We start from the raw sequence: 144,179 nt of genomic DNA, 5'->3' as shown, positions 1-144,179 counted from the left end.
CGGATAAACTCCCTGAGTTTTTTGCGACCAATTAACCAGTATCAGACTTTAACTGTTTCTGGCCTCATCTCTAAAATCCCTAACTCAATTTAAAAGCGTCAACCAACCCAAACTTTGCCTGAAGCTCTATTTTTGGCGTTTCATAGCCAAGGCTTACCCCGAAGTTTTAAGTTAAAGTTACACGCCCGAAGTCCAACTTCTTCTGACCAAAAAAGCGCAGGTACCGTTCCAAACGGTAAGGAGTCTCTAACTCCTAGCTATTTTGGAGGTTCCCAAGTTCTCCCCGGTTGCCGACCGTACTAACCCTATTCGCCGATAGGTCAGGGCCAAGCGTCCTTGGCCGGGAGGGAGCGTTACCTCCGAGAACTGCACTTCCTAGCAGACTCTAACTGCCGTCCTAGAATAATTTATAATACTTTGAAACAACAATCAACACCCAACACAAGTGTATGACTGAGGCAGATCTACCCTGATGGACAATGGGGACTCTAACCCACAAAATGACCAACCAAGGTCTGACCTAATGACCAACCGGGACTTTAACCCACAAAATGACCAAATTCCCTACCAAACTACTTGAGACTCTAACTCAATTTCTTTGGGACTTCAACCCAGTATTTAAACTTTTCCTAGCAGACTCTAACTGCTTTAGCAGACTTTAACTGCTTCAACTTTTTCTTGGCAGACTCTAACTGCTTTAGCAGACTTTAACTGCTTCAACTCATGAGATTTTCCATCAAAATCAAAACAGACATCAACCAGTAATTTCAGTGAGTAGACTTAAATTTTATCATATCCAATTTGGCACACTTTGGAAATAATTCAACAGGTAGTGCCTTACCTTTGGATAAGCCGGCTTATGCCCACTCACTTTGACCACTGGAATTCATGTCTGCCCGTCAGACCACCTCAGACCAAATTTCTCCATCTACACCTTCAATTCTCTCCCTCCTCAACCACCGGACGAAGCCCCCAAATGTTAAGGTTCAAAATTGAGGAAGGAGAGTACAAACCACCCATGGTCCAGAAGCTCTTGGTCAAACAATGATTTTAATGACTACACACGTGTGGGAAGACACTCTGTACGCAGACAGCAAGTAGTCTTCGACTTCCTCAAAGCATACACAGATTTTATACCGTCAGGGCTTAAATTTAATGACGCCCCTTTAACGTCACAGATACATTTTATACATAGATCAGATGAACACCACAATGACTTTTAACACAGTTTAAAAAGAACATCGTCTTCTATCTTCATGGCTGGCACTTCCTGTCTACCTTTCAGTTCTTGTCTTGTTCCTCTTTCTTGCCGACCTCACTCAGCCTCTATGTCACCTCTCGCACTTCTGACCTTTTACCAGACCAGAGGCTCACTGAGACTATGTGTATGTCATCTGCTAAATAAATGTTTTAACCAAGAACCTCTACTAAAACCTTAATATAAAATGACCTGATATAAGTGTTTTGTAAGCATGTATTGCAATTCCTTCTATGTTCTAGTTTTCCCTCAGCATGTATCACCTGAACAGTCACGTCAGTGAAGCTTAAGACCTTTAAAGAACCTGAACATCAACTCAAATAAGCACAGATATGCATTGTGTACACAATAGTTATAACTGCATCTGAAATACAAAATTAACATCATCATAAACATCTTAAGGCCATCTTAAAGCTATCTGTTACATTGTTAAAGCAATGATCATACTGCAGATTATATTATTAATGCAATGGTACTGATGATAATTATTTAACAATAGCAGTAAAATAATTTCCCTGCTCCACAGCATCCACTCTTTGGAGCAAACTCCCTGAGGGGAAGAGGACTTGCAAGCTCCTTTTCATCTTTTAAAACCCTCTTAAGACATGGTTTTGTAAGCAGACCTTTTCTGTGCCTCCATTTTGGGTTATTTCAATGTTGTCCTTTATAATTGTTTTATCGTCTCTTCCTAGCCTTATTTTTTTATTTTATCTTTGCTTTTAATTCACCTGTTTTAAATTTCATTTTCTTTATTCCCTGCTTTTAATCACCCTGTGCTGGCAGTGTACGCCTACCTGATATTATTTCACATTTATCGTTTAAAAAATTTCATCGCTGCTTGTTTCCTGGCTTGTCTTTGAAACACCTTATATCTTTGTCTTGAAAGGTGCTACAGTATATAAATAACGTTTAATATCTATAGCATAGGACAGTTTTCCTCAGCCCTACAGCAGGTACTCACTCAATATGTATATGATGACATAGACATGTACTGTATGCTAGTTTACTTTGTTATTCTTTGGATTTTCATTATATCACTGCATATACCCATATGGAAAAGAAATAGAAAAAACTTATAAAAAACTTGCATAAGATGTAGCCTACTTCATATAGTGAATCATTAAAAGGCTTATATGATTTACTCATGAAAGTGGCCACTTTCTCATTACTTTCATTTTTTTTTTTAGTAAGTATCCAAAACATACAAGTTTCATTTATATAATTTTTCAAGGGATCTTATATCGGTTTTCACTCTTATATGCTTTTCATACAAGTTTCACACAAGACAGATACAAACTTTATAAGATTTATATATATATATCTTTTCCATATGGGTAGTAAGATGGGAAAAACAGCTTTTAATAACTGCCAGACAGATGAATAATAAAAAAAAACATATTCTTCTGCTTGGTGTACTACATATATGTTGTATAAGACAAAGTAATCAGTTACAAGCACTATTAGTGTTACTTTTCTGTAACACTAAAAATTGTTGATCAAAATTGATTTACAATGTACACATAACATAAACGTAACATCGCTGTTCACTTTGGGTCACATGCTCTTTATATATAATTTGTGAGAGAAAACAAATTCACAGATGCATGGGAATGTGCACATAGTAGCACAGTTCACTTTGACATCAAAAACGAAACATAATATATATAATTTGTAAGGAAGAAGCGCTATAAAAATAACTCCCAACAGCTCCAAAGATGATGATAGTGATAGTTTCTTCCAGATTGATTAGCATGCCTAGGAGGAGTTGGGGAACAGACCCATATACATATCATTATAGTAAAAATACATCTGACAGTTTATGCATTGCTTTAAAATATTTTCACGTCTTATTCTAGCTACATAATGCTTAGTTGTAGGATAGCAATTTATAGAGGAATGTTCAATATGCATCTACTCCCATTGCACAGACCAGTGAAATATAGTTATTTTACATGCTGACAAAGTCCAAGAACTGAACTTTGTTCAATTTAATCCTACCCTCCCACTAACACAACCACCGTCCTCCTGCCGGTCCACTTCTGGACACATGCCGTGATTCTGATTGACTTTTGATGGACATTGTTCTTTTTATGATGGTAACAATAACTTCAATGCTATCCTAATGATAGTGATCATAATGCTGGGAACTCAATCTCCCAATAGTGTGTTGATAGCCGTGCAACAACCTCAGCAGGGAGTGAGTGAGCAGACTTCAAAGGTGCGATTTGCCTCACAGTGGAGTCTAGGGCACTGCGGCCCACGTGGGCGGCTGTCATTTTCTTGGTGAACTTCTCTGTTTTGATCCTGCAGTTCAATTGCTGTTCTCTGGCCAGGTGCTTGAGGAGAAAAATTGTGTAAAGGTCTTATGTGATTTCTTAAAAGTTGATTTATATATATTTTTTTTTTTTCCCTATATAACAACACCATAGTCTTTTCAGCACCACCATTAGGGTTCTCGTAGCCATGTGCTTAACTGCCACTTTGGATTGGAAAAAGAAGAAAAATGAAACACAACTCATCTTGACATTGATATTGATCAATTTGCCAGTAGACGCTGCTACTGTGCTCAGCTGTAAATTGAACCCTGACACTCATCCACTCACCCCTCTCTCCTTGGAATGCTTCCTGCAATGCCCCAATAATTTTTATGCAAAAGATGGCCTTTTCTGCCACGAGAAGAATACAATGAATAGATTGATTAGTCAATACCATAATGGGGATAGGGTAATGAGCCTGTCAGTCATAGAGTCAGAGCAAGAGAATATGCCTAGACAGCAGAATTACTTTGTTAGTAGTGTAGACATGGGCAGGGTGGTAAAAATTGGATTTTAGGCTGATTTACAGACCACTGAAACAAAGTGTTCTGGGACAAAAAACTTCTAAGGAATAGAGCAGAGTCACATGTTGTGCTTGAGAGTGTATAAATGTCTAGTTGAGTATTTATTCCTGATATCCATCCAAAAATAATACTCTGCACATCAAAGCCTGACGCTTTTGTATTTGTTTCTAGTGAAATTAAGACATTGTTAATCCTCTCATGAAAACAAAGGCTTCCCACTGACAGGATTGAGCAGTTGCATCATTATTTAATGGCAATAAACTGACAAGTAAAAGACATAATCACTTAATTTGAATGCTACTTAGATTTTCTGTTCTATTATTTCTGGGGTGTGAACTAAACCAGTGGGCTGTGATATTAAATTTGTGGTGAAGAAATCGAATAAACTATACATTTAAAGTGAATGAAATATTTTGAAAATAAACAAGGAAAAAAAAGCAGGACTTCAGTCGATTTATACATGAATGCTCCATTTGTTTACAATATTCAAGCCTTTCTTTCTCTTTTCTGCCTCCACTTTTTCCAGTCGTTCTGCTTAATTCTTCGCTTCATTTCAGCTTTTAGTTTCAATTCTGACACAACGCTCTTTTGTAGGCGGGTATGACGATTTTTAAGCCCACCAACTTCTTTGCCATTAAATTCATAATCATAATACATTCTTTTATTAATTGTTTTTAAACATGTGTATGACTGATATAAATGCTGTCTGCAGTGCACAGTCATTTACAGTGAGAAGATGTGCACTATAAACCTAAAAGAAGAGGAACCATCTTCCCACTATCCCATTTGTTTTGCTTTTGGGCACGGAGAGCAAATTCTCTTGTATCTGAAGCTGAGGCAATTTGTTTTATTTGACTTCTTGCCCCATAAAGTGTCAACGTTGGTTCCCTTAACCCAGGGGGGGTTTGCTGCAGAAAACAAATGGGTGTTGTAACAGCCCTTACCAGCAGAGTTCAGTTTTGGGGTGTGATCTATGTATTTATCTAGGAACATTTGCTCTGTTTATCTATAACTGGGAGGATAACAAGCAGGTTTCTTCCTGTGTGCCTCCGTGCTTGATCTTACACACTTTGATTGATCTCATGTCCCTAGAGGACTATGGGGAATTGGTAGCCACTTGAAATATTCATCAGGCTGCAAAAAAAGTTAAAAAATTCAGAACAGATAAAGATGGTGGTGTTAGTATGTTCTAGTACTGGTGTGTATGTTTGTACACCGCTGAGAGGAGTGTGTGTGTGTGTGTGTGTGTGTGTGTGTGTGTGTGTGTGTGTGTGTGTGTGTGTGTGTGTGTGTGTGTGTGTGTGTGTGTAACTATGAAGAAGTGAATGTTCAGCCAACTATTGATTTTGGAAAAGGCTCTCACTGAGATGATGAGGAGGTGTGTCTTGTGAAGTGGCTATTATGTGAAATCAGTTGCTGTTGGCTGATTTTTGCATGCTCTATATTCATTGCTTCCAGCTCTCCAAAACAGCTTAGGCTGCATCTCCTTAGGATGCAAACAATTGCATCCAGATTCACTGGTTTAACGAACACTCAGCTGCTTCAACATGCTTGAAAGTGCCGTAATCGCTCCATTTCTGGAAAGACTTGAGTTGTCTTGTTTTGCTCTTAACACCCTGAGATTGAAGCTGAAAGCCAAAATCCAGTAAACAGTGTCAAAAAAATAAATAAAAAGCATCATTGTGAAACAGATACTTCACCATGGGAGGGATATTGATACGTGTGACTTAAACCCTGCTAAGCATTATAAAATGTATATCATTTTCCCATCTACAATATTTCAGACAAATTTTGAATATGACATGAATGACAAGTGCAGAATGGTATGACTTTTAGGAATTGAATAATAATGTGAGAAACTCAATTAAGTAATCATATTGTCACGGCTGCCGAGGCGAGCCGTGTGGATTTAGAAGGAGGACCCAAGATGCAGGCAGTGGATGAGATACCGGTGGTTTTATTTACAGAGGTGTAGTGGCAAACAAACAGTGGGGCATAACAAACAACTAAAGACACCTAAACTGGGAGAACTAAAAATAACAGACCTGGGAGCATATGACAACGGATGATGAATAGCAGAGAGACGCAGACGAGGAACAGGACACCGTGGAACACAGGGTAACAGACTGACACGGAGGAACACAGACGAACCGGCAACAGGCAGGAGAACACACAGGGCTTAAATACACACACCAGTAATCAGGGGATGAGAGACAGGAGGGCAACACAGCTGGGAGGAATCTGGGCTGACGGGACAGGGGAAACGTAAACTGATCACACTCGCATACGACACGGACCTTCACAATAAAACAGGAAACTCAGATACATGGAACCAGACAAGACATTGAACTAAACAGACAGATTCACAAACAGATGGGGAGACACCATAGACAGACAGATACAGACGCAGACTCAGAGGCAGATCGAAAATAACACAGAACTTAAACAATCATCATCTAGAAAATGATAACAAACTAAAAGCGCTGGGTCACCGACCCAGGACCATGACAGTACCCCCCCTCAAGGGCTGGCACCAGACAGTCCAGCAGAAACGAAAAAACGGACCAAAACAAAACAGAAAACAACCCGACCAGGGCGGGCGGAGGGGGCCCAGGACGGAGGGACAGAGTCCAAAAAGGCCCAGATGGTCAAGTTCAGGAGGCCGACCATGCGAATGGCAACGGGGCAGGTCCGGATGCCGGCCACGCAGTAGGCAGTGGCGTGGTTCAGGAGGGCGTTCAGGAGGGCGTCCACGGTGGCGGAGATGCCCAACAAGCGGCCTGGCAGATGACCGAAGATGTGGAGGTGGTAGTAGGGGACCTGAAGGCTGCGTGGCCCCTGCAGCCCCAGGCGAGGCGGAAGCTGAGGCTGGACCAGGCGAGGATGAAGGCACGGAGGCTGGACCAGGCGAGGATGAAGGCACGGAGGCTGGACCAGGCGAGGATGAAGACACGGAGGCTGGACCAGGCGAGGATGAAGCAGTGGCTGGACCAGGTGAAGCGGATGAAGCCGAAGCATGCGCTGGACCAGGCGACGCTGAGGATGCTGAATCCGGACCAGGCGACGGCGTGGAGGATGCAGCAGAGGCCGGGCCAGGCAACGGCGTGGAGGATGCAGACGGAGGCGCTGCAGCAGGTGGCGGCATGGATGAAACTGCTGCTGCAAGCGTGGATGAGGCTGCTGGTGGAGCAGCTGGTGGCTGGACGGGCTCCTCGGGCCCCCCAGCTGACGAGGCAGAAGGCTGGACGGGCTCCTCGGGCCCCCCAGCAAAAACAGTCTCAGAACCAGTGGGCACTGGAGCCCCTGGCACACACAGAACAGAACCAGCAGGTGCGGAGACCTCTGGCAGGAACACAACAGAACCAGCAGGCACACGGGCCTCTGGCAGGAAGGCAACAGGACCAGCAGGCACACGGGCCTCTGGCAGGAAGGCAACAGGACCAGCAGGCACACGGGCCTCTGGCAGGAACGCAACAGGACCAGCAGGCACACGGGCCTCTGGCAGGGACAGAACAGGGCCAGCAGGCACACGGGCCTCTGGCAGGGACAGAACAGGACCAGCAGGCACACGGGCCTCTGGCAAACACATAGCGGCCTGCAGCTGCGCAGAGCATTGACCCTGCTCAGGCAGCGACAGCTCTGTGCAGTCCTCAGCTGGCTTCTTAAACTCCAGGGGTCCAGAGTCTAATGGGGGCTGAAACCCAGCCTCTGGGGAGGCCCTGGAGTGCATCTCAGTCTCAGAACTGGCCAGCCTTTGAGGAATGTTGACATTGTTCTTGGGTTTGTCTCTCTGCTTAGAGTACGGAGTTGTTGAACTGTCCGTTATGGGTTGGACTGACATGGCTTGCTGTACAGGAGGAGTAGGTGAAGGTGATGGCTGAACAGGTAGTGGAGCAACTGACACAGAATGCAGGGCTGGTGACTGCTGAACTGAGGATAAAGCTAATGATTCTTCTGCTAACCGGGCTACTGACTGGGCCATGGATTGTAACAGGGTTTGTAATAAGTCTGGCTGTGACTGTAATTGAGCTATGGATTGTGAGGCTGAATGTGGCGGAGGTGGCGACTGGGCTTCTGGCCGGGCGGCTAACTGGGCTTCTGGCCGGGCGGCTAACTGGGCTTCTGGCCGGGCGGCTAACTGAGCTTCTGGCGATAAACAGTTTTTGTCCAGTGCCGTACAGAACATCACCCCTGAGTAAACGGTCCCACAGTTCAGACCAACAATACTGTCCTGTCCACTCACCACAGCTGGCTGCTCGGAAATCCCCAGGTCCGACTGTGGCGAGGAGCGTCGGCAGCGTGAGCGCCGTTTCCCCCTCGAAGGCTGGGTTGACGGGCCGGGCAGAACATCCTCTGTCGGACTGGGCAGTGAAGCATGAGCTGCAGGGTGGGTGGTAGCAGCCGGGGGGTGAAGACGGAGTCCATTCAGAATGAAATTCTGTGCGAGCGGGTGAAGTGAGCTGAGCAGCCAGGGGAGACCAGAAACCAAGCGCTGTAGCCGATTAGCCACGGCTTGGCGAAATTCTCTCCCCTCGTGCTCCAGCCACGCGTTGATTAATTTGTCCACGGAGTAAACAATGTCCTCCCGGAGCTCCTTGGGCGGGTTGAATGCTGCTGGGTCCATAGTGGCCGGTTCGTACTGTCACGGCTGCCGAGGCGAGCCGTGTGGATTTAGAAGGAGGACCCAAGATGCAGGCAGTGGATGAGATACCGGTGGTTTTATTTACAGAGGTGTAGTGGCAAACAAACAGTGGGGCATAACAAACAACTAAAGACACCTAAACTGGGAGAACTAAAAATAACAGACCTGGGAGCATATGACAACGGATGATGAATAGCAGAGAGACGCAGACGAGGAACAGGACACCGTGGAACACAGGGTCACAGACTGACACGGAGGAACACAGACGAACCGGCAACAGGTAGGAGAACACACAGGGCTTAAATACACACACCAGTAATCAGGGGATGAGAGACAGGAGGGCAACACAGCTGGGAGGAATCTGGGCTGACGGGACAGGGGAAACGTAAACTGATCACACTCGCATACGACACGGACCTTCACAATAAAACAGGAAACTCAGATACATGGAACCAGACAAGACATTGAACTAAACAGACAGATTCACAAACAGATGGGGAGACACCATAGACAGACAGATACAGACGCAGACTCAGAGGCAGATCGAAAATAACACAGAACTTAAACAATCATCATCTAGAAAATGATAACAAACTAAAAGCGCTGGGTCACCGACCCAGGACCATGACACATATTTAATGAATTACTTTCCCCCCCCAGCTGACTTCCTCAACACTGACATTTGAACACCCACAGATAAGGATTCAAACAGCCTGTGTCCTGGATGTTGACATTTGACATGACGTTTCCTCTAATTCCTGAGCAGCTACATAATAATTACTGCAGTTATACAACCTGTCCTCGGGCTTGGAGGCTTGACCTTTCTGCAAATAACATGTTCATTTCCCTTAATGTGAAAACAGGGAATGTCATTTCCTATTGTGCGCTCCAAACGCAACAACTAAGATGTCATCTCGCATCAGCTGCAGTCAGCTGTGAACTTATGATATTGTGGGGGCATATATGTACTGGGAGTTTTTATATGTGCATAACAAACAAACACATGGGGTCCATAACAACTTATTTTTTAAATTCAGTTTTTTTTTTTTTTTATGTACTTTCTTGTAACTTTTTCACCAGGAACCACAAGGGAGATAAACAGAAATCCCTTTGAGGAAGTCTTCACACACACTTTCAAAACCGCAGCCACATATAAACACTGGAAGGAAACATGCATATTTAGTTGTTTATAGCTGAGTAACCACACAGCAGGCATGTGGTTAAGATGTATGACAACCTAGTTAAAGCATTCAAGCTGAAAAATGAGCTACACTGAGAAGAAAAATAAGTGTATGTTATGGCCCAGTATTAGGTTGTTAAGAAAACATTTTTCTTTTATCTTTATTAGACAAGATATTTTTGTTTGTTTCTTTGTTTCTTTTTGTTTTGGGGAATATTTTGATCAGTTCAATTAACTATGATCAATAATCGATTGCAACTTGCTGACTTTTGCAAATTTATGTTTGGCACTGTTGACTATGTTTTTATATTTTTCCTGGCTGAAGGAGCCACAGAGGAGAGGAAGCTGTGTACACTACAGTGCGTGCCTTGTTTTTACTTTGTACATATTTACTTCTCGATTCGAGGTTTAAAATTGGCTGTTGTCACAACATATTGCTTCGATTTACCAAGTGATAAAGAAGAAAGTAAAATAAACATGTTATTGCCTCTGAAGTCCTTGCGAAATGTGTACTCCTCTGAATATATTAAAGGATTAGAGATTGTATGTAACATGATTATAAACAAAGCAGCTGAAGTGTGATCAAAGTGAGGGAGAGTAAACACACACACGCAAAGCAAACACACTCATACTTACAGATACATACACAGGAGACGAAAAAGTGAGGGATAAACAGAAATTATGAGACGGATTAAGAGATTACTCCAAAGAAAGGTTTTTTTTTTCTTCCATAAACGAAAACAGAACATTAGCAACAGACTTTGCAAATGAAGAAATATTAAATATGGAAAAACATGTTTGCACGTTTGAGGTTTTGCCCGTGATTTCACGCTATGAGACCTCTTCTTAATAAATATCCATGGGATAGTTATGGATTTGTTTTCCCTTTTTTTTTAATGTTTAGAAAATATATTTGGGGCGCTGTCTAAAACATGAATAAAAACAAAATGTAACACGAGGATTTACAGTTTTTATCAGGTAATTTAACTGAAATGCTGAATAGAAAATTCAATATTACTGTGACAGCATGCATAAACACAGTCACGCACATGGCCACTTTGTTAGGTACACGTTGGTTAAACCCCTTTTTGCCTTCGGAAATGCTCTAATCGGTGGTGGCATACCTTCAGCTATGAGTTTCTGTTCAAGAAACCATTTTGAAATGATCTGGGCTTTTGAGCATGGCACATTATGTAACGTGATCATAAAGGGATGGACCTAGTCAGCCACAATTCTCAGGTAGGCTGTAGCGTGCCAAGAAAATACACCCCACACTGTTACACTACTAGTAGCAGCCTGAGCATTTGCTAAAATGTAGAATGGATCCATGCTTTCATTGTAGATTGATGTCAAGTTTGATCAACTGTGTCTGCAAAAAGAAAACATGACACTGAGAAGATTTTGACATTCTGCTCCTTTGCTGCAAATGCTGATGGAATATATATAAAAGGCAGTCTTACATTGTTTTACTGAAGTGAGCAAGGCATTTTCTCAAAAATGCATCATCTGGATGGCAGCAATTATATTTCATATGCTGAACACAAACTTGAATATGTCATTTAGCTCAAATGCTGAATGTATGCTGATAAAAACCTGGCAGTTAATTTCCTCTTAATCACAAAGAATGTATTCTTTCTTTTCTTTGCAAACTCAAGTTTTAACAACATCAGTGTTTAATGACAGGGTTTTTCAGTAGTGTTACTTAGCTCATGAAGTGATATAGTAATTATTTGTATTAGTTATATGGGCCTTTTTTTGACAAAGGTTTCATTTATTCTGTGATGTACTACATACATACAAAGGTAAGCTCTAAAACATTGTGTTGCAATAAAAGCCCGAAGTATATATGAAGCTAATGGAGAAGCTTCATGTGTGTCTTTTTTTCGCCTGAATTCTGAGCTGCTGATGATGGATGAGATCATTTTTATCCACTAGTTCATGACTGTGTACTGGTCAGTGGTATCTCAGCAGGATCTTTAGGATACTTATTTCTGTGAGACATTGAGCAGTGACACTTAACATCCTCTCTTCCTCACTTCAGTTTTATGTTTTTCTTGTTTTGTTAGTTTTCAGGTGGCTCAGATAGACTCTGGACAGGCCTCATTAGTACTGGAAGTTATATAGAGGTTTTAGAGCAACCTATGCTCCCATTCAGATTTGTCTTTTTCAGGGAAGACCTTGCATATTTCTGCAAGATAACAGTAAACTGCATACTGTATCTGTTACAACACCATGGCTTTGTAGTGGAAGAGTCTTAATATTTAATTGACCTACCTGCAGTCTAGATCTTTCAATAACTGAAAACATTTGGAGAACCATGAAATAAAAATGATAAAAAATGACAAAGAAGACCCAGGACTATAGAGCAGCTAGAATTCTATATCAGACAAGAAAGGAGAAACATTCCTCTTCCTAAAGTCCACCAGCTGGTCTCCCAAGTTCCGAAATAACTCACTCGCAAATGGAGAAAAATGTAAGGAAGACAGGAAAGCAGAGAAAGAAAAGAGTTTATGAGCATGAACAGCCTGTTTAATGTCACAGCAAAGCATCTCAATCGGATTTCATGGTAAACAGACTGGTTCTTTTCTTCTCTACCTGTGCACTCAAACCAGTATATATACAGCATGCTTCATTCACACCCATTCATACACAAACTTTTTCTATGCTTGCTGTAAGTGCTTTCGATCTACAGCTACACACATTCACACCTTTACTCCAGTTATCTTGGTTTGATATAAAAATTTGTGTGATGATCTGAAACATTTAATCTGAAATTAGACATGATAGTGCATGTAAGATTTTCTTGTATCGTGTTGAATTATTTGGCAAAATCCACTGAAAGCAATGAAATTTAGAGCACAAGCAACAAAAGACAGCTGATCACAGCCTGTAACCAAAATCTACTTGTACTCACAACAGAAATGAATGAAACTTATTTCTGAGCGATTCTTTTCCCCACACTTCACTATTACAGATCATCCTGGGTTTCGTAAACATGCCAAATCCAACTTTAACCCCTGATTTTATTCATTTTCCTGTTTAGGTGTGGAGACAAAACAGGGAGACACATAGATCAGTGCAGTGCCTGTCATTATTACTGTGGTGAGGAAAGAACTGTGGATGTCAGTCTACAATACTATAATCACCCATTTCCACAAACTGTGATAGTGACTGAAAGATACAATACAATAGAAATGGGCTCTCTCTAAAGGGTGTCTGTGGTCACTCATAGATACACGGTCTGGAGTTTATTCAATTGAGATAGCCTTATTGTGAAGCCACTGCCTCATCTTCATTGAAAACAAACTATTATGGTGGTTTGGGAAACTTAGGTGTTGTCGTTGCCTCCTAGATGAGTTTTTTTTATTTTTTATTTCCAACATCAGAATATCCATTATAAAGACCACGACATGCTGAAAAGATTTTGTCTCCTGGTTAGCTTAAAAAAAACCTCCATAATATCTCCAAAATAAGATGAATATTGAACTTTTACCCTGATATCCCAGACGGATAAGAGCTAAATATAGATGGATTGTAACGTACTAATACTTACATTACAGTACATTTAACCTGAACTTGAAGTTTCCACACTGGCTTGTTAGACATAATTTTTTTACATATCCACTTTGTTCTGTTAAATTTTGTGTTTGAGTTGCAGTCAACCCCAATAGGCAAACCTAAGTGAAATCTTTCTTTTTAATTTTATTTTATTCATCCATTTTACTCCCCCCCCCCTTGCAGTCTATTGGATGTTAATCCCAACAGTTTATTCTACAATCTCAACATGCTGGTTCTACATCAGGGAGAAAATGTAAGATGATAATCCCATATAATTCTGGAGTCCCAGAAACTATTTGAAACCATATTCCATGAACATGAATAACAGGATGTGAAAACATGGACTCGTTATATTTCACACTGTTTCTAACTATTGTTAAACTGCATAAATTTATTCATACACATTTTTTTATTTATATAAAGTGTCCAATAAGATAATGCCCTGACTGTTTGACAGCAGGTTGCGATCATCTTTTGGGGATTTACATCCGAAGGCAATACAGTAGTGTAGTGCTTAACACTGTTGGCTCACGTCGAAGGTTCTGCATTTGAACCTGCAGTTTAGCTGGGGCCTTATTGTTAGTAGTTTGCATGTTCTCCTTGTGCCTTACTTTATAGATCCCTTCACTACCAAAGTCTCTAGTTAAAGAGTTTTTGCTAGCTAGAGAGTTTTTGAATCTAGTGTTTTTCATGCTAGCTCTTCAAAAAACATACAGACCACTGTATATTCATAACGTTCATAGCAAAAGTTATTTCCTGTTACTTTAATGTTTATTTATCTCTGTGGGAATCACTTTAAAGTTTTTGGAACAGAATTATTTATAGTTTGATTACTTTTAGAACATATCGCTGCTGATCATTAAATTACACCCCAGTTTCATCATAAACTTAAACCACAGAAAGAAAAATGTACAGCATTGTGTTAGTTTGACCACTTAAAACAACTTCTTATTCCAGTATTTGCTGGGTTATCCACACTGGGATCATCAGAGTTAAAGGACAATCAGCCAAACTCACCAAACTATTAAATTTCTCTTGAGTTTTGCTAAAAGTTTGAGCACTTTAATGTATCCATATACATCCCATATGGGTGTTTAAGGAAGGTACAGTATCTCTTACAGTTTCATTATTTTCCGAATCTGTTTTGCTGTATTTTCTTTAATGAATTAGACCTTACTAACAACTCTCACCTCTTGATACTCTCAGCTGCTTTGATATTGCATTTCCTGTTAGACCACATTCTACACATTCACTGACATTTTATCCCAGGAGATGAGTTTCATTTAAAGAAACAAACTCACGCATGCTGTTTTGAGTATGGAAAGCTTCATTTGTGGTGCTCTCTCAAAGCTCTCTCATCCAGTTCTCTCTTTTCTCTTGTTGTGTTTTGCTTTCTCGAGTAAGTCATTTTGTATCTCAGGTACCTGAGCCTCATTCCCAAGGTGTATATTTCAGTTCTTACATACTTACAGTATTTGATCTGCTCTCTCAGGTTGTTCTTTTCATATATCCTTTCTACTTTCTCTCCTCCATTCCAGACGGAAGCTATCTTAGTATTGTTTGAAAGTTTAGCTTAAGCAGCCAGTCTTTAGCTTCAGCCAATTTAAAATTGTCAACATCTTTTAATCTTGCTATTCATCTCTTTGTGTTCAAACTCTCTGTGCAAGGCACCTTTGATATTAGTTGGTTGTTTTGTAAAGACTTCTTCCATATTCCTCAGATATCTGTGCATCTGAGCTATGAGTTAGTCTTCTATCTTCTCCTCTCTTTTTATAGTATAGAGCACAGTAACAATGCAGTAATCTGTACTCTACTAGATGCTCCTGTTAAGGGAGATGCATTTCTATTAATATATTTAAATGTTCAGTATCTTGTGCAGGTCAAAAATGCAATGAATTCTGTTAGACAGGAAGGTAGGAATGCCATAAAAATAACCAAACACATAAGTGTGTATTCCTGAAATGCATGGTTTGAAATGGTTGGAGTCTTTTCTGTGAAACTGTATTTTAAACACTGTAACGGATTCCACAGGATAGCGCTTTTCATGGAGTAGTGTAACAATTTGTAAGGACTCAGTGCCAAGTGAACCTAAGGTCACAAGGCATTAATTAAATTGCTTTGAACTCTAAACACTCCTGAGCCATGAAACATCTTTTCATAAAAAGAGCAAAGAAACTTGTCATACTAGTTCTCTAAGATAGTCAACCACTTGGTGTTATGGCAGCTTACTTTTGTGTCTGCATTGGCTAGAAGCAGCTCTCAAAGGCAGCACTGGTCTGTTGCTGCATGTAGAGGGTCCTAGTATAGCCTGCTTGGTGCTAAGGACAGAGTCAGAGCAGCGTGTTGACAGACACCAGTGCTCTTCTACCATGCAAGGCCCATGTGCACTGACAGCTGTCAGCTACCTTGGCCATCATCTGTCTTTCACTGAGATGCACACATGCACCTCTGTATATGCATGAACACACACACTAACATAATATTTCCTTTGCACACATGCGTGCACACATGTGTAAGTAGAAACACACACAGAGCCTGAGAGGAGAAAGCTGGCCCAGAGTCTTAGTCCAGTCTACCTCTCTCTCAGTTTCTCTTTATCCCTCCCTCTCTCTTTCTACCAGCCAAAGCTAAGGATACTGAGCGCCAGCCACCCGTGAGATGAACGATTTAGTAATTGTGCAGCTGGCAGCCCAGGCACGGGGGCTTTTGCAGTAGTAGTGGACACTGTGGCATGTATGGACAAAAAGACTACTCCTGTGGGGAGAAAAGAGAGAAAGAGAGGCAGAAAGGCAAAGACAGATAGAAGCAGAAAGATGGAAATTTTAATGGAACACAGTTAGTTCTTGAAAAAGAAATTTAGGGAAAACTAATGGCTGTGAGGACAGTGAGAAAGACAAGAGAGTGGGTGCAGGCTCATCTTGGTATGTGGGTGGAAGCTTTTTAGTTTTGAAGAGTAGCAACAGTATTGGCATGGGAGAAAGGGAGCAAGGGAGGAGGGGCAGTGATTTGAATAGGAAAGGGAGGGAGCGAGGGATGGGGGTGGAAAAGCAGCAATTAGTGTAATTAGAAGACCAGCTTTAGCAAGGCACTGCCAATATGTCACCTCTCATTATAAGCCATAAGCAAACACAGCAGCCTAATTCAAAGCAGCACCCATTCTCTAGACAGTTCCCTGTGTCAATGCAGATTTTGTTCTCCCCAGTCACGCTCGACTGCATATCATTGACTTGCCAATACAACATGGGGTTTTGGATCCAGAATATAGAGTCCAGTCCGGGAGAGAGAGACCCAAACAATAGCAAGGTCCAACTAGCATGCTGCTGGAGTATGGGATGTTTGGCAGCCAAACAGACAGGACTCGAATCCTTGTTAGGCTACAGTGAGATTGATTAATTCAGATGGATGAAATGTGTTAGATGTTTGTGCAGAGGTGGTTTGAATAGCGGATTATGTGTTGATTTGGATTTAATGTTTGGGCAATTATGACATGAGAGCCATTGTGCTTTAAAGCTGTGGACACATTTCACTGAACAATTTTATCGACTTGTGTAAAAACAGTGTAGGATTGATTGGACAGGATGTTATTTCATGTTAGAACAAGTACACATATGGCTACATGATAAGTTTGTATTTGGACTTAATAAAAAAATCAATATGCCAGCTAAGCTAAGCTAAGCAAAAAATGGACAGTGCAATGCATTTTATTATATCATACATGCTCATCATTTCTTCCAGTGCCCGTGTTTCTGTCGTCCGAAGGCAACTGCTATTTGTTCTAGTTTGTCTCATAGCAAACAGCCCATTAAAACTTTACCATTGTAACATAAACAATTTACAGAAACATGTTTTCTGTTGTGCCTCTGCTTCTTTCTTTCACCCCTCTGTGACATGACACAGGACTGCTGAGCCAAGTGACTGTGACAAATTGGGATTGGAAATGACAAAATAGGCTATTTAATAAGCATGGCAGAGGGGATTGGACTCTGGTGTTGGGTTCACTCGAATAAGCAGACTGTCTGAACTCCTCCTGGGCCCGGCTTTGATGGCAGCTTTCATCCATCTGATGGGGAGATTCTGGCAATGGAAGTTGGAGCCCTCTATGCCTGCTATCTACAGAGTCTGTGTGTATTAAACTGTGCATGCTTGTGTGTGTGCATGTATGTGTGTGCATAGGAATGGTTTTGTGTAAATGCAAAACCAGCGCACACATCAATCTGATGCACAGATATACTGCGGCGAGTGAGGGGGCCCAAAGGGAATAAATGTGGCCATGTGTTAACCTCAGGCTATTAACTTCCAAATATAAACTCCTTCCGTCAGATTGTAATCACTTGTGCTGTTTTTGTCACCATGGCCCCTGAAATGAGAAGCTGTTATTAGAGAGAGATGCAGCGATATTCTCTAATGATACTAGGTTCAACTGACTTGTCAGATTTTGTTAGTGTGTGGGTGAAGACAGAAATATTTGCCTGCATATATGTTTCAAAAATAACTGAGGGGGGCCAGCGGGGCAGGGGAACACTGCATTTTTGACCAGTTACATCACACACCAATGCCTGTAAAAACATGAATCATAAATTAATGCATGACATTTTTCACTTATGTGCAAGTTCAGTTGTAGGGAGAACTTTATTTCACTTCTTCAGATTTCTGCATTCTTCAAAATGTAGTTCAAGGCTATCATTATAGACTTGACTTGACTCAATTCTTGGACAATTCCTGGTCTGCTGTTAGTGACTGTTTTGTTTGCATAAGGTGCAGCTGTAATGTTTACCACCACCACCACTTCAAGGTTTATCACAATCTTAAACTTAATTAGCCCAAAAATCCCCACAAAAAACTGAGGCAAGACTCACAATAGTGTTAAACTATTATAACAGAAATCTGGTCAATGGGTACAGTGCAAAAACCTTGAACCACCCTTCATTTCTTTATGTCTTGCTTGCAAGGAGCCAGGCTGCCTTGTAAATGTTTAAGGGCTTTCACATTTTCTCTTTCATCATTGAGTATTTTGTCACTCATTTTCAGTCCAGGAATGATTCATTATTATTATTACTTTTTATTTCTATTTCTATTATTCAATAGTCAATAGTTTTTGACTAGCAACGTCTGAATGAGTTCAGGTTGTGTCGTACAATAAAGTCAATAAAAATATTGGATTTCAAACCCTGTAGAATTATACAAACTCTACTTTTGCCTTAGTATTTTTATGTATGTTTCAATACATCTCTAAACCTACCTAACCCATTCCTACAAATAAGGGATGGCTCAAGATTTTTGCACTGTACAGCAGATGATAAGGGATAGGGTGAGAAAAGAAATATTAACGGGGGAACATGTAGAGAAATATAATTGAACCCGATGCAAAGCTGACAATTTTGGAATTACAGAGACTTTTAAATCAGGTGTTACAATAAATAAAAAAAATGAGATAATCACCAACATTTGTGCGATATAGCTTTTTTTGAGATATTTGTTTAAAGGTATGGTCATTTAAAGAGAAAATGTGGTTCTCTGGGATCCTAAACATGAAAAACCTGCACAATATCAGGGACAGCGCTCTGATAAGATACAGTATAATATACTTTAGTCTATTTTCCTGCTGTATTTTAACAGATATGGAGGGCAACAACATGTATTTGTATAACACTTTTTTTTTTTTTTTAAGCAAAAGCAGTTCAGAGTACTTTAAATATACAAAGAAAGACATTAAGGCCTCCAAACACTGACTGTTTCTTTGTAAATCTGTGTCAGTAACACGGGAGATCTTAATGATGTTGGTAGGGCTTCTACTCATCTATCCTGTCAGTACATTAGGGTGTCTGATGAGAGGTTGTCAGCTACCTGCTTTGCTAGCTTTTGTTGTAGCTATGGAGTCTGTGTTTGCAGTAATTGTCACTGCCTTAAAATGATCAAGCTCGATCTGCTTCATACTGAAGGCACTGACAAATGGTACAAATCTCTGCAGTGAATGATTCATCTTTTCCAACCCAAGTTAAAAGGAAAAAAGAAGCTGCCAGTATTTTTCGTTCAGTGGTTCACAGCACTCACATATGCACTCCACACAACTCTCTGAAGTGGCGTCTAATCTGATTGGTCAGGGGAGGCATGATAGAGAGAAGAGAGGGCTAATGGCAGAATAGAGAGGCAAAGATAACAAGCTTATCACAGTGTGAAAAAAAACAAAACTGGGCAAAACTTGTTTTGAAGACAATGTCAAACAAAACACTGACCAGTTTGCTGGCTTGTCAGTGTCATTTTCTCACACACATTTCAACAGGTGAGCTTTATCAGTCGTCATTAATTAATTAATACATGGGTAATTTAGATCTCTTTGACTTTAGGGTTTTTGGCTTTCTTAAATGTTTCGTTCCATTCAGATTTTATTAAGGACACCAGTCACTGGCAGAACAACAACACATGTAATACAAAATAAAAAAATAAAAATTAAGGAGAAGTGTAACTGTTTCCATAACACTATGTGGTTTCTTGGAAATGCTGTGTTTAACCTTACCCAGTCATGGTCACCATATAACCTATTACACCTAAATACAATAAACAGCCGATTAGATGTGTTAAGCAGCTGTGACCTTCAAGATATCCAGTGTAATGTGATAAAATGAGTAATAAACCCGTATATAAACAAAGAAAATGTCCATACATCTATAAAAGATGACAATAAACAAGAATAGGATAGCAATTAAAACACAATGACCATAGAAACATGGGCACTGTCAGATGGAATCTACTCTGATTAAGTATATATTGTGAGCCAATTACGTCCTTAGTAGTCATTTAATATATATTAGTTTCTGGCAAACTACTAAGTGGCGGTTTACGCCACAACATAATTGCCGGGTAAATCTCCTACATAATTATAAAGAACAAAATACATTACGTTATGTAACACTATGACAGTGACATCATTGCTCACAACAAGAAGGCTTGATAAGCACTCTAATAATAGTAACAACAGCCTAAGTAAAATTAATGTTTATTTTTCTTTGAAAAGGGCAATAGGCCACTGATTTAAGACGACATGGCCATGCTGTGTCCCAGAACAAATGCATATCAACACACACGCAGATATAGATGTATTGTGCCCTTTCATGTCTGTGAATGGCCACATCTGTGTGTGAGAGAGTGTCAGAGACAGAGAGGCCTGTCTGCTGGTCATTGGCCCCATGCCTATCAATTTGCAGTGATCAGTCTTGCCTGGCTGTCGTCTGCTCGCTGCCAGCTGTCAAAGGGCTTGCTCTGGGCATGCCCACTGATGAGAGGCTGCAGCCATGCTCTAGAATCAATCCAGCACTCTAATAGGTCACGAATGGCTGCACAGTGCTTGCCAATAGCTTTGGACTAGAGAATGAGTAGAGGAGGGAGCGGAAAGAGATAGGGCAAAGAGAAATGAACAGGGAAGGATAGGTACTTCAAACATATATATTTTTTTAATGATTAATCATTATTTATTTTTTTTTTTTCAACAAGGTTTACTGCCCACTGTTACAAAACAAAGGGGTGGTAATTGACATGCCGCTAATTTGCCTCTGCCAGCTAAGGCTTGTGACTCCTTTGTAGTGATGGCCAAGTTTTAGTAAAATCAGAACACACTAACATAAATCTCTCTCTCTCTGTTTTTCTCCACAGCTCATTACAGTTACCCACTTTTAGACCCAAGTATAAGTAAATGTGTACACACTTAATGGAATGGAATGGACAGGCAGAACAGAAGGAGACGGATTTTCATGGAGGAGTGTACATTTTATTCTTTGGATGCCAAGCAGTTGGTGCTCAGCAAATGTTTCAGTTTGCAAAGCGACTTCTGGGCCATTGGTGCACACAGAAAATATTTGATACAAATGCTCTCTAATTAATCAAATTCAAACCGCCTGTCCTACTGTTAAATCATCTACTGTAAGGGAACAGGGAAAGCAGATAGGCAGAAAGAAATTAATTCTATCTTCCCAATGTTGTTTGCCTTTGAGGCAAAGAGGAATAAACAGTGTGATTTTATTACTTTGAAGTTATCACTCCACAGCTGTAAAATATCTAATTGGAAACTTGAAAAGAAATATATTTGATAAATTTAAGTCAAGTGAAAGACTTAAGAAGAGTTCTGCCTCCCTTTCACTCTCTCTCTCGCTCTAAATACACACACACACGCACACACACACACACACACACACACACACACACACACACACACACACACACACAAAGTAATAAAAGATACATTTCCTTTCGTCACAAAATATATTTATTATAAACATTTTAAACGATGCTCTGAATCCTACAGCAGTAATGGCAAAGACATAATTTCTTGCAGAAGTTGTTAATTTAATAATGTAATGTTTCTCCTTTTTAAGTACCTTTTGACAAAAGCCATATTTAGGTTTAATTCTTAGCAGTTTTATTATTTTATCAGTGATACAGATCACTTCATTACAGATGGTAATTTTAAAATACTCATTAAAATAGATTAATAAACAAAGGTAAGTATAACAGCTAACACCCAAAAATGTAATTCTTACAGAAGAACAGCATTAGTTGTGCTTAAATAAAGAATATAAAGTATTTATAGTTTTCATGTGACACCCACCTGCGGTCCAATGCTCTTCAGCCATCCTTTGCTGTACTATCGGATGTAGTAACCAGCATTTATTGACAGCTGCCAGAAAGGTAGAGAATATGGCACCAACATGTGAACACCTGTCCTAACCCTGACTTACAGGCCAAATATCACCAATCCCTGTGTGGTGGGGCGTGGTCGGTGGCACAGCTGCAGCGAGGCGGACACACCTGAGCGGCATCAGCATTCACGCCGCACCTGCATTAAATAGTCCGTACTGGGTCCTGTCAGTGTTATTGTTGTCAGCGTGTGTGGCTGCGGGGTGCAAACCTGCAGCTGTTTGTGTGTAGCAGCAACCGTGATAATAAAAGTATGCTGGAAAGCATGAGTACATGGTCGGTTTGCCTGCCAGGTTAGTGACTGAAGACTATGGTTAGAGTGCTCACTGTGAAACCGACTGAACAGCTGATTTTACCATTGACATCACAGGTGGTGACAAAAATGTAATAAACACATTTGAATAATTTTTATAACAGAATAACAGAATTTGCTCCATGTCAGTTTGCAGCTCTTCACAATTTCACCTCTCCTGCTCAGGCCTGAAAATGATGAGGCTGTTCTGCTCTTTATTCTGCTCGCTCTTTATTTGCTCAGATTAGTTCTCCACACTCTGGATACTTCATTCAGCTACAGCTCGCCCACTGCTTTGCACAGCCAGCAACCCGTCTGGTTTTCCGGACACACTACCCACTCTGACCTGCTCTGCTCAGGCTCAAAATCCCATCCTGAGCCTGGCAGTAATTATTCATCTTTTATCTGGTTACACTTCCTTATATATTTATTCATGTATTATTTTGTTACCTGTTGAAGATCAGGCTCTGGCTGCTGGGTTGGGGTCAGCAAACTCTCAGCTTTCTTTCTTGGCTAGCTGTGCATTAACATGTTGTCTGTGCGGATGAATGCAGAGAACCCAAGTTCTGTTAGCAGCATAATGCAGTTGTTTCTGTCTTGGACACAGCTTCACTTTATGTACTCATGTCCTTTTGTGCAATAAAAATAAAAGTAATTTCCATATCGCCAATTCTGAACAGCTGTGCTTCACTCCACCCTTTTCCTCCTCCCACACAGGAAATGAAATCGATACTGATATTTTTTGCTTTCTATCTGGAATGCAGACAAATGAAAAATGAAGAATCATTGTAACACAAGAAACAACTGTAATGTAATGTTACATTACTGAAAAATATACTTATTGTAGTAATCCATTACATTGTAAAACAACAAAAAACTGTCTTTAGGCTGTCTTTTCAGGGTCTTAGTTTTAAGTCTGTCTCTTAAAACTGTCTCCTCTGAGACGTGAATTGAACAAATTAATGAATAAAAGTAATTATTTAGACTAGAGATGGCACGATACCACTTTATGTCCGATACCGATATCATAAATTTGGATATCTGCCGATACGATATGAATCCGATATAGTGTTTTTTAAATCAACAAAACTGTTTTTTTAAATATCTTGCTGCATTTTGTATAAGTTCATACTCAAGTTTAAAACAAGAACTACACTAAAGCTATTCTGTTATACCTGTATGCAAAAAAAAATATTTCATAGTTCAGTAATACTGATCAATCTAATAAACTTAAACCTACACCATCCTCCCTATTCTGGTATTTTAAAGAGTACTTAGCATAAATATTAAGCAACCTAACTAATAGGGTTCCAACTCCCAGCAACAACAAAAATAAATAAATAAAAAATAGGGAACCACCCCTCACGCGCCACCTCATGATGCTTAATCGACGTAATCAACCTTAATTTGATGCAGTGTGAAAAAAAATGCACAGAAATCAATTATTTTTCAAGAAATATTAAATAGATTCAACATCTTTCTTCAACAAAATTGCAGACTGCACAGATGGTACCTTCCCAAAGGAAAAAGTACTATAGCTTACTAGGGTATATATATTAGACTTAATAGTCACTATATACAGTAATGGACTTCTATTCATTTTGCATCAAATTAAAACTTTGGGTGTCAGATAATTATTTATTAAAAGCTAGACATTTTAAATGAGAATAAGAAACAAAAGTATGTCTTTGTGCCCCCTTTTCCCTGTTAATGCCCTATCGGCCCCCCTGGCTAAACTTTGCTAGATCCGCCCCTGCACAGTTACCAGCGTCAGCTACGTAGAAAAAGATCCTCGAGTAGAAAGTAATATTAAATACATTCTAACAACAGCTGATCAAGCTTAAACGTGCTGCTGTTGTTCAGCCGCTGGTTTCCTCTTTCTGGTGCAAAGTGGGCCAAAAGCAAACTAGAGACATGGACTTGCGACAGAAAAGCCGATCAGCTGATCATTAAGCAGTTTCATGATTGAAGTAGCAGCCGGAGAGGCAGTCGCTTGTTAAGCTTAACGCAGGAATGCTTTACAAACATTCAGAGATGGACTTACACACTTGCTTTACTTCTCTCGGGATAACTTTGTCGGAGATGAAATGCCGGGTTGCTAGCGAAGCTCCAAATGCTATCCAGACCACCACAGGTCCCGCATGCCACAGCCGCTCTATCACGTGATGCATACTGCTCCGACGTGCTAACGTTCTGAGGTGAGTTACGGCGTGTTGCAAGTTTTGTGAGGTGCTTTCGTGATATTTAATGGATCGGATTACATTTTTTATTTTTCTCCGATATCCGATCCAGTAATTTAGGTCAGTATCGGACCGATACCGATACGTAATATCGGATCGGTCCATCTCTAATTTAGACATAATTTGCAAAAATAATGAACACTAGTCAGTGTCAAGTATGTGCTTCTTGAGTAACACATATCTTCTTGGATTTGGCATTTGGTTACTTTTAGTGTTCAGATAGAAAATAGGACTGCGTTAAAAGCCCTAGAGACACTACATTTGCTGCTGGTGTGTTGCTACAGGTGCCACTGTGAAAATTAAATAAGAGCCCAGCTAGTGTACAACAATTTATACTTCTTGCCAGAAGTTCAATCCTCGGGTAAGATAAACAGCGAGGTAAACTGCAAAATAAACAGTACACTTAACTTAGGGCTATACTCATCATAGTGCCTTTTTCTTCATCAGTACAGTGTGTTTTTAGATGACGCTAAACTGCATTTAGCAGCAAGTTTATTGGTTGAGTAAACTTTTGCCTCGCCAGACCTTGGACCTGAGATCATGGTGGATAAGCAGGACATTTTTTTTATACATGAATTTGCTAACCTCAGGGTTTTTGCATATCTTGCGGAAAAAAAACAAAAAACAAAACACCAGACAGATAGGTAATATGGTCCAGTAGTATGAAGACATGAAGTTGGAACTTGTTCTTTATCAGAACTGTGGGTGTGGCCTGGTCACAGTGGGGGAAAAAACGCTCTGTCATCCCCCATGCCAGGCAGCAGGGAATGGTCATTATCTTCAGTTACAAGTGGTGGATTTTAGAGAGGGATACATGGCAGACCCAGAAAAGCTTGATCACATTCTGTATCACTGCTGTCTGAGCAAAGCTCCATCTGAAAAGAATGCTGGAAAATAGGCCTATCGCTGCCAACAACCACACTCCCACTGTTAGTGGACACAGGCAGCCGTGTGTGTAGTGCCAAGGCACACTGTGCACCGTTGGTGTTGTTCTAACATACTAAAAGGTCTAGGGTTGTGTATTTGTGATGAGAAACAAAGTTGTCCCTGACTGCTAAATTATCTCACCGCAGTTCAGTGTTATGCATAGTGCTGAAAGACTACTGGGGTCAGAGAAGGCCTTGTATTCTGCGCATATTTAATACAATTTATTTTCAGCTGTCATTTTGACGTCTAGCAGTTCTGAAAACCAGACAAAATTATTGTGCTGAATTCTACTTCATAACGATTTATGCACTTGATCTGAAATTGTAATTCCAGTACACCCCCTTTCCTTTACAGCAGTGTATCGCCACTTCTGCCTAACAGTTCTAACCAAAGTCACCACTTGACAGAGACTGGTGGGTTTTGTATAGATTGATGTACTGAAAACACTTGATGAGCAAAAAAAAAAACCAAACTTAAATGAGTTCAGTTGCTTAGAAATGCTTTGGTGGTAAGATACCAGACTAGTTATAACAATTGCAATACATGATGTTTTCAGTCGGTGTGTATTTGTGTTGAATAATTCTAATCTCAATGTTGACAGTAATAACCCTGTTTATGATTTTTGCCATTCAAATGGCCCTAGCATTCATCTCCTTCCTCTGTAAGCTCTTGGTAAGCTTATCATTGACAAGCCAATTTATAAATAAGATGGTAATAGGATCCATTGCTGGATAAACAACAGCACAAAATGTAGTATCCCCCCCAAAAAAACAGTCAGAGTAACAAACATGAACATGTTTTTAAAAGACATGGGTGGTCTGCTAAATCATGTGGGATTATAAGATGGAACAGAAGGGTCCTTTAATTTTTCAGATTCAATACACCCAGCTACCCTAGGCTAGTACGTAGCCCTGTTCTGGTTCTTAATAAAGTTGAGGAAAAATTTCTAGCTGGATTTGCTCCACTTTGAGTGAATGCATGTAGAGCATCTTCTGGGCAGCAATTGATATGTGGTTTGTTCACTGATGAACAGGGTTTCTCATTCCTTCCAAACATAGAAAGAATCACTGGCTGGCTGATGGCTTCCAAACGTGCCTGCCCTTTCCTAAAAAAGTTTCCAAGGACGTCTCCCAGATGGATCTCTTTAACAAACCATCTGGCACAGAGTTGTTAAACTCTGCTGTTTCAGCTACCTGGGGAAGGTTACCAGTAGCTACTGAGGAAAATGAATGTGCTATCATCATTCAGTTTTGGTTGAGCAATCAAGCCTTAATCTTTCAGAATGTTACAACCAAAAGTTAAATAAGAAAAATACTTGCCTGTTGCCAGTTTAGCCTCTCCATAGACTGCCATAGAATTTATAGATATAGATAAACATGCGACCTGATCATCAGTTTTGCATGCCAAAAGACAAAATCATTTAGTTTCTCATTTCATTGTAAACCTGTGGAAATTTGCTGCTTTCAAAATCCTTAATGTTAATATGCAATACTTGAACATTTAGTCATAAAATAAAATTTGCTATATGATTACTTACCTTAGAGTAGCACACCAATCCCTGCATCACACAACTGTAATAGTGATAATGTTTGTACATTTTCAAAACTGTATATTTTGAAATCAATGTGCAGTTTTTCTATTAACACTCACTGTGCTGAAGTTAATAAAGAGATCTGAGCTGTTTAAGTTACTCCTGAGCTGTTTCCCCCGGAGATTGGACACCCCCGGAGCAGTTGGTTTCCAATACCACGGACATTTCCTTGACCAACAGTCTGAGAAGGAATTATTTCCGGATGCTCCAAGCTTGCTACCGGGCAGCAGGAGAGCACGATTAGAAATTCCTTCTAAGCCAGCAGAAATAGGTTAAACCACCTGCTGGCCTTAGGAGCTTTTCTTCGGCTGGTGTTGCAATCTTCTTTCTTAAAGTTGTAAGGCCAGAGACATAGTAAATGTTATTGTTTCTTTTCCTTTTGGTCCTTTTGTTCTGAATGTTTCAAAGAGGCCATAAATCACACCCACAGCCACACAACACACTCTCTTTCATTTCCTCTTATATTCTCGGCCCTTTAATTTCTTCATGTCTTCCTTTCTGTCTCCTTTAGAACCCTGCTTTTACCCTCTCTGTCTCTGCTCTGTCAACTCTGCCTTTCTGTCAGCCTCTGTGCATGTTTCACAGCAGCCAAGGACCATGTCTGTTACCCCCTCCTACTCACCAATGTTTGTCTGAAGTATTAGGGGGTGTTGCCTCATTGGATAGAATTAATTGATTAATACTTTTATCCAATTAGTGTTCCCTCATGCAATTAATCAGCTGGCTGCGGTTAGGTCCGCTCCATCAGTTGGATGAAAGGCAGACAGATGCTTTGGGTTTGCTGTGTGATGAACAGTGACCTTTCTTGCTTGCGTTCCCTTTCTCTCACTCCCCCTCTCTCTTTTTCTTACTCTCTCTCTCTTTCCTTCCTATTTTCCTTCCTATTTTTCACTTGTCTAGTTTCCTGTCTTTCTATCCCGTTTTCACCATTCTCCAGCAAATTGTTGGAATTCTTGCTGAACACAAGAATTACTAATAGAAAAATGTTCGTTGCAGATAATCCTAACAAAACCAAAACACTTATGGGTTTTGTAGTTCAAAAACACAGAGTTAAACAAAGATAAATTAAACAAAAAAGCGGTGCTATAGGATTTGTTCTTTATTTATTATTTGTACATTGATTTAATATTGATTGTAAAGAGCTATGAAAAATTGACACCAATAATCCACAACAGGTCAAGTAAGGGAAAAAAATCCAACTAAAATAATAATAATATTAATAATGATAATCATCATCATCATTTTGCTGGTTAGTCAATCCTTAAATCTATCAAATAGAAACTATTTCTATACTGAGGCCATGACAACAGTGTCTTTTCTGTTTTACAGGTTCCCTCTTTTCCTGCCTTCAATCCATGATGGAGCTGTCATAATGGCTGAAAAAACACTGTAGGACCTTTTGAAGAATGAACTTTCCAAACCAATGGATTGTTTTGAAGGGCAAAGCTGTCAGAGACCAAACATTATCACCAACAGTAAAATCCTTTGGCCTTTCGTCAGTTCAAGGTTTCTGCTTCAGAAGGTAAAGCCAGCTGTGACTTTTCTAGGAGCTGAACTACTGAAGAGTTTTCTCTTCAGCAAAGTTTAATCAAGTCATTTTTTGGCAGCTTAGTATCAAACCACCTGAAACACACACCAGCTACTGGAGGTGACATGGCTAGAAGTGGAAATGGAAGCACTGCGAGCAGTAATCGATACGAAGTCAAAAATGGATGGAAGCTATCACTCTCAGTCTTCATAGGCATGCTTTTCAATGTCATTCTATGCTTGGCCCCCCTAATTCCTTCAATGATCAGTGAGCCTGTCTAGCAAAGCCTGTTTTTCTTGCTTTCAAAAACCTTGAATAACATTTTCCAAAGTCAATTTGTCCAGCTACTTTCGGTCACATAAACAACATATTAAGAAAAACAAACAATAAAAAAGACCCTATAAGTTGGAGTAAACACTACGAAGAATCAGAATTACTGACAATGTCACAGTGCAAACAGTTACTCTGCAGGTGGTACAACTCCTATATGCTCTCTGACCTGCCCTGTGTTTGGCAGATAACTTCAGATTGATTTCTGATCCCATGGATTAACTTTCAAGCTCTTTCACAAAGACCTTTAAGCGTGTCCTTTTGGAGTTTTATTTCAGATAAAACTACAACAGAAAACCTTCTCTTGTTTGCATGAATCTTTTAAATTACATGTAGACACAGGAAGGATTGTTTTTCTTTTTTTTTTTAAATCAAAATGGCTCCTTCATGGACATCAGGAGTTTGGACACTACTGGCAGCACTAACTCTACTTAGCTGCAATATTTTTACCTGGTGTGAAGCCTCAAGGACTAGTGGCACAACAACTTCAGGAGAAAGAGACCAAGAGCAAGGACCCTCATCACTTGAACGTGTAAAGAGAGGATGGGTGTGGAACCAGTTCTTTGTCGTGGAGGAGTATACAGGAACAGAGCCTCTATATGTAGGAAAGGTAAGACATTATGACTCATTACATAAATATATGAAAAACCTTGTGAACAGGTGTCAATTCCTTGAACTGTTGGTAGTGAAAAGAAAAAGAAAAGAATGTCTCAGCATGCAGTTAAGATATGGGTAAAACATTTCAGGTAAAATAAAGTATAATACTCTGGATAATGTTCAGGAAAGCTTTAGTGATGTACTGTGGAGGGAGATTAATATGTTGGCAAGCTATGTTGAGGTTAAAGTAAGAGTTTCATAAAGGTAGCTCTCATTTTACCTAGCTAAATCACCATGGTAACATATGCTATATGCAACCTATTCAAGCGAGCACAAAATTGTCATGGTTTCTTTTTAATTTAAAATAAGCTGTAATTCTAATATAGATTATCTGCTTAAGGAAGATGCATTACATATGCAACCATACCTAACTGAATGAAAGTTACAGCTGTAAAGTTACAGCAGTAAGAAACATTGTAAAGGGCCTAAACTACTGTCTCGCTGGAATTGCAGCTAATAGAACTCAGAAACATAAAAAAACAGATAAGTTCTATTTCTAAGAACAAATAAAATGTATTATGTATTGAACTTTTCCCAAACTAAACTGATCTTCTTATCTCCTTTATTAGGCTGTGAGAGAATGTCAGACCTGAACACACTGATTAACATTTAAATAATTTAAATATTTAAACTATAGAGATGAACATGCAGCAGCTGATATGTTAGGAAAAAATTAAAGATCTTCTGCAAGAATATTCATAAGAGAATATTCTTGCAGAAGATCTTTAATTTTGGATCACCAGTGCTGCATTTTACTGTTATCCTTTTTATACTCTTTAGTGAACTTTATCACCAATTCTTATGATAATGTTACGAGTGTCTGGAGTTGGTGACAAACTTTTAGTGCTGAAGAAGAGTCAAATGAGGCATCAAATCCCCCCTTTTGTGAGTGTGCATAGAAAGTGATGCCGAAAGTCTGACTTAACAAAGAAAGTCGATAACCTCTGACACCTGTTTCTCTAAGTAAGGTTTCAAGATTTTATCAAGACAAAAAAAAAAAATACTTGCCAACTTCCTTTGCAGTATACACTTTTTGAGGGACAAATTCCCAATTTGTTGTTAAAATACTCCAGATGCCTTATGTTATCAGGATGAAAGCATTATTTCTAAGAACCTCTCTCAATCACATAAGACTTTTTAATGAGCAATTCAGATCAGTTCCTTTAACCAAATGCTTTTGTTGTCCTTGTGAAACAGGGTAAATAAAGTGGCCAAACATAGATATACAGCAAAACAAACAGGCTTTCAAGGGCAGACATGCACTTATATATGAATTTGCTGTTTGAGGAGCTTAACACATAGTTACTCACCTACGTTATTTTACATGATAATTTATGTGACACCAGCATATCTCCTTTAAAATACTATACTCTACTAAAGCCGTTAAAAGGTATACATATTTTATAGAATAATACATGTTCAATCTAGAGTATACTGTAGACTATTTTGCTGTAATATTTGTGAAAACAAAATAATCAAATGTAACCCCTTCAGCTCACACAGCCATCAGAAAGGCAGTAGCTGGAATCACTGTCAGATCCTTACTCAGTTACTTTAAGTAGACCATGATCGTTGAGTGTTACCATAAGAATTCAAGAGAAGCATTCTCATTGGGCTCGGAAATCAGCTGACAGTTCCTGCAAGCATCCCTATCCTGCCCGAACCTTTACACACAATTGTACATACAGAAAAAAGTACACACAAATGACATTTGTAGATTTAAACTAAATATACTGTTTAGGCATCTATGTGTTTGCATTAACTGTCAACTCCTGATAAAAATCTGCATATTTATTCAATTTACATAAAAGAGAAAATGATTTTAGTTCAGGATAAAAGTGTGATTTGGTCAAAGTCAAAGCTCAACTACATTAAAAGTATTTTTGAACGGTCTAATTATGCACCTCTTCTAATCAGTAACCACAAATGCTTCCCTCTGCTCTTTGGCATTTGCTTTGTAAGACAAAGATGCAAAGTGGCCAGAATTGTTGCCAAAATGCATCACTTGAAGCCACTGAATTACTAAACCGACACTAGCACTAAAACCTTGCTTCCAATCAACAGCCATTTCATTGTAGTTGCATTTACTTGTCTTCTTTTTAACCTGCATAAAATTACCGAGTTCTTGAGATCAAGACCCTGACATTTTGAATGAGGAGCAAGAAATTAAATCCAAGTGGTTTGCTGCTAAGAACTACCTCTGAACAAACTCTAAACAATAATTTCAGCTTTTCTGTAATGCAAACACTGTGGCTATTCAAAACAAAAGTGCTGGACAGACGCGTATGGATTTTCCAATATAATGTAGGAAATATTTTCTTTAATGTTGACTTAAGGTAGGCATATACCTCCCACATGACTCATGCTACTGAAAGGAAGGCACCATTTTTAAAGAACATGAATACTTTGAGCTGTCAGGAGCTTTTTGGCTCCTGTGCAATGTAAGAGTCACTGTGGCTTCCAGACTTCTTTCAGTTCTTGAGCCAGTCTCTCTGAAAACCGTAGCCCACTGGCTTAAAATTGAGTACTTCGATCTCATGCTCCACATAAAAAGCTTTCAGAGATTAGTCTTCAAAGCCAATTTTGCTCAGAAGGTCTCGAACTACAATATTTTTCTTTTCCTCACAGTGTACCAAGTGAATGGAAAAAAAGTCATAGATTACTCAATTACACTTACTTAGTTATAAGTCAAAACAATTACAAATGATTTAGTTGATACTGAATTACTAATTTGTATCACTTTTTTAAAGCTGACTAAAGTCCTTATTAAACTAAAAAAAAAAAAAAAAAAAAGCAAAAAAAAGCAAGGAACTATCTTACCCACCTGTCTTCAAGACATCTAAATCTGATGTTTTTGTCTTATTTTCTGTTCACTAAAAAGTTCCTGCTCTGGGGCTAGTACTGTCTGATCACCTTGGGAAAATGCACAAAGACACTCACTTGTCAAACACTAGCCTGTCTGCTACAGTTTGCCTACAACATGTACAAATTCTCACGTTATGCAAAAAAGTATATTAAAAAGTCTTTTTATATTTAATTGTAATGAGCAACTATACCAAAAATAACTAACAATAAATGCTTTGCAAGTACAGTGTAGTTAAAGACAACTTTAAAGACAGTTTAATATTGTTCTTTAATACTCCTTAATACATTGTTAGCCAATTTGTTAAATCATAAATGAAGCCATAAAAATTCTGTGTTTTTTTCTGTCTTTGGTGTTTGTTAACAAAGCCTCTGTACTTAGTGATGACAGCCTCAGCAATGCCCTTCCTTTTGATGTTGAGGACAATGTCTTCACACCAGAAATGTGATCAGTGAATGTCATTTTGTAATGTAATCATAGTTAATGGGTATATGTCAAATGAAATCAGTTTATTATCATGTCAGTAGCAAGTGTGCATTTATTAATATTTTCACTTTTTTTTTTCCATTTCGTCTCATTCACATCCCATTCATCAGCTGTTGCTCATATGATCCTCAGTGACTTGATGAGAGTGGACACCGCGTATGATTCGATTGCTTTACGTAGGACGTGATATGAAAAGACAGAACATTAAAGCAGACAGAATGAGACACGGTGATGAGTCACATGCATCAATCATGAAATCCCCTTGTTTCTAATCAGTTAGACATGGCAATTGACCAGCTAATATTGCATCTGCATATATTGATCTCTCTTTTCTTACAAATGAATGGAGATGTTCTTTGTACCAGAGCCTGGTCTTACAGAATAATTATCCTTTGATCAGTATTTTTCTGCAATTGTGAATGTGATGAATTCCTGCTGGCAAAACCAATGCAATCCAAACAGTGCAACAGGCAGCACTGTCTGTCTGCTGGTAGAGCAAGAGACAGAATAAAGCTGAGTGACATATGAGAAAAGGAAGGAAGCGAGAGGAAGGCTTCAAAGGGAGACTGGAAAACAAGAGCCTTCATACACTGACTGGTGATTCATTAAAAGGACAGGGTGCCAGGGAAGACAGTGAGCTGATATAAAGGAGCTTAAGGGAAGAGCTTGAGGGAATGATGCAGCAGGAGGGAGAAAAGAGATGATTTTATTAATAAAATTATCAAGTTATTGCATTTCATGTCACAAGGGCAGCGGCCAGTGCTATTTATGGCGTGCGTAAGTGTGGATGTGATTGTCTGGGTGTTAATACATGCTCAAACACAAAGTACCCTGGCTGGATTTTTGGTATCGAAACTATAATTTAAGCTATGAAGGATTAGAGCCGAGCATTGGCCCTCTGCATTGTATAATTGTGCATCTTGCTTTGCCCCGACACAGCAAAGTTGACAAATTTGCTTTTTTTTCCACACTGTGGTTACTGCCAGTGAAGTCACTTTTCTAGTAAGATGGTCACTTACATGCAGTTGATCTGGAAGATTTTATCTGTGTATTTAGATAAATACCAGTTGTGTACTTTAATGATCTAAAACGCATGCATTTTCCTAGCTCTTTTTCAAAGCTCTGTGCGGTGATAAAAGGAAGGGAACTTGGGGAAAGAGAATTGCTGTAGAGCACAGGTAATCCTAAATGGCTGTTGTTAAAGGAAGTTGACAGGGGAAATGATACATTCTTCATCTACTCTGGGTTTTTCTTGGTAGTTTTTTTCTCTTCTATATTGACAAATGCTGTCAGAAGTAAATCCATTGTGAGGGTGAATGTGTACGAGGTGGACAATTTCTGCAGCGTGTGCACACATTCTATGCTCACTATAGTAACGTGTACAGTTTCAGTGTTGTCTTTATGTCTTTTCAATTTTCTCTGAACTTTGGGTCTATATCTGAGATGAGTTTTTACATACTGTCTCAGCAAAAGTGATAAAGTGGTTGTTACAGTCCATGTCACACTTCAAGGTGCTTCTTATCCCGTTTTAATTCTTAACCCCAATTAAACAAATTGGCTTTTTTAAAATAAATATTTTTCTCATACATCATTTGTCTTTCTGAAAATTATTAATTTGATTTATGGTGTATCAAATTCTGTGTCTGATTTTGGTTGCAGCAGGTTTGTTGGACATAAAGTAAAATCCATTTAAATGGTAAAAATCAAAAGAGGCTTTTGCTTTTTTTTGATTTATCTGTTTTCTGATATTTTGTAATAATCAGAAATGTGTTTGAATAAAACACTGAGTTTTTTAAGTGAGTTTGTTTAAGCTTTAAGTGTTATCAAAACATTCTTGAACGATAACAAAAAATCATTTTAATTCATTTATTTGTTTATTTTATTTAATTAGATGATTTTCTTTTACTACTGAACAATCCCCTCACTAGTGTCTGCTTTACCACTGCCTTAGCTTGCATTTAGAGAGATTACAACTCAATGGTCTTTGAAATCCATCTATAAGATAAGAAAGTCATTGGAGAGACAGCTGATTATATTTCTTCTCTTTTGCTGTAACCTTTCTCTTGGACACATGCATATATACATACCAGGTTTATGTCACTTATCTGGTTTATTTATTTATTTTTAAATAAGGTCCTAAATTGTCTGTGTAGGTTCTCAGTCATCCAGGTCACGGTAATCTAAGGCACTTGAAAAGAAAAATGTCTGGACTTCCTTAAGTTTCTAGAAGATGTTTCACCTCTCATCCAAGAAGCTTCTTCACTTCTAAGAGCAATTGGTGGAGAGTCCCAGGTATTTAAGCCCTATGGGAGTTGCCCCTTAAAAGGACCGTTGACGCACTATTGACCATGTGCCACATCACATGAGCTAAGGTGTGAAAAAGGGTGTGGGTCATTATCAGGAGAGGTTTCGGGTAAAACCTTGCCACACTCTAGCATGTGACTATTGAGATCAAATCATGCAAGATGTAAGTTGGCGTTAAGGCGCCTGGGAAGGGATCTCAAAACTAGATTATAGGTGGTAGACAGTTGGTGTTGTTAGCCACCCCTTCTGTTCATAGATGGTCATTCACAATGGACAAAGATGGCTTCTTTCACATCTCTTTCAAACCATCTGTCTTCTCCATCCAAAACGTGAACATTGATCGAAAGGTCCTAAATTATATTAACACATTATGACAATGTTTTCTCTTTGATGTCTAGATATTCATTCTCTGTTTCTGTCTAAGCTTCTGCAGGTTTGCCTCCGTAACTGTAATTCAGAACATCACTTTTACATTTTAACTTCTTTCTGCGACTTTTTTCTTCCTTTTTCCTAGTCCACTGTGCTACTATTTTCTATCCATTCTCATCGCAGGTTCTGTCCTTGGTATGTATCCTTCCTTCCCCATAGCTATCCCCACCTAGACTGTCTCTGATACCTTGTCACCTTCTTAACACTTTGAAGCTTTTAAGATCAGAAGCTTTACAAGCTGTAGTGAAATGTGGCATGCCTAGTCCAGATTACACAGACTTAAATATAAGACAATTTGCTTCGTCTTTGAAATCTTCAATAAACTAAAGCTTCAGTGCAGCTCACATTTTTCTATCTTCACTGTAATGAAAATGCTACTCCATGTCTATTCTATTCTATTCTATTCTATTTTGCTACTGAACACATTCGTTTAGTGTTAGCTTGTGCTTAAAATATGGTTTGGAGACAGTGACACTGACAAAAAGACAGAAGACCAAGTTGTAGTTGGAAGAGCTGACGATTTTCATTGGGAGTGACCAGGAGAGACAAGATTAGGAACGTATATATCAGAGGAAATGGTAAATTGACTGATTCTTATATAGCGCTTTTCTACTCTCCTCGAGCACTCAAGGCACATTTTAATATGCCACATTCACCCACTCATACAAACACTTTTTTCTATGCTGAAGTGCTTTCTATCGAACATTCACATACATTTATACTTCGATGGATGCATCAGAGAGATTAGGGTTAGTATCTTCCCCAAGGATATTTGGCATGCAGACTGGTACAGCCAGACCTTTAACCTTCCTATTCTTAGATGATGTGCTCTACCTCCTGAGCTACAGCCAGGAACAGCTATAGGTTGACCATTTTGGAGATGAAATTAGAGAAACAAGGCTGAGATGGTTTGGAGGTACGGGGGAGGGATAGTAGACAAAGGATCTTGAGTACACAGCTGTCACTCAGAAAGAAAAGAAGAAGACCACACAGAAGATTTATGGATGTAGTGAAGGAGGACATGCAAAAGGTTGGCTTGACAAATGAAGATGTTAGGGATAGGAGATTGAAGCAGATGATCTGCTGTGACTCTTAAAGGGGCCGACCAAAAGAAGAAGAAATAAAAGGGGTCGCCACAGCGTGTAGTTTTTTTTTTTTACACATTATTTTTATTGACAGTCCTGTATATTTTTTACAAAACATTCAGACCCCCAACAAGCACAGAGCAGGCTAGCACAGGCTAGCAAACAAAAAAAAGACATATCCCTTTGTGGTACAATCAGATTAAATAGGTGAATTACAGCAATGAAACATGGTACCAGAAATTATAATATTTTTCCATTTAAGTAAAGGTCCCATTTTTTCCAGTATTTCTCAAATTTATCGGCAGCCAGTCTTAGTGAAAAAGTCAGTCTCTCCATTGTGTAAATTTCCTTGATAATGCCTATCCAGTCCAAGAATGACGGTGGATCAGCGTTTAGCCATTTGCAAGTTATGGCTTTCTTTGCACCAGCCAATAATATCAATAAAAGATATTTGTCTGAATTCCTCAGTCCTTGTGGCAAATCACATAGATAAAACACAGTGAAATCAGGGGCCAAGTTCAAGCCCATCATGGTATTGACTTCTTTGATCACTACTAGCCAATAGGGGACAATCTTAGCACATTCCCAAAAAATATGAAAATGTCCTGCAGATACACCTCCACAGTTCCTCCAACACTGAGTCTTGTCGGGGTATTTACTTTGTTTACTCTTAGCATTAGGCGTGACAAAAAAACGCACAGCCTTACATATATTGAACCAGTTGTCGTCATGTATTATTATTTCAGCCTCTTTTTCCCATCTAGCTTTGATATACGTTGTGTCATTATTCCTACATGTGTGTAAACATTTGTATAATCTGGATATCTGTTTCTTTGGTGCATTCCCCTTACAAGAGTCAAGGAAGATTTTAACCAAGCCCGTGTCCTCCTCTTCTAGGAATTTTATGTTTCAAGGTTCAAGGTTCTTTATTTGTCACATGCATAGTTATACAAGTATAAGACACAGTGAAATGTAGCCTGACACGCTCCTTGACATGTGCAAAAATGGGGGGGCACTGTCGAGCCTAGGCGGAGTAGTCGAACGCAGATTCACTGAGCGCTCAACACAGACAGCATCGTCAGAAGGAAAGTTGATAAAATAAATAAAAAATTTTGTATTGTTCGATACATATGCGTACCGAACCGAAAGCACTGTATCGAACGGTTCAATATCGATACGAATATCGTTGCACCCCTAATATATATATATATATATATATATCTCCTTGGTAGATCCCGCACTTGATGGTGACTTGTGCTATGGGCTTGGAGTTGGCCTCTAGTGTTGTACGCCACATCCCCATTGAGTTCCTGATGAAGGCTCTTAGGGTCCCATTGATCAATTCTAGGCATTCCAGTATCCAGCTGTGGGGCATTGAGTCATAGGCCTTCTTGTAATCAATCCAGGCAGTGCACAGGTTGGTCAGTCTGGTCTTGCAGTCTCGGCTGACTGTTCTGTCTACCAGTAGCTGGTGTTTTGCGCCTCTGGTATTCTTGCCAATTCCTTTCTGTGTCCCACTCATGTATTGACCCATGTGCCTGTTCATCTTAGCCGATATGATGCCTGACAGGAGCTTCCATGTAGTACTGAGGCAGGTTATTGGTCGGTAGTTGGAGGGGACCGGTCCCTTCTTGGGGTCCTTGGGGATCAGGACCGTCCGACCTTCGGTTAGCCATTCCGGGTGTCTCTCGTTAACTAGCAGCTGGTTCATTTGTGCTGCCAGACGCTCGTGGAGTGCAGTCAGCTTCTTTAGCCAGTAGGCGTGAACCATGTCGGGCCCTGGTGCTGTCCAACTCTTCATACTGGAGACCCTTTCTTGGATATCTGCCACTGTGATGGTTACTGGACCCTGTTCAGGGAGGTCGCTGTGGTCTGCCCTCAGATCCACTAGCCACTGAGCATTGCCGTTATGGGTTGCGTCCTTCTCCCATATGCTCTTCCAGTATTGCTCCGTCTCCAGCCTTGGTGGTGCTGTTCTCTTATTATTGTTCCCTTGCCACTGAGAGTACACCTTTGCTGGTTCTGTGGAGAACAGCTGGTTTATTCTCCTGCCTTCTATCTCTCTGGTGTACCTCCTCAAGCGGCTGGCCACGGCTGTGAGTCTTTGCTTGGCAGTTTCCAAGGCCTCAGGTATGGACAGCTTGCTGTATTTCTTATGCACCTTCTTTGTCGCACCTTTCTGCAACTCCGTTAGTTGGCTAACCTCCCTCCGTGCTACTTTGATCTTGGCCTCTAGCCTCCTTCTCCATGGAGGGTACTGCCCCTTGTGGCTGTTCAACTTGTAGCCAAGCATCTCACTGATCACTGCTGCCGTATTGTAGATCAGCTTGTTAGTGTCGGTAATCGTGGTTGTAGGTATTGCCCGTAGTGCTGCATTAACATCATCTAGCAGACCTTCTGAGGGTACTTCACGTAATCTTGGTAACCGGCTACGGGGTATCCAGGTTTCAAGCTTGGCCATTATCCTATTTTTCAGGTCAGTTCCTCTCGCACTCAACGATCCTTCTCCTATCGCACTTGGGGCTATGTACCCAATCTCGGGTGGGGGTGATGATATCTCCCCCCTGACCTGGCGTCCTGACTCCTCCTTGCCGTAGCATTTGTGTTGTACCTCGTCAATCTCTAGCTGTGAGAGCAGTCCCTTCTTTCGAATGTTGGAACACTGAGCTACTAGTTGTTTCGCCGTCATTGTGGATGTTGGGTATCGAAGAATCCATAGGTCCCTCATCCTATTCATGTAGCCCCTTCCGCCGGGGTTACTTGCGTAGTAGCATTCCAACAACGCCCTGTTTTCGTCTCTTGCCCACCGATGCCTTCTTGTTCCAGTAGCCCACTTTTCGCCAGGGTGCCCTGGTTCCTCAACACCTGACGCGGACCTTGTTGATCCGGGCGACGTCCGAGCCGGCATGCCTTCATATTTATCTGTCTCGCTCATGTCTGCGGTAGGCTTGCTTAGCATAGGGGGTCTAGCCTTAGGACCCTTACTGGATACAGACGCCCCAGGCAGGAATCGAACTTGCGATCCTCTGTTCCAAAGGCGTGTAGTCTAACCACTACGCTATCCAGCTGCTATATATATATATATATATATATATATATATATATATATATATATATATATATATATATATATATATATATATATATATATATATATATATATATATATATATATATATATATATATATATATATATAATCGTAATGGTGCCTCAGCTGGAGGTATCTAAAGAAATCCTGTCTTTCCAAGTAAGAACTTCTCTGGAGTTGCTGGTAGTCTTTTAGTACATTTTTATCTGTAATCTTCCAGTAGCCTGTTATACCCTTATGTGACCACTGTATAAATCTCTTATCCATGTTTGCAGGTGCAAAATCCGAATCATAAGCAGGCCATCGTAACGTCCGGGCACTTTTTTTAGTTTTCTCATATTTGAGTATCCTATGCCATATTTCTATGGGCACTTTCTTTAGTGCCGGGAGCAGGTCTGCATCTATATGTCTTTTAATGAGTGGTTGATCTCCAAGCAGTGATTGAAGTGGGGTCTCACAGTAGGATTGATATATCTCCTTCCATTTAGCCTTACACATTAGATCACACCACCCAATCATCACTTGTAACTGTGCAGCCCTATAATAGTCCTCAAGACACGGCAGAGCGAGTCCACCTTTGTCCATTTGCAGTTGTAACGTCTGAAATTTTATTCTTGGTTTTTGTTTGGCCCAAATAAAATTAGAGATCATCCTATTCCAATCGTTAAATTGCTTGGAGGGTAGGTGTATAGGCAGCGCCTTGAACAAATAGAGAAGCTTTGGCAAAAGATTCATTTTTATTATATCTATCCGATTATGCATATTCATTGGCAATAAATACCAGCGCTGTAGGTCTGCCTTAATTTCTGATGTCAGTGGGACATAATTGCATTCGTAGAGGTCGGATAGATCCGTGGGTATATGGATTCCTAGATATTTTATAGAGGTGTTACTCCAGTTAAACTTGGCTATCTTTTGAATGTCTTGTGATGGGCGGTAATTATATAAGAGAATCTGAGTTTTCTGTAAATTTAATTTATATCCGGAATATATGCCAAATTTTTTCAATAATGAAAAAAGATTAGGCAGACTGATTTCCGGGTTAGTTAGCGTTATGAGAACATCGTCAGCATACAGACCATCTTTATACATTATATTGTTAATTAGTACACCTCTAATGTCTTTAGATTCCCTGATAGCTTGCGCCAGGGGCTCAATGAATAGCGCAAAGATAGTGGCACTGAGATGGCATCCATGACGGCAGCCTCTTTCTAGTTGTAGTGTATCTGTTAAATCACCATTAATTTTAATCCTGGCAGTGGGTGAGTTATATAGAGACTGTAAGCATCTGATGATTTGGCTGTTAAAACCGAATCTCTCTAAGGCCAAATAAAGATAATTCCAGCACACAGAGTCAAACGCCTTTTCAGCATCAAGACTAACAGCTACTGATTCGATATTTTTCATTTTATTTATTAGATGGAGAGCCCGCCTCACATTATCATGAGTTTGCCTATTTCGAACAAAACCTGTTTGATCTGTATCCATTAGTTCTGAAGTTATAAATTCCAACTGTTTAGCTAATATTGTTGCAAATATCCTACAGTCGATATTCAAGACTGATACGGGTCTATAGGAACCACATTCCGTTCTATTTTTACCCGGTTTGGGAATTGCTGAAATAACTGCTCGTTTCCAGGATGGTGGTATCTCACCCCCTGTAAGCACATGGTTAAAGCAATCCCTCAGCAGAGGGGTTACTAGATCTCTGAAATGTTTATACCACTCTGCCGGGTAGCCATCCTCACCGGCCATCTTATTACCTTTCAATTTTGAAATGGCCTTGTTAATCTCCTCCGCAGTTATTGTTTGTGTTAATCTTTTATTTTGTTCTGTTCCTATCGACGGTAAATCAAGTGAAGAAAGAAATACATTAACAGAGGGCACATCTATCCTGTGTGGTTCTGCGTACAGTCGGGTATAATAGGTCAGAAAAGATTCTTTTATGCTTTTCATGTCATGACATATCTTATCATTTGCTGGGTTTTTAATTTTCTGAATAAATCTGTCAGCCTGCTGTTTCCGTATCCTCCAAGCAAGGAGTCTCTTAGATTTGGGACCATTTTCATAATAATTCTGCTTAATGAATTTAGCCCTTTTTTCTATTTGGTCATCATATAACCTATTTAATATCTGTTGTATTTCTTTAATTTGTGATAACGTGTCATCATTGTTACTTTTCATATGTTCTGATTCTAGGTGTTTCAGTAGTAAGGTCTTTTAGATACTTCTGTTTTTCCTTTTTTTGTATGAGGACCACAAAATTAGCTTCCCTCTAAGAACTGCCTTCGCTGCATCCCATAAAATACTAGGAGAAACATCACCATTGTTATTGTAGTCCATGTATTCCTTAAATTCTTATTTTACAAACTTTTCAAATTCTACATCATTTAGTAGACTAGTATTAAGCCTCCATAAAGTCTCTTTGCGATCTGAATCCAAATGGAGTGTCAGGTACACCCCTGCATGGTCCGAAATATCTCTCACCCTTATATCACAATTTATAATTCTATGCTTATCAAAGTGTGACATAAAAAAAATAGTCCAGTCTTGAATACATATGGTGGGAATGTAAAAAAAAAGTATATTTCTTTTCCAGTGAGTGTGCATCCCTCCACACGTCAACCAACCCCAATTCCTTAAGCATTCTTTTAACATATACTGCTTCTGGTTGTAACAATTTAGTTTTGCTGGACGTGTCCAGAAACGGATTCAAGTGAATATTCCAATCTCCACCGCATATTAATATGCCTGATGTTTCTGTTGCAATTAATTCCGAAAGGGTCCTGATTACATGTTTATCAGTCCCTGGTGGTCTGTACACGTTAAACAATGTAACTTCCTTGTGATCTATGTACCCTTTAACCAGTATATAACGCCCCTCCTTATCTCTGATTTGTGAGGAAAGTTGGAAATGTACTTTGTCACACAATAAGATGGCCACTCCTCTAGAATGTTTTTTTTATATGCAAGGAATAATACACATTTTTAAACCCCATTTTACACAATTTTTTGTGCTCGATGGCAAAAAGATGTGTTTCTTGCCAGTAAATTATATCTTGTTTTTCTCGCTTCATTTTAGCAAGAGCTTTGTTTCTTTTAATGGGGTTATGTAAACCATTAACATTAACTGTAATTACCTTATATTGTTGTCTGATCTCCATCAGCAAAAGGAAAATACACAATACCTGTAAATCTGTGCTCTGTGCTCTGTGCTCTGAAAAGAAAAGGGGGTCTACAGAACAAAGGAACAACGTACCTGAACAAATAACATATATGACTTCCAATTATGAAGTGTACGTCCAACTTCAAAACAAAGAGGAGAGTCCCTAAAGTCCCAGAGAGCCCCTCGTAGTGCTGCTTGGTGAGCTCCGCTCATCATAGCAGCGCTCTTGGAGAAAGCTGTTAGCATCCCAAACTGCGGTCAAACCTATCACTCTTATTTTACACAGGAAAACTGCAGTCTTAAGTGCGGAAAATTTTTTTTTAGGTTTTACTATCCATGCACTTGAATCTCTGGAGCTTTTCCTGGATGTATTTCAGGGCGATTGTGGCTCAAGAGTTAGGTGTTTGTCTTGTAATTGGAAGGTTGCTGTTTCGAGCCCCGGCTCGGACAGTCTCGGTCATTGTGTCCTTGGGCAAGACACTTCACCTACCGCCTACTGGTGATGGCCAGAGGGGCCGATGGCGCAATATGGCAGCCTCGCCTCTGTCAGTCTGCCCCAGGGCAGCTGTGGCTACAACTGTAGCTTGCCTCCACTAGTGTATGAATGTGAGAGTGAATGAATAGTGGAATTGTAAAGCGCTTTGAGGGGTCCGAAAAGCGCTATATAAATGCAATCCATTATTATTATTATTATTATTATTTCATCCGTTCCTCCCGGGTCCGCCGCGGCGCTCCGCTTGCGCTTTCCCATCAACTTCCTCTTCTCCAGGTCGTCGGCTGCGTCTTGCGCGTTGTTGTAAATCACGGGCCCGTTTTCATAAAACACACGCAGTTTCGACGGATACAGTGTTTGGAAGCGGAGCCCCTTCTCTTTTAAAATCCTCCTGATCGTGTTGTATGCTTTGCGTTTCGCTAAAATGTCACTAGGATAGTCTTGGTCGAAATACACACGTCTGCCCTTCAGCAGTATTTCTTTTTTGGTCCACGCAGACCGGAGAACCAAGTCCTTGGTGTTGTATTCCAAAAAATGAATCACGACGGACCTGGGGTTGGAGCCCGGAGGTGGCTTGGGGCCGAGTGAGCGGTGGCACCGCTGTATGCCCAGATTGATGTCGGGGAGGGACAGTTCATTCTTTATAAAATTTTCCATGAATTCGAGCATGTTGTCCCCTTCTTCACCCTCTGGTATCCCGTGAACACGTATGTTATTCCTGCGAGACCGGGCTTCCAGGTCGGACAGACGTGTCTGGAGGTCTTCTTGTAACTGGAGAGTATGGCCGAGCCCATCTTTAAGGTCGACTGTGACCTCCTCAACCTCGGTTACTCTCTGTTCGACCTCCTCGATCCTGCTTCTTACCTCTTTCATGTCCGTGACAATTTCGTTGAACCGTTGCCCCACTTCTTTCCTAAACTCCGACATTTCTGTTTTCACAAGTCCAGTTTTTTCCGCTATTTCACTTTTTAAATTATCCTGGACTTTTTTAAGCTCAGCAAGAATGCTAGCTTCAATTGCCTCCATAGCTCCGAGTAGCTGTAGCTTGCTAGCACCGTCAACTTCTTTCGGTGAAAAAACTCCTTCCTCCGCACTTTCTTGCCGAATTCCTCTTGTCTTTCTCTTGTTACCCCCTGGCATACTACTATGAATATTCTTAGTTGTGTTATAATATGTCAGTTTTCAAGGGGTAACCGCCCGGGAGCTGAAAGATTATGCTGCAACCAGCTTCCCCACCATCCGGAAGTCCCCAGTTTCACATGTTTGATCTGGTAGATTTGTACACCAGATGCCCCTCCAACCTCATAAAAACTTAAAATAGCTGACTAAATGTGAAGGAAACTTTCAGTCACTGCATGTGAGTCATATGTCATCCCCTTCAGTAGGTTAGCCTATAGTGACAGCTAGACACTTTGTTATGACCTAAAGGTGAGTCTGACAAGACATCAACAACCTCACTGTCCTCTTAGTCAACCCACAGGCCTGCACTGTAAATCCTAAAGCATGGCTGACTCTTGCTAGCATCAAGTTTAGCATAAAGCCAGAAACCAAATTAATACTGTTTAGCTGCAGTGATAGGATGATATATTTTTTAGTAAGTTTATAGAAAGGGTTCAGATAATTGGTATTGTAGTTTATATCCCTACATTATATTTACTTTGGAAATTTGGTCATTGTGTAATGACCAATAATCCTTCTTTTACATTTTTTAAAGGAACCTAATATTTTGACATGAACAAAGTGTTATTAATAAAAAAAAAACCTCCAATCCCACTTTTGACGGCTGTAAATTTCCTGATTAATTGAATAATCAGACCGATCATGTCTTGAAGACCTCATATTGCCCCAATAGAGCACTTTGCTCTACACTGCAGGCTTACTTGTGGTTCCATTCTTCCAGTAGAATGGGAGAGTGTTTAGCTTAGAGGCGCCTCTCTTTTGTGGAACGAGCTCCCAGGTTGGATTCAGGAGAGAGTAACCTTTTCTACTTTTAAGATTAGCTTAATTCCTTTTTGAAAAACCATATTGTTATGGCTGTATCAGGTGATCCTGAGTCCCCACTTAGTTATGGGAGCTTCCGATGATGAGTGTCTTCTTTGCTCAAGTTTTTTCATTCACTCATGTTTATGCACCAATCATTAATTTAATCATTAGTTATTATTAATTTTTTGCTCTCTTCCACAGTATGTCTTTTGTCCTGTCATCCTCCCCTCACCCCAACTGGTCATGGCAGATGGCTGTCCCTCCCTGAGCATGGTTTTGATGGAGGTTTCTTTCTGTTAAAATTCTGTTTTTTCTTCTCACTGTCCCCAAATGCTAGTTTATAGAGATGTCTGATTATTGCACGGTCTTTTCCTTACAATATAAAGTAGCTTGAGGCAACAGTTGTTGTGATTTGGTGCTATTTAAATAAAACTGAATTCAATTGAATTGAAATGTGGAAAAGAAGTGCACTGCCCATGGGGGGGAAAAAAATACAAACCCTACATTTTCCACAGCATAAAAGTCTTCTCTGTTGTGCTATGTCCTCAGTATGTCCAAAATGCTCATAGCTTCATCAGCTTTATATTAACTAATTGAAGGGAATTAGACTACCGGTGTGATTTCCATATGCTAGTATGGACTAGTGAAAATCTATAAGGAAGCTACACAGTTTGATAATTAGCTTTCTACAGTGAAGCAATGACATCAAAGAGTAGAGTTCCTTTAGTACTGATTTGAAATATATGTTGTTTTTCTTGGTGTGTATTAGTATTTTTTGATAATGTCTATACCAGTGACCTAGCCAATAAAAGAAATAGCACACCTTGTCCAAATGTGGAGAATCTATTTCCCCCCAAAAGTGTCAGGAATATCGTTTAAAGATTTTAGGAAAAAACATCTATAATGTCATGCTCAGCAGGTGTACAGGATGTGCGTCTTTCCCATCTTCTTCTTTGAAATTTGTTGTGCACTTTTGCACCCCCGGTTATTTTTTGTGAGTGACATCCTGACTCTGACCTTTAGTTTGCAGAGAACAACTTAGCTAAGCGTAGTGCATGTGCATGTGCGTGTGTGTGTGTGTGTGTGTGTGTGTGTGTGTGTGTGTGTGTGTGTGTGTGTGTGCCCACATGAGTGTATGTTTGTTCGTGTCTATGTGTGCAAGAAAAAAGGAAAAAAAAGCTCATAGGACTTCTTTATAACATCTTTTAATCATCTAGGGTTCCCCCTCCTAGGACCTGGCATCCACATATGTGGACATCTCATTTTGGGTTATTTAGACCAAAATACTCAGTTTTGCTCTACAAGGGCCTGATATCGACTTACGAGGACATTATACTGCCTATGATCTATCGAAATTTTAAACAAATGTCCTCATATGTGGCTCTTATTTTTCTTAGAAACAAAAATCAGGTATAAATAAAAATCCAGTAATTCTTTGTTTATACATTCATCTGGCCCCAATCAGCCCAAATATCAAAGAGAAATTAAAAATGCATGCCGTGGAAGAGTTCGGGTCTTAGGAGGTTAAGCAACCTTGGTGATGTAAATAAGTCTCTGCACCTAATTGATGTAGAAAAATTATGCTTTTAAAAATCTTTTTGACATAGTAAACCTAAACCAAACCAAGCAATATTTTTACCTAAACTTAACCAGACAGAGAATTTAGACTGAAGTGAACACTGAGAGAATGTAAAGCCTAAGTTTGATTTTAAACTGGATTTTAATTCTAGACTCTGAGAGCGTGTCCACATGTAAAATAATGTACTCTGATATTAGCCACTTTTAGACATTTCAAAGTCCTGTTGTAAGAAACATTCTAAGCTAATGTACGTAACAATCCCAGGTACAGTGAGGGAAATAATTATTTGATCATCTGCGGAATTTGTAAGTTCCCTCACTTGCAAAGAAACGAAATTTATGATAGTTTAATTTTAGTATAAAAAGACAAAATATCAACCATGCACCACACGGGTTAAAGTCAATAAATAAATAAATCGTGGTTTTTTTTGTTTGCTTGTTTTTCATTCCAACTTCTGCAATGCTATGGACCAGAGAGCTGTCAAAGGACATCAGGGACAAAACTGTCCCTGCATGTTTTGTCCCTGACTGGGACAAAACATGCAGGGACTGTGTAGGCTTGTGTTATCGCCTACACAAACAGCTTTTTAGCAATCAGTAGACCACCATCGGTGACGGATTGAAATCTTGCAGCGCCCACAAGTTCCTCCCTGCTCAAGAAGGCACAGATAGAGGCTGGTCTTAAGTTTGCCAGTGAGCATCTAAATGATTCAGAATATATTTTGGAGAAAGTGTTGTGGTCAGATGAAGCCAAAATCAAGCTGTTTGTCATCAGTTTGACCTTGTGTATTTAAAGAAAGAAAAACGCTAAGTATGACCCACAGAAGATCATCACCACATTCAACCACCAAGGTGGAAACATTTCAAGATGAGCCTACCGGACAATTTCACTGCATTGAGGGGTTAGGGGATGGGGCAATGTAAAATCTTGGAGGAGAATCTCCTTCCCTAAGACAAAACAATGAAAGTTGGTCTTCTAGAATAGAATGACCCAAAGCATACTGCCAGGCAACGAAAGAGAGGTAAAAGAAGAAGTGCAACGAAGAAGTTTTAAGGTCATGGAGTGGCCTGGCCAGTCTCCAGAACTCAATCCTATACAAAATCTGTGGAGGGAGCTGAAGCTTTGAGTTCCCAAGTGACAGCCAAGAAAGGGGTTAAGAGTTAAGGGAGCTAAGAGAGATCCATTTAGTCAAGAGATGGAGAGTGTGATTTTGCCATGTTACCTTCTTACCATTTTTTCCCCTATTTGTCACATTTTATAAAGAGTAAACACTGTGGTTTCAGGAATTCTGACATAGGTCATTATAAAAATGCTTTCATGGTTTGTTTGTTTTTTAGATTTAATTGCAGGACTTGTTGTGCCAACATTTGTGGAACTGAATGAACACAAGATGGCAACAGTTCACACATGCATTTCTCTCCTGAGATTCTAATTTAGAAATTCAGGAGGAGGTTTAGTCTGGAGGAAACATATCAAGTGGTGGAAGCGTGTGCTCACTTTTATTGGATAACTTTCACAGTCTGGACCAATGAAACTTTTATTTTCCTTTTTTTTCTTTTTTATTATAACTGAAATATTGATACCGCCAAAGTATCCAGCAGTATATTTCCACTGACTGTCCATGTATTTGTCTTCAGGAAGATTCAGAATGGGGAGAATAGGCAAAAACAGACAGATAAAAAAGAAGGAGAAAATGGATGATGGAAGCAATATCAAGGCACAGGCTTGCATTATTCCTCGGTTTTACGACAAATACTTAATGAAAATCCCTGCAAGGGTGATAGAGGCCTGTATTTAATTAAGCCTTTATAAAAAATTAACCAGGGAGGCCAGGGCGATTTCCCCTCTCCTCTGGTCTGTTGAGTAGATTGAACCACAGTTACACTGCATAGACAGCTCTGAATTATAATTTTAGATAGGTGAGTGAGAGGGAGAGGGAGCAGGAGCAAGCAGGTCTAATGCCCACTAAAGAGCCAAAGGGGAGTTTAGGATGGGGGACCAATGCATCTCCTATTGCTACCCCTGGAATGTCTTCTAATCACATTAGGGGAAACTATAGCTCTGATTTATAAGGGCTCTTTTAAGTTCACTTTTCAGCCACAGCACCTCCATGTCTCTACATTTAAGAGTCTTTGAATGACTTTGATCTCCTAATTTGGGCGTCACATCCTGTGAAGGGCACAATGTGCAGAACAGGTGTAAATCATCACAGGAACTCTGGTGTCTTTTTTTTTTTCACCACACTGATGATGGCTAGTCTGCAGGGAGTAGTTAGAAGGACTTGAATTGGATTTACCACCCTAAGAGAAGAAAAGTCAATGGATGAATAAAATACACATATTTCTTATGGTCATGGTTGATGACCAAATATCATTTGGGGGTTGTCCATTTTTAACCCTTTTCTCAGCAGTTAAAACAAAATCATAAAAATAAGATACCTGGCAAATATGTGACAGAATAATCTCAACTTGGACAAGGATCACTTCAGATATTTTTTCTAAACTTTCAACAGTTTCTAATACTTTGAGGTGTCATCGAGTGTGGTGTGTCAGCCATGTGATAACAAGTGCTTAAACAGGACTGTAATCCCTGTCGTGGTTCAAGCACAGTTTTGCAGTTTGATTTGGTTGGCCCCGATCGTCAGACTGCTAGGACGGGGTGAGCAGATTTTGCCTGAGGTTCACAGATAGCTTTGTTGTCTGTATCAAAATGTTCAGTTAAAGTAGAAAGGTTTGAATTAGCCTGCGTTCAAATGCACTCCAACAAAACAGTACTTGATTGCAATCTGAATAAATTAATACAACACTCGTAAAGTAATAGCTAATAAAAGGAAAACAACAGCAGTAGCAAGTTCATTACATTAAAGTGGATTTCTTTTCAACTCAGAGTTTTTAATATATAAATAAATGTAATATTTACATATTAAAAAGTTAATCAGTTTTTGTGTTTTAAACAAATTATGACTTTTATAAGCATTCAGCTAACATTGAATGGTACCCAAATCATTCAGGTTTGGGTACTAACAATGACTATTAGTGCCCAAACCTTAATAGAACCTTAATAGAAAACTATACTTTTGATAATATAACTAGTTGTTATGGAGAAAACAAAATAAACATTGATTCAATGAATTATTGTCGATCGTGGCTCAAGAGTTGGGAGTTCGCCTTGTAATCGGAAGGTTGCCGGTTCGAGCCCCGGCTTGGACAGTCTTGGTCGGTGTGTCCTTGGGCAAGACACTTCACCCATTGCCTACTGGTGGTGGTTAGAGGGCCCGGTGGCGCCAGTGTCCGGCAGCCTCACCTCTGTCAGTGCGCCCCAGGGTGGCTGTGGCTACACTGTAGCTTGCCATCACCTGTGTGTGAATGGGTGGATGACTGAATGTGTAAAGCGCTTTGGGGTCCTTAGGGACTAGTAAAGCGCTATACAAATACAGGCCATGTACCATTTACCATCATCAATATGCAACTTGATCATGACACTAACAAAACATTTTTTAGAAATTTTACGGTACGTACCACATTGCATAGTCGTAAAAGATGGAATGCATGTGTGTGTTTTATTGAAGTCATCATTCTCAAAACTGCTCTGTTTTTTTTTACAGATCCATACAGACTCTGATGATGGTGAGGGCAACATCAAATATACTATCTCTGGAGAAGGAGCTGGATCCATCTTCATCATTGATGAGCTTACAGGAGACATACATGCCACAGAGAGACTAGACCGAGAGGAAAAGGCTTTTTACACTCTTAGGGCTCAGGCCCGGGACCGGCTCTCTAATGATCCCCTTGAGCCAGAGTCAGAGTTTGTCATCAAGGTCCAGGACATCAATGACAGTGAACCCAAGTTCTTGGAAGGACCCTATATTGGCAGCGTGGCAGAGTTGTCACCCATAGGTAAGCTGGAAAATGTCTAGCGCAGTCAGACAAGAACCATTTGGATAACTGTTTGAGGCTCTGTACATAGCAAAGCCCAAGGGTGCCTGTAATGTATGGAATTGCAAGTTTTACTGCAGCTATTTTCATGATACATAAGTAGGGTGTGTGAGCTTTTTTTATGGGCTCAAGGGAAGGCGTAAAGTGCCAGAAAGAGCAATATGTTAAAATTCTCCTCCACAAGAGAGATGGATATATGAAAAAGCAGACATGTAAGATAGCTATGTTAAATGAAAATGGATTTGGAGTCACTGAATTTACTCTCGATAGTAGGAAGTAGAAAATGAAAGAAACAGTGCAGGCATATAAAGAAAGTAGAGGCAAACAAATTGCATTACTCCCAGACAAGCTGTGTTCTAACACTGTTTTGAGGCAAATGATAAAAGGAAGAACAAGAGGGAAAGAGCAACATAGGAACGGTGCTCCAGGAGTGCGGTTTATGGAGAGAGTACACTGTCAGTAAAAATGACACTACAATACTTTAAATCCTAACGTGTTTTTATTGTGACCGAGTATATTAGCAGCAATCCATGGCTGCTTCAAACTATTTGCAAAATGGAAAAGACAGGTGAATGAGGGTGTCAAGGGCTTCATTAGCGTGGTATTAATGTCAAAGACAGCTGATATTCAATAGACAAAATTTTGTTTAGCTGCTAAGCAATATCACCATATTTACTCCAAAGGGTTTGTGCGATACGGGTATATGCGTCCATGTGTTTGTGTGTGTGTGTTCATGCATATGCAGTAGAGGCAGGGGTGCTTCTTGTTTGAGTGACTCCAGGAGTGGTGCAAAATGGAATGGCTCTTTCCTGTTCAAGCCTGATTGGAATTAATTCCTGCTTCCTCAGCATGATCCAAAGCATGGGCATTTCTGCCTACATTGCTCTCTAAAACTGAATGGCGTGTGTATGCATGCGTGTGTGAGTCGGTGAGAGAAAGGAAAGTGAAAGTTAGCAAAAACAGGAGCATGATAAAGAGAAAAGGAATAAACACAATTTCAGAAAATGATGCAAAACCCTGGGGAGCACAGGGGAGCTGTCCTCAAGAAAGAGTGAGATGCAGCCTTAAAAGCCATGCTTGGTTAATAATAGTTTATGTAATCTTAATGATCATAACTCTTCTACCTCTGTCCCTTATTTGACCCTGCCACGTCTCACTTAGATTATATAAGAAATAAATAGACAGTTCATATTCTCATGGTGTGCTACCACTAATGACATAACATTCACCACTAAATCAGGCATTCTCATGGTTCATCCATGTGTCTTTTCTTTTGACCTGTTTGACTGGCACTCACCATTTCCCAGCTCATCACCTTTACTGACATTTCCATGTTTTAACGACAGTAATGTCACTTAGTTTGGACGTATACTTTTATAAATGTAAAAGTATAACATTTGCTATATTGATATATCTTATAATAGTTTCAGTGCTTTTTATTTTGGATAATTCTGTAGAACCCTACTTTCCACTGGATCAACAAATTTACTAATCCGCATTTTAAAATAGTTCCTAACAACATCTTACACCGGTTTGAGTAGAATCTGGTAAAACCTACAGTGTCCAGCTGTTTTAGGAAAATGTTTCTTTATGACACAAACTGGTTTTGTGCTATTTTTATTGCTTTTTGTGGCCTGTTTTTGTTTTGGGAGCAAAAGACAGTGGGGCAGAGCAATATAGAAATTTGAGAAGGTACTAACATTGTGGGATGTACAAAATATTGACTTTTTAGCCTTTCCAGGAAAACAAAAACAAGACCTGTCTTATAAACGCTGAGTTTTTATTTTGTTTGTTAATGTGTCTCAAAATCATTCAGAATTTATAGGTATCCTCTTATTTTGTTGCTGCTCTGTTACTGTTGTTTAATGAATTCCCAGTGGAATTTTGTCGTCATGCCCTATGAGCATGTTCAACATGTGCTGACATCTACTGTAAATTTGATTTGTCTTTTTCTTTGTGGAAAAAAAAAACATTGTACATGCACAAAACCTCAGTAGAATCATCACTTTCAAATAATTTGGACACAGCTCTTCTGATATGCTGTGATGGAAGCAGGTTGCAAGCATTAACCACACCAGTGATATGCTCACTGTGCTGTTTTATGCTCAGCCATATAGCCAAATTGCCTTGGAACACGTGAGGCCATAACAGTAAGAAAGTAATCAGGACTCAACTGCCAGAGGCATATTCATCTTTACCCCTGTCATGTCTCCTCGTCTTTGTCATAGTCTTAAAGCCTCTCTATGCTCGCCTCGCCCCTTTTGTTAGGCAACCAAATAGGATGCCCTATCTGTCTATCCTTAGTATACTTAGTATGCTCAGCATTTTCTTTCTTAAAAATAACCCTTTTTCACCCACTGAGCAGTATTTGTTAAGGAGAACTGCAATAATTAGAAGTACTGAAGCTGATGATGAAGCATGAAGGTCTGAGCTCTACGTTGCCCTGTGGAAAATGTGTGTCTAATGAAATTGCTGTCTTAAATCAGATTTGTTGCGTACGAACGATTGAATGTTGTTCATAGAATCATGCATACGTTTATGATGGAACAGAAAAGGGAGCATGGAAACCTACAGGTGTGCTCCAATTCATGATGATAAACTGTGAAAGATCAATTTGAATCAGCACAACCAGTAAAAGTACTTGAGCTAACTATGCTTCTTGGTTCGTAATTATATTAACTGCCATAATATCGATGCATTTTCTATTTACATGTTTACTGATTCCATTATTTTTGCCACAATAATGGAACAGTACCACACAGCAAGAAGACCCTGGCTGCAACTAGAAATCTAGTCTCCGTGTTCGAGTAGTTGCTTGTTCGACTAGTCGCATCCCACCTGTCTTGTTTTTTCATGCTGCATGCATTACTAGCAAGTTGAGGGCAGTCAAACTTCCATCTGTCTTTTTGTTTTCTGCCTTACAAATGCACAACAATGAGTCGCGTTAAATAATATTAAAATTCTGCATTTCTCAAATCATTTAGCAGTGATTGTTCACCACCATTAACTCTGTCTAACCGCAGAATATGTGGCAGAGTTGGTTTGGGGCTGCATTCATCTGAGCTCAGTTTTGTAGAAAATTTTGCGTACTGTCACACCTACAGTAATCCAGATCTGTAATATTCACAGTGTACATAAAAATAACTTTTTTATTTTTTCTAAGTTCTTTAAGTCCAAAGCAGATAAAGAACTTATTGTATTTTGAAATTAAAACTAAACATTATCGGTCAGTTTGATTAATGGCTTCTCACTTACAAACTTACAGGTCATCATTCTCTTTATAGCTCACCCTCCACTGTATTTTCTGAATCAAAGTGGAGCTATAATAAATGTAAATCAACTGCAATGTTAAAAGCTAATGTTGCCTCACGTCCATTTGCAAGGTAATATTGGATGTACGGGTCTGTCCATTTTAAGTACCTATCCTTCCATTATAAAATTATATGCATTATATCTTTGGCAAAAAGCCCTGCGCCTTCCTAAAAGTACCAGCAACTTTTAGTGAGTGTACTTAAAATAAAATAGTAGGTTAAGATACTAATCAAGAGGTAAATATAACCGTAAATCATTTTGTATTATGATTTGTTGTTTTCTAAAGAATATCATAAAGGTTGAAGAAAAATGTTACAAATATTACAAAAATACCAAAATACATGACACTGATCCTGCTCAAGACTTAAGATGTGAAATCTTGTTGTCTTACTAAAAATGTGAGATTTGAGTTGATTCTTTTTCACAAAACTCTTTGTTGATTCCATTTGACTTGGTTTTTTGAGGACTCTTAGAACATGTTATGGCATAACTATTACATGCTGTAACAATAACATCAATTAAAGTCTTAGATGAGAAAGACGTCCATAATTTTACTGAGTGGTTCCTCAGGGCTAGTTCCAGACACTGGCAGCTCCCTTTTTGATTCTGGAGGAGGCAACCAATGCACTGACTTCAGTAGCCTTGGCTCTTGATACAAAGGATGCTAAGTGACTCTTCATACACTTTGGGAGGCAGAGATGGAGACAGACATCTTGGAAACAGGAATGTGGAGAACATGGAAACAGGGCCCAATAAACACCAGCTGTCTGGTGATGTCACCTTTGATTGGAGGTGAGTACTGTCCATCTAGTTTACAAGTGCTCTTGCCCTTAGCCACCAAAGTGCAGACCTGCAATATACAAACAACTGTTGAAGAGCAGAAAAGAAACTGTCTGTAACTTTCTGCTGAGGCCCCACTCTCATGCCCTGTTGGTTAGGACTTGGTTTTGCAAAAGAAGTTGGTTGGACCTATAGCTGTAGCATCTGGCTAGAAAGACAATCTAGCATGGCTTTAAGGAAAGATCAGAGTTAAACTAGAGCTACTTGTCAAGTTCCTCAGCCTAGCATAATCACGGGAATTGGTTAGAACTAGCTAGCCTGACTGCGTGCAATAATAATAATAATCCACACGCAAATGGCTTTTTTTTGTGAGATTTTGTGAAAACTCAGTTTTTGCGTTTACGTGTGGACGAGGAATACTGAGTTCGTCACGAAACGTCAAGGGTATGTACCTCTTTTCACGTGACGCTGTTGGCCACATTATTGTTTACATGAGATGAATTTCTACAATGGCGGATATAGACAAAATACTGCTAATCTTACTATCTGCAGGTTTTACACACTTACATATACACACGCAGTCGCACTGTCCCTCCATTTAGAAAGGCAAAAGCATCACGGTGTAATTATTTTACGTGTTATTGTATTTTTCCTGAGTAATAATATTCAACACTGCTATCAATACATTTTTCAAATAGTGTCTCTCTGTACAAAATGGGTTCAGAAACATAAACAACTGTGGGATACTGTTTGTCCGTGATTTGGACAGCCCAACGCGTGCTCCCAATGCAGGGGAAACTAATTCTGTCGCAGAGTCCTACCTTGTCACTTGTGCAGGTGAAGCCAAAGGCAAGATATGCTTCATTATATTTTCTAGTATTTGGCTTGGAATGAAGTTGGTTTGGAAACATATTTGGTGATGCTTCATCTTCTGCTTTGCGTTTGTGTGGGAGCCCCGTCAAAAACCTGTCCATTATGCTAGCAGTGTCCAAGCGCTCTTTATTTTTTCTTTTTTTTTATTCATACCGTGCCACCCCCCCACCCCCCTGTAATGGCTCTGTGCCCCCCACTTTGGGGAACTCTGGCCTAAAGAATATATAGCATTGTAATGTTTGTAATGTTGTTGTCATAGCAATAGTCTTTTGAAAATAATTACCTACTTTTGTAATGATAATATTTTTTTCCATTTTTCATTTATTTTATTTTATTTTATTCTTTATTTGGTGCCAGTTAAATCTATCTATTGTTGTTTTTTGGTGATTTTTTTTCTTTTCTTTTGTTTTTTAAATTCTGCATTTTAATTTCAATCCTAGCTAGCGAGACAAAAACATAAGAACTTATTGAGACAGGTGAGAACTACCTCGGAAATGGTGTTATTAATATTGCAAAACCCACATAGTGAGGTTCAGTGTCAGTCTGGAAAGTTAGAAGTGGGAAAATACTTGTGTTGCTTTAGGCATTGTTTGTCTTCTGGTAATCGATGTTATAATAGGATTTTGGACTGGGAATTTACCTTTATACATCAAGTTTAATATGATGCTTATGAAGGTGGTTTACATATGATGGTGTGATCGGCTAATGTTTGTGTTTTGTGAAGCCTCATCATCAATAGCCGGATTGGATCCATCTCTTTTTTCTTTGCATTCCCCAGCCATTGAGAGTGTTTAAATATTTATGTACATAGCTTTGAGCTAAGACTGAAAAGTTTTACAGACATGGAGGCTTAAGTAGTGTTAAACTAATATGGTGCAACTCTTTGACAATACTACATAGCTGTATAGTTTTGTATCTTCTACACTTATGCAGTTGATAGATTGAGCTTTTAGATCTAGTACATATACTGTGGAGACATTATTAGCTGTGGCACCCCAAGCTAATACTTATGCTTCACACGCCCAGCTAATATTGAAGTAATAAAGACAGGCCTTTTCCAATTTGAAATCAGTATTACATCGTGTTTCAACATGCATACTAAGACATCCTTTTCTTTCTGTCTTTATGTGAACTGACTAACAAAGAAGCACCGTTTGTATGGGGCGAAACCATTTACTCACTGAGATAGTCATCTTTCCCTTCCACACAAAGGTCAGTTGGAAACGTGGCGAGGAGGGTCAGATCTTAGTAGTGAAATCACTACAGGGTGAAAAGTTACCACAGAGCTAATCCTGTGATTGATGTGGTTCCATTAGAGAGGAACTCAGTATCTCTGAGTGGCATAGATGTGGCACAACATGACATCATCGTTGTAGCTTCTAACCTTCTAGCCCTGACTGACATGTTGCAGTGTCAAAAGAACAACATGCAGGCAAATAACAGTCTAATAACAGCAGAGATAGTGACCACTGCCCTCATCTTTTCCTCTAATTACCCAAACTGATGCAGTGCCAAATACAAACAACCGTAGCCTCAGTTTAAATTAGCATATCAATTGGTTAACCCCCAATTGATCGTATCTTTTAAAGATAAAATATAAAGGAAGGGCCTTTATATGGACAAATGGACAAACTACAAACTCCATTAGCCAACATAGATTTTCTTTAAGACACTGCTATGCAGTTTAAACTGACATCATCTGAGGCTTTGGTAAATATTTCGACACTTCACAGTATGTTGTCTGTGTAATTATTAAAGGCCTTTGCATTTTATGTTTATATCTTTTTGATATAACAGTTGCTGTTGTTGGAATATTTTATTCTTGTGACTTGTTTTTACTTTAAAAGAAGCTGTTTTGATTTCAAGTATGAAAACATGCAAAGGTAGAGGATATTATCACTGTTACATGGTAAAGAATATGCTGTGATATATCTGTATTGTCATATTTGTTACTGTCAGACACTGTGTGTTTAATAGATGCCTGAATTTAGATATAGAGACTGACACTGATTTAAAGTCAGAAGTAGAGAAAGAAGAAAAAGCATTTTGAGATGTACTTTTTGGGCCCTTTCTTGAAGCTGTCTACCTCAACTTCAAAAAATAGATCACTTATTCTAGACTGTACACAATGAACAGAGCGACTGACATTTAAAGAGTATTTGTAGTGGATAAAGGAAAGAATAGCACTGGAGATAATAAAACAGTAAAACTGAAAAAACTTGTTAATAAAGTTCTATATTTCGGTTGACATACATTTTTAAACTCTTCTGTGACACTGAGTGTTGTTTTAGTAAAATGATTTATAAAGACTATGGTATAATATAAAAAAGTGATGAAGCAACAAAATGACGCAACAAAATAAAGCAAGTAGGAGTATCTCTGTGAGGAAGACAACAGCTTCTGCCTCTCGTCTTTCTTTCTTTTTCTTTCACTTCTTCATCTTTTGACCTTAGTCTCTCTGTTTCAATTTAATACCAGCAAAGTGGGTGTTAGAGATACATTTCCCCATCCTTTTGCTCCCTTTGTATGTAATGTAAGTACACAAGAGGATTAGAGTAATAATCACCCTAGTGGCTGTGCAGAAGGCTGCAAATTACTGCAGTTACCATTAGGGACTCCCGAGCCTGTCATGCTAACAGTAGATGAGACATTTAGAGCACCAGTTTCACAAGAGCAATGAGATAAGGCAGGAGCAACTTACAATCAATATGGTCTGTCAGCCACCTTTATGTATATGACTCGTAACATCCAACATTATGCGCTTAACCACAGTGTTTGAAACAATTGATTTTGGCTGATCTAATTGTGTGTGTGTGTGTGTGTGTGTGTGTGTGTGTGTGTGTGTGTGTGTGTGTGTGTGTGTGTGTGTGTGTGTGTGTGTGTGTGTGTGAGTGATTATTTGTATAAAGCAATGCGTAAAGCCAGGAGTGGGGGAGTGGGAGGAGGAGGGCAACAGTGTGTGTTTCAGTATGTTATGAGCAGTGTTGGGTAAGTTACTTTAAATTAGTAACTTAGTTACATTACTAGTTACTTCTATCAAAAGTAACTCAGTTACTTCAAGTTACTCGTTACTTTCAGAGTAACTAGTTACTAGGGAAAGTAACTTTGGTTTTACTCAGAATTCTCTTGTTAATGTGTTGCTTCCGTAACTGGATACCCAGCCAGAGTGCCAGTCTTCTAGCTTGCTTACTTGCCACAAGTGCACTGTGCCACCTACCAATAGAAAGGAAAAAATAATGTGCACATTTCCACGAGAGAAATCCCACGCCTGATTCTATCCTAGCCATTCTATCCTTGCTTTTTACATCCAACACAAAAACTGCAGTCGTGGTGCTTTCGATTGTACTCAGAACTCGGAAATTCTGCCTTCTGAATAGGAAGATGTAGGTAACACCAGACTGCAGATGAGCTGCATACAGAGCTGGACTGGGACAAAAAAATCGTCCCGGGCATTTTGACTAGAGACCGGCCCACCATTATAGGAAAAATCATAAAGCCTTTGAATGAAAACAAACGCTGTTGTGACAGTGATGTACACTGTTCTGATGGTATATATGTATCAATCTATCAATCGTTTGTTGTAAGACTCAGATAATTATTTTTTTAAAAGTGAGACATTTTAAATGAGAATAAGAAAGTATTTCCTTGTGCCCCCCTCTCCCTTTTAATGCCCTACATGCACCCCTGGCAACACTTTGCTAGACCCGCCCCTGCACAGTTACCAGCTGTCAGCTACATAGAAAAAGATCCTGGTGTTATTTATCTCTCAGAAACAGTTCATAACTTCCCTTCAACTCATTCGTGTCACCTAAAAGGTAAACCTGTTTCTCCATCACCTGTTCAGCTCTGATGATTCAGTAAGGACATCTCCTGGTTTCATCTTCATGTTTCCCTCTCACCACATAACCAAACCGACATCATGACCAGCAGGTTTACAGCTGTGGCTCCAGCAAACATCAGCTGATACTAGAAAGTAATATTAAATAAATTCTAACAACAGCTGATCAAGCTTAAACGTGCCGCTTTTGTTTAGCGCGACATCCGCTTTTTTCCTCTTTCTGGCGCAAAGTGGGCGATAAACAAACAAGAGAGAAAAGCCGATCAGCTGATCATTGATCAGTTTCATGACTGAAGTAGAAACAGGAGAGGGAGGGGAGAGAATGAGAGAAGAAGAGTCAGCTGTGCAGCAAAGACACAGTAACTCCAGCTTTGTGTCTTTTTCATTGTAGCTGAAGTCCGGGACAAACTGTGTTTCTTTTCACCTCAATACGAAACACGTAATATTTTCTCTGAATACGAGACGATTCCGTTTTTTACAGGACGGTTGGCAACTCTAATAATTAACCTTATGAACGAAATAAAGTTCAACATCAGTAACATAGCACCACCCAGCTGTATAGAAACTCCGTCATGCTAGCTAGCACGCAGTACGAAAAAGTCAGCACAACGGAAATAAACTCCAACTAAACTTGGTTCATATCTGACCCAGATGGACTGCAGGTTATAACTTCTTACCTGAAGTTCAGTTCACCTGACACTCTCGGACCAGCGGCTGCTTCGGGTCTCTCCTCTTGCCTCCCTTTTCCTTCATCCACCTGCTGGCCTCCACCACTTGCTAATGTTATTGAATCTGTGAAAGCTCTGCGATAGCCACCACACGAAGTAACGAATAACGAGCCTATCTAAATCCCAGTAACGAGTAACGCGTTCCCGGTTTTGGCATAATAACTAGTTACCGTGCTCGTTACCACAATAATAACGTAGTTACTGTAACGCGTTACTTAATAACGCGTTAGTCCCAACACTGGTTATGAGGCATCATAGTGTGAAATTGACTAGCGTGTTACTTTTTCATTAGAAATAAAATCAAGCAAAGTTACTTGAAAACTGTCTTTAGTTTCCCTAAAGGAACTGACTTTGTGCAAGCAAAGTGTTAATGCCGATACACCTGTCCATCCATTTGCTTAACTAGGATGTACCCCACCACTCAGTTTGGATACAGGAAGTATCCGAATTATCCGTAACTTCAGTTTGATACCTTTGAAGGATTTTTTTTTCTTTTTCCACTTTTAAAGGGAAGGATAGTCAGCACTGTATTTTTGTATTTTTTTTAATGTAAGATCCAAAGTTGCCATTTTGTGTTTGATTGTTTATTTTGTTTTTTTTAAATATTTATTTATTTATTTGTTTAAAATTCAGTACAAAAGCTGGAAACTATTGAGAGGTTAAGATCAAAATGGCTTACAGTTTTGTCCAGGAAACAAATAATTATATGATCCCGTAAAATATGAAAGACAAGTTCAAGGGCTAACAAAGACTAGATTTACAATCTCTGTCATAAGAGATGAAAAATATCCCTAAATCCTTGTTGAGATCTTGAAGAGGATCAATGTAAGCAGGTCATTGGTTTTTATGACATGGCAGATTTTTCTTCCCCTTATACTTCATTCTCTGCCTCACTCTCTCCCCACCTCTCTCCTAGGGCATTTATGTGGATGAGAGAGGAATGAATCACAGTAGAAGTAGTGAAGAAATAACTTTTCATGTGAAAACACCTCAGCTTTTATGGCTTTACTAAATGATCCATAATGCGGGCAGGGAGCACTCAGTCCTGCAGATTAAGGTGGGTAGGAGTGGAAAAGAGGCTCAGTGCTGCAGCCGTTAGACCACTCCGCCGAAGCTCGCACCAGTACAGCACCAGCTGAGATAGGCACAAATCTCTTTTATGAGGCCCCTTCTTAAATAGCTGTCAGTCTGGTGTCTCACACGTGGCTCACTTCGCCAACTTCCCTCACAGTAATTGAACCATCTCTCCCAGAGTGCTGAAATGGTGTGGGAAGCAATTCCGACAGGCTGTGTTGATACCATTAAACCAAACTAATGCATAAATCTAACAATATAGCTATCGTCACCCACCCTCCACTGTATTCTCTGTGCCACAATCCTCCTCGATACTAACACACGGTCGGGGGTTAGTTTTCCTCTGAATATTATTTACATTATATATGATGAATAATTTTCACCGCTAAAGTAATATTTGCAATACAGATTGAATTGAATCTTTTTTTTTTCATCAGAAGTCTTTCAAGGCCTTTTAAATAGAGAGGATGCATTCCTAAAATACTAGTTACAGTAAATATTGTAACAGTTAACTTAATAGACTTAGCTATTAATCCCTCCTACCCTGTAGGGCATTAAGTACTTTAAAAAAGACAACAATAGAATTAGAGATTTATTAACTTTTGAATAAAGATGGGAAATAATGTGTAATAAATGGCTGCCATCCAACTCTAATTGCTTACCCATTCTGCTAGAGGCTTAAATGAATAACAAAGCTATATCCTCATTAGCTGCTCAGCAGTGAAATGTTGTAGCCCTGTCTAATTCTCCATGGTCAGGCAAGTCACAGTGCAAATCATAGTTAAACATTGTTGAATGTGGACATTATTAAAACAGCAACTTTACAATTTGCTAAGCCATAACCAAATTAGTCCTTACAGTTCAGTTCAGCTGAATCAAATTCAGGTTACTTCAGTTATTTTAGCTTATTTTTTAGTTGAATTCTGGTTTATTTATATAGCAGCAAATCACAAAAATAGTGATCTCATCTACAGTACTCAGGAGAAAACCCCAACAATCAAGAGACTCCCTGCGAGGAATAATTTTTCAATGGTCAGAATTTTTCCATAGGAAGAAACCTACTGGGGTTGAGGGAAAAGAGACAAGAAATGAAAAGGACAGAACCCTCGAGACAACACAAAATACAGACTAGGGGAAAGAGAAAGTGAGGGTGTCTCTCTCCCGAATCCAGACTGGGACCTAGTTCCACAGAAGAGAGGCCTGATAGCTGAAGCCTCTGGCTCCAATTCTACTTTTAGAACCTCTACACTGTTAGACATTTTATTGTATTTTTACAGCAACTTACTGGCAACACTATTGCCAGTAAGTTACTGTAATTACTAATCTACAGTATCTTTACTGTTGTGATGTTTTACAGTTCAACCACTTTACTGTAAACATATATTACAGTATAACAGCTTTACTGTAAACGTGGTTTACAGTTAGAAAGACTTACCGTGATTAAGTTTTATAGTATCACTGTACTGCAAATGTGGTTTATGGTATAACACTGTAATTGTGTACAGTATAATTTGTTTAGACTGTAATTGTGTTTTACAGCATATAAAATAATATTAACATTCATATTCAATATAAGAACATTTACAAAAAACAATATAATTCAATAAAGTAGTCTCAGAATAGTGAATTAAACCAACATTTATTGTTGATATTTTTTTAACAAGAAAAACATTTTTCAACTGAATAAAAACAATGTCAATAACCAAAATAAATAGAAGCGTACATGAAAACTACACAGTCCTTCACCTTTCCGTGTCTGATTTTTTTAAGGAAAACAGTTTTTCATTCCACTAAAAACAGGACAAACCCACCAGCATGAACATTAAATAAACTATTACAATTGTAAAACAAAAATCATTTACAAAATGTAATAATTATCAGTGGGTCCCAGGAAATAGAATGTGACATGGGATTTAGATTTCCGTTACCAGGATGGTCGGGTTCAGTGTAGTCTTTATCACCACCTGTCAAAGACACATCATCAATATTCATGTTTGCTCAGGTTATTCACTTGTTCACATCTGTCTGAGATCATTCATACTGTTGTATGGATGTGTGTACAGTATGTATATAATTATCAGCTATGTAAAAGATATTATCATCTCTGTATTCTTACCTAGTTGGAAGTCCGCCATTCAAACTCAGAGAGCCGCTGGAGGAAGGTGGTGATCCGAGGGCTGATGCTTGTAACCTTCCTCTTTACGACACGACCTGTCTTGCAGCTTGTACCAAGTTTTGCAGGGCATTTTGTTCCCATGTCTGGATTGATCCTCACAAAGAACCTTTTAACGGAAAAAAGGCTGCTTTAATTTCAAAATTAAAACATACATTACAGCAATCACCTATATGTTTCTGCAACTGTAGTCAAGCTATCACATATATTTCATTCTTAAATGGTGTAAGCTTTAATGGTGTAAAGTATTTACCTCTGTATCATCTCCTGTGTGATGGACGCTGACTCCTGATACTCAAGGTTGAAAATGTAGTATGACGCAAAGAAGACAGCAAGGGTGCTGGCAAAGTCATGCATCTGCTCAGGCTCATAAAATACCTTGCCCTCCAAACTGATCATCCAGCGGCTTGCAGACATGAAATTATTCCCTAAAAACAGACAAGAGTCCAATAAGACAATGTGCTCACCCTTACAAATAAGGTTTCCACAAGAATGCTGGATAGCAGGCCTCACACTGTACAAAAATAGAATCCACACAGTTTGCTGCTATTTCTCTTATTATTTATTATGTAATGAAAATTATGATCAATTACAGGAAAAAACTGCCTAATGTTTTGGCATTTTGGCCTGTGCTGAAATGTTAGGCTGTTTTTTCCTGTTGGTCATTGTGTATAATAAATAATAAGAGAAACAGCAGCAAACTGTGTGTATTCTATTTTTATACAATATAAAACAGACAAACCCCTGTTAAGTAAGTTGTTGTGGGTACAAATACCACAATAATTACATAGATTTTTTACAAAAATATTACAAGAGGATTGAAACTATTTACTTACCAAGCGCTATTACCCTTGGTGTGATGGGTAAGGTCATCTCTCTCTCAACAGACATCTTGGTGGAAAAAGCCTTTAAAACACAAACACTGAGGCTACATCACACTGTCAGCGCAGCCAGCAAGGGCAGGAGAACAGCAATGCACCACACTGGGCGGGAAAAGACAGAGAGACAATTGTTAATTTAATGTTGCATTTATTTAACCCTTGAAAAATATATTTACATAAGTAAATAAAAGAAAAAAAAAACACACAACCCATCTTTTCAAGAATAATTCAACTAATTGCTCTTTTGACCAACCTAACACAGACGTTACACGGTTTTCCTATGAAAAAGACCCTGGAAGACGTTGTATTAAAGGAAAAAAAACATGCTCCCCTTCCCACTTAAAAAAATAATAAATATTAAACTTAGGTTGGAGTTCCTCACGCCACCAACCTAATGTTATATTAACTTTTTAATGTTGTGTACTGCAGCTCACACAAAATTAAATAAAGCAGGCTAACCTACATGAGCAAGCTCAAAACTGGATAAGATTGTTTTAGCAGTCTCTAAATTTCCAAAAAAAGTTGTCTTTCTTTATTCTCATTAAATGTGTATTTTTACCTGCTGCTTTAGCTGAAGCTAAATGTCCCACTGTTAGCATGGCCAGCTTCTCAATAGTCATAGAACAGAAGCGCAGGAGGACAATGCACCACACTCGGCGGGAAAAAGACAAAGACTGTCGTTGCGCCTGTGTTCTTCGCCCCTCCCCGTGGAAAATATATATCTAAATATATATTTAAATAAGAAAAGAAAAAAACACACACAACCTATTTTTTCCAGAATAATTCAGCTAATGTGCTATTTCGACCAAGCTAACACCGATTTTAAGCCCCCTCCCCCCACACACAAAAAATATATATGCTCTTAAGAATTAATAAACGAGTATGTTAGGTAGGAGAGTCCTTTGCATTACCTTATGACGTCCCGTTTGCAGTTTCCACACAGAGGTCCAACAATAACGAGGTGCAAAATCTTTTGTCCTCTCGAGCATATCGTAATGAAGAGTTAACAAAGTTGGACTGTCTTTCCTCTCCTGTCAATCACTGGATCACAGGTCATGTCAGTCAGGATATGGAGTGGTGGTTGGTAGAGGTAGGTGGGTGGGCGGGGCCAGCATGCATTCAGTGTGTGTTTCACTAAGTTGGGTTGACTAGTTCCCAGAAGAGTTCTGTACATGTTGCACGTTCAGTAAATGAGCAATTCAGTTACTGCTCGACTGAGAAGCCTCCGCCAAATTATTACAATATTCTCCACTGACTGAAGTTTGCCTTTGGCAACGCAGTGGCAAGCACACATTTGCAGCAGCTGTGCATGTGCATACAACTGCATGCAGCAGATTAGATGATCAGAATTCTTGAACCTTACACACAGGCAAGTCCCCTAAAAAGTCAAAACCATAATACTTTCACTGGTATCATACTGACAAATGGCATAGGTTGGAGGAAAATCTGGAAATGGTTGGCAGTGAAAGAGTTAAAATGTAATGCACTATTGCAACCAACCACTGAAAGAGTAAAAATACACAAACAGTATGATGAACCATTCAAATCACATAATACAGTAGCACTACTGCTAATGTGTTAACGGTAGGTATAACTACTACCGCAATTTTAAAAAATACAGTAAGTAAATGTAAATAACCTTAATATACCCATAATGCAAAGCAAATTACAGTAATTAACTGTAGAAATGTTTTCAGGTAAGTTACTGGGCATTTTGTGGTATTTTACTGTGAAAAATACAGCAAAGGTTAACAGTGTAGGAACCACAAGTACACCAATCAGACAGAACGTTATGACCACTGGCAGGAGAAGTGAACAAGACTAATTATCTCTTCATTATGGTACTGTTAGTGGGTGGGATATATTAGGGAGCAAGTGGACATTTTGTCCTCAAAGTTGATGTGGTACAAGCAGGAAAAATAGGCAAGCAATGTGATGGATAGACGACTGGGCCAGAGAATCTTCAAAAATGCAGGTCTTGTGGGGGGACTGCAGGGTCAGTATGTATCAAAAAGTAGTTCAGTGGATGGGCTGCATGTCCGCAGACCAGTTAGGGTGGACATCATGATCCCTGTCTGCTGCTGAAAACACCAACAATGGTCACGTGAGCATCAGAACTGGACCATAAGATGGTAAATGGACAGATTGTTATATATCACTTTTCTACTCTATCTGAGCACTCAAAGTGCTTTACACAACTTCCCTCATTCACCCATTCACACCAGCAGTTTCTTCTATGGTGGAAGAAGGTAGCCTAGTCTAATGAATATTTTTTGTTTATTGACATTACATGCATATCTGGGTCTGTCTGTGTAGCTTATCTGTACAACACCTGGCATCAACATACATTATTGGAAGAAGGCAGGCCCTCAGCAGAGGCACTGTGATACTTTGGGCAATGTTCTGCTAGGAAGCCTGGAGTCCTGCCATCCATGTGGATTTTACTTCGATATGTACTATCTACCTAAGCTTTACAGAACATGTAAACCTTCTCATGGAAACAGTATTCCTTGATGGCTGTGGTCTCTTTCAGCACAATAATGCACTTTGCCACAAAGGAAAAGTGGTTCAGGTTGAGGATTGGTTTGAGGATAACAACAATGAGTTTGAGGTGTTGCCAGTGAAGCTTCACCTGGCAACCTATAGGATTAAAGGATCTGTTGCTAATAGGGCTGCCACGATTAGTCGACTAGTCACGATTATGTCGACTATTAAAATCGTCGACGACTAATTTAATAGTCGACGCATCGTTTGAAGCTTTGTAAGATCACAAAGGACGCAGGAATGAGTAGTAGGATTTAAGAGTGTAATAACGGACTGAAACAGAAGATGGCAGCACTGCATGTACAAGGATGCCAGCTGCCATTAAACCCCGAAGAAGAAGAAGCTGTGTCCCAGAATTCATAGCGCAGCTGTCAACAATGGCGGCAGCTAGTTAGTTTTAACTTTACTCTTATTATTCTTTCTGGGTCACAAAATAAACCTTTAACATATTTTCAGGCGAGAATGTAGCTGTGTAAACCTCAAATATCTGCTCAGTTTATCAAGACACCACGTATTTTCAAAAGCGCTCCGACGTTTTCGGAGACGTCTGTTACCCACTAGCTCGTTAGCTAGGCGGGGGCAAGGCTAACTAGAGCCGTGAGAACACCGGACTCCCGGCAAATCGTTTTCAAACCCACCGCCGTCTTTCGCTAGTCAGGTTAAACATATATATAAGTCACTTAGATAACTTAAAAATGTTATTGTTTGGCTTTCTTTAGTATTTTATTTGTTCCTGAGTAAATCGGTTTGGCTGAGATTAAAGTTATAGCTAAAACTGTCAAGCAGACAGCTGATTATCAGAAGCTGGAGAATATACTCCGGTGTCCTGTTATATTTTAGAAAGCAAGGAGTTTATTAAACTTCACCGAAACAATCTGCAAATTTCATTAAAAATTAATAAACTACCATCTTGTCTTTATTTTTAGTTAGCACAAACACTTCAAGCTGTAAGCTAATGATAGTTATATAAGACCAGATGCTGCTGGTGCAATAAGCTATACGCTGTACCTCCAATGGATGATGATCTGATTAGTCGACTAATCGCAAAAATAATCGGTGACTAGTCGACTATCAAAATAATCGTTTGTGGCAGCCCTAGTTGCTAACATCTTGGTACATACCACATACCACAGCATGGGTCAGGGGTCTAGTAGAGTCCATGTCTTGATGGGTCAGGTCTGTTTTGAAAGCAAAAGGGGAACCAATACAATATTAGGCTGCTGGTCATAATTTTATTGCTGACTGGTGTAATCCTGCAGCCTGAGAGAGAAGTGCTCTATTAGCTTAATATGGTACTATGATGTCTTTAAGACATGATGTGGCCTGATTTTTAAGATGGATTTCAAAACATATGATCTCTCTTTCTTGTCCCCGTTAGTAGCCTCATTGCAGCCTTTTAGATTGAATGGTGGTCTTTTCAGGAACTTTTAGAACAAGTAAAGTAAGTAAGTAAGTAAACTTTATTTATTAAGCGCTTTTCGCAGACAGGCAATCACAAAGCGCTGTACACAAATATTAAAATATTAAAATAAACAATAAAATCAATAGATATTATATACAATGTAAAAGATCAAATGTAAATAATGTAAAAAAAAAATAAAATAAAATATATTTTTCCCAGTTTAAATAACAACCTGACAATAATGAATTTCAATCATCCAGGTGAGAAGTAATGAATGTGTGAAGTGGTTTTTCAGCATCACTTGGAGGCAGGGGAGGAAAAAAAGTAGCCCTACATATTTATTTAGTGTAGGCACTGAAATCTTGATCAACTCTGTTAGTGCTGTTTTATTTATAATAACACCAGACAGTGATGAGGGTGAAATGGGTAAAAGCCAAATTTTCTATACCATGGTATAAGAATATAGCATAATTTAACAGTGCTAGTTAAATGTTTTGTATTTAAATGCTAAGATGCTATTTAAACTGGGAAAAATACTTCATTTCATTCAACCAGTTGGAATCACCATTAGTAACATTGTATAGAGAGATTAAAAATTTGAGGTAGATTTTTTTGAACACAGCAAAAACAAAAACAATTTTTTGCAAAAAATATATGGACCTGTATATTTTGGCAGTTTATTTAATAATGTCTTTATTGGCAGAAGAAGGCGTTAGACATTGAATATTGTGACCTTTCTCCATTAGACATACTATACTTCTCCCGTTACTGTTATGTGCATTACATTTCATTATTTTTATTGACTCCATACAAGTATATCAACATTCAGATCTGCTTAAGTGTCACCAATGACGACAACATACTGTAGGTAATGACATCCCGCTGAAAACACTGAAGCAAGTCAGAACTTTAACAAGAACTCAAGTGCCAAACTTGCTGCTTCACTTCTCTTTTTAATATAAACACAGTAAAGAAGCATTTGCATTTATATAGTTCTTCCAAACCATCTGATGTTGCTGCCAGGCAGTATCCAGAAACAGCTGAGCATCAAACTGATTGTTACCTGGGGAATATTAAGATAAGAGAGTAATCCTATGGACAAAACATGGTTTTGTTGGAGTTTCAGCAGTGGAGCCAACCAGGTAGGAAAAATTAACAAACCCCTGCCTGTTGCCAGTAATGAAAATGCCTAGCCTCTGTGAAGTCTTATGTTTTAATGTGATAAGAATGGTATCTCACTCATCCCCCAACTGGAACAGAGCATATCTTGATCTTTTGAGACTGGTGCTTATTTTGCATATATGGGACAGGTAATAACTGGATGATACAACTCAGAATACGAATTTAAAAATTCATTCAAACCTAGTTGATATGCAGTACACTGAATTCACTGGAAGCTGCAATATATCAGGATTTCACTAATATCCTCACAAGGATGTTGACAGTACCAGAATTCATGATTCTGTGGCATTGCACATATTTGAATGTCCTTGTTCATTCCCATCTTACACCAGTTGTTTCCTAAAATATTTCATAGTGGCTATGCAATAGCTTTGTTTCACTACATTTGCAGAGGAGAGGGTGATGCCTCATATGATAGGTGTAGTTTTGCATGCAAGCTGGCAGGAGTACCATAGGTGACAGTGATAGAATAGTGATCCGAGCCATCTGATTTAATGGCTGGGTGGCTTTAATGGTAATCTGGCCTCTCCCTCCTGCTTCTCCCCTTAGGAGTTCTATTGGATGACAGGAAACAAACAGTGCTCTGACACTTCCCGCTCATTAGCATCATTAGCATACGGTCATTATGTAGCTGGACAGTAGCATGACAGGGCTCTCAGAAAGGCTACAGTGGTGACCTTTAGTGGACAACACCAGCTGTCAGTAATTACCTAAAGCATTCTCCAGAGGGATGGAGACAAAGACTGACTCCTTGTTCATGAGGACCTGTGGTGCCTAGGAATCTCTTTTTATCTTCCATTTGCCTGGAAGTGAATATATTTTTAGACAGAGAAAAAAAATGTACTCACATCCTAGAGACAAGTATGCAGCTGTTTCCTAACCTAAAAATTAGGAAGCCTAAAGTTGTGTAGGCTTTAGGTGGAGTTTTAACTAAAATGTGCTACTAAATGTAGAGCTACGTCTGCGTTTGTGCTGCCAGAGGCTTGTTTGTGCACACTGTTGACAAGTATACTACACCCAGTGGAAAATAATGACTTAAACACCATTGCTCCACAAATTCCAAATTTAACATTTCATGTGGAAATGACTTTATTCTTTGTATTCTCTGTCTAAGTGCCTCATAATCATATGTAATTGTTTGTTGAAGATTACTTTAGCTTCTAACAGGCTTTGATGATACAATGTTGATTCTACAGCTTCATGTTCCCTTTCATCTGTGTGTGCAACCTCTGTATGAATAACAACTTTGAGCCTTGGTGTTGTGAAAAGATAATTTGAAACATCAAAAAATTTGTTTGGAAAATTATGGGCATGGAGGTGAAACAGCTAGTGGGTGCTGTAATATCTGAATGCATTAACTCAACTCTTCCAAAAATAATCGCAGACAAGTATGCATGAACACAGACACAGGTGTTTGCAGGTACTCACACACACATGCTTTTAAGTCTCCCACACTGATGAATTGCTGTGCTCACAACCTTAACTACATTAACGGCGGTGCAGTCTGGTGCACTGTCAAATCACAGCAAGAAAGTTCTGGGCTCAAATCCAGCTGGGGCCTTTCGTTGTGGAATTTGCATGTTCCCCCTGTGCCTCCGTGGGCTTCCCTCCACATTCCCTGGCTTCTCAGCACAATCCAATGACGTACACGCTCTAAACTGGCTATAGGTATGAATGTTTAGTTTTTTTGTCTGAGTTAGCCCTTCAAACACTCTATGGCACCTGGCACCCCCAGCACCCTGTTACACCAAATTGGATAGAAGCTCAGGCATTAACAGTTGGGAACACAGTTAAGGTTTCCCATCCATTTTCTTAAATGCTTCAGCATCAGCCACACAGACTGGTTGATAACATCTGGTTGCTAGAGAAAAGTGTGTATTCCCCATCTGGTTGGTGAGTGGTTGCTGGCAGTCACAAAAAGGCTACTTCATTAAAAGCCTGCTTGTGATTTCTTTGATTGCTAGCAAATTCAAATGGTTTCCCATAGTTTGGCATGTCTACAAACACTCACTACCCACTTACTAAGTGGTACTCAAACTTGAAAAAGTGCAATGTAAACCAGCCTCAGATGTCTATAGGCTTTTGTGACTAGGACCCAAGTGGTTAAGAAAATGGTAGGATAACCTTAAATATGTTCCTAACTTTTTCATAACAAGGTCCTTAAAAAATCAAACAAGCTACTATACCCCCAGTGTTACTGGAATTAGAAATAACTCCAGTGTAGAGGTAGTAATTCAGTAGTTAGTTCTAAAAATGTAACAAAACATGGAGCGCAACTTAGGCTTTATTACATCCACGAAATAGTGGCAATAAAATACAATGTTGACTCATCAAAGTGGAATTTTCTTCACATTTCCTCTCAACGTATTACCCTAGGCATCAACATAGAAAAAAAGTCATATTGTGAGAAATGAAGAAGCTGAAACAAGATTGCAAGACTGCAAAAACCAGATACTATGTGTGTGAAGAGCTACAATGAAATTGCTCCACTGCTCTTTCTGTGCGACACATCGTATAATATCATTAAAGTGCAATTTAGACATTAAATTACAGTTGCCTTCTCCCACTTTTAGAGCCCCCAGTATTATTTCAATCAATCAATCAATCAATCAATCAATCAAGGCTGTATTCGCCACGTGCAGGTTGCCCTGCAGTGAAATGGGACACCCCCCCCCGACCTTACACACACAACACAGACATCACATGGGGATACAGGTCGGAGATCAGTAGCGTTACAGAAAAAACACTGAAATATACACTACAATGGGAAAGTACAAGAGGAAAAAAAAGAGACCTCTACTCATGCTGGGCTCCTGGAAAAAAAAATCATTAAACCCCCAGATTAAAACCAAACAAACAGCTCTGATTACAATATCATCAATATTGTTGTGGTGGTTGCAGTTGTGTGTCCTAAGCTCCACATGACTATTTCATCAATTAGCATGTATATTGGTAGCTCAAATGCAAATAGAAAAAAGCCCTTGAAGGTGTGTAGTTTTCAGAAGAGTTTGCCAGCAGGCACACTCAGGGTATAACATTAATCAAAAGACACCCAAACACACATAAACTAAGCCTACTTACATTGTTATTTTTAATTTTAGAAAATATTTATGTGTTACATTTTGTGGTACTGTTGGCATATTTGAGACCTGAAGACAAAGACGATTATAAGAATACTGACATACCTCTGAATGTATATTCCTAATGATAAATAAAAATATATTTATTATTCCTCATTCCTTAATGAATGTTTGGTGTTGTCTTTTGAGAGCATAGATTGCTGTCAGATTGCTTTGTCTGTCAGTTCTAAATTTTGTATTTTTTACTGTGGTTCTACAACATACTGGCCAAAATAATAACAAACCCCTTACATTAATTATCATTTCAGTCTGTTAATTTTGTCCTCACAAAGACAGAACAGGCAGCAGTTTCATAAAAAAAACACTGACATCCTTGAGTCAGGCTCAAATTTGCATTTTAGGATTGTAGTATAACCTTAAAAGTTTGATTTCTTTCCTTTAACTGCTTTTTCTTTTCAAAAGGAACGTCTGTCATGAAGGTTACTGCATCTGATGCTGATGACCCAACATATGGCAGCAGTGCCAGAGTGGTGTACAGTGTACTGGATGGAGAAAAGTTTTTCACTGTTGATAAAAACAAAGGTAAGAGGACACATACAACACTCAATTAACCTTAATTTTTCCCTTTCTTTCTATTTTTTCTTTCTCCATTTTCTTTCATCAATATTTTAGGAAATCTGAAGAGACCATAATGGCCAAATCAATTAAAATATGTCAAAACACACACTTGTATGTGTATGTATGTATGTATGTATATATATATATATATACATATACAAGTGTGTGTGTATAGGATATAGATTTAAGTAAGGAGGATCTTACTGGTGTAGAGCCTATAGAAACAGTATGGCCTACCCCACAATCTTTCAGGACTGCAGGAAAAAGCCTGTTGGGAGGGATTTCCTCTCCAGGGAAAAGCACTAAGGTTTTAATGATTCCTTTTTGGTCTCCACCAATTTGATTCGGTCAGCCCAGGCACCTGGATGATAAATGGCTCTGCCTTGGTGGGACTAGTCAGGAGACTAGGTGGTTCATTCCAGCTTCTGCATCATGACCTCTATTCCACCTACCTCTCTCCCTATCTTGTAGACAAACAGGCTAACCTAATAGGTGTGAGTCAAGAAGGTCAAAATAAAGAGGAGACAAAACAGCTGTGAAATCTACCTCATTAATATCACTCTCACTCACCTTGACAACAAACTCAATAACAAGTCACTGTTTTTTTTCTGTTGCTTTGGCAAAGCTGAAATTGCCTGAAGATGTTTTTTGATTATCCAAGTACTGTCCTTTTAGCTGTTTTAAAATGTTTAAACCATACTATTTAATCTCCCCTTTACAAGCACAGTGGATCATTATATTATAAAAAATAAATATCTAGATTTTCTCACCCATTAAGAATTCTATATCTTTATATGCTATTAAATTTTACCAAGAAGCATCAATAACAACAGTAAACTTGCGATGGTATACATCAGCCAAAACTGCAATATAAATCCCAATAAGTTATGAAAATGATGAAATAAGATTTTCTGCTAACTAAATTGTAACAATACTGAAAAAAAAAAACAGTTTTTACTTAATTATGCATATGGTTCATAACTATCAATTAAGCACAACATGAAGTGAAGTGTAGAGTGCCATTGGGCACTGAGTATGCCTTTGTGCTTCTAGATGTCATTCAAGCTTATATCTGTACTCTCTCAAACGGGGCTTCTTTATTTTCAAGGCTCAAAATAAAAAGGAAATAAAAGCAACACAGGTGCTGTCTATGAATGCAACTGCCAAAAGTGAATAAGTAGAGTGCAATGGCACCTGTGGTAAAAATGTGAAAACAGCACTATGTGTGCATCATCAGTTTTTAAAGCCACAAAGTAGCAGAAGGAATGAAGAGGTGACAGGTATAAGTCATCTTTTTTTAGAATCCATGAAGTGGGGAGACTTGATTATATTATTTATTTATTTATTTATTATGTTAATGCAATGAATCACTGAAGCTCCATTTCACAGTTGGTGTACACATTCCGGTCATCCAGTTACAGTGTTTAATCTTAAGGGGGGGTGATACGCTCTGGAGTATGAAGTGCATAGAGTTTTTTTTTTACTTCTTTGATAAATAAAAACCATGCAGATTCATCTGCATATATAGTTTCTATACCATGAAGTTGGAGCACCACTGCTGTATACTTGTTAGAGATTGTGGCTTTACTTTCGACAGCCCTAATTTAGATGCATCCCCTCTGGCTTTGTTGGATAAAAGAGGAGCATGTCATCTGTCTCCAGCCCTAACTCTATTGCTGCATGTACTGTATTTTGGTTACTCATAGAACAGGTCCCAAGGCTAAATGTGACTGGAATCTGTGAGTTGTATACCCAACACAATGCAACCCTTTGGGAGTGAGACAGCACACCAAGACCGAGGAATATATCTATAGATTCTGATGCGAAAAATCCCAAGGGGTAACGTGGAATTATACTACTGCTGCAGAGTAAAGCAGAGAGCTACTGATATGGCTAATGCTGGGCCAATAAGGAGAGTGTCTCTTTTTAAACAGACCATGTGTTTGTTACATATATATATATATATATATTAGGGGTGCAACGATATTCGTATCGATATTGAACCGTTTGATACAGTGCTTTCGGTTCGGTACGCATATGTATCGAACAATACAACATTTGTAATTTATTTTATCAATTTTCCTTCTGACGATGCTGTCTGTGTTGAGCGCTCAGTGAATCTGTGTTCGACTACTCCGCCTAGGCTGCACTGTCGAGCGCAGATCCACTGAGCGCTCCACACAGACAGCATAGTCAGGAGGAAGAGCACAGGGCAAGCTAGCGAGACAGAAGTTAAGCTCTCAGCAACATGGACCTCCCCCACTCTCATTCAGATCTGGCGTTTGGAATTATTTTGGTTTTCATGTGACATATGACCCTGAAGGTAAGCGAGTCATGGACTAAAGTAAAACAGTATGTTGGATGTGCCATGCAATGCTCAATTACATTGGTGTGAACTAGTGTGTTAGCGCAGTTAGCTCGTTAACGTGTTGGCCGTCTAGCCCCATGCACGGAGCGATCGGCGGTAGCTCGTTAACGGAGATTTGCCGTGTTGTGGCGTTAAGGTCATTTCAACGAGATTAACCTGAAAGCACTAGTGGGAACACAACGAATATGACTGCACATTTACGCCGACATCATCCTAGTGCAAAGACAAAAACAACAAGCATGCTACTAACTTTAGCCGAGTCATTTAGACAGCTGTTAGCACATGATTCTCCTTATGCTGCTGAGAATATAGCCCAGAAGAAGCGGATAGTATAGCTTTTATTTTGGAAAGAGCCATTTCTCTGTAATAAACTCTCTTTTCCAAAGATGAGTGATTCCTCAATCAGATACAGGGCTTGCAATATCGCTAGCCCGACGTCCCGGAGCTAGCGATTTTTTCAGTCGGGCTACCAAACTCTATCTCTTCCCTGCCCGTCGGGCTATTGTAGGAAAAATATATGTCAATGCTTTTGCATTCTTTCAGAAATGTAGCTGGGTAATTATGTCATTGGCATCGGTGAGCCACTGTCAATATGTGACATATTGAAGTCGCGTTTGAATTTGCGCTTGTTTTTTTGCTTTCACTTTGCAATTGTGCGAACTGTGTATAGAGAGCGACAGTACTGATCTGTGAGTGATGATAATTTGTGCACCAATTCCTCTGACATGGTCTTATTAATCGTTAGCTTACTATGCAAACATGACAAGTGAAATCTCCCACAGCAAGCTTAAACATGTGAGAGGTTGATCGCGCAGAGAATCGCTGAGCTTATGTGAGTGCGTGTGTAAAAGCAGCAGGAGAAGTTATGACAAATCAGACTATAAGGCAAAAAGAAAGTGCAGCTTTATGGTTTCATGGACAAAAGAATTTCTGTGGCTGCAATATGACGAGCTAAATAACCAGGGCTGCACATAAGTGGTCCGCAGGTGCGCATTCGCTGTCAAAATAAAAAACACGCACAAGGGTTAGGGTTAAATTTAAAAACTGTACTTTTGAGTTAAAATATATATTTATAATTTTAATAAATGACAAATTAAAAAGGCATGAACATTTTTTTTGTATCGAAAAAATATCGAACCGTGACACCAAAGTATCGAACCGAACCGAACCGTGAATTTTGTGTATCGTTGCACCCCTAATATATATATATATATTCAACAGAGTCTTTCACACCGTGCTATTAAATTCACACAGTCACTATTAACTGTTGTCTAAAATAGCCATTTAATGAACACTGGTTAGGATTTTTTTGTTATGAATTATAAACAAATATTTGTCACTTCTTTGTCGTTTTTCTTCTGGTGTAAGCCAGAATTTGCGATTTTAACTTATGTAATACTTCTGCTGTTACTGCTACAAAACATGGTTTCCCAAGCACTGGAAACTGTGCAGTTCAGGAAAGCTGTGTCATGCCTTCATTGTCCCTCCATATATTATTCATCTTAATACAGCTAAGCCATAAAATGGTGTATGTGAAGAGTCACCAGTACAACATGGTCTCTCCCATCCATTCTGTTGGTAGAAGAGAAATGGAACGCATTGTACTTTTGCCTCCATAATGCAGTACTTATCACAAGTTGATTCTCAGACTGAGAGGAAATATAATTGGTTTAATGCACAAGAGCTAACCACTAATGCAACGCTTCCAGTGGTGTCACTTGCTAACTACTCTTCCTCTTTCTGCCACTCTCCCTTAAACTCACTTCTATCTCTCAATCATTAGGAATCATCATGACAGCAGTGGCAGATTTGGATCGTGAGACACAGGATCGTTACGAGTTGGTCGTCAAGGCAACAGACATGGCAGGACAAATGGGTGGTCTCTCTGGCTCCACCACAGTGACCATAGTGATCACGGACGTTAATGACAACCCACCACGCTTTCCACAGAGTGAGTGTATCCTGTGCATTCTCCCACTTTAGAAAAAAAAGATAATGAGACAGAGATAGAGAGAAGCTAATGACTGGCAATGTGGGTGAAGAAAATGAAAGCCAAGGCACAAATTACAACAACATACAAGAAAATTGTATACAACCTAAAAGCCACTAAAAATATGCAGTAGAATAGACGGCCTGCATCCTCCCATACATTAAAAATAGCTCTATATATTGATAGACTGTACATTGTAATGTTATGGACAGGTTCTTTTTCAGCTGAATGTCTTTGATGCTCAATTTACTCAACAAAATATATTTAAAAAGTAAAGTTTAATGTGGCTAAAAATATTTTCTCTCTCTTAAACACAAAAACACACTTAATTCAGTTGAGTAATAGTCTTCTTTAGAGCAAACCAAAATGTCCATACAGCATACATTGGTCTTTAAAATAAATGTACCAATGTGCAAATAATTGGTATATTGTAACAGTCCTAACTGACGTATGATTGCATGTCTGAGTAAAGTAGTGCATTCCCTTCTTGTCTTTTTTTTTTTTTTAGCTCTTTCTTCATTCTGCTTCTTTGGATTTAAACTAATGCTGTAACCCACAACAGTATTACTTTTGTAAAAGCTACAGATGCAGCATCTGACAGTCTGTTTGATTGTATTTGATATGTCTCCACACACCTTTTTCTTATTCCTGTATAAATCTTTTTTTTCATCTCAGTAAATCATATTTACCCAGTCAGAGGGATAAACCCTGTAGGATTAAAGTTCCTCGACTCTACAATATAGTGAAGAAATAGAATCTGAATGCAGCTTCATAAATAAGGAGGATGAGATATGATGTGTATATGAGATATATGACACATATATTTTGGCGAATAACTTTTTCGTTTATTTTTTGTTTATTTTATTCTTGCAGTATTTTACAATAATCTGTGATAGATCTCATTCATTTTGGTCTAGTCTTTAGAGTCACAGCTGACAATGTGAGTATGGCGACAAGTTTTTATTCTTAGTTAAAGATGGTTTAAATTGCAGATTATATGATATTGGTCAAATGATATGATGTAACACTAGGGTTAATTCTAATAGGTAGAGGGCTAGGGCTAGTGGAACTGTTAATATAGCGCTATGCTTTCATAGCAAATGTGAGAATAATAATGTTAATGTATGTGAATGCTCACTAATAACTGCATGAAGTCTACCTTTTTCAGTCCTTTCCTTTATAACTTTTCATTGGCACTCTAACCCCTGTTTGCCATTTCTTCCCTTCTTTAACAGTGCTTTACTTTATCTTTAATGATATCTCATCTACTTCCTCTTCCCACTTTTCTCTGTCTATTTCCTATCCATCTCTTCAGCGATTTTCTTCCCTCAGCCCTTTTCTACCTATGGCTATCCATCTATCTTTCCCTATCTTTCCTCCACTAGTGTTTTTTCTCATTTCTGTGTTACTTTTGGATCTCATCTTTCTTTTGTGTTGTTTTGTACACCAAAAATCTGGATCTTGGTTTAACTGCCTCTATATTTTCTACCCTTGGGCCACATACTTTATTTACCAGAAATGTACCAGTTTTCCGTGTCAGAGGGGGCTGCTGTCGGGACACCAGTTGGACGCGTCATTGCCACAGATGCAGACATGGGAGAGAACACAGACATGAGCTATCTGATCACAGATGGAGGGGAGCTCTTCAAAGTCACTACAGATATGGAGACACAGGAAGCTGTTGTCTCCATCAAGAAGGTAGATTTAAATGCTAAGAATACATTTTTTGTGATACAATTGTTCATACAAACAGACTTTTAAATACAGTCCTATTAAAAAATTAAAGAAAATGCTTTTATGTCAAGGAAAAAGTGAGTATATTTCCCACATTTGCTACATTTATTTTTTTCCTTTGAAATAAATAATAAAAGTGTTTCTCATAAATGAAAGAATCCTTTTGTAACGTGTGCATAATGGTAAACTCAACAAGAAGACATCCAGCTAGCAACAATGCTTTGGCTTCGCTGGAATCTCAATAACATGATAATGTAATATGTTAATATGAAGTGACAATATAACTTAACAGTTAGCCTATGCTATGGCTATATTACTGCTCTGGAATTCACTAAGCCTTTTCAAAGATATATTCTCAAACAGCACTGGATCTGTGCACATCAACAGTCTGTACAAACCTGTACTTTTGTAATCTTTCTTTGTATTTCTCCTTTTTATGCTAGCCGCTGGACTTTGAGAACAAACGGACACACAATGTTGTTGTGGAGGCGGTTAATAAGCATGTGGACCCTCGTTTTGTGGACCTGGGCTCTTTCCGTGACCAGACCATTGTCCTGGTGAGCGTGTCGGACACAGATGAGCCACCCATCTTTTACCCAGCCGATGGCACTATCATGGAAGTCCAGGAGGACGCCAAAGTAGGAGCCCTAGTTGGAATTGTTACTGCAAGGGATCCAGATGTGAAGAATAAACCTGTCAGGTATGGCAAGATCAATAAAGGTAGTGCTATATTATTGTAGACCTAAAACACACTTAATCACAGCATTCTGCATCAACCGTTTTTAACACTGAAGATACTTTTGAAGTTGAAAAATTTCTTCAAAGAAAAAATGACTTTTAAAGAACTGTAGTTCACTAGGTGATACACATGTAGCTGGTGGGCTTAAAGACAATTTCCTTAATAATTTCTCTTGAAGATGAAAATCCAAACAGCATTGTTACGTTAACAATTGATGACAGTGTACAGAACATTTTTCTCTCAGATCAACATGTGTGATAAAACAATATAATCTAGTAATCTTGTGTTTGAAGGTCTTTGGTTTATATATCCTCGGAGGAGCAATTGCAATGTGAGAAGGGAATGTAGATAAGGTCTAAGATAGTCTCACTGGCAGAGTATACGGCGACACACACAGGGCCTGTGCAAATTACCTTGTGAAAGACTTAAAAATGCATGAGGCTCAGAGTTCTAGGTGTAATAAAGTAAAACACAATGGCAGCGCTGTCATTCACCAATGTCTTGGCAGCCGGCAGTCAGAATTATATGTGTGTCTATGAACATAAAAGTAGGCTTTGTGTTTATGCATGTGTAACCCAACTTGTGAATTATTATTAAGAATGACCGAACTCCCACTAGCCAGTATCAGAAGATCTAGGATCGGCAGGAGCCCAAGGTATAAACACCAGTAAGAAGAGACCACACCACAATATACTGTTCACAAATTTGTTATATTTGACACACAGCAGCTGCAACAATGTAATGAAAAAACAATAAAATAAAATACAAAATATTTCCCCCAAAATAACAAACTAAATAAAAGTGCGCGCATACAGCTTTCTCTGAGTCAATTATATGAGTGGATAATGTCTGATAACTGATGGATCGTTGGGGCCCGTTCAGTTTGTTTAATGTTTGTCCTACCACACTCCGATGAAGGAAGAAAGTTCGTAGTCCTGCAGGTATCTGAAGCTTCAATGGGAACGAAACTTTGGCTTCAATAAAACCTTGGCAAATCCTTTTCAATTTCGGGTTGGCTCGCCATCCAGTTAACTGGAACTGTGGAATCACTGCTCCTCGATGGGGCTTGCTTCAGACTGGGTCCGTCTGTCGAGTCATCCTTTTACCAGATAACAAAAAAACCTGACCTATAAACAGGTCACAGGTCCATATAGTCACATTCACCGTTGTGAAACAGCCACACTTACTTAAAACATTCAAAAATGAACAATAAGTATTAGTGTAACTCTATATCTTAATTCAGCTAGCTCTGTTGTACAACAAAATTATATCACTGCAGCATCATATCCTCTTAGATGAGCTATAATTTTATCAACCTGACGGCTGACAATGTTCTCAAAAAAAACACAGCTTCTATAGTTAACACTGTAGCTGCAGTCAGCAACTCACAGTAGCTCACCAGACTTGTGCATTATAACCAACTCAAAGAACACAACTGAAAATCTGAGAATCGGCGTACAATTGGATTAACTTGTTAAACATAAAACTGATTAGCACCATTTCTTTTGTTTTTTTTCTTAAACGTAATATGATTGCAGTCACTAGCCATTTCACACACAGAACACAGTCAAATTCTGCTAGCGTGAGCGCTAGCAGTTAGCTTAGCGGCTAGCGGACTCGCCGTCCCGTTAAGTCTGCCCTTTTTATCCTTAACAAATTAGGTTTTCCCCACTTTTCGTACTCACCGTTGACAGGGTGAAACTCTGAACAACCAAAAACAACTGCAGCAGACTTGCTTTTAACTCCTAGCGATTCGACTTCGGGAACATTAGTTTCTCTGGCACATGGCATTATATGAACAGGAACGAAATGGCAACACAGGATCAAGGTCAACAGCAAGGGTCACTGGGAGCTCATTGCTGATTGGCCAAGTTAAATGACAACAGATAATCTTATTGGTCCACATCTTCCTTTAAACATAAAAGAAAAAAGAAATGACTAAATTCTTTACATTATACATGAAAAAAAACTACTTTCCACTGCTCTTTTTTTCTAGCTGGGCTACACATGTGTCTTCACTAAGTTATTGAGACAAAGGGGGATGGGAGATGTTAGCGAGGAATTACCTACTGAATAGAGTTACCAAGCTCATGATCTCTGATAGCATATCCTCTATCAACTATATATTGATAGTTATCTATCAACTGTATAATTATACAGAGGAAATGATCAAATGCACGCTCTGTGGAACTGATTGGCAAGAAAGCTTTTGTAGAACAGACATTTATGTTGACTTGGTGAAAACAAGTGGCAGCTGGCAGTGGACAGCAGATATGTTCATGTGCTTATGTATAATTTAAAAGGAATTTATAGTACTTTATGCTTTCACTGCACTATATGCATGCATATATTCTACAACATATATCTGTATACAAACCATATCCATAAAATTCACACTGTAGTTTAGGGCTGTGCGATATGACCAAAATCTCATATCCCGATATAAGAATTCTATCCTCCCGATAACGATATAAATCACAAAAATGAGTCTAAGGTTTACTTTTTAGCACCTGGCGGCTCTTTTTTACTTCTCATCCGTAAATAATCTGCTCTTTCAGATGATTCATTTTATTTTGAAAAGTCTCAACAGGATCTTGAGCTTTATTGTGAAAGGTTTACGTGGAACATATACAAGTGGACACGCGATGGTGTTACCGTCGTTGTTGCTAACCACAACGCATAAAAACAGGTGCTTGTCCGTCCATAGTGTGGTTATATTAAATATAAGAGAAAGAGAGAACTTTAAGAAATTAATATAGCCACTACAGTGACCATCAAAACGATGAAAAAATATTGCCGTAAACAGTTTATTTTGCGCCACCATGAAATGATAAAATGAAACGATAGACGTTTTTATATCGTCATCCGATATATATCGTTATATCGAACAGCCCTACTGTGGTTTTGTGTGAAACTACTTAGAAGTGTGAAAAGCACCTAAAATTTGTGACATAGTGACAAATTACAACATTAAGTAATAACGGCCAATACTATTCAAAACTGTGTGGGAAGCAGGAGTGATTGGATTGTTGTAAATTGCAGTTGCATTGTGTTCCAAACAAAGGAGGTTTGATTGTCATGGTGGGAGAGACTGCACTGGGAGACTCTCCGTTGTAAATCTAATACAGCCAAATATGTGCCCTAAATGGGATGTTACACTAAGATTTAACAGAGCTATGCACATGATGACACCTATATATACAGAACCTATATTGTAGGTATTATGTTTATTTGTGCAATAGTATATCATGTTAGCACAGTATTTTAAAAACTTAGCTTTTTAAACAGTAAAAATATGTTAATGCTCTAAGACTGAATGATCACAATTAGTTTTTTTAATGACATTACATGGCATGAGTGAAATATAAACAGAACATGCTAATATTTATCATTGTTTGTTTGTTTGTTTGTTTTTCTAAAACATGTAAAATCAAAACCTGCTATGAATTTCTATGCTTTCTGTAACATGTAACCATGTTACTAGGTATTGCTGGCTGGTTTCCTTGACAAATAGGCTATCATGAGGTGGTTTATGTAGACTTGATTAAGAATGGTGTGTATGTGCAGAAAATAATTAAGAATAACAAAATATTTCAGCAGATTTTTGTTGACTCACCAGTCTTTTGAGAGCAGCGCATACCCCAAAGAAGGAAAGATGAATTTGTGTTTTTTTCTAGAGTGCACAATGAAAATTTAATGCATTTTTTTTTTCTCTGCATAAGAAAAGAACGAGTCAGTATATAAGGAAATATAGTGAAGGGGCATAGCTCTATTAGGGTCACAGAGCTTGTGGCAAGTCTCCTGTAAATGCTTTCAAAAAATGTTTCAACGCTTGTCATAACCATGTATAACTACTGCAAAATGTTATCTACAGGTGTCTTTTTTTAGCCTTTAAGACAATCTTAAAGACACAACATAATTAAGTTACTTAAAAAATGAAATGAATAAATAAATCATTCATTGTAATTATTCATCCATTTTTGTATTGACTTTAACATTTACATCCTAATTTTATTGTTTGTTGTAATAGGTTCTCCATCGATCGGACTACAGACCAGGAGATGATCTTTCATATTGATCCTGACTCTGGTGCCATCACGCTGGGAAAGATTTTGGACAGAGAGACTGCAGGCTGGCACAATATCACTGTGAAGGCTGTAGAAGCAGGTACATTGCTAGCCATTTCAAACTCTGAGTTTAACACTCTGTACAACCTAATACTAGTGTAATATTATTTATCATTAAATATTCTAATTTGCCAACTTTTCTGACCGTTTATTAGAACACTATAGTTTCAATTGGAAACAAAATGAGTTATTTTACTGATTTATTTTGACTTGTTTATCCTAAAGTGTGACATTAGAAGACCTAATGTTTGAATATTTCAAAGTTACTTGTGAAAGCAACTGTGTGCGTTCTAATGAAGCAAAAATTCAATTTTAGAAAAGTATCAGCTAATGTTGAAGTCAGATTACAAACGAGTTACCAAAAAACAAAGAAAGAAAAAGTTGTGTCCTTAAACTGGATTGTACTGTTTAAAGAGACAAGATGTAATTTGCCTGACATTTCAACTAAAATTAACAAAATGTACATGTGTTTGAGCAATTTGCAGCTGAATTTTTAAAACAAAAAAGCAAAATGATTGGCTAGCTTTGTTTACACCCAGTGCCTGCCAATGATTGTACAAGTTAAATTGGCTTTCTAGCATTTGCTGACTCCCAGCAGGGGTTATAAGGGGTGACAGACAACCTCAAACCAATGTCATCATTACTATTTCTTTGGTATATGACTGAATGGCTTTTATGTCTTTTAATATGAGTATAACTCGAGGTTTAACCTAGAAACAGCAGTAATATGAGCAGAACTTTTATGGCATCTTTTTAAGATTTGGTTTATTTGTACAGATTTTACAATTTGCGATAGATCTCATAAGCTTTAAAGACTTTGTCTTTGAGAGTAATACTATTTTCAATCGTTTCTTTCTAGACTTCACTGTTTTGACACACACTTTCTTCTACTTTTTTACATTTGAACACAGTGACAGAATATATCGTTTATTTTCATTGACCATAACAAGAAAAACTGTTGGTCGCAGATCAAAGGCAGCTATGCACTACTCTCGTTTTTCTTCCAGGAGAAAAATATAGTCATCGCTTTCTTGCTTGTCGATGAGTTGATGAATACATTGCTGAAAATGAATGAAGAGCTTACATTTTTTTCATCTCATTGGGTTCTTTTGTCACAGCAAAGAAAATGAAGAATGTAATAACTTGAGGAAGCTGGGGAAGTTATTACTATACCATTAGGAGCAAACTTGAAAAAGGAGAAAGCCTGGTGTTCCTCACTTTTTCAATCTTTTACAGATGAAGTGATTTGAGGGTTGCAGTGAAAGCAGGGGAGATTGCATTCTGCATCTAACTGGTATCCAGCACTACACATAGAAGCGGAAAAAAAATAATACCACAAACAAAGCTGAATTTAAAATGTCTTCATATTTGTTCCTCAATCATATTCCCCTAGACCAGTGGTTCCCAATCTTTTTTTGCTCGGCCCCCCTTTGTTTTACAAGAAAAATGTCCCCCCCCCTTCTCGCACACATGCACGCACACATCCTCCATCCACACACACCCATATTTTGCTCCATTGCGGTTTCTTTCACACCTCAAACACTTAGTAAACAATTAAGCAAATTCAAGTAATCTGCAATAAATGACAGGTAGTAATAAAATAAACTACTAACTCTTTCAGGCTACGTCCACACCTACACGGGTATTTTTGAAAACGCAGCTGTTTCGTCCACACGTAAACGGTGTTTCCTATCACCGAAACCGGAGATTTTTTAAAACTCATTTTTTTTCAGTTTACGTGTGGACGAGGAATACAGAGTTCCTCACGCAACGTCAAAGGTATGTGCCTTTTTTCACGTCACGCTGTGCGCCACGTTTACATGACATGAAATGCAGAATGGCAGATAGAGACGAATGCATATATACTATTACTGTTAATCTTACTATCCTCAGGTTTTACATGCTTACATATACACACGCAGTTACTGTCCCTCCATTTAGAAAGGCAGAGGCATCACGGTGTAATTATTTTACTGTAGTTGTTTTTTTTTCACGTGTAATAATATTCAACATTGCTATCAATGCATTTTTCAAAAAATGCCCCTCTGTGCAAAACTGTGGGACACTGTTAGTCCGTGATTTGAAGAGCCCAGCGCGCTCCCGACACAGGGAAAACCAATTCTGCAGGGGAGACCTACCTCGGCACTTGTGCAGGTGAAACCAAAGGGCAGATATGCTTCACCATATTTTCTAGTCTTTGGCTTAGAATGAAGTTGGTTTGGAAACATATTCAGCGATGCTTCACTTCCTGCTTTGCGTTTCTGTGGGCGCCCCGTGCTAGCAGTGGCCAAGTGTTTTGTTCCCCCTTTTCATACTGCGCCCCCTCTGCAATGGCTACGCCCCCGGGGGCGGGCGGGCCCCACACTTTGGGAAGGTCTGCCCTAGACTGTGATTACCCCAATAATCAATACTGCCCAATCTGAATAGTAAGCAGTCTCTTCCACCACAAACATTAAGACAAAATTAGCCTTTCTGAGTCCTCCCAGAGCAATTTAGAGCCTTTTGTGGTCTGCCTCTTTGTGCTTGGCATTATCTCATAAACACGTTTTAATGTTAATTGAACATTTAAAGCAACCGTACACCTTTCAATATCAGACATAAACACATGCCTGCACTTGAAAGATAAAGCCTCTCTCATTGCCATTGGTGGAAACATCCACACAGACAGAGTCAGTGGTCAATGCCATCAAAATTCCCATCCACTATGTCTCTTTATCACCCGTTCATGGAGTCCTGAGAGCTGTACACATACAGAAAGCAGACAGAAAGAGATAGAATAAGTAGACACAGAAAGGCCACAAGAGAGATGGAAATAGAGCGGGGGGGGAGAGAGGCATATACTTGTGAAGCTATGAGCTAAAGTATTTTAAGAAGGGACTTCATTTTCTCCATAATGATTTTGTTCGCTTTTTTATTTCGGCCCTTCTGCTCATTAAAGCTAGACAGCCACAAGGTCAGTGTGTCTGAGGACATTGTTAAAACTGGAAATTTTGTGGCACAACCCTTAATTATCCCAGTTCATTACTGACCTTTGAACTGTTGTACTGCCCATGTATCAGTATCGGACAAGTGACAACTGCTTCCTGACAATGCTTGGCGTAAATGCCCCAGGATTAACCTCTGTTGCAAAACTGAAAAACACCTAAATGTCAATTACTCCATATGTGCCTGAGTAAAGATGTTTTAGTTTCAAATACAAACATGCACACATAGTATGTCTTTGAAATCACCCAATTAAAAGGTGCAACATCTCCTGCAGACACTATCACTGGCAAAAAAAGCCTCTCATCTATGCACTGCTTGTCTCCCCTCCAGAAAACGCAGAACCTCCCGAGTACAGGAACAACATTTAATGTACTGTCACTAGCCACAGTACTCGTACTTCCTGACAATCTTCTCCGCAGAAACGTATCAGGTTAAGTTAGAGTGACATATAATTTTCGAGAACTGATAGCAAGTATGATATCACCTTGCAAAACTGCTTTTTTCCCCAGACAGGTAGGTGGGAAAAAAGAACATCACCCTGAGGGCAAAAAGATACTGAAGTAACTGAAAGTCTTTATCTCTTGCACCGTTGCAGAGAAGAAACATTTTCTACAGCATAACTTTTCTCACTTGCTGTCTGGCAAACAAAACACACACTCTTTGATTTTTTTATGGTGTTAGAACATTATTCTCTGCAAATCCAAATGAATCACACGTTTGTTGGAAGATGCTGAAGAGAGATCAGTATCTCTTTTTAGTCAAAGTTAGAAAATGCGAAGGTAAGATGAATCTAAAGAGCAAAGTATGAAAGGATTGTCAACTTTCTATGTAAAGTGTTCACACCTTTCAGCACTGACAATAAATGTAATCACATTATTACACTGCAACAGTATTCCATAAGGAAAATAACTGTAAATAGGATGCTTTAAATATTCACGAATAAGCATGTTCTGATGTTTTGGATTGTGCTAAGCTTGGTACAGCTCACCACCTCATGGAAGATGGACTTAGCTACTGTGATGTCATCCACTGGTTTCTAATGTCCTGCTTTGAAACCTTGAGAAGAACTGTTGTGCCATTGTTATCATGGTTGCAAAAAATGGGCATGATGAGGAAGCAGGTCTGACTGTGAATTCAAAAACTCATTGGCTAGTGACTTGTGATTTGACGTGTCATTAGCCAATGAGCGTGGACTTTAATATAACAGGTAATCTTCTATTAAAAGATAGACAGGAGCCCATAAGCTCAACGGGAAAGTGTTTACAGATCAAGACAAAAAACTTTTTCCCACAGACTTTCCCTGTATTTTTTACCCTCTTCAGTTCTTTCGGGACAATAATGGAGAAGCATATAAAACCAGCACATCTTTGAGACTTCTTAAAATGTTCTACTTGAAAAGATCTAAAAGGTTAATAAGCATCCCCGATAAAATGTAACAAGTTTTAAGTAATTGACAATGTTCAGGACCCATTCAATTTTTGTGCTTAAAAGCAATTGTTCATAACTAGCAATTCTCAGTCACACAAAATCAAGATATACTGAAGAGGGTCTGTGCTGACGGGGGTCTGTGCTGACGGACGTGGGTTACTGACCTGGTAGCCTGGCTGCCCCTGGGTGGGTCCGGGATGGGCGTGAGGTTCTGGGGGCGCTCCGTCTCTGGGCTGGGGCCCGGGCCGGGCCTCGGGGGCTTGGGTCCTGGTTGGTGTGTTGCCGGGGTTGTGGGCGGGTGGGTGCATGGGGGCCCAGCCCTGGAGCAGGGTGCCGCCGGTGCATCGAGCCACCTGGGGGGCTCTTCAACTGGTGGGGAAGATTGTCACATCTTGCAGGAGCTTTCCTCTCCTCAGGGGCTCTCTCTACAGGAGGGGGAGATACAGGAGAGGTGGAGGAAGATCTCAGCCTGGGTGTTTATTGTCTTATGTAGTCTGGAAGAAGAGTGGATGGTGGGGTGGGTGCAGTTTTCTCTGTGGTGGGGTTGGGTGGACTGTCCCGGGCTCTGTGGGGCCGGGGGGCGCTGCTGCACTGGGCCCCGGTCTGGATGGGCCTGGGCCCCCTTTCCCTGGTGGGTCGCGGAGTATGGGGGTGCCTACTGGGGTCAGCGGGGGAGCTGGCCCCAGGGAGGGGTCACTTGCCCCTCCCTTCCTTCCCTCCCCATCTCCAGCTGCCTCCCTCTTCCCGCTCCACCACAACCACCCACACATGCAGGACCTTGGAGTAGGGGTATGTCACCAGGGTGCAGAGGAGGCCACCCCTCCCCCCCCCTGTCCCCTTCTGGCTGCCTCTGCCTCAATTTTATCCCACAACTTAGACATTCACATTACTCACACTCTCATTACACATACATATAGGATCTTGGGGGTGGGCACGATACACGGAATCCAAAGTACCATCAGGGTGTACACCCCACCCCTGGCGTCGTTGCCCACCTCTCAATGTTAAATACACGTAGACATTGAGGGCCAGCAGGAGGGACCATGCGCTTACCTGCTGCTCTCTGGCAGGTAGCTCCATGCCCTCCTGGGTTTTAAATGCACCTTAGAACACACATGCATCAACACTACAATGAGCGGGTGGAGGGAGGTTTGGAGTCTTCTCTCACCCCCATTCTCTGCGACCTGCTGGAGCGGGGGGGCTAGGAGGAGGAGTTGGCCGTCCGACTGCGGTCTGGAGTGTGGGGCCTCCCTGCTGCTGCGGAGTCGGGGCGGTCTGCCTCCCCCCACCGCAGGGAAAAGGGTAACACCACCTGGGTCTGGGTGCAGTTCCCCCCCTCCAGGGGCAAGGGTACCTAGACCCGGGGCTTAGAGTACGCTTGGGGAGTGTGATCGTGTGTACAGCGTCTCTTTATGTCTGTCTCCACGTTGGTTGAGTGTGGAGTAAGTGTATATGAGAGCATGAGGGTGGGAATGGATGTTTGTATATGTGTGTGCCTGTATTTCTGTGTCTATATGTCAGGTTGGGTGTCAGGCGCCACCTCTCTGGGGACATCTTAGGCCCTCCAAGGTATGGAGGCCTATCTCCCCCTACCACCACTTCCCCTGCCAGTGGCGGACTCCCTCAGACATCGGTGCGTTGGTGGTTCTTTGTGTCCGGGGATGGGCGTCCAGGTACACACCGGCTCACTCCTTGGCGGCCGCTTATCGGGGCCTGGAGCCTGGGGCTTGCTCGGGCCACTTCGGAGGTGGGGTGCCCCCGGCCTCTCGGCCTGGGGCTCGGTCACTCAGGCACGGCTGGCTGCCGGCGGAGCTCACGGGCGCGTCACTGCAACTCCCCCTGGCTTCTGCTCCGCGGCTGCTGAGTGAGCCCTCATCTGGGACTCTCCTCAGCTCTTTCTGGGACAGTGGCGTGGCTGCCCCTCTGTTGGTCTTCCTTGGTCTCTTGTGTTCTGGGGGCCTCTGGATGTCTGGAGTTTTGATCTCCTCCATACCTGCTTCATGCCCTGGAGGACGGGGCTGTGGCTCCCCCACACCCTCTAGCAGATTATTACATGAAGGAACCTTTTAAAAAACAAAAAACAAACGCGTCCATGCTCACAGGTGTACACACGGGTGATCACACCCACAAACTACACCCTTTTTGGCTCCTACCTCAAAGCACACTGTGTTCTGTTGATCTTATGTGCTGCACAATAATGTTTAACATTTAGTATTTACTGTCATATTCCCATATATCATTGTGATGTTGTTTATTCTATTACTCTATTACCCAGGTGATTGATATATGCATTTTTTTTCTCTGCCCGTTCTGTTGGTTTTTGGTTTTTGCCCTTCTCCCCCGTCCCTCTTCTCAGCTGTTTCTCTTTCCCTCTTTCTTTCTCCCCTTCTTTCCCCCAGTCAAGTCTGTCCCATATTCAGTAAGTGAAAATAAAATAAACAATAAAAGGTGAATCAAATGGACCATTATGGCAAGGCTGGGATGGTCAATTTGGTAAAGTAAATCCGTTGGGCATCTTTCTTTGCCTTTAGACAACAATTCTGATGGCAAAAGAGCCAAACGGGACAGGCAAAAAAAAAAAAAAAAAAAAAAAAAAGATATACTGAAGAGATTTCTGATAGCCTGGGTTGTCAGTGTAAAATTGGAGCTATGCAACAAGAGAAAAGAAAAAAACTGTAATACTGCAAATCTTTGCAGGCAGTATGGACAGGCCTCCGGCTCAGAAATGAGACGAAAAGCACACGCTCCCGAGTACATTTGTATCCTTATTTATCTCTCCTGACAAAAGTGACATTTTAAACCAAACTGTCTCCTCCAGCATAGACAATAAACCATTTGGTCCCGAGCATTGTAACAGTCCTGACACACACCTACACACATGCAGCCATCCACATGTGTGAGGAGACAAGCAAGCACTCACATACTGTATCTGTCTTCCCTGAAGTTATGTCAGTATAATTCAGCACCTTAGAGACAGTCTTTCTGTAAGATTCTCGACAGCTGGTATGTGCAGCACAGATGCAGAGCATGCCAATAATCTGTTGAGATCCTTTTTTATTCTTCTACACTAGCTGTAGACAGATTTAGAACAGCACCACTTGGTCCACATGAATGAACCTGTCTCACTGAATACGCTTTTTTTGTTTTTTTATTTTTTATTTATTTTTTTGTCCCGATGAAGAGAGTCTGTGGTGGTAGGCGCTTTCTCACATTATTTCATCTCTTTTCAGTTCTGGGAATTGAAATGTAAAATGTGTAACATCTGGTGATTGCTGGTTTTCATTCTGGCACAGCGGGGACAACAGAATAATGTGAAGATGAAATTAGAAGAGGAAAAAGGACTGGTGGAGCTCTTTTTGCATTTATGCTCTTGCTGCTCTGGCAAAAAGCAGTCAATTAAAACCCTGCATTGATGTGAGGATTATGCTATTAGTTGAGACCAGCATTCTCATTAGCTGCTGTGCAACTGTTAGACAGAACTATGTGGTGAGAGAGAGCTGGAGAATTTATCTGCTATAGTCTGATGACCATTAGTTTGCTTTGCTGTCTTTAGTAAATCTGTCTTGTCATTTTTCTTTTACTTGGAGTGTGGCCCAATAATTGTGTTTGTAAGCTCTGGAATTTTCCATCATGTGGTTGCTCACACACATGAAGAAAAAACACAGCTTTAAGTTTACCCATAGTTTAACCTCAAGTGTCAGTTTATCCCTATAATAACCTTGAGGCAAAAAAAAAAAAAAAAAACAAGTGTGAAGTTGTGGTGGGACAACCAATTCCCACAGAGTGGTGGAGAGTTTTTATTTTAAGCACACACATTTACAGACATGCCAGTGTTGAGGACTTAATGTCTTGCAATGAAACCACATCCTAAAAAAAGAGAAGATAATGACAGTCTATAAAACCGTGGATGTTAAGGAAGGTAGGCATCTTTTCAAGGACTACAGTCCAGTTTCCAGGTCCATTTTGGTTTTCAAAAATATTTATCATTTGTTGCACTAAAACTACCGTTTTTTTAATAGAAAGTGCAACATTAATTAGATTTAGTAAATTAAGAGCAGCAAAAAAACCCCCACAGAGTTTAACTTCTGTATAGAAATAGTTAGTAGCACTAATATTCAATTAAAAAGCTCTCATCTTGATCACTTGACTGTGTTAATTTGGTTGTTACGCACTATTGTGCTTAACTATCTTCCAGATTTACATAATTACAACAATTTAAATTCATTCAGTGGAACACTTGGAACTGATTTATGTGTATATTCAACCACTGGGTAATTGTCAGTAGCTGCATGTTGTTACATTTTCTGTAGGGTGCCACTCAGATGCATAAACTAGGTGGTGACAGCTGTGTATACTGATTTATTCATCAAGTGTGCACTACAATTAACCTACCATATCCTGACTAACACTTGCAGCAACCGGGCACCCCCCGCCCCACCCATTCTCCCAACACGCACACACACACACACACACACACACACCATTCTTCTTTTCATTTTCTTTCTTTTTTCCACTAACTTAAGCTCTCATACACACACACACACACACACACACACACACACACACACACACACACACACACATGCACACGGGAGGCCTAAGGCTCCCTTCTGTACTGCAAACAGTGTTTTATGAGAAAATGGAAACTCCATCAGACATTATCATATGATTAAGAATGGGAATTAAGATTCAAGGAGAAGTCAAGCTAATTTGAAGTGGGTTTTGATTGTACTAATTATATAATCTTCTCAACTCCCACATTTATATTTTTGCCCATTAAGAAAAATGTCTTGAGAGTGTGTTGTGGTGTTATATATCTGGATGTATCTAGCTGACACTGGCTTAAGAAAGAAAATGATAGTACTACATTTGCAATTTTGTCACAAGCATGTAGTTCTCATTTGCTGAGGTGTGTCTCTTTTCACTTCATTATCAGATAGTGAGTACCTAGAGAAACTAGGAGAAACTACAAAACTAGCATCTTTGGTGCCATTTTTATGTCACTCACTGGCATACAAAAGTGTTTTTTCAGGCAGTGGATGTATTTTAAGTTAACAAAACCCTTCAGCACATAGCTACTAAACTACTTTCTGGTTCCTACTGGGAGATGTGTCTTTGTCTTGTCTGCTAAAGGCTAACAAGGGTGCATTAAGTGTTTTGTCTATGGATTCTTGGAAATCAACACCACTCTCTTATAGAAAAATCAGCACATTGGCAGGATTTTTAGCAGCAGCTGCAGTCCTCTGTCAATATCCAGAAGGGAGCACCAAATACTACACACTGCTATGTGTTTAGTAGCATATTGGCACAACACAAATTCCCTGTAGTTACACATAAGCCTGAATTTTAGGTTTCAGTTACATGTGTGCAACCCGGGCCGTTATGAATATTCTGGTTAAACTAAAACTTTACCTCATCTCTTTCATGTGGTAAATAAAGAAAAGAAAAATGCCTGTGGAAAAAAAGACACATACAGTCGGAGCAGTCTAAGAACCTGTTGTTTCACTGCCAGTTGTCGGCTTCCCCCAAACACTATAGTTATAGTGAGATAATATTATGCAAATGCAAATGCACATTTCTGCCACAGCTCTTTACACAACTTTTATTTTCTGTATCATTCTTTTGTAGATAACCACACAATGGCATCCCAAACATCAGTGAGCATTCGGATACTTGATGTGAATGACAATCCACCTGAACTGGCCACACCATATGAAGCCTCAATATGCGAAGATGCCAAGCCAGGTCAGGTATGTTTTCTTCATAAAACACAGACTCAAATAATTTCATTTAGACTGTGATCTCAGAAATGTAATCTTTGTATTTTTGATGTAAAAAAAATCCTTTAAAAAATACTATTGCTCTTTGTTGAGCAAGAAGCTAAAGAGTGCCAGTCAAGTAGATTTCACTATAACAAGTTAAAGGTGAGGACCTTTGAAAACTCTGTACCAAAACACTGTGCCACAGCACACACATATTTTATTAACATCCGAATAGAAACAAAATTGCCACAATGTAATATTATCTGTGTTTCTTTAATCTGAAACATCAATATTACTGCAAAACAGCACACAACCTACTTAAGGCACTTTTGACAGTCATTTTTGACATGAATGACCACAATACTGAATGAGAAATTAGGTCCGTTGTTACACCCAAAAATACACGAGATTTCTGTTTTTAATTAATTTTACTTTTAGAGGGGGTTGTGTTTAGTTATTAGTCCTCATTCACTCCACTAAGTAACCAAAGACAAAGTATTTTTAGGCAGAAGAAGTGTTTGGCTCAAAATCTATGAAGATTTGATTATGATACCAGCATATTTAATTCTGTGGTTTTGTTTGATTTAGACTAAATTACTTAGTTACAAATATCAGCTTGCTTCCTGGCATATTTGTAAATTAGAAGCTTTTTCTATTTCATATTTTGGTTAGTTTACATCATAAATGATGTCAGGGGACACATGCAGCATAAAGGATCATGGATGTGAAACATCCATTTTGGATATATTGTAATGATTCACAATATTGAATATTATGTATGAAGAGTATACAGTGTCTTTGGAAGCGGCAGTTAGAATGAAATATGGTCACCAAAATGGAAACATTACACAAATATTCAAACAAATGTTTGATAAATGAACAAGGTTTTTGCATTCCTCTGATTCCATGTAATGTATCGTTTGGTAGAGACTTCTGTATTTTTTTGTTTAGTATTGTTTTTGCTTAGTATTATTCCTTTCACTTTTCTACTGATAGCCCTGTGGTGCAGTGGGCAATATGAAGAACAGGGAGTAAGTCTCTGAGGTAAAGTCTGAAGAAACTGGACTTATCAAAAGTGTGATTAAATTGTTTAAAAAAAACTGCCCTCGTGCACTTGAAAGTGGAACAGCCCTCGTGGTCTTAGCAGGAATGCATCTCAAAGTCTATGTGAGATGCATTCCTGCTCTGTGTGTGTGTGTGTGTGTGTGTGTGTGTGTGTGTGTGTGTGTGTGTGTGTGTGTGTGTGTGTGTGTGTGTGTGTGTGTGTGCATTAAAATGTTTTTGTACCTAGATTACAAACCAGCCTATTTATTCTATTTATTGTCTTGTAATTCCTGATTATTTCCATATTTTTGCACAGCTCCACGCTATGATCTGTTTGACACTTAACACCAAAGGCAACTTTAGACTCAGCTCTAGGGCAAAGGCACAAATTCCCCCACGAGTCCTGTGTCAGAAAGTTAATTGCTTTCCAAAGTATTTATTTAGTTATTTATTTGCTATAAATTAAAACATTATTATAAAATAATTACAGATTTTGATACTGGATATCTATCCCAGAAATGTATTTGATTGGATTGATTCAGTCATATTGTTCTGCCTGTCAAGAAGTCTTTTCTTTAAAATGTCACTTAACAGGCTCTTCATGAGAGAGACGTCTTTCCTTCATGACAAAACCTTGATAGAATTTTAATTCTACCTTTAATGTTTGCCCCTAATTCTGATATGCTTCACTTATGCCTTTTTCAGGTGTTTCTTTTTTTCTTTTTTAATTAAGACGTGATCTGTCTGTTGAAAGTTGTTTCATTGTGGGAAAGAAAGTGGTTTCTGATATTTGATTTAATAGCATCTTATAATCCAATCAGGGCTAAAACGGCAAATAGTGCATCGTTTAAATAAAATTTAATTCAAAGAATTTCAGTCAGTTCAACCATTCATTCATTAATTAATTTTCTAAATGGAAAACATATAAGCCCTGCGATAAAACATTAATACCCAACAATCAAACAGTGGGAGTCTGTGCGAAAATCAAGACAAAGGCACTGATGTGGCTATTTCCAATCCAATAGAAGGCCAGGTCTTTCCACTGATCACCATTAAAAATGGACAAAGTCATTAGGGTGTTATATTCACCTTACATAGCCAACAGGCCCTGAGCTGAGTTAGAGCCAATTATCGTGTGCAGAGCAAAGGAATAATTAAAACAGCAAGGCTTTAAAGTGGGGCCTCCATGCTGGAAGCTGCATTTACATGTGTAATGAGGCTCAGGCCTCTCCTCCCCTTGATCCACAGACTCTTAACCACTTATAGCCCCCCTGTGCCTCTGCAGTACCACCAGTCTGTGCCTTTCTAGAACGTTGTCTGGTCTGATCTCCCTCACTCCCACCTCACTCTGTCTCCCATCTGTGAGAGCCCACATTAACCTTCAGCTCCTAATCACATAGAGATGATTAGTCTTCCAGCTAAAAAGATCATTGCTGGCTCCCAGCATTGTAAAAGAAAAGGTTTTTTAATGTTCTCATTAGAGAGAAAGGCAGTGAAATATTTCACATTGTAATTACAAACTAAAAGTACATGCACAAGACTGTGCTGTCTATCCATCCATCTCTTATTTCATTTTATTTATTTATTTTTACTATCATCCTGTGAGGTTGGCAAATGGCAGGAACATCTGTTCCTTTTCTTCCGTTTTCATTTTTTGTATTTTCTCTACAGAGTCTCTTTAAATTTTGTTATGGGAAGTTGAGTAGGCTGTAAGGATTGAAATTAATTGTTTAAAGCATTTTCAGCCTCACATTCATGCTCAAGGGTAACCAATGGGAGACATGCAGGAAACAATTTGACCTTTGTAATTTCCATGGATAATATAAAAATGGTTTCCTGTAGACACTGTGAGTCCCTACATATTAAAACATAGAGCAAGTGGTCTAAAAACCAATTTTGTTTTTGGATGTTTTATGATACGAGTTCAAATTTAAAGTATTTTTTCACAGATGAGTGCTTTTTTAATTTGTTTATTTGTTATTGTTTTTTATTATTAAGTTGGGTGCAGACATTTCACATTTTAGATCAGAAGTGTCAAGGAGACACAGACAGTTGGTCCACAACCAACCTGTTAACGTGTCCAATTCAGCTGCTGGATGGCTTTGCAAAGTGTCATTAAATTACTTATGTTACGTCCGACGTGGCAGACGTGTGGCGTTGTAGATTAGGACCGAAGATGCAGCTTGTGATGAGAGTGAACTTTATTTAGTAAGAAGGATGAAAAACAAACAGAAACGGCGAGGCAAGAATAAACTTAAACTGGAACAACTAACAAAACAAACCTAAAACCAAACCCAGAGATGTAGGGAGACACGGAGAGACAACGGAGGGAGATACGCAGGAAGATGGAGGAGAACAACACAGACGAACCAGTGACTACTAAGACAGAAGAAACGACTTAAATACACTCAGAGAAACACAGGGAGATTACACACAGGTGGGGGACACAGCTGGGAGTGATTAACATGACGAGAGCAGGGAGGCAAACTGAAAACACTCACATAAGACGCAGACCTTCACAATAAAACATACACGTAATGACTAGAGATGGACTGATCCAATATTACGTATCGTATCGGTCCGATACTGACGTAAATTACTGGATCGGATATCGGAGAAAAATAAAAAATGTAATCTGATCCATTAAATATCAAAAAAGCACCTCACAGAACTTTCGACACGTTGTAACTCTCCTCCTAACCGTAGCACGTCGGAGCAGTGTGCTCACGGGATAGAGCGGCTGTGTGTATTTGTAGCCTTGCTACCAATCCGGCATTTCATCTCTGAGGAAGTGATCCCAGAGAGGAGAGAAGTAAAGCAAGTGTGTAAGTTCATCTCTGAATGTTTGTAAAGCATTCCCGTGTTAAGCTTAACAACCTATATATGGAGCGACTGCCTCTTCTCTCCCCCTCCCTCTCCTGCTGCTACTTCAATTATGAAACTGATCAGTGATCAGCTGATCGGCTTTTCTGTCGCGAGTCCGTCTCTCTTGTTTGTTTATCTCCCACATTGCACCAGAAAGAGGAAACCAGCGGCTGAGCACGTTTAAGCTTGATAATCTGTTGTTAGAATTTATTTAATATTACTTTCTAGACCAGGATCCTTTACTACTTAGCTGACAGCTGGTAACTGTGCAGGGGCGGATCTAGCAAAGTTTAGCCAGGGGGGCCGATAGGGCATGAACAGGGAAAAGGGGGCACAAAGACATACTTTTCTTTCTTATTCTCATTTAAAATGTCTAGCTTTTATTAAATAATTATCTGAATCTTACACCCAAAGTTTTAATCTGATGTAAAATGAATAGAAGTCCATTACTGTATATAGTAACTATTAATGTCATGAATCGCTGTGCGGCAGGCAGGAGTTGGACCCAAAAGGCAGGCACGAAGTTTAAACACAAAGAACTCAGCTTTATTCGCTGGCAGGAGAAAGTCATACAAAGCAAACTAAACTGGAAACTCACAAACTAAACCCACAGAGAGACACAGGGAGATCCACACAGCATGAGGGACGACGCGACAAGCAAAGCAGGACACATTCACATAAGACACGGACCTTCAAAGTAAAACAGGAAGGATCACACAGAGACACGAACTTGACACAGTGGAGACAGCAACTAAGAAACACAGAGACATAAACCATAAGGCAGAGGACTCTAAGAACCGAAAGACACAGAGGGGAACTCAAACATGCAGACACAGACTTGCACAGAACAGAGGGGACACAGAGAAACATGAAGGGCAAGGGATCGAAACTAGAAACCATAGAATAACTCACACAAGTACAATAATACAAACATCACAAAGAACTAAAAACGCTGGGTCAGGAGACCTAGGACCGTGACAATTAAGTCTAATATACTCTAGCAAGCTATAGTACTTTTTCCTTTGGGAAGGTACCATCTGTGCAGTCTGCAGTTCTGTTGAAGAAAGATGTTGAATCTATTTAATTATTCTTGAAAAATAATTTATTTCTGGGCATTTTTTTTCACACTGCATCAAATTAAAGTTGATTACGTCGATTAAGCATCATGAGGTGGGTGAGGGGTGGTTCCTTATTTTTTCGTTTTTGTTTTTTTTTTTTGCTGGGAGTTTTAGAGCCCTAGTAGTTAGGTTGCTTACTCTTTAAAATACCAGAATAGGGAGGATGGAGTAGGTTTAAGTTTATTAGATTGATCAGTATTGCTGAACTATGAAATATTTTGGGTGCAGTGCATTTTTTGCATACAGGTATAACAGAATAGCTTTAGTGGGTTTTTTTGGGTTTTTTTTTAACTTGAGTATGAACTTATACAAAAAGCAGCAAGATATTAAAAAAACAGTTTTATTGATTAAAAAACACACTATTCATATTCATATTCGGATTCATATCGGTATCGGCGGATATCCAAATTTATGATATCGGTATCGGACATAAAAAAGTGGTATCGTGCCATCTCTACTAATGACACAATACACAAACTTAACACAGACTCAGAGACGCGGACTAAACACGGAGACTTACTACACTAAGGGGATACACAAGCAGGGAAGACACCAAACAGAGGGAACACAACTAAACCCTAGAACCTCAAAGCAACAGTTGCTGTAATTGTGACAAAAAAATAAATAAATAAACAGAATCCAAATTGTAGGGTTCTATTGAAGCAAAGTGTTGTTGCCTAATGTGCTTGAAATACTTTGATGTCTGCTGCTTCCCAAGATGCACTTATTTATTCAGCAAAATAAGCTGCCAAAAGAGGAGCCTAGAGGTATAAGCATGACTTGACAGATGTGTAAAATGCAATTCAATTTTGTTCCAGCTCCCGAGAATGTTGTTAATCAATTTAGAAACTTGGACAGGCCAGCAGCTTTCAGAAAGAGAAGTAATTAAACATTTATTACTTTATCATGGAAGACAGAGATGTCAAACACAGTCGTGGTGTCATCTTTTGCCTAATGTATAAACGTCTAGATTCAGATAATGTGCACTTCATCCACTTCATCTGGAATCTTTTAGTGGTAATCTGAGGTTAGATCAGGTTACTGTTGTTTTGTTCAGTGTCTACACTGTTTGTTTGTGTTTTTTAAAGCATCACTTCACAGGGAGAATTCATTAGAGCCAACATAACACCTGTTGTCGTGAAACTAAATCGACATCAAATAGTTTGGCTCAAGATTTGAAACTTTTCACAGAGGAGTTTTCTATCAGTTTCAAGTTGTCTTTTCAAATCAGCTAAACCCACATGCGTGGCAAACTTTATATCGAGTGATTGATAGCAGGTCTTGAGTATTCATAATTAAAGTAATTTATTTAATACCTAAATCATTTAGGCATACACTGTGCCATCAATCAATCCTATTATCAATTAAATGTACAGTACAGGGAGTGCAGAATTATTAGGCAAATGAGTATTTTGTCCACTTCATCCTCGTCATGCATGTTGTCTTACTCCAAGCTGTATAGGCTCGAAAGCCTACTACCAATTAAGCATATTAGGTGATGTGCATCTCTGCAATGAGAAGGGGTGTGGTCTAATGACATCAACACCCTATATCAGGTGTGCATAATTATTAGGCAACTTCCTTTCCTTTGGCAAAATGGGTCAAAAGAAGGACTTGACAGGCTCAGAAAAGTCAAAAATAGTGAGATATCTTGCAGAGGGATGCAGCAGTCTCAAAATTGCAAAGCTTCTGAAGCGTGATCATCGAACAATCAAGCGTTTCATTCAAAATAGTCAACAGGGTCGCAAGAAGCGTGTGGAAAAACCAAGGCGCAAAATAACTGCCCATGAACTGAGAAAAGTCAAGCGTGCAGCTGCCAAGATGCCACTTGCCACCAGTTTGGCCATATTTCAGAGCTGCAACATCACTGGAGTGCCCAAGAGCACAAGGTGTGCAATACTCAGAGACATGGCCAAGGTAAGAAAGGCTGAAAGACGACCACCACTGAACAAGACACACAAGCTGAAACGTCAAGACTGGGCCAAGAAATATCTCAAGACTGATTTTTCTAAGGTTTTATGGACTGATGAAATGAGAGTGAGTCTTGATGGGCCAGATGGATGGGCCCGTGGCTGGATTGGTAAAGGGCAGAGAGCTCCAGTCCGACTCAGACACCAGCAAGGTGGAGGTGGAGTACTGGTTTGGGCTGGTATCGTCAAGATGAGCTTGTGGGGCCTTTTCGGGTTGAGGATGGAGTCAAGCTCAACTCCCAGTCCTACTGCCAATTTCTGGAAGACACCTTCTTCAAGCAGTGGTACAGGAAGAAGTCTGCATCCTTCAAGGAAAACATGATTTTCATGCAGGACAATGCTCCATCACACGCGTCCAAGTACTTCACAGCGTGGCTGGAAAGAAAGGGTATAAAAGAAGTAAAACTAATGACATGGCCACCTTGTTCACCTGATCTGAACCCCATTGAGAACCTGTGGTCCATCATCAAATGTGAGATTTACAAGGAGTGAAAACAGTACACCTCTCTGACCAGTGTCTTGGAGGCTGTGGTTGCTGCTGAACAGTTGATGGTGAACAGATCAAAACACTGACAGAATCCATGGATGGCAGGCTTTTGAGTGTCCTTGCAAAGAAAGGTGGCTATATTGGTCGCTGATTTGTTTTTGTTTTGTTTTTGAATGTCAGAAATGTATATTTGTGAATGTGGAGATGTTATATTGGTTTCTGATGCTGGCCTATAAAGCTCTGAATGGTTTAGGACCAAAATACATCAATGACCTCCTGACCCAGTATGAACCTTCCAGATCCCTCAGGTCATCTGGATCCGGTCTTTTATCAGTTCCCAGAGTCAGAACCAGACACGGAGAAGCTGCATTCAGCTTTTATGCTCCTTATATCTGGAACAAACTCCCAGAAAGCCTCAGATCAGCTGAAACACTCAGTTTATTTAAATCCAGGTTGAAGACTCACCTGTTCTCAGCTGCATTTGAATAAAGCACCAAATCCACACTTTAAGCTTAAATTTCAAAACTTACATTTAACTACTGATTTTATCTACTGTTCTGATTTTATCTGTTTTGATTTTATATACTGTTGTTTGTTTGTTTGTTTGTTTGTTTGTTTGTTTGTTAATTAGTTAGTTTATTTGCTTGTTTTATTCAATTTTAAATCATGCTTTTTATTTGTTCTTGTTTCTAATGTCTCTGTAAAGCACTTTGAATCACCTTGTTGTTGAATTGTGCTATACAAATAAACTTGCCTTGCCTTGCCTTCACTGGTAAAAATAAATAATTGAAATGGGTATATATTTGTTTTTTGTTAAGTTGCCTAATAATTATGCACAGTAATAGTCACCTGCACACACAGATATCCCCCTAAAATAGCTAAAACTAAAAACAAACTAAAAACTACTTCCAAAAACATTCAGCTTTGATATTAATGAGTTTTTTGGGTTCATTGAGAACATGGTTGTTGTTCAATAATACAATTATTCCTCAAAAATACAACTTGCCTAATAATTCTGCACTCCCTGTATTTGCTCTGTTTACCTTGAATTATACCACTATGGTTGCCTGTCCCTGCACAGACACATGCTAAGAAAAGGCATGCATACACACACCCACACACATGCTGTACACAGGCTGCACTGTCACACTCTTAATGTGTCAGATCAACCCCCGGTTTACTGCGCTAATGAAGAGCGTTTCATTGTCTCCTATTGTGTGCTCGGTTATCACCCAGTCTCGTTCACAGAGTGTCAGCTCCTTGGCTCAGGTCTAGCTTTTGGTGGAACCACAGAGAAAATCAGATTTACCTAAGCCTTTTAACTGCGGTTGGGTTTGATCCTATTTAAGAGTTGGCAATACAACATATTTGTGTGTGTGTGTGTGTGTGTGTGTGTGTGTGGGTGTGTGTGTGTGGGTGTGTGTGGTGGGGTTCGGTGCGGTGTGCTTGAAGGGAATAAAAAATGGGTGAAAGTGGCAAAGCAGCTTTTGCTTGGAGACAGTTCACACCAGGGCCGTGACACAAAAATTGTTAAATAGCTTCTCACCTTTTATTTACAGAGCCTTCCTTTGCATCCTTCTTATGCAGGTTGATGTTCAGAGATTAAAGGAGAGAAAAAAAAACTTTCCATAAGCCTGAATTAAAGAGAAATACAGGGAAAACAACCACATACAAAATACAGGTTGGATTTACGGTTCTATCATGTAGAACACATGTGCACAACCTTGCCAAAAAGAAATGCATCCTTAATCCATTTCCAGAGGATCAGTTCCAGGTACATCTCCACAGTAAATATAGTTGTGTAGAGTCTTTTTTAGTGGAGTGTACATTTTTAAAAACGACTTCGATAGAAAATGAAACAACAAAGGGAAAATGTTGCCTGACGAGGAAAAGTTGGCACACTGCTATCAGTAATGTACAATAAGATGTAAGAAAGAAATAAGCACGTAATGTTACTTCAAAACACATTGCACTTAGTTTGACATAAATTCAGTGGCGCTGTTAAGGTGTCCTTCACTGTTTTATTGTTTATTCAAATATGAATGCATCTAAAAGACAAAATAAGGAATTAAAGTCCACAATCACAATGAGTGTAGACAGAGGAAACATAATACAATAAAATGCAAACAATGCAAGACACTGATGAGCCCTCAGTGACTATTTGTTAAACATTGCGAAATTCAATGAATTTCCTATAGTAAAAGATCCTGATGTCATTTAGAGATTTAAAAACTGCCTTTCTCTTTAAATTATAGTGTTGATTAATGACACCCTCCAATTATGATTTTGTTCCCACATCTTTGCATTTAGGATTTAACTGAAAGTGAGTTCATGTCTCAGAATGACTCTTAAGAGAAATTTAACGAAGGAAGTGCCGGCAATTTTCTGCCTACATCCCCAAACTCTCTCAGACTGCTGCTGTTCACCAGAGACACACATACTGTATGTAGACACAAAAATTAGATTTTTTTTTGAGGTAATATATTCCCTAACTCTGAGAAAAACAACACTTAATATTGTTCACAGCAAGCAAGTTTTAAAAAGGGGTACTGTTTGCCCTCTAAAATATGTGACAAAAGATTGTCTTTACATAGTTACAGCGCAAGCACAATGTCTACAGAATTCAAATGAAAACATTAAAAAAATTGTAAATCTGTTTTTAACTGTCACAGGCTTTCAAAATCTGAGTTAAACAGACTTGCATAACAGAACCATGCAAATCTATAAAATATAAAGGTTAAATTATCATAGCAAATAAACAAAGCCAATTTAGTAGTGTAAAGATCACTATTCAACACCCAAATTATGAATGAGTCTTAATGGTCTTATGATGTGATCCATTTTAACTACAATTGCCATTCGGGCCATGAATCACACAAAATAATACATACGTAACTTAATTTTATTAAGATTTTACAGGATTTAATTTACATTTAACATTTGATATTCCTGGTCCGTGTCCTGATTTGGCAATTTTCCCCAGTGTTCAGCACCTCTCTAAATGGCACATGACTGTGTTCATGCGCCATCCCTCACCCACCTCGTGGTATTTATCTGATTAAATGCAAAGAGACAGATATCATATAGTGCAATGTGTGGAGAAAAAAGGCTGGTTGGAAAGCCAAATACTAAGTGTGGCCTGGGGTAACAGAGCCCTGTCAGCTCTGCCATGCTGTCTTACAGTTGGCTGAGTGGGTCAATGCAACAGATCACCTCGGTTTGGCCAAAATATTGCCAACCTCTAACCCTCGAGGACTGAGTTTGAAATAGCTAAATGCTAAGCCTGCACTCACATAGCACACATATGAGCACATTGTTCACTCACTTTATGGATATGCATAAAGGACTAAGACAAAAACATGCAAGCACACATCAGATATAAAGGAGGAATTGGTAAAACAAGGCGTAAACCAGCAGAGATGAGGAAAAAAACCACAGGAAAATACAGACAGACTCATAGTTTTGCCAGTGCTTCACGAGTAGGAGACTGAATGAATCATCTATTCTACTTACCAAATGCCTCTTCCTTTTGTCTTTCAAATGTGAATGTTGAATCAGATGAACCAGCAGACTTGACAGACTGAATATTCACAGTTTCCTTTTTTTCCCCAAATTAACCTTGTCAGTGTTTACAGCATCAAGGTCTTTGTGCATTCAGTACAACTTTCTTTTCTTCAGGCAGAAAGTCTGGATGTCAAATGATATTTGTCACTGCATCTAAAATGTTAAATTAGCTTTTTTTGTAACTAAACGAATAAAATGAATATACTTAATTTCTGTAATTTTTCTGGAGAGCTTAGCTTTTATTTGCAGGAACACATGAGGACACTTGTCAGCATAATGTCATAATGATTGAGTTAAACCATTTAAATCAGACACTCAAAAAAGGCAGACAGTCAGTACTATAGTTTTTCTTTTGAGGGCAATTCAGATTTTTACCTCAAAACCTGGTAAGTGAATATATTTTAACAACACTATGTTAGGGCACACCTTGCTAGTAACAGATCGGGCTTTGTGCCTTCAGAACTGCCTTAATTTTCAGCAAGATGCTGGAAACATTCCTTAGACTTTGACATGATAGCATTACACAGTTGCAGTAGATTTGTCAGCGAATATCCATGATGCACATTTCCCATCTAAGGTGCTCTATTGGATTGAGATCTGGTGACTGTGGAGTCCATTTGAGTACTGTGAACAAGGAATGGGAATGGATAAGAATTTAGTAATTCTGATTCTATTATTGATATCACTTACTGATTCGATTCCTCATTGATTCACTTTGACAATGACCACCATTGCTAAGCTGCATACGAAAGACATTACATTGATACAATGTTGTTGCATGTTTGTTGTGATCAGTGTTCGGATCTCTACTCAGAAAAAGTAATTATTACACACATTACACTGAATGCGTTTCCCTAAAAGTAATGCAGTATGTTAATTACACCAAGAAAAATTTATTCCTCCACTTTACCATCGCGGTGTTGTGCAATAAAAATAAAAGTTATGTCCATATCCACACTATATACTGCAATGCCATTTCCCTCCTCTGGCACACAACCCGAAATCGGATGGATAAACAAGCAGACTAGCAAATTCAAAAAATTGGATGCTGGGTACCGGTTTTCTACAAGAACCAGTTCACGATTTTTCTATGGTGCCAGTTAATATTACTTTTTATTTTTCGCATGCATCTTTTGACAGTCTAGTCTGGCCATGCAATGTGACTCAAGTTTTGCACAATGCATTGAGTCAGTTTAATTCTACGCTGGGCAACAGGAGAATGCTTTTCACCACTCAGAATAATGGATGCATTTGAAAACGCACCGCTGAGGCTTGCAGTGAATTCCAGGCTTCAGAGATGAACCCAGCACTACACATTTTAAGTAGTTCAATGTTTATTTATTTATTTTTTTTCATTACCCTCCCCACTGCCATCATGAAATGGCTGATTTCTACTGTGAATGAGAAAGCCTCCTCTGCCTCACAACCTTCACCTTTCAGACACCTATAGTGTAGATGGGGTGTACTTTTGGGAAGTCTCCCCCTGTAGTTTTCCAGAGATGCAAGAGATTTAAGGGGGTCAGGAAAGGGGACTGCTAGATAGAAATCTAATTAGGTGATTGTGCTTGAGGGAGCTTCACTAGCTGCTCGATAAACTCCCACACACTCCTCTCTCATTTCTCTCCCTCACTTTACACTCTCTCCCTTGGCACTTAGTTTCCACTCACCCTGCGATGCTGCAAGAGAGTCCCCCCCACTGAGGGCACAGTCACAGAAAGCAGATCATGGCTCATTTACTACATCGTCACTGTTGTTCATATTCTTCAAATAGAGGAGTAGATTCATCCCCCGGTTGATTATAAAGTTATTGCTTATAGTGTCTTCTCTTTGCTCATTATTCTTTTACCTTCAGAGAGAAATAAAGTTGACAGTGCTTCAGAGAACGATGAGAAGAAACTATCATCCCGTTTTGGCATACAACACTGAACTGTATTTTTCATAGATCACTGTGTATATGTGGTAGTTTTTGCCCTATGTCACTGTGTCTATGTTATTGTGTGAGAAGACACACACACGTAAAGATTTTATTGCCGGTCAAAATACTCTGTGAAATACAAATGTCTTTAGAAAAGGGGATGTTTGTCCCTTTTTGAATTTTGTTTGGCCTTTGCTCTTCTTTAAATTCTCATATTAAACGAATCGAAGTGTGATTATAGAAGAAATCAAAGATTTAAAACAGCAGTGCAAACATTTGAGCCATGGTTTACAGTATTTTCATGAAATAATTTGCAATTCATGATTAAAGCAGTCATATAACTCTGATGGTGACAACATGCCGACTGTGGCATGGATGTTTGTACCAACACTGGCAATGTTTGTCATATTCAAAGTGTGTAGGAAACTTTAGTCACGGTGCTCCAATCAAGAAAGCAAATGAGATGGCATTGCTCATTTTCCCACATCATTGTGGAAAAGAAGATATCAAAATATCTTGGGGTTACATTAAACATCATTTACATTTAGAGTATGTATAAGGTTGGATCCTGGCATTATAGCTTAAGGGTTTTTTGTTTGTTTCTTTTTTCTTAACTCTAGATCCACGAATGACCCCATTTTTAGAACGCTTCTCTGAAGCACTTATTGTTGCTAGGTTACAAAACCGTCTTCTTCGATGTTAGATTGTAAATTACTAGTTTGTCAGTGACAGCTAGAATCAGTTTCTTCTTCTGGCACTCTGGACAGTATTGATATTGTAGGTCCCACCTCTTCTTGGTTTTGATTGGTTAGGGAGAAAGAAGTGACACTGATGAGTGCTGTCATGCTGAACTATATCCAAAATTGTCCTATTTTCAAACTGACAATACAAAACACTGTGTACTTTAGTGTTTTTTCACCAAAGACAGCTACAGAAGATTTGTATCCTCTGATACTGTGCAAAAAAACTTTTCAATTTTCAATTCAATTTTGTTTATAAAGCGCTAAGTCAGCTCAAGGCGCTTTATATTGTAACAAAAAGACAATATAATAACACTGAGGAAAAAAGCATGCCCTGTGGGCATAGAACCTCATTCTACATGTCTAAGCTACCACACACATGTAATGCCGCTCTTAATGCTTCTTGACATTAACTTGCAAAGCTGCATGTGACTCAGTATGATCTCACATTAAACAGACTTGCCAGTGCCCTAGAAAGTCTGTGTTATGTCTGATTGTGTCTGAGTTAAAAACAGTAAAGGTAAATTGTTCTGGGAGTTTTATCTGGGCACTGCAGACCGTAACCAAGCACTCACATTGCTCAACCAAACTGTATTTCGAGGAGTGTGCCCGTATCTGATATGGAGAGGCTCACGGTGTGTGGCGGACGTGAGAAAGGCGAACTGCAGACGATATCCTGATATGATTCTCTTGACACTGGCTCATGTGTAAAAAATGTTGAATATAAAATGTGGGATTTGAGTCGTCTCATAATATGCTTTCATTTTTTTAATCACATTTTATGAGTACAGCCACTATTTCATAGTCCATGTGTTTCTATAATTTGTGAGTGGAGATTTTGCACCACACTGAGGAAGAAGCAGTGATTTAGTCTGAAATCATGCTGTAGCATTTTGTAATTACAAAGTAAGGCATATTTTCCAAAACAGCCTCCCTGAGCTGTTAGTATGACTAAGCCTGTTCTGTGTTTGTGATGCAACGTCAATCCTGAGACGCTGTTTATTGTGAAGGCACAATTGTGGCCCGGAAGTGTGCTCAGCAGTAGCTTAGTCACAGTAATGCATAGCCATCACTCACGCTCAAAGAGTTCTGTGCAGTGCCATAAATGAGGCTCTCTCACAGACGGGCAAATTGAGCTTAAAATCACACAATGAAGCAGATGACTTTATATGTGAACCACAAGGATTACATCTACAATAATATTGTTTGAATAATCAATTTACAGATGATGAATGAAGGACGCATTTTTGTAAAAGGATGAAAGGGAGACACTTTGTAAAAGATAAATGTAAAGGACAAGCAATTAGAGAAAAAGGTAATCACCGTGACAAACATTGTTACCCAAATAACAAGCCGTGGGTGACTAAGGACATCAAAGCCCTCCTCAACAACAAGAAGAGGGCTTTCAGAGGGGGCAACAAAGAGGAGGTGAGGAAGATCCAGGTGTTACTAAAGGACAAGATCAGAGAGGCTAAGGAAGCTGGAGTGGAAACTCCAGCAGAACAACATGAGTGAGGTGTGGAGGGGCATGAAGACCATCACTGGATTCAGGCCAACCAACAGCAGGGGAGCTGAGGGAGGTGAGAATAGAGCCGACGAGTTGAATCTGTTTTTCAATAGATTCGACACCACAGTGTCTGCTCCCACCCCCACAACCTCACCTGCAGTCAGCCTGGAATCCAGAGCCACACCACTGTGCCAGCCTCTCTCTTCACATGTTGCCTCCTGTGAGATTCCTGACACCCTTCCCCCACCCATCACCTTCACTCAATACCAGGTTGAGATGCAAATGAGGAGACTTCACTCAGGCAAGTCTGCTGGACCAGACGGAGTGAGTCCCCTTGTCCTCAAGACCTGTGCCCCCCAGCTGTGTGGAGTCTTTCATAAACTGTTTATGCTGAGTCTGAGTCTGCAGAGGGTCCCGGTGATGTGGAAGACATCATGCCTCGTCCCTGTACCAAAGACGCCTCGTCCCAGTGGCCCCCAGGATTACAGGCCCGTGGCACTGACCTCCCACATCATGAAGACCCTGGAAAGGCTCATCCTGGACCAGCTGCGACCCATAGTAAGACCACATCTGGATCCCCTTCAGTTCGCTTATCAGCCTCGTCTCGGAACAGAGGACGCCATCATCTACCTGCTCAATCGTGTCTACATCCATCTGGACCAGCCGGCGAGCACTGTGAGGGTCATGTTTTTTGACTTTTCCAGTGCTTTCAACACCATCAGGCCGACCCTCCTGGGTGATAAGTTAGCAGCGATGCAGGTGGATGCTTCTCTGGTGTCCTGGATTGTTGATTACCTGACAGGAAGACCACAATATGTACGTCTCCCACAGTGTGTGTCTGACAAGGTGATTAGCAACACAGGGGCACCACAGGGGACTGTCCTCTCCCCCTTCCTCTTCACCCTCTACACCACAGACTTCAGCCACTGCACAGAGACATGCCATCTTCAGAAGTTTTCTGATGACTCTGCGGTGGTTGGATGCATCAGCAGGGATGAGGAGACAGAGTACCGGGCTGTGGTCGACTCCTTTGTCACGTGGTGTGAGCAGAATCATCTGCAGCTCAACGTGGCAAAGACCAAGGAACTGATCGTGGACTTCAGGAAGACCAGGAAACACTTGACCCCTGTTTCAATCCAGGGGGTCAGTGTTGACATTGTGGAGGACTATAAATACCTTGGAGTACACATTGACAATAAACTGGACTGGGCTAAAAACACCACAGCACTTTACAGGAAGGGCCAGAGTCGTCTCTATTTTTTGAGGCGACTGAGGTCCTTCAACATCTGCCAGAAAATGCTGAGGATTTTCTATGAGTCTGTTGTGGCCAGTGCGATCCTCTATGCTGTTGCATGCTGGGGGAGCAGGCTGAGGGTCGCAGATGCCAACAGACTTAATAAACTGATCCGTAAGGCCAGCAATGTTGTGGGGATGGAGCTGGACTCCCTCAAGGTGGTGTCGGAGAGGCGGATGCTGTCCAAGATAAAGACAATGTTGGATAACACCTCCCACCCACTCCATGACATGTTGGTCAGTCACAGGAGCTCGTTCAGTGAGAGACTGAGATTACCGAAAAGCACCACTGAACGACACAGGAAATCATTCCTGCCTGTGGCCATCTCCCTGTACAACGCATCCACTTAACACACTGTTTGCTGCTACAACTACACATGTTTCTTTTCCAAATATTTATTTGTAAGTGACTTATGTATGTATGTATGTATGTATATATATGTATATATTGTACTATTCTTAGTTAGCGTATTGTCTGTCTTGTCTTAATGTTGGTTTAAAATGGAGCACTGTAACAAAAAATAATTTCCCCCAGGGATCAATAAAGTATTCTGATTCTGATTCTGATTCTGATGAAACAGTGAGAACAGGCCAAAGAGGCATACGGGTGAAGAGAAAAGACAGAAGGGTTTAGTTCAATAAAAAAAAAAACTCTTTAACATTTTTCTGCACCTGTATCCTGCATCTAAAAGAAGAGACTAACAGCTGAGTAATGGCTTGATTCATTTCTCTTGATCTTATCTGATCCTGCGTGCTTTTCTGAAACCAGACAAAGGAATTACAACTGTCGAACACCTGCTTTAATCATTCTGAAAAATGCCTCACTTAAGAGTTCTGGAGGTTGTTTGTCGTGTGTGTCTCTACTGATTTTGAACTCTCTCTCTGTGTGTGTGTGTGTGTGTGTGTGTGTGTGTGTGTGTGTGTGTGTGTGTGTGTGTGTGTGTGTGTGTGTGTGTGTGTGTGTACATGTACCCGTCACCTAGTACAAGATAAAACTTGTCTGCCTCAACACCAACAGAAACAATATTGCAAAAAATAACCCCACTATAAAGGCTAAAATAAATTTGCTGGTCTTTTTACAAGGTTCTACAAAAATTATAACAGTGGTGGACTTCAGGAGATATTGCCTGTTCCACATTCCTTTCTCAACCATTTACATTTTATATGTATATTTTTAATCATTTGTTTTATGCAATGATTTTGACTCACACTTACACTCTGAACAACATGGAGATAAGAAGTATATGACATTCTACGCAGCTGTGAAGAGTGAGTGAAGTGTGAGCGCTGAAGCTAGTGGCATACGAGTCATCAGCCAGCAGGCCACATCCAGCAGACCCAGCCAGGCTCCACCATCAGCCAGCAGGCCACAGCCAGGCTCCACCATCAGCCAGCAGGCCACAGCCAGGCTCCACCATCAGCCAGCAGGCCTAGCCAGGCGCCATCATCAGAAATTCCGCTTCCGGGTCCCTCGTGGTGGCCGCCTCGTGCTCTCGCTTCAGTATGCCACCCAAGAAAGGCCCAACACCAGAGGAGGTTGAGGACATTAAAACCTCCCTCGGAGCGCTGTGCGGAGACGTGGCCGCAGTCAGGGCACAGCAGGAGCTGCTTCTGGGGCTTCTGGAGGAGGTAAAACAGCTACGCCTCCAAAATGCCGAGAAGGACAGACGGATCATGGATCTCGAGCGGCGGGTGGATGAGCTGGAGCAGTACACCCGTACGAACGACGTGGTCATCAGCGGTATTAAAATCAAGCCGCGCTCATACGCGCGCGCGGTGGCCGGGAACGTCGGGGAGCCCAGCGACGAGGAGACCCGCTCGGTAGAGCAACAGGTGGCGTCCTTCCTCCAAAGCAAGGGGATAGAGATGGACCTGGAGCACATAGAAGCATGTCACTCACTGCCCAGGAGGAGTGACAGACTGCCGGCCATCATTATGAGATTTGTCAATCGGAAGAACAAGGTCGCACTGCTGAAACAAGGACGCAAACTGAAAGGCACGGACGTTTTCATTAATGAGCATCTGACACGAAAAAACGCAGACATCGCGAGGAAGGCAAGGCAACTGAAGAAGAACGGTAAAATACAACATACATGGGTAACAAACTGTAAGATTTTCATTAAGCTAAACGGGACACCAGAAGAGGCAAAAGTACTGATAGTGAGGAACATGGAGGATCTGGACAAGTATAACTGACACCAATGTATCAATTACACCAGGAAATGACATGGACACGTTGAAATTAGTTCTTCAACAGAAAGTAATTGATCTAGATTGTGAATATAAGGAGCATAATATAATAGATCCAGAAATAGATTCTGAAAGTAACTTTCTCTCTTCTTTTGTTAAAAATTGTAATTATTTCACTCAGGAACAATATGAAAAAGAAATTAACCTAGACGGGAAGCTCTCATTAATTCACTTTAACAGCAGAAGTATGTACTCTAATTTTGATTTCATTAAGGACTATTTGCAACAATTTTCTCGCCCCTTTAGTGTTATAGCCATCACTGAAACTTGGTTCAATGTCGATAAAGGAATAGATTTTTGTTTGAATGGATATGATTTAAAATACATGAATAGATTAAATAAGGCGGGCGGCGGGGTTGCTATATATGTTCATAACTCTATAAAATATAATGTTGTAACAACTATGTCTATGGCTATTGATGGAATTTTGGAATGTTTGACTATTGAGATTATGAATGAAAAAAAGAGAAATGTTATAATAAGTTGCATATATCGGACACCCAGTTCAAGTATTGACACTTTTAATGAATGGATAAAAAAAACGTTTGCTTCGGTGAACCAAAAATTACTATTTATCTGTGGTGATTTTAACATTGATTTGCTAAATCCAACAAGGTTAAAAGCCATTGATGACTTTACTGACACAATGTACAGCTTATCACTATATCCAACAATAACGAAGCCAAGCAGAATAACATCACATAGCGCCACTATTATTGACAACATTTTTACTAATGTCATGGATTTCCAAATTAATAGTGGTCTGCTTGTCTGTGATATAACTGACCACTTACCAGTTTTTACTTTGTGTGACTGTGATTTAAAAAAAAATAGATACCAAGATCATGATAGCAAAGCGAACAATAAATGAAGAAGCAATTCATGCCTTCAATTTCGATTTAGCACAACAAGATTGGAGTTCGGTGTATGAAGAGTCAGATGTGGACAAGGCTTATGATAATTTTCTAGATATTTTTACTATGTGGTACAATAAACATTGTCCTGTAAACGAACACATGACAAAGAAAAAAAAGATAAAAAGTCCTTGGCTCACAAAAGGAATTATTAATGCTTGCAAAAAGAAAAACAATCTGTATAAACAGTTTATCAAAGTAAAAACAAAAGAAGTGGAACAAAGATATAAAGCATATAGAAATAAATTGACTGATATTATAAGAACGAGCAAACAACTTTATTATAGAAGAAGATTATATGAAAATAAAAACAATATAAAAGGAACTTGGGATGTGTTAAACAACTTAATTAAACAAGGATCTTCTGGAACATCATATCCTGAATATTTTACTGATGCAAATGGTGAAAATCACAACATGAGTAATATTGTCGATGGGTTCAATAAATTCTTCATAAATGTTGGCCCTGAACTAGCAGCGGACATCCCGTGTCATAAAAATGAAAATATCAGTAATATAAAATCAAATCCCTTTTCACTGTTCCTCTCAGCTACAAATGAGCAAGAAGTAATAAATATCACATTAAAATGTAAAAGTAAGTCTTCAATGGATTATCATGACATAAATATGTCTGTAGTTAAACAGGTTATTCTGAATATTGCTAGTCCCTTAACATATATCTGTAATTTATCATTTCAGTCCGGTTGTTTTCCAAAAAAAATGAAAATTGCGAAAGTAATACCACTATATAAAAGTAATGACAAACACAGTTTTACCAATTATAGGCCTATTTCTCTACTGCCTCAATTCTCAAAAATTCTAGAAAAACTTTTTAATTCAAGATTAGAAAAATTCCTTGAAAAACATCAAATAATAAATGTTGGTCAGTATGGTTTCAGAACGCAAAGAACCACTTCAATGGTGATAATTGAGGCAGTAGAAGAAATTACTGATACACTGGATAAAAATAAATATGCAGTTGGTATTTTTGTTGACCTCAAAAAGGCCTTCGACACAATCAATCACTCAATTTTACTGGATAAATTGGAAAGATATGGTATTCGAGGGAAAGCTGGTAACTGGTTAAAAAGTTACCTAACAGGTCGGGAACAATATGTTAGCATAGGGCATTACCATTCAGAGAAACTTGGTATTACATGTGGTGTTCCCCAAGGGTCAGTGTTGGGACCAAAACTTTTCAATGTATATATAAATGATATTTTTGATGTTTCTGAAGTACTTAAACTCATACTGTTCGCAGATGACACCAACATATTTTTCAGTAGCGATGATTATACTGATCTTGTAATGACTGTAAACAGGGAGCTAAAATTAATAAAAAAATGGATGGACATAAATAAATTATCATTAAATATAAATAAAACTAAAGCAATGTTTTTTGGTAATTTAAAATATAATATAGAATTACCAATTATCATTGAAGGTGTACCAATTGATAATGTGAGTGAAAACAAATTTTTGGGAGTTATAATTGATAACAAAATTTCATGGAAACCCCACGTCAGACACATAAAAACCAAAATTTCTAGAAGCCTCGCAGTTTTGAACAAAGTGAAACAATTCCTTGATAAAGATGCACTTCATACTCTGTACTGTACCCTGGTTCTTCCATATCTTACATATTGTGTGGAAGTGTGGGGAAATACATATAAAAATACAACTAATCCATTAGTCACAGTACAGAAACGAGCACTGCGTATTATTCACAAGGCTGGTTATCTAGATCATACTCACAAATTCTTTCTTCAGGCAAAGTTACTTAAATTCCAGGATCTGGTTAATTACAATACATCCATAATTTTGTATAAAGCTTTTACTAAACTTTTACCGGCAAATTTACAAACTAGATTTGAAATTCGAGAAAAGGTTTATAATGTGAGAGGCTTTGGAGAATTCAAATTACCCAGAACTCGAACAACCCGTAAAGGCTTTTGTGTGTCTGTATGTGGTGTGAAAATCTGGAACAGTCTGAGTTTACAATTGAAACAATGCAAAAATATTCATAGATTTAAATTTCTCTACAAACAGTTGGTCTGGTCACAGTATACTCAATGATGGGTTTTAGTGTGCTCTGTAATGTCTGTCCTCTTACCATTGCTGGTATGGATTCCAAAATAAAAAAAATAAAATAAAGTGTGCGTATGTATGTACATATATGTACTTGTGTGTGTAGATATATATGTATGTATATGTATGTGTGTTTGTTACTTGTAGTTATTACTGCCTGTTACCTGTGGTAATGCAATTTATAATTTATATATTCTGTATTCAGTTATGAAGGCTCTAATTGTTGGTTGCGAGCTGCCGCTTAGATGCTTGTATCTGCCCGGGGCTGTTGATGGGTCTGTATGCAATGATGGGCGTAGCTGCGGGAAGTTTATTGTTTTTTTTTGTTGATGAGTGAGTATAGGGGTGGGATTTAATAAGTTTTCTTCGTCCCACTCCTTTTTCAGGCAAGTTTTGTTTTTTGTTTTGTGTATTTTATGTTCAATATAGGTATTTGTTGTGCCTGAAAATGAATAAATAAATGAAATGAAAAAATGAAAAATTTTCTGCCTAGACACTTTATCTCTGTCATATAATGCGGTGTTTTGCAACTAAGTGCAGAGTGTCGAGCATAAGTCCTAAATCTTTAAAGAATGTAGATTAGGTCAGAGGGAAGCTGTGTTTGCAATCAGAATGATGCTGCTGATGATGACTGAAAAAAATGAGTATTTGTTGGTTTGTTTGTTTGTTTTTGTAATTTTATCAGAACCACTGAAGTTGATTGCAAATCAAACAATTAAGATGTGATGAGGCTTAAAATAATCATCCACATACTCACATATGTTAAATGTTCATTTTTTTCCTTCTTCTTCCTGTTAAAAGGGAGTTTTTTCTTCCCCCTGTCACCAAGTGCTTTCTCACAGGGTCTCATCTGGTTGTTGTGGATTTCTCTGTATTATTGTGTGATCTTTAACTTCAAGCAACCTTTGTTGTGATGTAGTGATAGGGCTGGACTGGTAATCAGGCATACTTTGCATCTTCCAATGGATCAGTATAATTTATTTTTCTCTTTGTTGACATAATTAAACAGTCTACAGGTCGGCTTGAAGGGCTGGCACTACAAGCACTGACACCTGCCCATTGGTTAATTTTCATTACTGACACTGGCTTGCCCCATAAAATCTCTTAACTTGACCGGCCCCTCCACTACCTTTCCTGTATGCTCATGCACCTTGTTGAATAAAGTTTAGTGGCCATTGAGAACTGCTGGAGGGATAGCAGTCCCAACAAGAGACCGAGGAAGGTGCAATTAATTTTAATATTTATTTAATATTAAAGTGCAGAAATCACATGGATGGGCATAATAGAGAAGGGAGAGATTCAAGAGATTAAAAAAAAACTTTTTAAGATAAGTGTGGTTCAAACTGTGACTCATCTGACTAAGTGTGGGTTGTATGAAATCAGTTATTATGAAAATATTTACATCATTTAGTTAATGGCAGCTGGAAGACATGGCTAAGATAACATGCATTAATATAAAAAGAAGGGTGAATAAATAACTTAAGTTATATCACACATGCATCACAAATATTTTTCATCTAGTGCCATCGTAACATCCATGTCATGTAGATCATTTTGACATTTATTTTGAACAAACAAGTTTGAAGAGGTACTGTTTTGTCTGCAGCGTTTTTGGTTTATTTTATTTACCTAAACCCAGTGATTGTTTTGCAATAAACAAAGATGAAGATAATCAAAATAGTAATGACATGGTCTTAGAGGTTGTGTACTGGCAGAGGAAACACAGAAACAGAGCCGATGGATGTGATGTGAAAATATCATTTATCAGCTCGTGGTTTCATGCTGGCTGTGGAGTAATAGGATGAGAGGAAGATGAATTGTCACTGAGGGCCCCGTGTTAAGGTGAAAGGATCTCCAGGGGCTGTTTGATGTCTGTTCAGTTCACAGTGAATCCTATCTCACCTTATTGTATCCACACAGAGTTCTCAAAATTGGATCACAGTTGATTTTTATCTTTGAATGTGGATCACTATTATTGCATTAGATACGAGAACTACACCCCCACCTAGTCTGTCTTTCTTTCTGTTCTCCTACACATTTCCATTTTGACTTTACTCCTTCTTAGCACAAATATGGCAACATCAGAGAGTGTCTCTGACTCTGGCTCTTTTTTTCTGTTCTTAGTTCTTTTCTCTTTTTAGTGAGATATTTTATGCCAGTTTTGCATTTCTACCATAAGACTTTTTTTATTATTTTGCTGTGTCAACTTTCTAGAAAGGATTTTTTTTCAGTCTCTTTGCAACTGTAGTCCCTTTAAACTACTCTGTTATATCGGACGCTTTCTTAGTCTGTTGCATCCAAGTACACTCGTTCCACATCAGTTTCTCGTTTATAAAAGAAATATTTGAAATGCAAAGTGTTTTTATATATACATTTATTTGAAATGGGTAGAAAAGTCTTAACGTCTGTGCCTTCTTTCTTGTTACTTTATTTCACTTTTTCTTCTTTGCTTTCCTAAGTTAATTCACACCATCAGTGTGGTGGATAGGGACGAGCCACAGTCTGGACATCGTTTCTACTTCAATCTTGCCCCTGAAGCCTCCAGCAATCGGTACTTCTCCCTGTTGGATTTGAAAGGTAAGAGGGTAGAGATCCTAAATTAAAGTTATGTGTGAATAAGCATTCAGTATTTGTGCAGCTATGCCGATAAGATTATCAGCATTATTGAATTTTTAGGTAATGACAGTAAAAGTAGGAGTCCTGTCTATGACCAGGTGTTATATTTGTTATGATTGAGTTTAAGGATTTGGATGTGCACAGGTGTGACATATCTATAATGAACTGATACTTATCACCATAATGAAGTGATAATATTAATAATATTTTATTATTAATAATTGACCCCTATAAGGTCCAAGTGATGAGGAAAAGTAACAAAAAGTATCCAGGTTGAAAAAAAAGGAGACAAGGAGGCACAATTGCTAACTTAAAAGTTTGTATTATTTTTTCTTACTAAATAAATTGAAAGAGACGGACAAGCCACTATCGCCTTTTAAAGACAGGAAACAACTAAACCAGAGTTTTTTCACTGAATTATAAAGTAAATCAAAAAGGCTGAATCACCAAAACAGACACTCCTCTTCACAGAGCAGGACTAAGCAACCACCACACACAGCTCTCTAGCTACAAACCAAAAAGGCTCTCTGGCACTCGAGTTCTGGCTTTAAGTAGTCTGGCACCTAAGGGGGACAGGCAGCAGGACACTCGCATACATAGACCCTGCAAGGACCGTACCACTATATAGAAATTTGGTGAAATCCATTTTTAAAAATGCACCTTAAGACAATGTTTACTTAAAAGACTGTTGCTCAAAAAACTTTGTGAAAATATAAATTTAAATACATAATTACAGTTTCTGCGTTATTTTAATCCAGTGCCAGATGGTTGATGTTTTTAACATAAAATAACCGATAAAGTTAACTGCCAGAAGACAAGTTGTTTGAGATGTTTTTTACGGTGTAGGGAAAATTGTGTATTTTTTGTGTGATTAGACCTTTGTCTCATAAAAGGGAGATATTTCTATTATTATTTTTTGGATAAACACCAGCTGTTACGCTCCTGCTAGTTGGGAAAAATATCATTAGAAGATATTGCATGCCAGTATGTGGATGATTCTCTGCATTTTAAAAAAGTATTTTTATGGTTTTATGGTATATCTCATAAACTGCAGAGTTGTACCGTGACTATATTTTTTTCAAAGCCTTTTATATAAATGTTTAAGCTTTGGAATATCTTTCACATTTGAACACTTTAACAGTGGATTTTTTTCTCTATTCCTCAAATGATGACTTTTTTTTTTTCAAATATTGTGTTGAACATAAAATTTATACCTACCTGCAAAATGTAAGGAAACATTAAAATCAGTGTTCCCCAGTGATGACTTTGCTTTGTCAGGAAGATGAGCTTCTCCATGCCTGTCTGTGTTTTTGCAAATGCACTTGCAGATCCGTCGTTTAGATATGTGTACCTAAGTGAATGTGACAACTGGCTAAATCAAGATTGATCTGACACCAGGAAAATGTCAGGGGAGCAGCCGGAGCCACAGAAATGTCACTGTAAAGGAGGCAGCAAGGTCTGCTGCAGTTCCGCTCGCTTAAATGTGAATCCAACAAATATAACACAATAATAAAGATACAGACACTGGGGACAGCAGAAGTATACCACAAGTGTTTTTCTGCCTTTTCACAAAAAAATGCACACTTACACACACATTGGAGAATCATAAAGGTTATCAGTGTCTGCTTACAATATCTGCCTTCTATGTAGGTGATTATGGAAACTGGTAAATAATCACAATACATATATTCTTAGATGTAATGTCACCCTATTTCCCTGGAAAAAATACACAACTTTCATATATAAATATATATATGTAGCCTACAAGCCCACAAACAACACCTCAGAACATGTATATGTTTTGATGTGAGGCAAACAAAATACCACTCAGACTTTTGATTCTTCTACCCCTCTTTTTTACACTGCCTTTTTTTCATGGACACATTTGTCAGCTTGTCACTTTCAATCTGTCACTTCTCTTCCTTATCATGGCCTCACATTGCGTTCTGTCTCCAAGTCTTGACACACAATGATGAAAAGGCATTTTTTTCATGTTGGTAAACTCTTTGAAGTTGTTGCTGGTCGTCTGTAAAGCAAAACCTTATCTCAACAAATATAATTTGCTGCTACATGACAAACTGCCTTCATGTTATGGGTGAAATGCCCCGTAGCATGCTAAAAAGATACATAAGACAAATTTAAAAGGAAAATAAAAATACACATTTTGTTATAAAAAAGAATTGAAAACTGAATCCTAATCTAATTATCCTTCCGGATACAGAAATTAAACGATACATGGTGTGGGGGTGTTTTAAAGTTTTCAGAGGCATACAGTCTCAGACTGTTGTGTTCATTTGGACTGGCAAATTAAGTGATCAATTACATTGTTACTGTTGGATACAGACTGTAGCAGATGCAGGGAGAATCTTTTCCGTGCAGCAGTGGAATGGAATGCTGTGTTAAAGTCAAAAGGACAAATTGAGGTGTAGGCTTCCCGTACTTAAACGGTAATATGAAAATTGTTCTACATGTGTCAGAGGAGCTCCAAGACAACACGAATAACAGTGATATACGTTTGAAGAGATGAATTACTTGCTATCCTCTATGCAAGTATACCCACGAAGCCACTCTGACTCTATTTGTCAAAGCCTCATCCTGTATTCTGACTTACATTTATCTTTGTCTCTGGCAGAGAGCTTGTACATACACAAGTAAAGTTTAATTTCACACAGTGGCTTTCACAGTGATTTCCTCTCCTCTTGTTGTTTGCTTTTGAAAAAGAAGATACATGTTAAATGTTAATGGCATAAAAGCAGTTTATTTTACCATAAAAGTTTAACCTCAGGTTAAACTTGACATTCTTTATCTGGAAACCTTGGACTGTGCACCGACTAAAATTATTTATTCTACTTGAGTTACTTCTACTTCTATTTGGAATTATTGTCAACTTTCAAGTCTTGAAAACTATAATTATTTATTTAAGTTTGAGTGAACAACACTTCTACAAGTAGTTCTTTTACTGCTTTTCTCAGTGCAGATGTAAGTACACCCATATGGAAAAGAAATAGTAAAAACTTGTATGTGATTACTCATGAAAGTGGCCACTTTCATGAGTAAATCATATAAGGCTTACATGATTTACTCATGAAAGTGGCCACTTTCTCATTACTTTCATACATTGTTTTAGTAAGTATCCAAAACATACAAGTTTCATTATATAATTTTTCAAGGGATCTTATATCTGTTTTCACTCTTATATGCTTTTCATACAAGTTTCACACAAGACAGATACAAACTTTATAAGATTTATGTATATCTTTTCCATATGGGCAAAGTAGACAAAAAACCACAACAGTGATAATAAACTTACTGATTTGAGTTCCATGAAATTTACTGAAGGCTAGTAAAAGCTAGACACTATCAAGGAGACATAGATGGTATTATTTATCATAAAGACACTAATATGTGTTTCTCTGCTTTACCTTCTCTCTGATCCCAACCCATATCTGACCCAGACAACACAGCTGGCATCCGGACTCAGCGGTCAGGCTTTAACCGCCATGAGCAGAACGTGTACTTCCTGCCTATTCTAGTGGTTGACAGTGGGCCTCCCTCCCTCAGCTCCACAGGCACCCTGACCATTCGTGTTTGCGGCTGTGACACAGGTGAGTGCTGCTGTATGAGCTGCACCATTACTAACATTATCATCACTGTCACCTTCTGCAGAAGCGGGAGTGCTAAAAGGTCATCTACATGCCAAACAACAAAATAACACAAGGGCATAAATTTGCATCAAAATGGTCCTCTACAGAGATTTCACACTCTTAAAATCATAATATATACATGATAAAAGACATTTTCTTTACAAGATGAGGCTTTGACAAACTGCTTGTGTTGAATTTGCAAAGTAAATGCTCCTTTTATGTTTTATAATGCAGATGGAGCCATCCAGTCCTGCAATGCCACAGCCTATGTAATGAGTGCAGCTCTCAGTCCTGGGGCACTTATAGCATTACTGGTGTGCATGCTTATACTAATAGGTAAGCAAGTAAATGTTCTTATAAATGCATGGAAGATGAATGTATTGCTGTATGTTGAATTTTTGTATGGATTCATTCGTTTGCTTTTTTGCTGTAATGCTTAGTTTGGGATGGTTACTTTGAGATTCAGTGGAATCACAGTGGGATCAACTAGTTGACAGCTGGGCCTAAAGACATCAATTCAAGCTCAGTGCCTTTTTGTCATTAATTCCTACAGTCATGTTACCTTTTATTGGACTGGTCAGTTTTATATTTAATCCATATATAATTGAACTGAAAATGCATATTTGTTAAAAACTTAAATGAGAGACATTAAAACAGATCAAAAACACATTTTGTTGCTGCTTTCACTAGAAGAAAGAGGCACAGATGACATCTAGTTTTGTAAACAATATCAAGCTACTTTGATCCCTGGAACACAGACTGTGATGGAATGAATGGGAGTGAAGTGAAAGTCGTCTTGAGAAAGCAAACATTTAAAAGAGCAGCCTCAGCACTTGGAATAGAGGCTTTAAATGGGCTTTCCAGAAATTATTGGATTTTTATAGAGAGACACATACACATGTGCACCTCCTAGCACACATAAATGCATATGCTAACCCCCTAAGAGATGTTTGATATTGCCATTTTTTAAATTTTCATGAGTTTCCTTCCCACTTTCCCCTTCTGTACATGTTGGAGCTCCACTCCACAGTGACAGCATGAGACCACAGCGCTGTCACAGTGTTTTGTTTCCCTCGCTCGTTCCTCGACACACTTTACATTGCACAGGAATTGAGTGATGGATGATGTGACACTATGCAGACTCAACTGTGAATAACATCGCTAACTATTTCTTTTAAGAGCTTTTCTAATGAGAGTTGTTAAAACTCTGTCTCCATTAACTGAGACATCTACTGCAGTGAACTTCAAAAGCAGAGCATCATTTATTCATCATGGCTTTAAAAGCCTCAACAAAATGTTGTGTACAAATCTAAGGCAACCTCTGCTGGCTATAAAAATGTTTCTCTGGTATTGTGGTTATGGTACTCTGAGCAACATTGCATCCCCCTGAAAAACCTGGGTATGGCCTTTAAACTACTAAAAACCTCGATTCTGTGCATGAAAATAGACTGTACAAAATATTTTATTTAATGGGTGGCTTAGTGAACAAAAACAAGCAGTATGCAGTTTTTTTCTTTATTCCGATGGTGTAAGTAATCCGTGCCATTCTCTTGCCTGTAAATGTGCCTCATATAAAAAGCTGAAGGACATGCTAGGTTAAAGCGCCTACATTCTGCTAGTCATCATGTGGACAGTCAAATCTCAGGACTGCAGGGGTTAGGATCAGGGGGATAAACACTGTTTTCACAACTATCATGTAGTGTGAATAACAACACTAGAGTGGGACATGTGACAGGAATCGTATCACTTCAGCTGCACACTTTCCTCTTTTCCTTTTTCATACTATACCACATAACATGCTATACACCTATACAAATTGCAAACCTAGATTAACAACTCCACTCCTAGTAACTGCAATGTAATTCATTCTCTCTATTCAACGTTATCGTGTGCACATCATCTTCTCTCTCCCACATTTGCAGATATACACTCTGACTGCCTAACCAACAAGCTAGCACTCTCTCCAGAGACTGGGCAACCTCTATTATATCAATTGTTGGGTGATGAGAAAAATGAAAACAAATTTCTGCCTAATTACCTTACGAACAAACAATCCCTCCATCAGTTCATTTATAGGCCTGATGTGATGAATCCATTTCACTGCGTTGCAGCATCTGCATGCATCTATTCCAATTACCTCCCATCTGCTTGTGATGAACTCCCGCATGGGGGCAACCAGCGCAGCCCAAGGGTAAATTAACCGTCTTGTCAGGAACGCTTATCGCAACATCTGTACACATAGGGACCAGCTTTGTATGTATAAGAGACAGCTATGCGCAGGTACATATGCTTCCTGCAAGAGTAAACTCTGTACATGGTGTTGAATTGAAATTTAGACGTGCTAATCTCCTAGTTAAATATGTTTTCAGTGGCTTTCAATTCAAGCATCTGTATACCTAAAAGGTAAATTCCATTAGGAGGGTTTTTGAAAAGTGAGGCTATCAGATCATCTTCGCTTCAGAATGCCACATAATAGCACATACTCTTTAACACAGTTTACTGAAGGGAGGCTGTTCTGCACCTAGGAGTTCATAGTTTCCTACCTCCTATTATTCTTCACATTAGTGTGAATTTAGAGTAATTGTCTTAGTGCTTGGTTAGTATGCATGGCTGTGTGTGCCACAGTTTACCACAAACCGTGACTCTTTCTTCAGCCGCCTGGCAATTAATTTACCCAATTCATACAGGAGAAGAATAAACACAATGGCTACAGACACCGTATCCCAGTGGAGCCCAGCAAACAATGTAAGAAGAGAACAACTGTACATATCAGTCAGAGATGATGAATAAAATCCAATTCAAGATCAGCAAAGCTTTTTAGTCTGTGTCACAGCTCTGTAGGCAATGAACCCCCTGGGTGTTTCACTTTACAAATGAATTTTAGGGCATTTATAGCAATTGAAAAACAATTACCAGGAACAGCAACAACTCGTTGTATAGATCCCATCACTATTATATTCTAATGTTGTGTAGGGTGTACAAAGAAATGAGATGGGAAGAAAGGTGAAATATTTATTAATATAATCATATGACCTTCAGCGTCACATTTTCCGTGCCCTTATGCATATTAATATACATGCTTTAACATGTATGGATTTCCTGTACACAGCACCTATTTCTAACATCCATCTATTTTGACTCGGAAACAACGTCACTATAGCTCATTTTCACAATGTATGAATGGGTATTTTGGGTTCAGGGCATCAAACAATATGTGCCATCCAGGACAGCACAGGCACCATTATAATTGATAGTCTTTTTATCTCTGTGGGCTTGTAGGCATCTGTTTTAGGCTATCTGTTCCAGAAGATGCATGATGTGTACTGCTTAATGATCTATCTGAATGTCCCTTCACTGGCATCCCTTTGGAGCTGTTGCTTATTGTGCCTGCTAAAAGGAAAAAAATACTGTAGGTACAACAAAGCATTTTAGAGAACATGCCAGGCAACTTCTTTTCCCTTATTGAGATTATATTGTAAAACGGGAGAGTAGAATAATTAGCTTTCCATTTTAGAGACAGAAACAATTCTGAGCCTGCAAGAGTGTTGTAGTACTTGCCAATTTGTCAGCAATTTGCAATTGGCAGTGTTTTGTGAATCAGGACAGTGCTGCCATTTATAATCTGGTTTTTGTGAAATATGGCCCTCAGAAGCGAAAGACCATCGTTTTTCATGAACAAAAATAAACAACAACAACAACGAATGTGCATTACGATAACAAAATACCAAGGAAGTGAGTCAGAAGCTGTTTTGATGCTGTTGTACAGTTCAGTTTTTGATCTACAGTAGATTTTTTTCTCCTTTTATTTTAATAAATGAATGTTAGTACAATCGTATTGACAGGCACATCAGAATAAAGTACTTTTATCCTTGTCTTTCAGAGTATTTACTATGCACTGTAGAAAAATCCCTTTGCACATTCTTCTTTGCTAATAACCTGATCAAAGAGCAGCTAGATTGCTGTTTATCCCACTACTCAAAATTGAGTTGTTCATTATCTTTGTCACACTCCCCAGTGTGCATCATTCATTAATAACTGGCTCTAATAAGTTTTTACCATCACTGTAAATGACATTTAATGTTGTTGCAAATCTGAGACAAATCTGGTGGAAGTTTCAGAGGGAAAAGTGCAGCCCTGAGGAGGGATGACGAAGTTAGAGGGTGGGTGTCTGAGCTAAGTGAGACTTGTCTAATCACAAATGAAGGCAGTAATTAAAACAACTAAGCTGAAATTGAAGCCAGATTGATTTATCTGTGCATACAGCCTTTGTTTTCCTCTCATCTCATTAGTCCATAACAGGATCTATCACAATTCTTTTTAATCAAGACTTTTAAGCATTTATCTCTCTTTCTGAGTGGTCTCCTCAATTTCTTAGCTGAAGAAACAAAAACTCTTACTTTCACTTGACTTGGATGAGTATTGATATACAGATTGGTCTCCATTAAGCCTTTTGAATCATATTTCTGAGCGAGGCAATCAAGATGTTGAAAAATCAATGCTCATGCATTTGAAATGTAAAACTTGATAATATATTATCTTCCCCTGCGGTGCCTTTGCCCCGAGAGGTGAAATCAAAGTTACTATGGGTGTATTTAGAAACTTTCCTATGGAAAGCACTTGCAAATCCATCATGTGCAGTGTATGCTCGACATACACATTTAGCTCAGTAAGGAGAAAGAGAACAAGTAACAAGCGGAATTTATTGCAGAAACCTGAGCATGCAAAATAGAAGCATTTTACTCAGATGAAAAGCAACATCATAGAATGAAACCCCAGATGAAGGGGAGGTAGACTAGACTGCAAGGACCCTAGCCACCGGCGGTGAGTTAGCAGATGGCTGAAAAAGACTGTTTAAGATGAAGTGGACAATCCAGATGGGTTGAAGATGCGAAAGAGACAGTTTGACAGTCAGATTAACAGACTGATAGGACTTTTTTTTTTTTTTAAAAAGGGCCTGAACCTGTAGGCATTTTATGTGTTTTTTCATCACAAAATGTCAAAGGGATTCACTTTTTGCATGCAATATGTTTAAGCCTCTGTGTGATGAGAAACCTGTAAATGAGAACCTTTTTATCTGTGTTTTACCAAAGCACGAGAATTCATGTGTGGGAACGTTTGTGGATATATGTGTTTTTGTGTTTGTCTTAAAATCTATTCACTGAATTGAATTGAATATGTTATTTTAATGTAGAATTACAAATATCGTCTCTTTTCACTTTCTTGTTCTCTCTCTCTCTCTGTCCATCAGTTCTTGTTTTGCTGATTCTAACCCTGAAACGCCACAGGAAGGGCCAGAGGATGACAGAGGACGAGGAGGACATGAGGGATAACGTCATCAAGTACAACGATGAGGGTGGAGGGGAGCAGGACACTCAGGCATATGACATGAGTGCTCTGAGGAACCTCTATGACTTTCCAGAGGCCAAGAGCTGTGACTCTGGCCCAGACATCCGCTCACTGCCACAGTGGATACAAGCTAAACGAGTGGGTGGCAGTGGCGCAGAGGCAGCTGCTGCGGCAGCAACAGACTTTTCCCTTTTCAAAGGCTACATTCGAAAGAAGGTGGAGCAGGCTGATGCTGACCTGTCAGTGCCACCATATGACTCCTTCCAGACATACGCCTTTGAGGGCACCAGTTCACCGGCGCTTTCGCTAAGTTCCATTCATACACTGTCCACCACCTCAGAACAGGATTTCTCCTATCTCAGCGAATGGGGACCACGCTTCAGGCAACTGGCAGGCTACTACGCACCAGGAAACCCTGAGGAGGAAAGGTCCTAGCACAGCTTCTTCTCAGCAGAGACACTTTTAAACACCCTCTTCTTCCTCCTACTTATCTCTCTCCCCTTCTCACCCTCTGGCAGGCTACTGAGATCAGAGCCAGTCTATGTACTCATTAAAGTCAGAGTACCACCAGTCTCAGACTTTGAACTCCTTTGAGAAAACTTTGAGAGGTTTTTTTTTTTTTTTTTTGCTTTCTTTTTTTTACGCTTGTTTGTATTTTCTTGTGTGTGAGAGTTTTAAGATTTAAATTAAAAAGCTCTGGTGATCATATGAAATAAGGAAGAGAATGAGCGATATCTAAAACTGCTATTTAACCGTGTGCAAAGGGAGAGCTTGTTTCTCTCAGGAAAGAAGAACATTTATTTTAAGTTAAAAGACGGACTGTCAGCATTACATGGGTGGGGTTAAACCATGCCAAGGTAAAGTGTCATGTATTTATTTGATGCCGAAATATTTATGTATTTATTTGTTTTTATGTATTTATTTATTTATTTATACCATGCTCACTATGGTAACTACAAGAGTGAACTCTGCTAAAGTGTTAATGAAAAAGTGAGGGGAAAAGGACATCATGAATCAAACGACACAACATGGAAGAAAGAAGAACTGCATTAGCAGGGGAGTCCACACAATACCAGTGAAGAGATGACATCTGGGTCATATAAAATTACATTCTGGAAAATAGTTCTATTTATTTTCTATGACCACTTTTGTAAAATAATAACCAACTTCAAACAGATATACGAAAAGCAAAGGAAACTAGAACAGAGGCAACACACTGAATAATAGAACTGCCGAAGAAAACAGCTGCCAGTTTAGTCTGAATGGCAAAGACTGATGCACTTTTGCTGTATTTTAGTGATTTATAAAAAAAAGGAGGGGAGTTTATGGTGACAAACTGAGAAAAAAATGTGTGTTAATCATTTCTTATCCTTTCCACAGCCATTTTTAAGGCAATAAGGCACAAACCGCAGCAGTGATTTAAGACAAAACAAAATGACTGTTTTCCTGGAATTGGCTGATGCCCAGCCTTGTCCTACAGGGAGCCAATCTTTATTCCAGATTTGTGTGTGAATGTGTACAATATGTTCGGTTTATTTCATATCCTGAGATGTTTCATTTTCCTTTTGACATTTTATTTCCTTTGGGGTAAGGGAAGAACGGTTATGTCTAATTAAAGAAAGAGTTTTATGGGATAATGTGATTAAGGAAGTGGTCACATCCACCTGGTATCCACAGCCTTTTCAGTGTTGACCTTAACTTGCAAATGTATGGAAAATGAAAAAAAAAAAAGCTAAATAAATATTTGATTTTTTGGTAAAAACTACATCTCCCTTGGTGCAATAAACTAAATTACTCAGTGAATTGCTTTGTAAATGAGATCACGGAGATAAAGTAAATAGAGCATCTCTGTTACTAATTATTGTTTGCCACTTGTTTGCTGAAGATGTCTGCTGAATTATGAATAATTGTGGAGCTAGGTTTTGTTTACACCAGGGGTAGATTCAGAGAATAGTTGTAGATGGAAACAAACAGACCATATGACAGGCCACAGCCAAACAAAGACTCTCCTCTCAGCGTGTATCCCTCCTGGCTGCCTTCTGCCAAACTACAGTAATTGTCGTAGTCACCAGAGGATGCTGAGGTTTATGAAGTTGCTTTTATCTTTCTGACCTGCTGCTAAAATGGCCCTTCAGACAGTGGCTTGGATTCACATTCAAGTCCTTTCATAACTGGGTTTCAAAGAAATGTCAGTTTTTTTTTCAGTAGCGCTACTGTATCCACTCATAGTTTGCTAAGAAGTGACATTGAACTATGTTTCAAACATAACTCATCCATCACTGCTCGACAAAAAAAAGGTATAGCTAGACTTTTATTCTACAAAACTAAAGTAACAGCAGCATGACAAAATATATGCTGCCACACTATTTTACAAGTATAGCAGTGATGCCACAATCAGCAGCACAACTTGACTTCACGTTGTTGCAGTTGCAGAATAGTTGCAACTCTTTTTTTTCTGTAGTTATTTCAGTCAAAAAAATAACTACAGAAAAATTCTGTAATTAGCATATGGATGGATAGTCTTTAAAAATTGTGCACCAGTAATTAAGTTATGTTAAAGAAGAAACTCAAATTGATTTCACAATTTAAATCACGTTTTACATCCCTGGCTTCATCAATATGCATTGTACTCTATTATACTGTATTGATCCATACTGCATCAGTGTTTGTATTTATTTGTGCATCTGTGCCAAGGAGTGGTTGGCCATTCATTATTAATCATAGCTTTTAGCCTAACAGCATTTGCTCACTGACAAGCAAATGTCGTACGCTGGATGGATTTATACAAATGTAGGTCAGCATGAGCTCCCTACTCACAATCATAAAGGAAGGGTTGCATGTAAATGTCCTTTAAACAAACTATGTAGACCACAATGTTGTCTAGGTGACCAAAATCTGCAGTCAAAGAGGTCATGTGACTAATGTTGTAAAAGCTGAGGTTGAAGAGTAAGCCCATATTTAGGGGAAATGAGATCCTCCAATTGCAACTGTACATCCATGAAAATGCAAATGAGCCTTTCATTCATCTTCCGTCACCGTCTAGGAAAGTGTCAATATGCAGTGATGACCTGAACATGTGAACATATGAATGCATTGCCATAAATCAGAATATCCCCCCAACTCCAAGGGCAGCATGAGGCCAGTCATTAGTTATGTAGATAGATGGCTGGTGATTGACAGTTCTCCAGGGGGATAGCTGTGTGCAAATTAAATATCCTCTTCTCTTTGTACTTGGCTGGGTAATGACAATTGATTAAACATTGGGGAAATATGAATGTGCGCTGCTGAAAATATCAATCACACATAGCCTAATAGCTGAATAGCATTAGGTTTTTTTTTGAGTGTTTTTTTTTCTCAGGCATTAAAAACAAAGCTTTCACCTTCAGCAGTGTAAAAACAAATTCATTTAGCTAAAATGCAGTGCAAGTACACTGCATAAGCAAACCAGACTACAAATGCAGCACTCTGACAAGGTGAATTAATAAAATGAGATGAGTACAATAGATAGATGGCCACTCACTCTTTACAAAAACTGGACTCGGATAGAAAATTGTATGTCTTTTTCTTCACAAAATGACACCTTTTCCATGGGCAGAGAAGCGTTTCATTCAAAGATTAGATAATGACCATGACTTTTCTCTCACGCTTGTGTGACAGCGCTTTACCTGGGTCTGCAATGAAATCATTCAGTACAAATCTGAATCAAAAACAAGGCTCCCATTTATTTGTATAGCATATTCAAAGCTCAGAATTAAAATTAATTAAAAGCTTTGTCAGATAAAACACACAAGACATCATGAGTATAAAAAATGATACTAAAAAAAATCTAATTACATCCATTTTCTATTCTACTTCAGGTTCTGAAAGAGAAAAATCATTGACAGCAAACATTTGGGGTGAGGCAGGCTGCAATCTGGACAGGTTTGCCACAGGTCTAAATCATATAGAAAAGGGGCCATGAATAAATCTGCTTCAGCATACCTGCGTGCTGTTGGACTGTGGGAAGAAACCCAAGCAGGACAGTGGATAACACACAGACTCCACAGTGAAAAGCACATTATTCTCAAATAATTCATTTTCAGTTTGAGGCAACACTGCCACCATCACATTAAGATAATATTGATTCTGGCAATGCCTGAGGTCCTTGGGCAGAGTCCACTATCTTATACAAAGGTCCTAATGGGAAAAATCCCAGTTACCCCTTCTTTTGATTTTAAGTCTTAGATAAGTAAACACAGCCCTGCTAGAGGATCAGAGGTTGTGCACTGGCTCATGAAGAAATAAATGTGTGCAGTAGCCAGCGACGAGTCCTGAGGAGGCAGTAAAGCTCAGTAAAGCCTGGAGAGATTATTTGTGCCTTATTCAATGATTCCATGATTTATTTATTAATTAATTTGCATTGTGTTAAAGATCTACAGTGGTCTAATTCAAAATAACTATTACCTAAAAATTTCCAACAAGCAAGATGTAATGCATCCCTCAAAGAATTAGCAGGTTTCTACTGCCTGTTTTTTTTTCCATCCTTTGTTTTTGATTTCTTTGGGCGGTCATGATCCCGCTACCTATAAATCGAGTCATTCGTGTTTTCATCTGTTTCTGCCATTTTATCAAAGCTGCTGGTGTCTCACAGATACACAGAAGGTCTCTTTATGGCAATAGGGAAACAGGTGTCTTGCTCCCATCTCGTCACATTTAAATGAAAGGGGTGTTTCTTTTTACAACATGCAGAGTTACTGTTGTCAAGGGGCATATTTTAACCTAAGCTATGATCTTTTTGTAAAGCAGCTTTCAGTATCTGAAACTAACCAGGTACAGTGCAAAACACAGAACTCCCAAAAGGGACACAAACTGTGATCTCCTGGCTCTGAAAGTTCCAGCTTACTTCCTCTCTACCCCCTCTGACCTTCTAATAAGGGTTTTATTGCTCTTTAAAAGATGTTATCTCTGCCTAATGTCTAATAATATCTTGTGTCTAATATTGGCTGTGCACCATTGCCAAAGGACACCTTGTGCATATAGACCTTGTCCAAGAGCAGCATTATCAACAGAATGACATTGTTTTACGTCCAAGGATGTGAAAGCGTTTTAAAATGTTAGTCAGGTGAATTAGGTCAGCCTGAAGCGCTTGTTAATTTTTTATTTTTTTTTTTGGTATAGAAAGGTTTATTTTTCAGATATGCATTCATGTGTAGGTATTTTCTCAGAGAAATGTTTGATATGCAGCAATTATAGTGACAGATGGTAAACATATTAAACACTACCATTCCTTTCTGGCTAAATAAAAGCGAGAGAGGGAGCTATGGTTGAACAAGAGTGAATGACAAGAGCATTAGCAAGACCAAAGCACTGAAACAGAAAAATCAACATTATTTTCCAAATGTTTCAGGACCGTTACATTCAAAAGCACAAATTAATATTTTCAGACCTCCTTCATCCTGTCTGGTGTGGCTTCTTTGCTCTGCATGTGTGTGTAGCTCACTGACTGTAGAAAACATATATTTATACAGTCATTGATGTGGCTCAGCCAGCCCTGGCCTCAGTCAGACACACACTTAGAGCTCTTTAAACATTCGTAACAAACATAGAGTGGAAGTTGTGGAGATGAGTCAATAATGTACCCTTGTCATTGTCCTTCCTGCACATTAATTAATAGTGGGTTAAACACCCACCCACACAACACTGCTCTTCTAAAACATCTTGAAAACAGTAAAATAAGAATAAAATCACTAAATCCAGGGAGAGGTTAATACATAAAGTTAAACTGAAAAACACTTTACAAGTAATGGTTTTGAAAGACTTATTGTTGTCTGTAGTGTCTATTTTGACTGGAGTCTATTAAGGTTATGCAAACACATGACCACTGTGACATTCATTTGGTCACCATTTTGGATGTCTAAAAATGTAAGGTCAGGTGAATAAAGTGAATAACGACCATCTGTCAACCACCTGTCGCAAGGGAAAAAATAATTATTCTCCAAGTGGTTGTGAGTGGGTACTACCATACAGGCTGAAGATGATTGTTGATGCCCCAATCACCCAGGCCAGCCTATCAGTCAGCAATCCCCTGGAAACCACCAGGTAGGGAAGGAGGTAAAAACACTTCTCAACTTCCAGTTTGAAACATTTTTCCCAGTTTTACTACTGCTTGGCTTGTAGTTAGTAAGTATTTGCAGACAAACATGAAATACTATGGGAACCTGCCAGCAACCAAAGCACTTACTAGCTTTTTGGTGCAGCAACCCAGCAAGAGCCAGCAGCTTCTAGCAACCATTGCCAGCAACCAGTCGATCATTCAAGGCTCCTAAAGACTGTACAAAACTCTGACCATTTAGTGACACCACGTGGTAAGATGTGTCTAAAGTATATTTTACCTAAGCAAAGTCATCTTTTCATTTGTTAGTGTCATTGGATGAAAGCTTATGGGTTAAGTGATGAGACAAACAGATTTCAAAACTGAGGATATGAGTTTACACATTCTTATTCATTTGAATTCAAATACTGTTGTTTTGTTACAACGTGCTAACATCAGACTGATACATACAGTGTATATATTGGCATTGGTGCCCGTGACGGACCGACTACAGCAATAACGCATGGCACAGCTTTAACAGAAACAGCTGTGCTTCATGGCCAGGAAATGAGCTAGTCGGTCACTTACACCAACAAGCATTTTTTTTCAAAGATACTGCAGATTAAGATTGTATTAAAAGCTGCACCTGCCAATTGTCTTTGCAGCAGTGAGTCAGTGTGCAGATCTGATTTACTGGTCAATGACGACTCCTCTGTAAGTCACTGTACATTGGCTGTGTAGCAGACAGCTGATCCGACGTTGCCTGTGTGTTATTAGATTTAAGTATTCCGCCACATGTTATGTCAGTTTAAATAAAGGAGGACATCTCCCTGTGAACTATAGATAAGACTGGCACTATACAGACTTTTTACATACAACGTGTTATGGGATTTATTATTTCAGAGCTTTCAAGCACAAGAAATTAACATTTAAGTGCTAAAAAAAAACTGTATGCTAATGCTCTCAAGTGTATAAAAAACATCTGTCAAAAAAAAAAGCAAAAACAAATGAATAAATAGGTTTTTTTTATAGTCAATAAATTAATACTTAATCCCACACCACATTTCTGGTTCAAAGGTTTTCTGCAAATTTCACTTCTAGATTCTTGTTCTATTTCACGAAGCGGATTTTATCATACAAACTATTAACGATTACCTAAATTGATGAATTCCACTCTATGGAATACAACTCCAAGTTCACTATCATTTAGAAATAATGCATTTCTGAATAGGATCAAGCACATCAGAGCCAATGTAATCTTCTTTGTCTTCTCCCGTCGTCTTCAATTCAGGGTTAATGGCTCTGAGGAATCGCCTCCCATCTCAGTTATATATTAAATCAAGCATGCAGACAAACATTCTGCTTTTTTAAAAACAAAGTCATTGGTTTTGTCCGTTCCTGTGTTCTTCTCGTGATTTGTAGTTTTTGATATCTCTGTGCATGCTTATTTTAAACATGCCACCTTTCAACCAATTTGCAAAGCAGTCTTTAAATAAACACATAAATACAATAACAAAAGTTTTGATTGAATTTCCATAAATGGTACTCTAAAAACTGACTCAAGTTACAAACAAGTGCATTAATAATGTAAGAAAATGCTTCACGTTGTCATATTTATATATCATTCTTGCATATTAAACTGTGAAGTTCAGTGTCCTTGTGGGAATCTTAGCTGTGGGACTTTTTCTGGTGCTGTCGGTAACATCTTCCCCTTTCACATGCAATGATTATTGAAAGTATAGTTTTTCTACTGCTGTGCATTTATATCATCACATGTTTTAAGCTTCAAAAAATAACACAAATTTCAAAAGCAATGAACACTTTTTAAATGTAATTAAATCTAGATAACTGATGAGTTTTTTCAGTTCTATTTCCGTTAAATCCTCAGTCATTAATCTTTATGTCATTTTTGACCAGATAGTGACTGTGTAATTCAAGTGCTTTTTATAACTTCAACTGAGTAATTATGCCAGTAATTGTTTTTTCTGTTGTACTGAATTTAACAGCAACAGTTCTACTAAACTTTTTAAACAGTTTTCATTTCACTTCACTCCTACACCAACTCTCCATCAGAATCAAAGCTTAAGATTCTTGTGATTATCATCTAGTAGCTTATTATGTTTTATACTACAAAGCATTTAAAAAATTAAAAAGGTGCTTTAAAAAGAAATTGGTTTTCCTTATAAATTCAACATTTTGCTTGTGTGCAAATTATTGGGATTGTGTGTCACTGTATGGAGTACAGTGTACCAGTGATTTTAAGTAAAATGTGTCAACTGGATGGTATAGTCAGATAATAATATATCTCTCCAATGCAGAAATTTCATGCTCATTCTTTCTTATTTCTGGCAACCCAGACAAACCAACTACCAAGTTTACTCAGGTTAAAGGTGCCTTCAAGACCTACCATAGAACCAAGGCCGCCAGAGCTTACTTTATATTTTTACATGCTGTAGTGCCATTTTTGGGAGCATTATTCCTCAAAAATACAACTTGCCTAATAATTCTGCACTCCCTGTATACTGCAGGAAAAACGAAAAACAATCCTATGATGCAAATTTGCAAAGAAAACATCAAAATAAACTATTTTAAGCAGTGCAATATGAGTTCTAAGCATCCCAGCAACTATTCAGAAAAGCATAAAGTCAAACATGACTTATAAAAACACCAGTATAGGCTTTTAAGGCCTACAAGTAAAAAACTACATTTTCCGCGAAAATGGCGTCACTTCTGGTTTCGGGCAGGAAATGGCGGACATGCGATCGTTTGAGCTGACGTCTGTTTCAATGTGGGAAGTGTTAGGAACAGCTGATCGGATCGGCGTGTTTCTGGAATATTATGTTTTTGTTCCTGCAAGCGCTTTTTATGCAATATTTGCAAAGCTTAACCGTGACCTAGGACAAGCTGATGGCATAAGATGTAAGTGTCACGGGGTGGAGAGAGACAAGTTACCTAGGTTTTTTGTTGTGCATATTTTTGTTGTGTTTTACCTTTTTAATGTTTTAATATTGTACATTGGGTTATTTTTGAGTTTTACTGCATGTTTTAATGGTATTTATTTGGTGACTTGTCCTGGAAAGACTCCGCCCCTACCTGATAATAAACTGATCACACCTGCGAGAGATCCCAGAGAGGCCAATAAGAGGGCCTGACAGACCACAGGAAGGAGTTCGACCGAGAGGCAAGGGAGGACGGACAGCACCAGCGACTAGGGACGCGGAGCGAACAGGCGGACAGCAGTAGCAACGAGAGCCCAGCTTGTGCACTGCGGGAGAGCAGAGGCGGCGAGACAGCTGGTGCCGATTTGCAGTTTTAAAGAAGCGGCGGGCGGAGTTGAGAGCTCTGCCCACCCGGGGTAAGTCTTCGACTTATCCCCTTTTATTGAATGAAAATTGCCGAAAAGAATAGTGACTGCCGCTCCCTCCCTTTCTTCAGCGTACCAGGACGCGGAATGCGGGGAGGAAGGCGAGGACTCCGCTGGGTTTCCCTTTTACATCACTTCGCTGGACTTTTTTAGTTCTTTGTGACTTTTATATCGTGGTGGATGCCACTGGACTTTTAATGTTGTGTTTTATTGATTTTTATTGTGTTACCCCTTGGCCAAGGTTGTTTTAATTCATTTTACATTTTTAACTATTTAAATATAATAAATTATATTTTAATTATACAGATTTTATTTGTGTGCTTTCCCTTGGCGGCTCCACTGCTCTGTCTGTTTGGAGGAAGGTTTCCTTCACAAAACCCACGGTGGAAGTAAAACCAGCCTTCCGCCTCCGTTATATAAGTACAACTCCTCTGGTTTCATATGCAAAAAAAATTATTGCGCTAGCTTACGCGGTTCCGGTGTTGTGCCAAATTAGGTATCCCCGACAGAATTTGTTTCCCCTGCAAGGGAGCACATGCTGGACTGGCCAAATCACGGACAAACAGTATCCCACATTGTTGATTTTTAGTTTACAAACACTTCTTATAATGACTAGAGATGTTAGCTCTTTATACAACGAAGTTATAGTGGGTTACAAATAATATCAGGCTGATCCTGCCACAATTTGTTCCCCCTGTGTACATCACAAACAAACAGTATCCCACATTGGTGATTTTTAGTTCACAAACACTTCTTATTATGACGCATTACTCCTGAAACTTTGGAGAATTTAGCTCTTTATACAGTAAAGTTATAAGAGAATAAAAATATAAAAATAGTTATCGGCCAAAATGTTAATGGTTTGTTAAAATAATCCCATCTGATACCCCATGAGCAATAAATATATAATTTTCTGTTGTAACCCTCAAACTGAATGGCAATGTAACGATACTAATTTTTCCCTTTTTCACAAAATGAAAACATCAGTACTTCCTGCGTGCTCCCAGCACAGGGGAAACAAATTCTGTCGGGGATACCTACCTGTCCTACAAGGATTTAAAAATAGTTATGCAAAACAGAGCGTGCCCGCTCCGACCGGCTTTCTGCTGCCATAGATCTTTGTATATGATGATGTCTTTGGCTTGTGATTGCTAAGGCTCATCCAGTGCTGTTTGGTGATAACTCAACCTCTGCAACCATGTCTACAGAGATAGCTGACATCAACACATTTGCTAAACTCTTGTGACTGAGTAGGAACTCCCACCCATGAGGCATCATCCTTTAACCTTTATTTAAAACATTTTATTTCTTTTGCCCTTCAAGTAGGCTCCGATCCCCACAAGTTGCATATTAATATTATTCCATGCAGCCATTTAACCACCACTTCACAAAGGCTCATCCTGTAGAGGTCTATACCTCCCTGTCAAAAGTTGTCTTATTGAACATGTAGTCCTTCATCAGTGTTCAAGTGTAAGAATTATGGATAAATTAATGGTTGTCCAGCTATTTTATCTCTCTACTGGGAGGTATTTCAAGCAAGAGCTTCTTTTCCCACAGGGATGTAGACATTCTTTCATGCCTCAAGCTAAACTGTATTAGTCTCTATGTAATCGTAGGAAGACGCCTATGGAGCATATATCACTGCATGCAGAAGTGTTCTCCCACTGTACTCTAAAATTTCTTGCCCTGGTCGGATCAATCGTCCTCTAAATAGAGATCGTAATTCAACTCAGGGTTGACAAAGTAGGAAATTTGTCAAGGGCAAGGGTAGAGTTGTCCTATTGTGCTTCTTAAAATGTGTCTGCGACGCCTTTGCTTTCTGTTGAACTGCTCTGTAAATCACCTGGTTTTGTTGTTTTGAACCCAGTTTTTGGTGTATGATTTAGTTTTTATGTTTGACTCCAAAATATAATTTTTTATTCTGCCCCTCTTGATTGATTATTCAGACATTTATACTGACCTGACAAGAACTAGCAAACAACAATGGCTAATCATTTCAAGTGGCATTCAGTGCACAATAAAAGAAAAATAGTACTGAACAATAATAAAAAGACTTGTACTGCCAATTTTGATACACTCACCAGCATTTTGTTTTCACATATATGCAAAAGGTGGCCATTGAAGAGCTTTTGGCACAACAGATGCTGCGACAATAAAGAAAAAGGTATGTACTGGGTATGTGATTCACTTTGTGTCTGATGTGAATGAGCGCTGTTCGATAAAACATTTCCATGATTTTGTAAACCGAAACATTATTAATGCTGTTATGATTCATTGCTATTCATGAGCAGAAGATGTTATAAGGTCATTTCAGTAAAAAAAGAGCTTGAGTTTCTGAAGAGCATATTTCAACAATAGACTTAAGACAGCCGGCTGTCTCAATCAGTGATTAGATCACATGTGCTTGCATTAATAAGAGACAATAGAATCTGAGTACAGTCATTCCTGTGGCTGCACTGCTTCTTTTAATTAAAATATGAAGCAGTTAGGTTTAATGGGAAAAAAAGTGAATCTATAAAACATGCGCATGGTTTGTCATTCCAGCCTCTCTGAAGTTTTACAAGGAGTTATGTATAAACAGAGATGGGCGGTAACGTGTTACTTGTAACGCGTTACTGTAATCTGATTACTTTTTGGGGGTAACGAGTAAAGTAAGGGATTACTATCGCAAAAACGGTAATTAGATTACCGTTACCTTCCCGTAAATTTAAATATTAAACAAATTTCTTCCAGTCAGAGAATGTTGCATATAATTTAATTTTTGCTTGATGCATAAAGTTAAAAGGTTAAAACTAATAAAACAAGTTTTAAAAAGGGACTTTTCCGCTGTCTATCTTGCGTGCTGCACAATATCGTTTATTATTTAGTATCTACTGATATCTACTGCTAGCTAGTTTATTGTGATGGTGCCGTTTTTTTTATTATGTTGCTCTTTGTTGTTTGCTTTCTCTTCTGTTTTTTTTTCTCCATACAGGTGACCCAGGTGTTTTTTTTTTGTTTGTTTGTTTGTTTTTCTTTCTTCCCCCCCTTCTCACCGTCTTTTCTCGCCTTTGGTTTTCTTTCTCTCCCTCTCTTTCTTTCATTCTTTCTCCCTGTCCTATCCCCCAGTCATGTCTGTCCCGTTTGTAGCAACTGAAAATAAAATAAATTCATAATTATAATAAAGGTCAATCAAATGGACCAATATGGCAAGGCCATGATGATCCACTTGGTAAAATCCTTCTTGGTCTTAAGACAACAATTCTGATGGCTAAAGATCCAAACGGGACACAAAAAAAAAAAAAAAAAAAAAAAAAAAGGGACTTTTCCATTTGATTACATTTTGTATGATGGATTATGCAGAAAAAGTAGAATTGAGCTGAAAGATCTGTCGCTTTATCACCTCTTCAGGTTGTAAATCGTGTTTTTAAAAAGTAACTAAGTAACTAAGTAATTAATTACTTTTGAAAATAAGTAATCAGTAAAGTAACAGGATTAGTTTTTTGGGGAAGTAATCGGTAATTAGTTACTGATTACTTTTTTCAAGTAACTTGACCAATACTGTGTATAAATAATGTACAGGTCTTGATGGAGACAAAACAGAAGTACTGCTTATCATCTGCTAACGCACAGCTGGCATTAAACTGTTGTAATTAGACATGATGTAACAATTGGCTAAAAGCAAATAAGTGTAACTTCTAAAATGTCCAACTTTTATTTGAATTTGTCATATTTATGTTTGATTTGCATAATAGTTTAAAAATATCTGAACATCAATGTTAGCAGAAGTACATAAATAAACATAAATAAAAAATAAGCAGTCTCCAAGTGACTTAAAAGTCACTGAGTCCACAATAAGAGTAGAGAACAAGAACTCATTGATGACTGTTAGCTGTAGTCCTAGCCTGTGGCTGTTCCTATTAGTAGTAGCTAAGCATTTCTTGCAGGTGGAATGACGAGAAAAAAGATTAAACACTCACCCACAAAATAGTTTTTTTTTTTCTGAGATGGCACAGAAGGGTCTCAGGCACACCAAAGACTGTATCTTTGGGAAGGTCCTTCATACTTTTTTAGGAAATCCTAGACTAGGACCATAGATATAGAACTGAAATAAGAAAATATTGGGAAAACGTGTACTGTATGACTTTTGGTGTCTTAATCATGTTTGAACAATGTCCAGCATTTACACACCATTTCATCTTACTGCTGAAAGAGTTTGACAGAATATAGTGCATCAGTCAGGATTTAGATATATTATTTCTCATTGATTATCAAATCTGAGGATTGAACTTTTTTTTTTACTTCTTAACATCTGCTTTCACCGCTCCTTTTATAATTTTATATAAAAATTATATATTATTAATTTAATACCATATTTATTTATGTCTACAAAGTCTTCTTTTGACATGCTAGACTGATGCTAGACTTACTACAGCGGTAAGGTGTCAGTTTTGAGACTGACTGTTGTGAACAGTATTTTTTTATATAAGAAAAAGTATTGTTTACACCTCCTTTCTGCTCACCTGGTATTTCCAGCATAGAGAGGAAGCAGACATGAAGACTGAGCCCAACACACTATTAGCTAAAAGTCAGCATAGAAGAAAGGGTCTGCTGGAGCACAATCTCCTAATATCAGTCCTTAGAGGTGCTCTCATGTTGCCATGTTGTCATGGCTGAAGTTAAAGCTGATTTCACTCAAGAAAGCACTCAAGGATAGCATGATACATAAAGAAAATCAATCAGAAATCCATTTGGCAAAGAGGAAATGCAGACCACACAGTGCAATGTTTTGTTTTATAACGTAAAGAAAATATTTATAAAAAAAAAAAATCACAGGACCAAATTTGAATAAACTAAATAAGCTTCCTCTAACTTTCCCGTGGAGTATTTATGAATGTTTCCCATTTCACCCGTCTCTGCTCTGTTTAATCTTTGGGAAATATTGGGTGAGGATGCATCAAATGAACAAATCAAAAGCAATTCCACATCTCAAAAATGATACCCAGAACAGAGATACAACAACTAAAAGAACAATTAGATGAGATTTTCTGTTGAAGGTTGCCAAGCATCAGCATGATAATAGAAATGTAATTAGTAATAACACCTAAAAAGTGGAGCCTGTCACTAGGGTTGGCGACATTCTAATTTCTTTTTTTTTTTTAAACCAGTGATTAGACAATTTGTGGTGTTGTAAGGCTTGCTGCAGTGTTGAATGAGTCTTTATAGCTTTGTCGAATGAAATAATGTGAACCGCCTATCTGGGTATTTTTGTACGTGCTAGAATTATGGGTTTATTGAAGCTGTATAATTGCATTTTATTGTTTCTTTCTTTCACCTCTCCCTTTCTCATGTGGCTCATACCAATCCACCCTCACAGGAAAGTCCTTTTTATTTCTATTTTACTTCTGTACAGCAAAATTTGATCTCCTTTCATTATGCAAATCAATTTAATTTCAGCTAAAACCTGGAGATAGCAAGTGAGGGAGACTGCGAGAGAGGAAGATGAATTAGAAAAAGATGAAAAGGATATACAACAAAATACATTTAGAATGAAGTATTAGATTTTCCTTGGATCTAATTTTAATAGATTAAAACTCTTTTTTTTTCCCTTTTGGCCTTTTTATCCTTGAAGCAGTCCAAGCTGATTTAGGCTGACACCTATTTTGCCTTAAAACAATTCCACTCTTTGCCCACTGTCGGAGGGTGAGAGACAGATGGAGCTTCAGGATAAACTGTCTCAGTGATTACCCTCTCTGTCTTGTACAGTAAGTCAACATTATAAATCTCAGCAGAGACAGTAGAGCAGTACCAGGCAGTTCAAGAAGCCAATTACTTTTTTAGTGACCTGGCTCATTTAATATTTATAGCAGTATAGTTGGTTCTACTTACTTCAAGTCTTGGAAATTGTGCTGTGGAAATAATTAAAGTACTCCTTTAACATTTTGCAAACAAGAAGTGTGAAATAATTACACCTTCAGAAAGCTACACAGAAATGAAATACATTTTAAATATGACGTTTCTTTAAGTTTACTTTGTATCTTCTAAAAAAATGTTACTTGTGAAAAAAAGAAAAGCTTTGATGTGTATTTAACGCAGGCCACACATGCTTACTGAGTCTGATATGTGTACTGTTTCTTTTAAATTGCTCCTCTTTTCCTCCGACACCCTTTACAAATTTAATTACTGTCACTAAAGAGGTCACTATCAAACATTTGGCTAAGTGATGTCAAGGTAATAGTTCACACCCCATGTTGAGAAAGGTTGAAGCTCCTCTCCATGTGGAACCATCAAATAAATGTACATGCTTTGATGCGTGTTTGTGTTAAAGTGTGTCTGTATGGGGCTGCACAGATGACTGGGTGTGTACAAGCTGTCTCAGCTCAGTTCCTGCCCGTGCCAAGCCGTGGTTGGCCCAAGACAGGCACACACACACTCAAAACACATAGGCATACAATGAATGCCACTGGCAAGGTTATTACTCAGTCTCTTGTGTCCTTATAATCCCCCTCCATTCTCTACTTTCTGATCTTTCCTTTTTTTCTTTGAAAAATAATGAGGACATCAGTGCAAATACATCTAAAAAGCCTAACGTCAATGTCACAACTGTGGGAGGATATGTATTGTAGGTGATTAATATACAC

General features: G+C 39.0%; 1 protein-coding gene across 1 annotated transcript; it reads left to right on the top strand.

Annotated features, from left to right (window-relative positions):
- Positions 1 to 29,449: 29,449 nt before the first annotated feature.
- Positions 29,450 to 128,560, top strand: cdh22 (cadherin 22). The gene is made up of 12 exons (XM_085353487.1): positions 29,450 to 29,683; positions 50,813 to 51,107; positions 73,476 to 73,595; positions 77,783 to 77,950; positions 79,506 to 79,687; positions 80,167 to 80,423; positions 84,493 to 84,629; positions 94,631 to 94,752; positions 118,979 to 119,096; positions 122,591 to 122,740; positions 123,014 to 123,115; positions 128,028 to 128,560. Exons 1-12 carry the CDS (start codon positions 29,450 to 29,452, stop codon positions 128,558 to 128,560), a joined length of 2,418 nt encoding a protein of 805 aa, XP_085209613.1.
- The last annotated feature ends 15,619 nt before the right edge of the window (positions 128,561 to 144,179 follow it).

This window comes from Diplotaxodon limnothrissa, linkage group LG5 (assembly GCF_057381915.1).
Source record: "Diplotaxodon limnothrissa isolate DT_005_m linkage group LG5, D_limnothrissa_male_GT1.1, whole genome shotgun sequence".
Classification (NCBI taxonomy): domain Eukaryota; kingdom Metazoa; phylum Chordata; class Actinopteri; order Cichliformes; family Cichlidae; genus Diplotaxodon; species Diplotaxodon limnothrissa.
Note: the sequence above shows the minus strand (reverse complement) of the source record. Positions and strands in the feature narration are given on the sequence as shown.

Coding starts and splice junctions, on each gene's coding strand:
- cdh22 (XM_085353487.1), top strand. CDS start 29,450: ATGGCTCCTTCATGGACATCAGGAGTTTGGACACTACTGGCAGCACTA. Junction 73,596..77,782: donor CACTGTTGATAAAAACAAAG/GTAAGAGGACAC, acceptor CTCAATCATTAG/GAATCATCATGACAGCAGTG. Junction 119,097..122,590: donor CTCCCTGTTGGATTTGAAAG/GTAAGAGGGTAG, acceptor TATCTGACCCAG/ACAACACAGCTGGCATCCGG.